The 144179-nt window shown below is 30.7% G+C and overlaps 3 protein-coding genes and 5 long non-coding RNA genes across 11 annotated transcripts; 3 read left to right on the top strand and 5 right to left on the bottom strand.

The window, feature by feature from the left end:
- Nucleotides 1-46444: 46444 nt before the first annotated feature.
- Nucleotides 46445-50795, bottom strand: LOC121118098 (uncharacterized). The gene is made up of 3 exons (XR_011779932.1): nucleotides 50468-50795; nucleotides 48053-50405; nucleotides 46445-47797 (listed from the first exon to the last, which is right to left on the bottom strand). It is a non-coding gene; the product is annotated as an uncharacterized lncRNA (long non-coding RNA).
- A 7299-nt stretch (nucleotides 50796-58094) lies between these two features.
- LOC121119065 (uncharacterized) lies at nucleotides 58095-106266 on the top strand. 4 transcript variants are annotated; one of them, XM_071888128.1, is made up of 7 exons: nucleotides 58095-58346; nucleotides 95868-95921; nucleotides 99936-100369; nucleotides 100741-100862; nucleotides 100923-101462; nucleotides 101520-101651; nucleotides 101717-106266. In XM_071888128.1, the coding sequence occupies exons 3-7, from the start codon at nucleotides 100026-100028 to the stop codon at nucleotides 106264-106266; spliced, it is 5688 nt and encodes a 1895-aa protein (XP_071744229.1). In that variant the 5' UTR covers nucleotides 58095-58346; nucleotides 95868-95921; nucleotides 99936-100025. The 4 variants fall into 4 exon arrangements, with proteins under 4 accessions (XP_071744229.1, XP_071744228.1, XP_071744227.1 ...); XM_071888127.1 differs by having other exon boundaries at nucleotides 101708-106266; XM_071888126.1 differs by lacking the exons at nucleotides 58095-58346; nucleotides 95868-95921 and adding an exon at nucleotides 99238-99490.
- On the top strand, nucleotides 105325-108020 carry LOC121117277 (uncharacterized). Its single transcript, XM_040711655.2, has 2 exons — nucleotides 105325-107545; nucleotides 107627-108020. The coding sequence occupies exons 1-2, from the start codon at nucleotides 107287-107289 to the stop codon at nucleotides 107986-107988; spliced, it is 621 nt and encodes a 206-aa protein (XP_040567589.1). The 5' UTR covers nucleotides 105325-107286; the 3' UTR covers nucleotides 107989-108020.
- A 610-nt stretch (nucleotides 108021-108630) lies between these two features.
- On the top strand, nucleotides 108631-109988 carry LOC121118529 (transmembrane protease serine 5). The gene is made up of 3 exons (XM_071888129.1): nucleotides 108631-108918; nucleotides 108993-109135; nucleotides 109200-109988. The coding sequence occupies exons 1-3, from the start codon at nucleotides 108654-108656 to the stop codon at nucleotides 109404-109406; spliced, it is 615 nt and encodes a 204-aa protein (XP_071744230.1). The 5' UTR covers nucleotides 108631-108653; the 3' UTR covers nucleotides 109407-109988.
- A 4238-nt stretch (nucleotides 109989-114226) lies between these two features.
- Nucleotides 114227-116664, bottom strand: LOC139905293 (uncharacterized). Its single transcript, XR_011779930.1, has 2 exons — nucleotides 116076-116664; nucleotides 114227-116003 (listed from the first exon to the last, which is right to left on the bottom strand). It is a non-coding gene; the product is annotated as an uncharacterized lncRNA (long non-coding RNA).
- A 4078-nt stretch (nucleotides 116665-120742) lies between these two features.
- On the bottom strand, nucleotides 120743-122644 carry LOC121118907 (uncharacterized). The gene is made up of 2 exons (XR_005864608.2): nucleotides 121639-122644; nucleotides 120743-121484 (listed from the first exon to the last, which is right to left on the bottom strand). It is a non-coding gene; the product is annotated as an uncharacterized lncRNA (long non-coding RNA).
- Nucleotides 122645-129219: 6575 nt separating this feature from the next.
- Nucleotides 129220-130336, bottom strand: LOC121117515 (uncharacterized). Its single transcript, XR_005864193.2, has 2 exons — nucleotides 129765-130336; nucleotides 129220-129702 (listed from the first exon to the last, which is right to left on the bottom strand). It is a non-coding gene; the product is annotated as an uncharacterized lncRNA (long non-coding RNA).
- Nucleotides 130337-141779: 11443 nt separating this feature from the next.
- On the bottom strand, nucleotides 141780-143307 carry LOC121117516 (uncharacterized). Its single transcript, XR_005864194.2, has 2 exons — nucleotides 143095-143307; nucleotides 141780-143033 (listed from the first exon to the last, which is right to left on the bottom strand). It is a non-coding gene; the product is annotated as an uncharacterized lncRNA (long non-coding RNA).
- Nucleotides 143308-144179: the final 872 nt, after the last annotated feature.

The following is a 144179-nucleotide window of genomic DNA, read 5'->3' as shown; positions in this document are numbered from 1 at the left end:
TAGTTTTTTTACTCTTAATCAGATTATATATCAAATAAATTCGCTAAATATTAGGTAAATATATCAACTATTGTTAGATATTGTATGGTTATTTAATTTTTATTTATTTTCTCTTTTAGAAAATATTAAAATTATCTCCGTATTAATGCAATTATATTTATAAAAATGATACATATTACGATATATTAAATAATTTTGTGAGTGGAGTTTGCAAATTATATTTTTATAATATAATAGAAAATAACAAATAATATCCAATTTGATGAAGATAATGCCCAATACCTATACCCAAAAATAAAGAGTATCTGTTCGAAAAGTCTTAAAATATTATTAAAAAATGAAATTTAAGAGATGTTTTAGGTATTTTTACAAGCATCCGGTTCAACCTTTTTGGGGGTGATATTTTTAGAAGTGAGGTGAGCTGTTTATTTCAACTTAAATAATTTTAAGGGGAAAATGGAAGCCAAAAGAAAGGAGGGTGTAGTTCTAGTCCACACCGGTCACACTAACATATGAGAGTATCTCAGTCATCAAACAAACGGTCTCGAGATTCAGGAAATAATTAGAAGCTGGAGATAACATTGAAAACAAACCTAGAAGTGGTCGAACAACAAAACTAACTCCAGAAGTTGCTCGAGAGGCCTTTCAAGCCAATCCAATAATAGAAATAACTGAGCTAGTCAAGAAAAAAACAACTTGCAAGAGCCTTAAAAATTGCTCCTAATAAATCATTAGAAATTATTATAAACGACCTTTATTACTTATTCAGGTAAAAAAAAAACTCGTCTCCAGGGGTATAAACGCATCCCCAAGGATCTTAAAAATCAAGAAAACAGGAACATTTTCTCTTGTGATTCATTTATCAAAATATGATCTTTAATCTTTTCAAGTGCATTATTTATATACATACATATGCAGAAGATATGTGGAAGAAATATAGATGGAGTAACTCCTTTGTACTTGCTTTGAGAATTACAATGGAAAATAATAATAAAAACATCCTACAATAATATATTACATGTATTTCATCATATTTGCATTAACTCTGTCTAAAAAAGATATAATGCTTTTGAATAGCGAAATTGAATCTTCAATACTAAAGATTGAATAATAAAATTCAATTTATATATTATAGAAATATACATTTCAAAAGAATTCGAGAAAAGGATATCTTACACATATGTATGTGATTTAGTTATACTATTATAATAAGATATTTTGACTTTTTTGAAATATTAGGCCAAGCAAAAAAATCAATTACATATGATGGATTTTTTTGTTTATATATTAATTTTTGAATTTTCAAATTATTTTTAACTTCTCGGCAATCAAAACAGTGCTTGTATGACGATCACCCTCGATGATTTCCATAATATTATTCCCATTTTCGATCACTACCCTTTTCTGAGCGTTGTATATTTTCTATATCAAAATTACTGGGAAAACAAAATTGCACGTCATTGGGTGTTACAGTATCTGGAACATAAATACTATTCAATTTTCAGCTGCCTGCCTTGTGTTTTCGCCTTTGTCATAGAAAAACGGTAAAATATGCGTCTTTTCTCTTTATTTGTGTCCTTCTTTGACGCACACTCAAACAAAACTGAGCAAAACAATCACATATTTTTCCAAAAAAGTTTTTTAGTACGAAATATTATGTTTTTAACGCTATCTAGTGTAAACCAACCGTATTTATACAACACGATATACACTAAGCCATCTTTAGAAAAATGTTATAGTAATAAATTTTCTAGTATTACTACAACATGACTTTAGGGAGTAAATCTTATAAACTTTTGTTATTGTATTTAAGTTACAACTGATGAAATAAGTTTCTATTGTTAAATTAGCAATAATTTGAATTTATTTACACAAAATATTTTACAAGGTACTATCTATACTTTTAATATTACAAAACATATTTTATAACACGCATTTAAAACTTAAATTTAGATTTAAGCTAAGTATATATATATCTATAAAAAGTACAAGCGTAGGTAGTTAATTTTGATATATATTACTTAATCATTGTAGCCGTTTAAGAAGATAAACAATAATATAAATTGAATATTTCCATCATTTTTTACAAGGATGTTATTATTGTAAGTATTATATTATGAAACTGATGCCTATGGGAAAAAAATAAAGGCCTTCGATAGAGTGATTTAATAATTTTTCTTTTTTAATGTAAACAAAATAATTATTAATTTGTTAGGGAATAGATTTTTTAATTTCACATGGGACCATCAATCCTGAGAAAAAATAAACTAAAGAAAATATTTAATATCTAATTGCATAGAATTGTATTTATTTTCTTAGGTTTTTTAAGATTTCTTATGGCAAATTTATTTTTGTGTGAGTAATGAATCCTTCATTTTCCATGGAGTTTAAATGTCTTTGAGGTAACGCTTCAAGGAAGGGAGTATTTATATTTTGTACCCTTTTCACTAACGGTGTCCCAAGAACTCAACATTGTTCATTGTCCTTGTTTTTAAAGCGAATGTTCTTTTCCTCTTTTTGTTCAATAGCTAATATATCATACCATAATTAGGACTGAGCTATGAAAATTATTTGATTCAATTTCAAGTATCCAAAGTATTATGTTAACCTACAATTTTTTTATTTTTTTTGTAATAGAAGGAATAATTTTCTTATGTATCACTTGAGAAAGTGAACTTTCAGGGAATTTTGTGAAATTCAATAACATAGCTTTAAAATTGAAACGTCGGAATCCTTTACAAATAGAAAATGTCGTTACAAAAAGTCAGTTTCAATTATATGGCAATATGGAGGTCAAAAAACGCTCATTGAAAAATGAAATTTTACTAACATAATTTTTTTATTAAAAGACAACAGAAAGTCGAATTAACTGGTCACCTTAAAAATTGGAAACCCTACTATGAACACTAAAAATAAAAATTTAAAAGAAATTGATCTTTTTTTGTGACCTTTCAATCTGTACCTCATTAACATAAATATTATAAAACTATTGGTTTAAGCATTTAATTATTACGATATTTCTGAGTTTCTTCTTATTACAACATTAAATCTGAATAATTTTTCCTTATAATGGATATTAATCAAATTAATATGGATGTTAATCAAATATATGTTTGTATATGTATTACATACAAGGTATAATTTTACATACAAAAAATTTAAGAATAATGTAAATTACAATTTATTAACCAAAAACACACCCTCTTTATCCCCATTATCCATATGTAAAAATGAATTATATGTAATATTTTATGTAAGTTTTAATGAAATACTCAAAAAATGAGCAAAGTTTAAACAAAATTAAATGTTACGGGAGTAATGAGTTAAAGGGGATCGAGTCTTGAGAGATATAGCAATAAACCAGTCTTCTTTATAAAATTCAAGCCCGTATTCATCCTTTATTAATTTAAAAAAAAAGAAAAACTAACAATTTACTCATCATTTCCATAGTTGATGTTATATCTTTACATTATTTTTCTCTGGATTGCATTGAGAAAAAAAAAATATAATTACTTATGAAAAATATTTGCTACTTAATAGTTTTTAACTATATTTATTTGATGGACCATATTTGTAACCACATATTAGTGGAATGTATTACTTGCTTGAATTAAATTATTCTCACTGCATAACTGTTTCTTTTGAAATTACATTCATTTTTGCAGAATGTATAACCAGGGACGTTGAACTTTAACCACATGAATTTTATAACAAATTAAACCTCTCAAATTGTAATATTATTATAAAATAATTAGATTTACTTTGGCATTCATGTATATCTACGTGATTTATTTCTCAATTAGATATGAGAGTTGAAATATTAAATACTATTTCAACTTCCATTATCCTATTAAAAATAAGTGCTTCAGCTTATTATAGTTTTTATCTTCTTTTTGCCGGTGTCTCGACATGGTATCGTATCGTATTGGTTGTGAATGACGACATATAGAATAAAAAAAATATATATATAGTATTGAAATATATCAAAAATTGATTTTAAGGTGGCTATTCTTGATTCTATAAAGTCACGTTTATTGTTATTGATTCCTGCTACTCCAAGTTCTCACTCTGTATATTGAGCTTTGAAATGATCAAAAAGGTATGTTGCTACATTTACTGCTATTGTTTTAATATATTTAGAGAATATACCAATTACATTTTTTTGTCCATGTACAAGCAAATTTTTTAAATTGATGAAAATAATACGTAGTTTGGTGAGCAAGCCACATACGTAAGTACTTTCTCAGTCATCTCTTTGAACAGTTTTGCTGTGTTTGATGGTTCATTATAACGAAGCATAATCAGTTTGGTTTTTTTTATATTCCAATATTTTTTCAGACAAAACTCTATTCAAATTGATCGTTTGGTGATGGCTTCCTAGCTAGTTCTTCTTGAGTTTGGGAGTCATCCTCAACCCAGAATGAATGCAAGTCCTTGTCTTTATTATTATTTTTGCAGTTTTCCACATTCTTTGTTTCTCACGTCAAAATTTACACTTTTGAATTTTTTAAACCACTCAAAGAGCTGTGATTTACTAAGCCCATGCTCACTCTAAGCTTCGACAACAATCAATGTGATTTTGCAGCAGTGTTCTAACAAAATTAACATAAAGTCAATGATATTTGCAAATTGGAGTTTCTATGCACAAAATTCGACATTTTCAAAGCTATTACAATTATAATGTTGTATTAATCTGTATTGTGGAGAAAGTAAATTCTTCTTACGTAGAAGTTAAAATATAAGAAATAGTCCAATGACATTCTCTGACGGCAACTACATTGACTTCTATTCCTATCTTTTTGAAAATTTCAAAATTAGATATACACACCTTGTATATACACTATATAATCTTATCTTTGATACATTTGATATAAAAAATAACAAGGAGCTCTTAAACTTTTAAAATAAGTCCATTTTAGTGAACATATTTGATTAAAAATTAAGAGTCATGAATATTTGCTCACATTCTATAAAAGGGCTTATAAAAAATAGGCACTTTAAATATGATTGTAACTGTATGTTCTCAGTATAAAATCCTAATAAAGAGCAATAATATCCAATGCATAAATTTATTACACTATTATGCATTATTTTTTACTCATTCATCTTAGCGATGTAAAATATTCTTTAATTGCGGGTCTGGGTTCAAAACAGTTCTTTGCTCTTACTTTTTTCGGTTATATACGTATTATCCTATAAATTTTAGCAGTTCTGATCTGATTCCGATCTGGTTTATCGACTTGAGTGGAGATCTAGCTCTGTCTAATCTTCTTTTCTTAAAAACACTTATGAAAAATCTCTAACTTTGACAAATTTCAGAAACTAAAAATGTGCTCATTCATTTTTATGAAGTTGAATGTGACAAATAGAAAACATCTAATATTACATCAGTAAGAACGTGAAAACTTTAAATTGAAAAAATAGAAATTAGAAATCAAAAAGATAACTTCCATGCTTAATTAAACTAACCAAAAAATTGCTAAATTTAAAAAAAAAAGCGAATATATCCAAGAAAATATATTTTTACAACAACAAAAGGTTGCATATATTATTTTGAAGGATGTTTCAGGAGCATTTCCAGGGATAAAATCTACTTTTAACAGAATTGAAGCAATTTTATCAATATCGGATACAGAAAATCCCAGTTCACGAACGAAGGATTAACGAAAAGAGCACATACTAGTTTCATTCTTTTTGGCTCATATAAAAAATTCACGGTTAACGAACTGGTTCATTTTGTAAGATTCAGTCATTTACAAAAATCCACTTTTCTCAGGTAAACGGTTCACAAACCGTTACATCACTAATTAACATATATAAGATAAACTATTATAATTTAGATTTAGTGCATTCGTTTTGATTTATTAATAAATATGTAAACTATCTTTATAAAACTTATATTATATACATATATATAATTATTAAGTTAAAATGATAAATTTATTTCTTTGTTTTTTCAGATAAGAAATAACTTATTTGAAGAACTGTCATTTATAATCACATATAGAATTCCTTGGAGAATTCAAAATTAATTTAATTAATAAAGATGTACTGAGATGCTAATATATCACTCTTAATTATTTTGTAGAAGATATCAATAAAAAGCTGAGATTATACAGATCCTTTTATAGATTGATAGATTTATAATTATTATTACTAATTCTTATTGATACTGAATATTAACATTAGGCTTCTTAAATTATGAGTAGAAAAGACTAGGCGCATTCGCAACACAGAACAGGTGCAACATCAAAAAAGCTAATAGGTATGATATTTATATTAGATAACTAAGTGATTTTTGTAAGCTTTTTTTCCCGATTTTGAATAAATACTGATTTAAAGGGGTAATAAAACATTTCTTGAAATGAGTAATTTTTTTCTAATAATACAGTCCATTTTACGTTAAATTATGTTTAATTTAAAATTTCAACGGTAAGGTCTTTATTTTTATTCACAAATTGGGTGTATAAATCTAGTTATTTAATTGAAATAATGCGTTAATATAAAAAACATCATTCAATATTATAGTTAAAAATTAATTTCCTTCAAAAGACCTAAAAATCAATCATATTCATACTATCAATACAAAAAAATACAAAGCTTCACATATACAGAGTTTATAAGAATATGAAAACCGACAAAGAGATTGTGAAAAAACATTTTATATGAGTTATGAAGCATAAAGATGTTGTTGAAAATAAAAAGAATTAAATAACCAATCATTTTACGACAATAAGTACACAGTGTGGGACCCAAAACTTGCTACAGAAAAATTAATTACGATTTTATCCCTGTTATTTTTAATTACAATGTTGAATTACGAAACCAAACGACAGCTGAAAAAAAAAATCAAGTTTTGTTTGTACGTCATGTCTTTAAGTGTGAAAATGTTGGAGAAATAACAAAAAAGACACAGAATATGCAAGCTTGTCTGAGTCAGTGTCAGAGCAGAAAAGGCAGTAGATACCTTTTGTATCTCCATCCAGATAACCTTAACATCAAAAAGTCAATTACAGCCCCACACAGCCAAGAAGAACCAAAACTTCTTCAGGAACTATGGGTGACTTCGGCTTGCCGTTATGTGGCTCTCTTCCAGCCTTGACCTCATCCTCCTAGGCGTTGTAGTTAAGGACATATTGGAGAAAAATGTCTGCTCCTCTTATCCAAATTTGAATTCGTGCCATCCGAGCTAAAATTATGACATCGTCAATCTTTTGTCCAGGTATCATATTTTTCCGTTAGGTCAACGAACTGTACAACTTACTTATGGTTGACCCAGGTTATTATATGTATGTATAATGTGTTAAATTTTGCGAGTCAAGAATTTTTAGGTAAAAAAGCGGGATAAATTGGGGGTCATTTTTCAAATAATCTCTGAAAAATTTAGTAATATAAAAAATAAAATAAATTCATCACCTTGAAATACTCTAATATTATTATTTTTAACATTCATTTTCAAGTACATGTAATTACCTAAGTAAAATGAATTTAACTGACACAAATGTAATCAAATGGTTTATTTCAAATTCTATGTTTTTTTTATAGTTGACGTAAATACCCACAGTAAAGCATGCCATAATCATTTGTCCAGGCATCATATTTTTCCGTTAGGTCAACGAAATGTACAACTTATATGTACATAAATATAAAAAATGTAATTACATAATTTTTTATCATAATTTATAATATAAAAAATAAAAGAAATTCGATTAGCAACACTAAGATATTAAATACATTTTTGACTGATACTTAAGAAAAATAATGAGAAATAATAGTTACAATAAATTCAATATAACATCGTTTCATAATTTCAACTAAAGTAATCGTATTTTCGGGATTGTCCTTGAGACTAATAATTCATTTTAATGATAATAATATAACACTCAAACTCATTTGACTCATTATAATTGATGCATAATATATGTCCTGCCGATGTAAAACTAAAAAAAAACAGAAATTAACATGCTCACCTTGAAAATTTGAGAAGAAGAGTTTAGGAGGAGAACAGCTTAGCTATCATGACATTTCATTAGATCAGCTGCAAGAATTCATTCAAGGAAGAAAATAAAAAGAAATCCTACTCTTGATATAGCAAGGGCAATTAAGTTAAAATTACTCCGATGCCGAACCTCAAGTCACCTCCGAGTCCGAAAAAGACTTACACTTTAGACATCCGAGAAAACCTCATTATTACTTTTAGTCTTTCATGAGCACACACACTAGTTATTACTTTAAACTTAGATGTTATGTATTCAAAATTAAATAATAATGACTACATATATTTTTTTAATCTTTATTCATATCACACATTAGATATATATGCAGAAATATACAGAACAAAAAATTATGTTAATAGGAATTCCTAGGAGTAATTGTGTTACATTAAAAATGAATAAGTATTTTGGCTTAAAATTAAACGTCCTATCCAAGACTGTCACTTAAAAACAAACAAGCAAAACAATAAGAGAAGGACCTAATTATTAAAAAACAATCAGGTACTAAATATTTCAAAACATGGTAATAAACCCATTAGTCTCCCCCGATGAAAGTGTTCATGCCTCCAAACAATTACTTTTAAACTAGTCATTTATCTAAGTGAATATAAACGTTTGTATTGGACAATGTATATAGCATGATCACAGGAAGCACAACCCATTTTAAAGAGAAAGCAGCATATGTAGCTGCAGAGGACAAAACTCAAGTTTTCTATATGAATCTGCTCTGTGCATTTCAATTTATTGGCAATAAAACCATTGTTGCTCAAAAGAACGAAATTAATTGCCCGTTTTTTCAGAGCTTTTCGTCTTTGCTTTACCGGCAAGCCGTACAAATGGTTGCCTTTAAGGTATTAACATTCTCCCACCTCAAACTAAGACCAACAAATTCAAGTTAAAAAGAAAGCAATGGCCACTTGTCAAAAGGAATCAAAATATTGTTAAAAAACTGTCCACAATCCAAAGAGGAATCGTGGAAAACAATTTACTATAATAAAATCTGAATTAAGCTGGAAATGTTCTTTCTTCGATAACTCCACAAAAGAATTCTTTATAGACAGCTCATAAATACAAAATGCTCATCTTTAAGTTTCAATGCCCTAGATGTACTTGATGTCTTGTAGAGTTTGTAAGGGGAAAACGATATTTTTCAGTATTTAACAGGGAGTTTGTATTGGGGTTCAGGTCATTAAGTGTAATTATATTACCATTTACTTCTTCAATTTCTAAAGCATTGGAAAATACTGCTAAAATTACAAATTAAAAGAAAAGCACTCCCGCATTATAGGACAATTTTTATTCACCTCTATGTACTTATTGTGAAAACAAAAGAGTTAATATAATTATTTTATGTCTATTTCATATTTTAGAAAAGTCTGTGGAAATATCAAAATTTATAAAGAACATAAATTTTTTAATTTATTTTTTAAACTTTCATGTCTGTTTTTTACATTCAAAAGCGAAAAATCTACATTTTTATTGGTTTTTAGAATATAACTAAATACATAGGAAAATCAATTTAAATGTTGATACTGGATTTAATTAATTGAAAATGTAAAAATAAATTTTGCTATTATTTGAAAAAAAAAAAAAAAACTTTTTTACATTAATCATACCTCTATATTATCTCTAGAGACAATAAAGGCATTCAGATATTTTTGTCCTATATTTTCGAAATGTTTAGTTGTAAGTGTATATTTTTGTGTATTCTATGTGATATAAATGATTACTGACTATTTTTTATATAACTTTATAAGTATGACACAAATTCGAGGAATAAAAAGTATTTCTACATATTCTTGAAAAAAAATCCTTAAGGAAAATCAATTTCCCCAAAAAAAATATTTTGGAGCTCCTGTAGGAAAGAGTTAGTTATTAAATCGATATTGAGAGATCTAAACGAATTTATATTTATATACGAGTTTTACTAAATAAAAATTATAAATCTAAACGAATTTATATTGATTAAATTTGTTTGGCAATTCTTTTTTGATTATAAGAGTATCTTTTCCTTTATTTTTGGAAGGTATTCTGACAGGTAAACAGTCATATTACGTGTATATCTAAAGTTGCATTTGTACCCAAGCCTGGGCAGCGTACCATTTTTAATTACATATCTGTACCTCCGTACATCAAGAGTTCGTATAGCTGGTTCACCCTCATTTTTATCGGTGATGTGCTAGGAATCAACTCGGCTAGTGGACCTATTCTACATGTTTTACTAAATAAAAATCATATACTAAAACGCTTTTGATACGGAACCTCCCAACTCTACATATAAAACGATTGAATCAATTAGAAAGGAACATCACATGGGAACATAAAAATAACATTAAAATGGGTTTTTGGAATAACACTAACCTCTGCTTATAATCAAATTGAGTGATGCATCTCAGTTTGTTTCAAAGTTATGGAGAATTATGCATTTTTAACCGTCGTTTGATGCTTATTTTATGTAGATTTATTTTTCTTCAGATCCACCTTTGACGAACTTTTAATCTTCAATCACTCCTTATCAAGGATAATTAGTAACTTTTTTTTTTTTTTTGGTTAAAATAATTTATTAATATTCTACAACACTGACAGAGTAAATAATAAATACACATAAAGATAAAAGTAGATCATATAAATAAAAAGCACCAGGACAATTACATTTAAAAAACAATTTAATGTCCTGAAGTAAAATAACCTGATATAATATTCAAAAAATATCTAAACATCAGCTAAAGTTAATAAAAATCGACGATGTCTTCTTATCATTGACTTGATGAGATTAAAATATTGCACGGCCATCGAAGGAACAAATTTGATGATATTTTCGACCAATGCCCACGACGAAGATAATGCCAGAGGGATTTTGATAGAAAATGCAGAATATCGAACAGCTGCGCTTATCATTATAGCTCTCAATTCTTCACCTTGTAATGGGGAGTCAATAGTTAATTTTTTTGCAATCCGCATACAATATTAAATGGAGCTTATCAATTTTTCTATTGTTAACAACATTTTTTGTATCGTAGTGGCTGTATAATTATGTTTGCAAAGTAAATATTTGGTTCTAAGAATGGGATCGGTTTTATGATCTACTTTTCTTCTCATTTCAGTTTTAGCAATGCCAAAGATTCTGTATGAATTCACCAAATCTGTGGTGTAATTTAAAAAAAAACAACAGAGGAGCTATCTAAAAATATTTCAAAACTCTTTTGGAAGATATTTGCTTTCTTTGTGTGAGATTTAATAAACTTTTTCATGGTTTTAACAGAAATATCAGACAATAAATTATAAGCACACCTAGAAAGTAATAAACTAAGACCTTTTAAAAGATTGGATTTTCAATTTTTTTTTTTTAATGACATTCCCCTGGTATCCATTTTTGAACTTTAAACTGACGGTTGCAAGGAATACAAAAAGAGGTATTTCAATAGTTTTGTGATTGGTCGAGGAACCTGGTCTATAAGATGCATTTTTAACCTGCTTAACAAAAATAGACGATATTAAGACTAAATCAATTCTTGAAGATCTATTCCATCAACACAAGGAAATATTATCCTCTAGACTGAACTTGTTTTGTCAAATCCACTAAATTAAACTTTTTTATTAGTTCCCATAATATTGCAGCATTTGAATAGGAGCTCATTGGCTTATTCAGATCTACATTAAATTCTCCAGTTAAAAGCATTGGAGAATTTTCAGTTGTTTAGGAATCAATAATAGAGAGAAAAAAAGTAAACGACTTGCAGTTTAGCCCATACGCATTAATTACTAAAAAGTACATCCACACACAGTAACAATAATTTTATGATAATGACTGTCGAGAGTGTATTCTTTTGCAAATATTGGCTTTGGAACTCTTTTGTGTTGCGTTTGTTAAGTGATGGGGACCTCCTAGTACGACTGAGTGCGACAACTTTTTAATTAATTGTTCACAAGGGTAATATTCAATATGCTAATTATGATTTTAATCCGTAACATCAATAACTTCTTATTTATGTATTTCTCATTGGCAAAATATCTTCTTTTTTTTTTTTTTTTTTGTCAAGAATTTTACGTATTTTGAAATTATGCGGCTTGCTTTAGACCAATGATTTGTATGTCTTCGTCTTTTCATGATACCATAATTTTTGGTTTATGTTCATGTAAATAAACATTGCATTTTATATTAGCTTGGTAGCTCTAAATCAATGTGCCCCCTTTTCTTTGTATAATTTTCCCTTCATACACAGCTTTTATTGCATCCGGAGAAAAACTCCTCCTACACCCTTTTTTATATATTAAAGTTTTCCTCCCAAAATGAGCATTATGGGATGGATGTATTGCACTGTAGAGACAGTAATAATATTACATCTATATCAGGCTTAAACTTTTTAAAAGAAGATGTGGATCCCTAGGTTCTATATGTCTAAGCTTGTTCATTTCATTGAAAAAAAAAATACAAAAGACTCATTCCATAAAATATGTATTTTAAAAGTAAATAATACTCGATAGAGGTCCGATACTCTTTATTTTGGTAGCCTGCACCAAATTTACCCATCCCATAAAGTTCATTTTGGAAGAACAGCTAATATATGTTTAGGGGGGGATAGAAGTTTATATTGTAGCTGAGGGGGCACCAGACGGGAAAAATTTGGAAACTCCTGCTCTAAATCTATTGGTACTTCAATTAAAGTGCTCCTATTCTATTATTATCTACGCATTAAATGCTACTATTTAGTCCACACGATAATATTACGAATATTCCATTGGGTTTATATGTGTGTCTTGATTTTTTTTTTTTTTTTTTTACATACCCTATCCTTTATAATGACCATGTTAAAATGAACTGCAAGACAATCTTTCTACGAAATAAGGTTTAGCAAAAAAAGAAAACATACAATATTATAAATTATTTACTTCCCTTAATGTTAAGGGCTATACTTGGATTTTCAAAAAATTCAAGTGTTAAAAAATATCAAATATATATATTTTTTGTAAGTTAAAGTTAAAAACTGTGATTTCGATCCGTAAGATGACACAAGGGATAACGTTTTGTGTGACTTTGATCTTACAAAATTTTATGGCATCATGCAGTCAACATATATAAGGTACCTATAAAGTTTTACTATAATCAATCCGTAAGTTTTTCTTTATCTACTGACAAACAAATGACCTTTGGCCTCTTACTCACATATTCATATATGTAATTTTTCTGCAAAGTTTTACTTAAATCGCATTATAACTTTTTTCGGACTCCATTCTATATACAAACAACCCGAGGCAAAAACATAAGTTCCCTTAACCTTCATTGGCGGAGATAATAACTCAGGCTGATACGGTACGGGTTGTAGCGTGGCTCGGTTGAGTACGGCCCTCATAATTTGTTTCGTTTTTACCCTTGGTTTGGTACGTATGTTGAATCACATATTAAATATTTTGATAAAATAAAATTGAGGTATTTTTTTTAAATTACTAGATTAAGATATTGAAGAATGAATTTAATCTATAAGCATCCTTTTATTTCAGAAATATTTTCTGCATTTGTTAATACAAAAAAGATATAAGGACTTACAAAATGAGAAGAACATCACAGTTGACAAAAATCCAGTGGTATTGTGGAGAGATAATTTAAATATTTCCCCGAATGTTTCAAAGTTAGTTTCACGATACCTTGCAACTAAAGGTACATTTGTATTAAGTGAAATAATTCACTATTTCGATAAATTTCGATTCAAATTTCGATATTTACCGATATTATGACTCCTAATTGGCCTTGTTTAGACCAACCTTTATTTTTCAGAGAAGTTAAGTATATTTAATAATAATTTATTTGTACAGAAAAGTATTTATTATTAAATATCGAAAAACTTTGAAAAACTACATTAACTTGCATTAAAAACAATATTTTACCATTATACCGTACCGAACCACGTATCTTGAAGGGTGTACTACGGTTTTACCGAATCGTGGGATTAGTGTACCTTCCCAGCCCTAGTAACAACCTAATAAACGAAACATTTAGAAATAAAACATGAGCTAATGGCGAGTACATTGCTTACAAACAAACAAAGAACCCGATCTATAGATTCAAAATTAATCAAGAATTCAAAATTGCTACAAAAAAAGTGAACCTTGGATATAAAATGTAATAACTAGTTAATGAGATTGAGTCTCAGAGGTTCTGGAAGACTTTTGTCCATAAATTATATAGTGAGCTGACTAGGACAACTTTTTGAGTAAAAGAAATTTTTTTATATCTATTTACAAGAAATAGCAAGGATGTGTCAGCCTCAAAAATGTGTTGTTCTGTCTTAAATCTATAGGACAAATCCCAATTGGATGTAAAAACCGTCCTATAAAACAATCTTTCCTAAATGACGTCATCATTAATTAATATCAACCATTAAGGATCCAATTTATTTACGAATACTAAATACTTCAATTTAAATCCAATTAGGAATAATGGCATACTTCTCTCGACCATGAAATATTTTTAAAGTTTTACAGAACTGATTGAATGGAACATGAGTGTTGTTTTTTATTTTTTAAATCCGACTACATAGTACAAAAGAAAATTAACTTATTTAGTAAAAATACAAACAATAATATAAAAGGGTAACTTTTGAATATAAAATAAGATTTTTTTATTTTCTTAGCTTGTTATAAGATCAAATTAATTAGTCTAACATGTTCATAAAACGCACAATCACCTTCTCCAGTCCAACTGCAATGGTGATTTCTTTAGATCTGCAGGTTTAAAATTAGTCAAAAACTTATAGAAGGTGTTGCCTCCACTTTGTTTGAAATTATGTTTTTACTTTTACAGAGATAGTAGTTATCTTTGTTATATTTGTTCGTAGAGAGAGAAGGAAGTTGCAAGTCTTAATTGGAACCATTTGTTATGATCACTGTTTTCTTATAGGCAAAGCCACAGAGTGTTGTACAATCTCACAGTAAAATAAAATAACTCCAATTATGATAATATTATTTAATATAAAATACTCACATGAAATGCACCATTTTTTAAATCAAAAATACATATGAAGAACTTCATTCCATTTAGGGGAGAATGTACAGGCTGTGCAAGCTGTTTATTCTGCGAGAATTATTTTTTTTATCAAATTCAATTTTCTAATTCTAATTTTTTAATTCAATAAAATCGTCTTCAGTCTTAATAACAGTCTCTATACGAGGCCAAAAGCTCAAGCAGACCTTTGCCACTTGCTCCCTTGGCTAATCCTGGAATTCCTTTTGATTGGACTGATAATTTTGTCTTTCGTGTTGCAGGGGGTTCGGTTGGTATGTCGTTCGATTGCACACACAAAAAAAACACATTGGTCTATTTATTTTTTCAGAGTTTACCAGGGAGCCAAGTACTGCCGCCACATTTAAGGCCTCCTCTTGTAAACCATGTTGATCCAGGGACTCACCTTGGTCTCTAGCACGTCCAGGTAGGCATCAGTGTTGACTTTAATGTTTTGGGGGAACACATGAAGAGGTATCTTAGGAGTGGTTTTATTAGTTCTTGGGACATGTATTTAAGACTGTTGGACCTTTTGACGTTCGGTACTAGAACTATAATATAAAGGTATTAGGATTGGCACAGTACAGGGTTGTATTACGGTTTGGTTTGGTATGATCCTTATAGTTCTGTACGTTTATACCCTTGGTGCAATACGTATTTAATATTTTGATATTATACAAATTTGGTTTCTATTATTTATTTATTTTAAGAGAAAGTGACGAAACCCCTGAGTTATTTTGGAAGGATAATTTAAATAAATTCCGCAATGTTTACAATCTAGCTTCATGATACCTCACAACTACAGGTAAATTTGTATCAAACAAAATATTTTTTTGAGAGCCGATGATATTGAGATTGCAAATCAGTCTTGTTTATTACCAGAAAATATAAACAAGCCCATCTATTTGTAGAAAAAAAATTATTAATTGATGAATAGTAATGTTATATAACCCCTCTATATTTTTGTATCAACCTTTGTTTTTTAGATAAGTGAAGTAATTTTGGTATAAATTATTTCTACAGAAAATAAATCATCAAAGAGTAAAATATCAAAAAACTTGAAAATTTTTAATAATTCTGAGAAAAAAATATTTTACTATTACACCATACCATGCAGTGTTCTGTGAAGGGTGTACCACGGATTTTATTGAACTGCGAGTTGAAAGTATCGTCCCAGACCTTACATCTATATCGATACACGATAGATACCTGCCTTAACAGTAGGCACAGTATTATATTATAAAATGGAAAAGGAAGCTTTAAAATTTTGAACGTTCTTCAAGAACCAATTACAGTAGCAAGACTGATTTACAGTCCTATTTTAATGACCGATACTATCCTAAAGAATGTCTGCCAAAAAACCTCCTATCTATTCCCAATATTATTTATATCAATCAATATCACTTTAACTGTTATACATATAATTAATTATAACACCTATTAATCAATCTTAATAATATTTACTTTCTCCACTCGTAACGCTCTGGCAGATAAAAAATCAAAAATACATTCATTCAGATGCATTTATTTTTCTTTCAAATCAATTCCAATTGAAATATATCTCTTTATATATAAAAAAAGATATTACAAAAGATGTAAATGAGAAAATGGAGTGTTTATCCATGCAAGAATAATTCATATTAGAATATTAATAAAAATATATTTATATATTCTTGAATATAGCGCCAAGGATGGCATGAAAAAAGCATATATAAAAACTTTAGTATTTGAATATAAGTTAAAAAAAAAAAACTGTTTAATAGTTTATGTTCATACCATGTACTTAATAAAACTATAATATAGAAATATGTAAGAGTAGGCATAACAATTGTAAAAATTTCGTAATGGCTGGACTTTAGAGAAATGCATTGTGAAATTGATCGTATAAATTAGCTATGATGCTATGTAATATGTTGATTTTTAATCTTCTAATGAATGTTTGATCAATGTTGTGTAGTACAGAGTGCACAAGGTAAATCCAGATTAACTTGAACGACTAATTATGAGACTTGTACAAGAGATAGAAAGATAATTTGTTTATACATTTGAAAGCCACATTATATTCATAATGATTATTCAAAATGAAAGCCTTTGTTTTCGATCACGATCTGTACACGGCACCTGAATGCCTTGCATGTCTTTGTTACCTAGTGTGAATCCATGCCCTTCATTGTATTGACAATGGAGGCCTTCAAATCTTCATCTGAGGCATAACTATTCTTGCAGGTGATCCTCTTTACCTTTCCCCACAGATAAAAATCACAGAGATTTAGGTCCAGGCTGTTGGCTGGCCAATAAAATGGAGGTCCAAGATCTGGTACGTTTTGTACCCAGAGCTCTTGGACAATCTTGGCCTTATGAGCAGGGGATGAGTTTTTCTAGAATATATATAGCTTCCCATCAGTGACTTCATTCCTCCATGGGATGGCCATGTCCTTGTAGACCTCCTTGCTCACCTTCTGCCCCTTTCGGAAGAAGTAAATATCCCTCGGTGCTGATGGCCGCCAGGGCCATAGCCGAAGCCGGATTCTTTGTTTTCATGACTGGCTGTACCTCATCAGGGTGCGGGCAGATCCATATATCGTTTTTACGATTATGCTTGGTGTCAATGGTGAAGATTTTATCGACCGAAAAAAAACGCACGTAACTACCTTTGCTCTTCATTTGGTTAATCAGAATCTTGTCTTTGCTCACTCTGCCATCCTTATTCTGCTCTGTTAGCATTGAGACTCTGACCCTAGACACGAAATGCATGTCAATCCTGAGGGCATTTTTATTATCCCTTTGCTGACGTTGCACTCTTTGGCCAGCCTAGCAAGTTCTGTCTGGATGATTGTCACTTGAACGTTTCAAGCCCGCTATGAACTTTTTAGTTTGGATTTTATAAGATCTTGTTGAATGAGCTGCTCTCTTAGTCTTTCCCTCCTCATCAAAGGACTTAATTATGTCATAAACTGGTGATTTTGGATATTTGAAGAAGGAAATTATCTCCTGTACGGAGTGTACCGCACGGCGAGCTTCGAAATGGAAATTCTCCCTGACTATTTCTATGCTTGAAAGACGAAATACTCAAAAATCTGATATTATATTCAACAGCTTACACATTTAGCTTGTACACGTATTAAATATTTTATCACAAAACCTCTCCCAATACTCATAATTAGCCGAATAAAGTTATTCCAGATTTACCTTGTCCACCCTGTATGTACATTATTTTTAATAGTATGTCGTTCGACAGTAGTTTCAAAAACGTTTCTCTGAAGCTAATATTTGTTTAACTTCAAAAGCACTGGGTGCTCCAAAATTAGTGTCCAATACTTTTTGTACAGTACTCAAACTGGTTTAAAAAAGAATAAAAATAAAATTGAGTGACATCCTCAAAGACCAAACTTTATAACTTAAGGCACTAATATCCAGGACTGCACTGAACCGGCCGAGGCTGAACTGAGCGGGAGTGTAACCATTATTCATATATTAGGACCGACCCAGCACAACGTATAAGGTTTTTTGGGATATTTTTTGAATACCACGGTTACCATCACGGAGTCCTTGCTGAGCCTGACCTCCCTTTCGACTATATTTTACATTGGGAAATCTAAGGGATTCAGATCATCTGAAAAAGGAGGCTAACAGTACTCAGTTGTATTTAGACCATTCTTGCACTTCATTCACAGATTGTGGACACAAAACTTGTAGAAGCATATAGTTATGATTTTATACCCATTATTTTTAATCAGGAAATTGCATTAACTAACCAAACGACAGCTAAAACAAAACAACATAAAATTGTTTTTGTCCTTGTTTCTAAGTGTAAAAATATCAGAGCAACAACAAAAAAATAACACGTAATGAATCTCCTTGGTGCTGGTGTCAGTGCCAAGAAGGATCCATAGACCATTGACTTCTCCATCCGATATAATTCAGCACCAAATAGTCCATTACAGCCTTATATAGCCAAGAAGAACCAACAAATATGGTTGACTTTTGGTCTACCTTCATGTGGCTCACCTCAAGCAATGAACTTAACCCTCTGGACTTTGTAGTGTTTTGGAAAGAAATGTCGGCTGCACGTCACATCCAAATTTTGATTCGTTTCGAGTTTCCATTATAAATATTGTGATACAAGATAGACACGGTCTTAATTGTCAAGAGTTGATAATATTTTAGCCAGTCTGTCAAGGTTGTTATTGCTTCTGAAGTAGAACATATTATATAAAAAATATAGCTAAATTTAATGTTTAAACTTATCACAAATTGTTTTTGAGCTGTCTTTTTCAGATTACATAAAGATCACATTTTTTGTAATTACGTCATGCTACTGAAAGTTTTGGGTCTTCACTCTGTACAGTGTTGGTTGGGCCCTCATCATGCAGTTTCAAAAGTGGGGATCCTTTATAAGTTGGCCCGACGTCATACTTTCTCTTTCTATCCCCAAAGTGGAGACAGCGACAGAAGATAGTTGAAATTCAACTCTTGCAACCTTTTAATAATAAGGAAATAAAAATGGTACGTCAAGCGTAGGGACGCGAAGTGAAGAATATAATTGTCTGAGGAAGGAAAGACGCCAAGTGAAGTGGAAGGATCTCGACTTTTCCGAGTTGTTCGGTTAATTAACGCTTCGAAGTGTCACAAAAGTAGATCGAAGGTCTCATTGTGTGGAAAAAGTTGTGATTTTGGCTCTTATCATGTATTTGGAGGCGGGGGGGGGGGGTACATCTGTTGACTGGGAGAGGAGGCCGGAGATCATATCTAATTATTTAAGGCATTACGACTTTTTCTTATATCTACCATGATCATGAATTTAGAATTAATATGAGGAATACTTTGCACAGAAGTCATAGTGTGCAAATTCGTATTGGCGTTTTTCTCTTCTTGGATATCGATTAACTCGGATAGGAATTAATTCAAAGCATAATTGAATTATTTTTTAATATATAATCATGATCCGTATTCCCACTTAATTATTTGTTACTTAATAATAAGTCGTAATATTATATTATATAAACTATCATTCGACTTTATATTAATTTTTATAAATATATAAACATTTAATAACTAACAAATTTAGCAGTTAACAAAAAATAAAGGAGTTACAAAAAATTAAACACACATGAATCAACATGTAACAAAATAGAGCAATCACAAAAAATTAATAAATTACAATATATAACAAATGAGCAAATAACACTAAAATTTATAAAAAACAGCAGATAAAATCATATATAAAGTAGTCCTAATTTCCGATTCGTTTAATTCGCAATCATTGTATCATTGGCCATTAAGTCATGAAACAGAAAGTAAAAATGGAGCATTAATGAACTTTAAAAAAATTAATGAAAAATATGAAAGAACCTCATATCAGATATTGGCTCATAATGTCGTCATGAATTCCATAACTAATATCCTTGAGACATTTCCTTCACATATACTCGTAGAAATAGGTCTGAAAAAGCTCTGTAGAGGTATTTATTACTCCTAACCGTCTGAACATTTGAGATAACTCAACAAACACTCAATCGTCTGAGTATGAGCTCCAGTTAATGGATCCACAAAGTTATGTTTATGCACCACAGTGAAGTGTGCTATATCTAATTCATTCCTAAGGATGCGATAGGCTGCCCAATCGTTAGAAATGACAGTTGTTCCGGGTAGAAAATGCTCAGCAATGAGTGGTAAATATGTTGCCGCAGAACGATCTTCAACTTCAAATAGGAAGTGTTCCCCACTGTCCCTATCATATATAAGGACCATGATTATTTATTAATAAATAATTCAATTATGCATTGAATTTGCTCCTATCCGAAAATGCCAATACGATTCCGTGCAAAGTATTCCTGAAATTCATTTTCACTTGGCGTGTTCTCTTCCTCAGCCAATTATATTCTTCTCTTCACTTCGCGTACCAAATGTATTGCCTTATTATTAAAAGGTTGCGAGAGTTGCATTTCAACTATCGTCTGTCGCTGTCTCTAATTTTGAGATAGAAAGAGAAAGTATGAGGTGTGAGCCAACTTATACAGGATGTCCAAATCATTTCTTACTTGAGTAACTAAATTTATGCATTCAAAGTTTTAATTTAATGACGTTAAACTTCATAGTACACTATTTCTGGTGCACCTTGTACATGATATTTAGCCGTTGCAAAAATATTAAAAATTAAATTCAAGGTAAATGTATACTACACTAAATCAGCAAGTATGTAGAATGTAGATGCTTATAGAACCGTTACTTAAACCATTTACGACGTAGGTATACCCCCTGGGATAATTCTAACAACTTTACACAAAATACCAAAGTGATTAAAATTCTTATATATATATAAGAGTATACATTTAGGCAAATTAGAGTATTACAGAGAGTGCAACTTTTCTTAGAATATTTCAATGCATAACTTCCTTCTCCTCTAAAAACCCTGTCTGTCGATATTTTTTTGTGATAGGAAGTTTGTACATAACGTAGTTACTCACTCATATTATAATAATATTCAGTCTGAAAAATCATAATTTATTTGACCCTGATGAGGTGACTTTCGTTACAATGTATATCCTCTTAGTTTCTTACCTACACGGGTTGAGAACAATAACATGTGCAACATAAAAATATTGTAGATATATATGCTTAAGAACTTAATAGTAAACGTATACTATTTACCTTGATTCTTCTTAAAAGTTATCTAAAAATAGATTTATGCATACTGGGAATAGGTAAAATATATGTAGTAGGATTGGAGCGTGCGCTTTTGGCAACCCACTATCTACATCCGTTTTAGTGATAGAAGTAACTTAGCTGTCAAGACTACAGCGTGTCCCAGTGAATCTTGAATGAAACTTTGGAAAGTTTTCTTTGACTTTTTAAATAGATTACAGATTTCCAGCCTTAAAAACAAAGAATGTCTTCATCAAACCTAGGAACACTATGATGGAGGTTAACAGATATTGTTTTTCTAATAAACATCTTGACAAGGGAATGATTTATGACTAGATCTCACGCATCATCCCCTCCTCCAAAGTTTTCATTACTAAGGTTAAAAAGCTGTAAAACGACAACATTTAGGCTTAAAAGGCCCAAAAAAGTCAAAAGTCATAATTTGACGAATTTTTAGCTTTGATCAATGTGGTTGAACCGTCACGTCTGTCTGACTTACAATTAAGGTACTTCAGTGAAATGGGATTTTTATGATCTTTTGTTAAAACCGGAGTCATAATCGTTTCTATTGGTATAATAATCTGCCTGGTACTCCATTCATTATGGAAATATTCCAAGTCTATCAATCAGTCATTCCCAAATGAACAAATGTGTTGTAACTGCTTTTGATGGAATCCAAAAATCATCCAGCATGCTTTCTTACTTTGTTATGGGATACCAGAGGGGGAAAATTCCAGTTTATATGACCTTAATGCCATTGAAAATAAGTGTATCGACAAACAGTAATCTGAAATAAATATTTTATTTTACAGTGTATATTTATAAATAACCATAATTGAGTGTATGTTCATGTAACAAAGACCTCTTAATGAATTAGTGTTCAAAAGTTAAGCGATCTTTGATTAACCGCCTCTCCCTAATTCCATTATTAAATAAAGATATATAATTTGAGTAAAATAAGAAAATTTTTAAAAAACATGTAATTTTCGTTCTCACCAGACTGTAATCCTTTTAACCATGGGGATCTGGGCCCCCATCGAGAAGAAGGCCTGTGATAATTCTCATTTGAATTCCCTGCAGATTGTTGGGAAGAAGGAGTAAGCTAATGTGAATCCAGATTACGCAAAGAAGATCCAATGCCTTCAGACCTAGGATGGAGGCCATGGATGTCCATTTTGACCTTTAATTATTTATATAAAGTTTTACTACTTTTACTTTTTTTAAATCTTGATAAAGTTGAGCTTAGTAAAATTCGTTCACAATTCACAGTTACACATTATATTTCATGAAAAACACAAAAACATAATTGTATTTATAGTCATCCATTAAAAAACTAAACTTTTGCAAAATACAATTTTCAAAAAAAATATACAAGTAATATGTTGTTTGTTTTTAAGTTAATTTTACCGTCATTTATCAAAAAATAAAAGGAAGACATTAATTTGTGGTTTTATGCACTTTTTCAAACAGTACAGGTTAATTCATACTGAATATCACACAAAAAAATGTCATTACCCCCGTGTAAAACGTCACATACACATTAATGGAAAGTGTTCGTTTTTGTTTGAATTAAAAGTAAAAATATAGAATGAGTTACTGATTGTTTTGGATTGGTTTAAAAAACAAAAAAAAGACTGCAGTTCTAACAGTACGGTCCTTATTAATATTGGCAGACCTAGAAGTAGTCATTATCGGTCTTTTATGTTAAGTACGACCGTATAAATGACATATTTACAAAATAAATTGAATTTTTATCCTTACTTTTTCAAAGGGACGAAATTCATTAAGTTTAAAGTTATAGATGTGTGGTGCGACCGTAAAATACCCAACAATCCTTATTAATCATTGTTCAAAAGTGTTTATTGCTAATAGTTCAAAAAATCGTTCATGAAATATGCAAGACGAACGAATTCAAAAAAGTTAACGATAAACGACAAATCATACACTATTACATTATTCATCGTTTATTTAGAATAAATTATCTCGCATACCTATTTTTTCAATATCTTCTATAATCCAATTGCTTATTCATTTATTCATAAAGTACTTCAATGTATCTTGATAAATATATTTTCTCATGAGTATTCATAACTTGATTTGAGATATTTTGGAGTAATTTAATCGTCCCAATGTTTTAATAATTTGTATATTGTACGGACCCGGTGCAAGCTTTTTTTGGTCTCCCTCACTTTATGAGAGATTGCACATGATTCACAATCTGAAAACCTGAAATTGGTCAAAGCAAAACAAAAAGCCGTTTTAACAGTGAACAATTAAATGAAATAAACGAATTCAAAAAATTAAGACCTATCTAACTCTAGAAACTGGACATACAGACATAGTTATCCATCAATTTCTGCTAGGTGATTTATATATATTGGCTTCTAGGTCTCAAAAGATATAAAAAAATCAAAAGTTACATTATTATTAATAAAATAACTGTAATAGTTAACTAAGATTGACAGCTTTATGAATCATACTTTTGTTGCAATGTAAACATGATGTATTGCATATCAAGTTTTATTTTATTTAATGTTAAACATGTAATATGTACATTTTACATATCTTAAAATATACTAATTTTTCATACGTTATTTTACTTTTAGATTGTCTTTTTTTCATCGAATTTTTAAGATATTAATTTAATGTAAATTTCTATTATTATTTTTTCTAAAAGAAGGTTGAAAATTTACCATGAGAAATGTGAGAATACAAAAAAAATACTAACATAATCAAGTTTGATGAGAAATAACTTATCATAAATTTGACATTCATTCGTCAAGTACTAAAGGAATTAAATCTGTATATTACCATTCTTTGGAATAATTTATTAATAAAGAAAATATTTGTATGATAATAATAGTAGTCTCATTAGCTTTTAGGTACCTCAATATTTAATACAATATGCCATGCACCCTAAGGCTGATTTACAGTATGGAAAATATGTATTTGTATATGACTTCACCCTGGAAGTGTTTAAGTTTGCTATTGTTTTTCGAAAACTCAGAATTTTAATATTTATACAATACCGGGCCGTGCAGAATTATTTACAGATTTTTGTTCAGAACATATCGCAGACAATAATGCCATTTCGAATGACTTGAGAAACAATTTATTCATACATTTTTAGAATAATAAAATAGTTTGTGATCAAATTTAATCAATGTAGCCACCATTTGACTCAATGACAATGGTCAGGCGACGTCTGAAGCTGCCACAGACTTTCTGGATGTAATCGGCGTCCATGGAGGCCTAGGCCTTGTTGACAACAGCCTTTAAGGCATTTATGTTCTTGTGTCGTTTTTGCAGGCCTTGGTCTCCACGTGCACCTAGATAAGATAAGTCTAGTGGGTTCAGATCTGGGCTCTGAGGGGGCCAGTAGTCCTTGGGCCAAAAGTTCATGTTGTCCTTGAGCCACTCTTGAGCTTTCTTGGAAGCGTGGGCGTGTGCTCCATCTTGTTAAAAAAAACCAAGGAGAAATACCGACTATGGAATGGATCCACGGAAGGACCTTGGACGCCAGAATCTTCACATAATCCTCCGCTGTTAATCTGTAGCCAGTGGGGAACCATACCGGCTTCATGGCCTTCCCGTTGGAGGCCACGAGACCCAATATCATCACCGAAGCAGGGTGCCTTGTTGTTGCCACATAGCGGTGCTTATCTTGCACATCTCCAAAGCTCACACCACGGTTGAAAACAGGATCGACTGTAAAAGTTTTCTCATCTGAAAAAATGATGATGCGTTGAGCTCTTGATACCATTCAAGATTTTCTTGGCACGCTCAAGTCTGACTTCTCACTGACGTTCAGTTAGCAGAGGGCGTTCAGTACGCCCCAGGGACTTTCCTCCAACCCTTTTCAATGCCCTTGAAACAGTTGATCTCGACATTCCCATCTTTCTGGCCATGTAGGCAATGGACCTGTTGGGAGTCCTCTTGAACACTGCCTTTACTTGCTTTGTTGAGACAGTGGGCTTCCTGCCAGCCCCAGGGGAATGCTTGAGATCACCTCCAGCCTCCAAGTTCTTGGAAACGTTGTAAATTGTCTTCAACGAGGCCCCAACCTGTTCCTTAATGTTGTTATGAGGCACTCCCGCAATTTCGATCCTCTTTGTTTCCTGATTGGACATGGTCTCACGTGTGGAAGTTGTTACGCTCTCACAGGAAGGATTTTATTTTATTTTAACAGTAAAATACGAAACAATCAGATTAGTTGCCACAAAACCTCTAAAAAACTATATTTACATCATCGGTAAATAATTTTGCACGGCCCGGTATATATGTTTACCTATGAAAAATTGGAAATAGAATTATGGTCATATGTATTTTTTTAGTGAATCCATTACACAACATTGTCATAAATAGAAAAACCTTGAGAAAATGAGGTCATTTCAAATGTTGCACATCTAAATTCCCTCATTTAATATGAATTTATTACTTTAACTTTCTTTATATTCGTATGAGAGCCTTGTCCTTTCACCTTGTCCATTACTAGTTTTATGTATGTGCACTTTGCAGTCATGATTATCGTATCCTTAATCTCCTAAAGACTAACACTTTTATGCATCGTCAATATCAAGATAACTAGGAGTTGTAATATCCATTACATTTTACCAGAATATTGCAGTCGTTTGATATTATATTAAATGATATGACCGACAAAGCAGTCCGAAAATTAGCGTCTTGAATTTTACTATCCTCCATTGCCATAATTAAAATATGAGAGGAAGGCTGAATTTAGCTGCCCAACAATTGAAATGAAGTTATTTTTTCTTGCTCTATTTATTTTTAGGAGAAAACATATTTTCAAAACGATGGATTTTGTTGGAAAAAAAAAAGAGGAGGAAAAACTAGATCCTTTGTGAAATCATTTGCATGTCAGAAAATTCAGCAACAACACAAAAAAACACATTTTCCATTAAATAAAAGGCCCTTCACCCATTCAAATTTGACTGTTTAAAACTATAATCCATATAATTCACTGTTTAAACGATAAGAAAAGTAAATATTGGACATATTTTAAAGATTCAAAATAGGAAGCATTAATAATTTAGATAATTTTAAACTTGTTCTAAATATAATTTTGCTAATTTAAATAACCTTCAGTAAAGTGGCAAATATGGATTTATAAGCTGTATTGATTATTCTGCATTTTACTATTCCCTTGTCTTGTTTATTTATCTCCCTATATAATATTGATTTTTTTTTTAATATATCCATATTTATAATATAGATTTGACAAATGATAGCACACGTGAGTTATTCATAATCTGATTTCCAACATAAAGATCAATCAATCAAATAAATTATTTTTCTTTTCCTTATAAAAATATAACACCTAAATCTTTACACCTATATCTAAGTTTAAAGAATGAAATCTTAAAATGAAGATTAGTTGGTGTTTTGTATACAAGATTGATGAAATTTTGAAGAATATCGAAAGATGTATTTGATAGGACTACAAAAAGAATTCAATGATGTATATAATGCCAGTGTATAAAGCAAAAGGGGACAATACGTCACTAGAAAAGGATAGTTTTCCGACACAACAACCATGGCTCATTATACAAAACGAATATTTTCATTAATATTATATCCAGATAGATCAAATTGTGAAACTGTGTTATTAAGGTTTTCTACATAGTACAAAGAAAATTGCCACAAGGAAATGGTTCGAGGTGGAATACATAAAATTTTATACAAAGAGGGCTTAAAAAATTTTAAAGGTCTAGAGATTAACTAACGAGAATTATCTTTCTTAGGAGCAGCAAAAGTTCTTGAAATACAGAGACAAATCATAATTTGTAACCATTTCAATAGCTCCATAGACCAACAGTTCCGCAACTTAGTTATTTCTAGTTCTTTAATTTCCAAACAAATATGAGGATTCACTCCCACATGTTATGATGAGAGTTCTTTTGGGGAAAAGTTGTGGTTTATAACCAATTTCAATATTCTTAAGTATAAATTCACCATTAAATATTATAAACAAGTTTTGTGATCAAAAAATCGTCTTTGTTTTGTCAAAGTTTAAAGATAAAGTTGTATGTTTACCATCCTCCTTCATTTTCAATCAAACAATATTCTAAAGGTAAAAAAAAAAAAAAGGTATTGAGAAGTTTAATATTGTTAATTAAGCGTTTCAGTGATATTAAGCAAATATATTTTCAATATATACTTCATTGATTTCAAACCGTTTCAAGAGTTTCATAGGTTTAGTTGTAAGTAACTTCGTATATTAAAAAAACTTAGACGATGGAGGAGATGATGGTTAAGTGTGTTTTTTTTTTTTTTGACGAGAAAATCTACACAATTGACGCTAACCATAACTGTAGAAACCATAGCTGGATCTGTTTGGACCCTGATTAGGGCTAACTAGTAATGAAAACAAATAATTCGGCTTTGTTTAAGGGTCCTGGGTGGTCATCCGCAGGAAGGGACATATTATGCCTCCACTTCATCCAAAAAGGGCAGAAGATGACCAAGGAGGTCTACAAGGACGTGGTTATCCCATGGATGAAAGAAGTCGCCCATGGGAAGACATATACACCCCAGAGAGGCTCAAGTCCTGCTCATACGGGCAAGTTTGTCTAAGAGTTATTAAGTCAAGTTGTACCGGATTTTTGGGCACAATTATATTGGCCTTGACCTCAATCCTTGTTATTTTGATCACCTGCAAGAATAATCATTCTTCAGTTAAGGCTTTGAATGGCTCCATCGTCTAGACGATGAAGGGCCTGGATCTGCACGAGGTAGCAAGAGTATGCCAGGTACTGTGTAGAGATCGTGATAGGAACGAAGGCTTTCCTTATAAATGATTATTTTACATTTAATGTGGCTTTCAAATGAATAAAAAATAATCTTTCTACCTCTTATAATTACCCATTAAAGTTATTTCAGACTTACCTTGTCTACTTTGTATATATATATGTATATATATAATATTATTGTGAGAGCAACTCTTCTCCGGTTATTATTTATATACATATTTATACACTTAGAGGTGTACAATAGATTTGTAACTCGCCTTTAAATTCCAATTTCATTTGTGATGTACTACATAGCAGCCTTTCTTGGTAAAATTGTTTTAATGAAGCAGAAAATTGAAAGGTGGGAATCTTCCCTGTTTCACAACTTGTCATCCGAAAAAATTTAGGATGATGACGTTTAACGTTTAACATTTAAATGTTATCCATGGTGGTTTAGTCATTTTTTTTTACTATGAACAACCCATACGATGAAACTGAAAACACAAATGTCATGTTACAAGAAAAGTTGATCGAAATACGATGTTCCGAAAAACTGAATATGCAGCTCAGAAAGGGATATTAGCAGGGTTTTTTTTTTAATCTCTTTCGCTTATCCTACTTAAGTGGTTATTGCAAGACAATAATAGATAGCTTTTCCTTCTCAGTACCTCGTCGTTAGCGCGGTGTCAAGCTTCTTACAGAAAAAAAAAAAAAAAAAATCGATGTCGTATATTATAACGCGAATAATTGAGATTCAACCTGACTAATATAAAGACAAATTTTGACAAATTGTTATCAGAGGATCAAACTTACCTGGCCATTTATGATTAAATCTTTATGTTAATGTAATTTTATACAGGCAATAATCTTCCTAGTTTTCAGTTTGTTTCGTTCTACTCTTAATATGTAGTTGAACTTGATGCTTTTACCAAAAAATCTTAGGAGTCTCTGATTTAGAATGAATGTAGAAATATTTTAGAAGCACTTTATTCCTATTTTACAGTATTATGTTAGTTTATTATAGGTAGCCATAATTAGAAAATAATAAAGTCAAAAATCAGCTTCTGAACTTTACAATCATAGTAACATAAGAACCTGGTAAGCTATACATACCTCTTTTGTATTCTATTTTATCGACAGTTCACAAACTGGAGTTCAGAGAAACGTACGTAAGAGACTGGGAAAGAGTTTCAGAGTGACGATAACTTTTATTCAAAATGACCTTTTTATTTAAATATAGGTATTATATACAAAGTATTATTTAGTAAAACCTCAATTGCATAGAAGGCCTTTCAATCCATCTAAAATATTATAAAAAGACCATTACACACTTTTTTTTAAATAATTTGAGAAGCACTATTTTATTACATATAACTTTATTACACAATAATTAGTCATCAAATGAAGTTTTAGTACAATAAATCATATTTTTATGGAATTAATATTTTCCATTGAAATAAAATACATATGTACGCAAAAATTAGTTTGCTAAAAAATATTTCAAGTGTAGTATATGTTATAATGTTATAATATCTTATCAAAGTTGTTCTTTATTATTTACTTTGAATAGGTGAGCATTTTTTCTTTCTTTTTTTCCATTTAGAGAGTTGTTTTATAAAATTTATCGATGGAAGTTTAGTAAATTTTAATAATTAATTACCGGACCAACTTTATTCATGTCTATCAAGTAAAAATCAGTTTCTATGCAAAGGTCGACCACAAATTCATTAAATGGCTATGTGTCGCTAATTTTATTACGTTTAAATTTTTACTATTTCATAGCTGGCACAGACGTATATATTACAGAATCTACAGACTTGGTAGGATGGAGTAAAACCAATCAAGTTTATGCAATCATTATAATATTACAATTACTCTATTTGACCTAAAAACTGTCTTTGAACAACATATACTGGGTGCTTAGTAAAAATCTGGACACTTATAAAATAGAAAAATAAAAACACATGAGAGGAATTGATCATTCTTCTACCATCCTTCAATTAATATGATACATTAATAATCTTTTTTTTTATGCCTTTTATAATTTATTTTCATGAAGTTCCAATTAGTATTATTATAGCACCTTGTATGGGTAAGGTAGCAAAACGTAGACTCGAGGTGTTTCTTTTGAGAAACCTCAATAATGTTTCTTTTTTTTACTATATTAACAAAAAAAAATGTAAACTACTTCTTTGGGAAAACTGTAGACATTGAATAAATAACAATTACATGCGGACAAATAAATCATAGTGATATACATTAATAATAGTACATATGACTATAATTATAATAATATGTACATTGTACTGTGCATACATAATTATAAAAGTAATCAGTTAAGCATATAATATATACATCTAATTTTCCATAATTTGAAAATGATTTTATACTTGTATAGATATTGGATTGTGTATCATTTATCAAATTTGTATATTCTTTAATTTCATTACAACTACACTCTATTACTTCTATGTTTAATGATGTTAAAAGAATAATTTATAAAGTAAAATTATAATAGAACGAATGAATTTGAAGCTTGTCTTATGATTACACACGTTTATGCTTACTCAGTCAATTTAGGTAAATTATTTTTTGATAACATATGACATTTGATGAACATTAAGTTAAATATGAAGATGAATGATTTTTTTATATTTCACGATTGTTTTTGACTAAATTGATTAAACAATATCCCTTAGAGTATTTACAATGTAAATACATGATGAAAAAAACAAACAGACATTGCATTTTTCTTTCTAATTAAATTAGGTCTCACTAAAATATAAATATATATAAGTGTGCTCTTAAATATGTACCCCATAATACTAACTAAACACTTAGTATATCTAATTAAATTTATCAACGTGAACTTATAATTTATACATTGTTTTTCAGCATGTATGGTGCAGCATAAAAATTGCTTCTTTTTTTTATATAAAAACATGGCAATTAGTCTGTAAAAGTATTAGTATATACATAATTATGGTAGAGAGCTAAGTCTAAGCCATCAGATTTGGTGTTGTGTTAGAATTTTAACTTAGTTTGTTTCGTTCAAATCGGGTAATTCAAACTGAGTTTTTTTACAGAAACCCCAAAATTTTAAAGACATTTACAAAATTGTAAATAAATAATTAATTACCTAATCAACTAATTATCCGTAAATATTAAGACATGTTTTAGCTTAAATTTCCATCTTTTCGTATAAATAGTTATCCTTCTAAAACCTCTAAAGTTATGCAATAGTAAATGATAAAATCAAGGAAGTTTCGTTTATTCGGTGTATATAAAATGGGGGATTGTTTTATAGCATTTTATAAAAAAAAAGAAGGTTACTTTGCCTCACCCTGTATATCAATAAGTCTTTATCAAAGTCAATAATACGGTTTGCTTTCATATAATTCACCAAGAGTTACCTTTAACCCTTTCTGTATTTTTTAGCTATTCCAACATTAAAAGGGATATTTTAGCAATATAAAACTGTATATCCTCTTAGTGGTTGCTGAAAAAGACTGTAAAGTTTGTCAAACTATAATCAAACAAAACATGTTTTTTTATTCACTAAGACATTTCCATTTTTCATATTTATCGTTGGGGTAGATAAACAATATGAATATATATTACACTTGGCCCAAAAATTGCAGGCTTCACACATATATGCCGCTATTTCTTTTAGTTATCTCATTTTCAGCAAGTACCAACACATAAAAGGCAGCTGCCAATGTATCATTACAATCTGTTCTTTAGTTTGTGAGTTATTGTGCTTGGTGATACGCTACTTTTGTTATTTTCAAAGCAATGGATGATGAAAAACAATTCCTGTTTTTATTTTACTCTCTTTCTCGATCCTAAAAATACCGTTCAAGCGAATTAAAAATTTAAAACATAACAATAATTTTAAAAATACGATTTTGAACGAAAAAAAAGCAATTTTTCTTCGAAACCTCAAAAATTAAGTACAGAATTTGTCAATTGATCAAAAACTAAATTGTAAAATTTAATCAGGAAATATATTATAAATTATGAATTTACATATAAGTAAAAGTGAAAATATGAGGCATAGAAGAAATTACATGAATATTTCAGTCTGAGGAGTAACAGAGGGTTACCAACATACATGATGTCATCAGTTTTAGCACTCAAAAATTATTATGAGCGCAGTTATTACCGTTCCAATATTTCTTCAAATTTCATATTACAAATATGAATTGTTCTTTGCATTTTAGAATTTGAAGCAGTTAACTGATTTTCATAAAATTGCAATAATAAAAACTTATGGCCAAATTACAATCAGATTAATTTTATAATATATTAGGTCAAACCATTTTTTACTAATATTTATTTTTGACAGCAAATGCATGTTCCTCACTACTGGGTGGTCTCTTACAATCTAAACACTTACTAATTCAATAATTAATGAAGGTTCATATTTGGTCATATTAAAGCATAAACAATCAGCTACAAAAAAAAATCTGAGCTCTCTATCTTACGTACAAATTGAGAAAATGACACTTGAAAGTGCTCCACAAATTTTCAACCACGCACTTCAAGTATTTTGGCATCTCCGGGACCACCGTCTACGCCGTCAGAAACATCCGCAATTTTGGAGAGATAAGAAAAAGGGTTTTGTCAAAAAGGCTAAAATGGATCCGGAAGAATTAAAGAAAACAGGCAAGACCAATCCCCTCAATTTCATGAGTGCCCATGCAAGAAATCTCTGGGTTTCACACTAGACTGTCCAGAGAGCTATAAAAAAAGTAGGTGGAAAAAACCTTGTGAGGGTAAAGAGGCCTCTTTTGACACTAACAATGGAAGAAACCCATCTCCTCCGTTGAGAAATTCTATTGAATGGGTCTTTTGAGCTCTTTTGAGTTATTTTTTGACGCTTTTGGCACTCCTATAGCCGTGATGCTAACCTCTTCGACTACACCTTTTGGATGCTTGTCAAGGTGAAGGCCAGTAGTGTCCGTCATTAACACACCGAGGTCCTCAAAATCATTGTCTGCCTGCACTGGGGCGCTATGACAGAGAACTACATCTGCAGTGGGTGTCAGGCCTTTCGACGCCACCTGGAAGGCATCATTGAGCTAAGGGCGGCAACCTTTATGATTAAGGGAGCTCAGACACGCATCTATTTATAGTATTAATTTTGTTGAAATTCCATTGTTAATTAATAAATTATATCTTGTTGAAGTTAAAAAATCAATGTGTTCAGATTTTAATGGACCATTCAGTACACCATCCAGAAATTGTACCTTAAAAATTGGTAATCAAATCAACATTGCTACTAAAGTGACCCCATACAAACACTTCAAAGGAGGATTTTTGTCATTACATTGTTTACCATTATATACAAAAACCATTTGGAAGTATAAATCAAAATTACATCAAAAAATTCTCAAAAACCATACATTATACAAACAAATAGTATCACATTCATGATCTAGTACACACCTCTAGTGCTACTAAAATCGACCTTTTTGTTTTTTAATATAGTAGAATTGTGTCAATAAAGTCAGGAATAAATATACAGGCATTTCCGTGCCCAAAAAAAACATAATTTTGTGTTTTTGCAACTATTTATAATATTTCCAATGGATAATAAGGGAAAATCAAAACAATGGATCAAGGATAGGAACCATTACATTAGTCTTTATCATTAAAGTTTGTTGAACTTTTTGGAACGATAATACATTATCGATAAGAGGGTATTTAAGCTTTCTTACGTAAATATATTCTGTATACTTATAAGAGCATAACATAAATGAACATACATAACATATGAATGTTTTTGAATACAAAAAGAAATACAACAGTCATACTATTAATCACGTATATGTTCGTACAAAAGATATTTAAACATATAAAGTTTATTATTAGCTACTTTATAACAACTTTTCGAAAATAGGCTTTAGTTTCTGTTGAGCTTACTGCATGACTAAATTCAATATTTTGATGAAGATGAATAATATTTGTTTTGAGAATATATAAGAAATGGGCTGAAAATCTCGGACTTCACACATAGATGGCGTTATTTTTTTTTTATTCGTCTCATTTTCACTGTGTACTAATCTTGAAAAGACAAATGTCAAAATTTCATGACAATCTAATATTTAGTTTGTGAGTTATTGTACTAAGGTGTGACACTACTTTTGTGATTTGAAAAATAATTTTGTGTCTTAATTTTACACTGCTCCCTGATGGGCAAAAGTAATTTTTGAACAAAGCAATGTCTGGAAAAGTGTTAAGGGGACTCCGCTCTATAAAGTGAATTTAAAAAAATATTTTTTTGAAGGAAAAAAAAAGTGTTTTCTTGATTAAGTTCGGTTCTTTTAGGCACATGTGCTACAGAGTGTGGACCCAAAACTTGCTGAAACAAAACTGAATAACGAAAACTTAAATGTTGTGATATTTTTAAATACTATATTAAGCTATATTTTGTATTCAATATCTCATCTTTTCAAGAAATAACAGAATGACGGGCCTTGACCATGAAATTGGATGAGAGTGTCGGATGACATTTTCTCCAATATTTTCAAAACTGGAAAGCCCAGGTTGTATAGTTCAGTACTGGAGGAGGGCCACATAGAGGCATGAGATGAAAGCAAACTTGCTTATTTTTGTTTCAGCTATTGTTTAGTTGCGTAATGAAACACTTATATGAAAAATGACAGGGATAAACTCGTAATTCAATGCAACTTCAAGTTCTAGGTCTCCAATCTACAGGGTGTACACGATAAATTGGAACTACTTTAAACTTCATCCAGATACATAATGTGGATATTCGGGGTTAAATCCTACTAATATAAAAGGTTGCGTGAACAATACACTATAACTTCCACCACAATTGTTTTGACAACAAACAATAGTCATCATGGAACAAGCAAGGAGAGACGCCATCCTTGAATTGGCTCGCGCGGGACACAAGCCCTCTGCTATCTACAAGCTTCTTAACTACCCCAAGACCACGGTGTACCGGGTCTTCAATGCCTGGGAGGTTGAGGGAAGGCCTGCCGCAAGGCCCACAATATGAGAAGTGACCAAATCCGCACTCCCCGCCTCCTTGAAGGCCTCCGGAAGTCCATCAAGGCTTCGCCAGGGACTTCCTTGTCCAGGTTGGCCAAGAACCGTGGATTGAGCAAGGAGCTGGTCTTCAAGGCTGTGGATGAGAACCTCGGATACAGGTCATACCGAATGGCCAAACAACACATCATCACGGCATCCATGAAGGCCACCAGGCTCATCAACGGTAAGCGTCTCCTCAATGAAGAGCCCTGGAGGAAGAATCATCTTCTTCTCCGACGAGAAGAACTGGACTGTCGACAGAAGCTACAACGTCCAGAATGGCAGGTGGCTTGCCAACGAGAGAGAGTAGGTCCCTGCAGTCTTCACCACAAAGTTCTCGGCCTCCGTGATGACCCTGGGTATCATCTGCAGCCCCGGTGAGGTGATGCCTCCTTTCTTCTTCAATTCTAAGGAAAGGGTTAACGCGATCAGGTACTTCAAAGTCATGGAGGAGTTCGTCATCCCCTGGATGAAGGATACGGCCGCTGGGAGGGAGTTCATATTCCAACTAGACTCAGCACCCGCACACAGCGCCATGAGGACCACTAACCTCTTCAACTCCCACGACATCACTCTCTGTGATCGCAACACCTGGCCCTCCAACTCACCCGACCTCAATCCGTGTGATTACTACTGGTAGGGGAAGTTGGAGAGGCAGGTGTGCAAGGTCAGCCACAAGAGTATCGCAGCCCCATTACGAGGGAGTTGAATGCTGTCGATTCTGCGGAAGTCATCAGGGCATGCAAATCCCTTAGGGGCAGGATGGAGAAGATGGTGGCTGCTGAGGGAGGACATGTTGAATAATTTATTGTTACATATCATGTCTAACTTTTTCATTTTTAACAAATACACTCCAAATTCCATTTTTATCAAGCAGGTTGAATTTTAAGATAGTTCCAATTTATCGTGGACACCCTGTATACAGGTTTTTTTAAACAGATCCTTATTTCTAATTACAAATTGTGAACAAAATTTGTTCAATTTCATATTATAAAAAAGTGCACGGTAGAAGTGATATGGAAATTTAAAACCATGATGTTTCTCAAACGTCGTACTCCAAACGGCGTGAAAATGAACCAAACTTCTAACAGAATGAATTGTCTACTCATACCGTTTTGAAAGAGCAATCTTGGTGCAAGAACATCATTACACCCTGATGGGACAAGAGCAGTATACTTCTGTCTTCATTAGACATGAACCACCTCACTTTTTCATTTTTGTGAGAAAGGAAGATTTCAGAACGAGCAATGGGAATTTATTTGTCCATATAGAGCCACTTAGCACAATATCCCAAAAGAAACTAATCGGGTCATATTGAACGGGTTAAAAAAGTGTCCGGTGAAGTTCCTCTAGATCAGAAGTAGTCATTTTACATAATCTTTATATCTATTATATTGAATACTTCATTCTTTAAAATGTATTTAAAAAAATAAATAGACCATTTGACCATTTAAAAAAGACACCGTGTATAATTAAACAAATTTTGTTTTTTTTTCTAGACATATATACATTAATAATTCCTGGAAATTGACTAAATTTATAAAAGTTTTTTTATGTAGCTACTGTTGCCTTATTAGAGCAAACGATCTTCAAATAAAAATATATGTAAAGGGCATATTATATTATATAAAAGGTATGAATTTTTAATGATGTGTCAATTACACAAGTTTATGAATATGGGAAATATGTATGTATGTTCTTATTATACATACATAATATACATGTGTGTACCAGGTATGTGAACACGGAAATTTGCTATAAATTCTAAGGACTCAGACTTGTGTTAATTTAATGCGAGTCCAGAGTCCTTTATTCTTTAATTCTATTATTAATATAAAAAAATTTCATGATGAATTTTCGAAAATTCCGTTTTTATTTACGATTTATTTATGTTTGGAAAATAAAGGGTAGTTGCATGGATAGTGTACTTTTAATCTTTTATTTTTATATTAATTAGCTGTGTAGGTCACTGAAAGTATGATATCCAATCGGAGTTCTAAAAAAACACAGTAGCAACAAAATTTGCCGGCTTACCGTATTCCTAAGTCGGACTTGAAATTCCCGATAGACTTGGCTCAGTCTCAAAGTTCAAGTCGGATTCGGTCTTGAAGTTCAAGTAGGAATCGGAAGTTGGTCTTTAAGTTCAAGTAGGAATTGGAAGTTGGTCTTTAAGTTCGAGTCGGATTTGGAACTTGGACTTAAAGTACAAGTCGGACTCTGGAATCGGACTCGCCCTAAAATTTGAGTACGTCTTGGACTTCACAAAGGTCAGCTTTCCTTCTGTACGCCCCTTCATTGGAGACATTATTCAGAATGGAGGAGGACATATTGAATAAAAAGTGTAGAAAATTGTTGAATTACAAAAGTTAGCAAATAAAAACGACACAAAATAAAAATACATAGAAGTGAAAACAGTTTTTAAAATTTTTTAATTTTTGTGTCCTCACTCTGAACATTGGTGTGATGGTTATGTTCCAACTTTGTCCAAAAAACATACCCTTTTTTTGTAAAATGTATGAACCTAATAACCACACCTGTGCAATTTTATTAAAATATATAGGTTGTGCAAACTATCTGTGACACAAAAAAAATTTTAAACGCAATTTTCAGGTCAAAAAAAATAAAACAAGATTATGAAAATTTTATGAATTTTGATTTATTTTATGAAATAAAATCGCCTCCCCCCTCAGTTACAGTCTCTGTACGAGGATGAAAGGGCGAGCAGGCCTTTCCCACTTTCTCCCTTGGCAAATCCAGGAATTCCTTCTTGATCCAACTGATAAGTTCATCTTTGCTGAGGGTTAGGTCGATTAGTCGTTCAATTTGCACCTCACACAAAATAAAGTTTCTCCGGATTAAGATCCAGCAGGTTTGGAGGCCAAAAATCCAGCTAGATGAAATCATCAAAATTGTCTTTTGTACTCAGCCTACTTTGCTGTTGCCTCAAAAATCCCTCTTAGAGGCCTTAAACTCCCTCCTAACCTTGCAAACAAATGTCTCACTGAGTCTCAAAGTTCGACCAATTGTTATGTTGTCGCTCCGGGTACGGATTTCCAGAAGGGTCTGTGCCTTTTTCAAATATTTGGAGCATCAATTTTGTCAATTTATTCCAACTGGTGCAGTTTGAACAAGCTATCTAACAAAACAAAAAATCAGCTACCTAAGTTCCTGTGTTAGCCCAAGAGAGAGAGCCAAAGTTGCGGCATAGATAACAATAACAAATCTATCCTTTTTATGATTCGTAGCAATTACACAGTAGATTAGAAGCAAAGTTGTCTAGAGGCAAATTTTTATTGTGTTTTTTTGTTAATACAGTCAGTATTGTAAGAGTAAGGAAGAATATGGGTTTCCTGTAGAATATAAATACTACTAAAAAATGTTTTGACATAATATTTTATTAAAATTACAATTTCTTAACTGAGTTTTTATTGGTGCGGCTTATAAAAATATATTATTTACTCCAATGAGTAATACACAAAATCTAATTTTTTTATTCATTTTAGTACTTTGAAATTTGAAAAATTATTTGAACGCGAATAACTCCATTGGTAATTATACTTACTAGCTAAAATAGGTGCACAATTCTTAATTGTACAATTTTGAAACGGATTTATTTAGGAAAAACAACATTTTTAATACCTTAGTAGAATTGAAAATAACTAATTATTTCATCAACTCATCATCCACAAGATAAAATAATAGGTATATGTTCTTAATTTAATTTTTGCATATTTTTGTATAAAATAATTATCTTGCTAAAACCTCTAAATGAAAAGTTATTAAAAGACAAAAAAAAATCCCCGGGGATTAAAATACCGAAGTTCGGTTGATTCAGATTATGGACAATGGGGTACACCACCAATCCAAAATGATTTATAATGATTAAACTGTAAATTTGTACTATCATCAAATAAAATTAAAACCTTTTTGAGTTATAAAGCTTGTTTTATTGCCTTTTGGAAAAAGGAAGTTATGTCGTCGCACTCTCTCTATATGTTTGGAGCAAAAACTGATGAAAATTTGGAAATAAAAAAAGAAAACATATGATGTATAAATTGTGTACAGACAATAACGTAAATATAAAAATTCTCACTTTTCCCACTTTTTATTAAACATTTTTATTTTTTCTAAGAAATGGTCATAATAATTTCTGTCTGTTGTTAAAACACAGTGATTGCAAAGATATAGTACAATTTTTTATCGGCTCTGAGCTGAAGTATACAATATATTTTTGAAATTGCAATAACATCCTCATTAGGTCCAATCATATTACGCAGAAGCGAAAAAAGGTAAAGCGTTATTTTTCAAAATTAATAATTTGTTGGGAGCCTAAATGTGGGTTTACAAGACGATGTAAGAAGAGACGTCGCGTCCCGAAGCGTCATCAGGCGTCACTAAACTCATTAACGTTCGTAAAAACCATTGTCACGTCAACTTCACTCTAGAAGCTAAGTGAATGCACAAATACTCTTTCCTTTTATTTTCAACAAATACATTTGTACATAATATGATCTACTTTACCAATATTTTGGAGTGCAACGATAGTGTAGTCGACGTTTATGTACATATGTCGTCACAAATCAGTAGTCATTTTGTCAAATTTGAATCATTCATTTTGTTTTTTGACATTAAATTTAATCACTTATCATGATGCTTGACATCAAAAAACTTTTACGATATTATCAACTCTCCTCTAGAAGAATCACGGAGTCATGTTGGCCCTCTCCTTTCTCGAAGGAAATTGTCGAGATCATCAATTAGTCCAGTAACAGCAGCTGAAAAGTTAACCTTGACCCTAAGATTACATGAAAGAAAAAAAAAGAAAAAATACATTTTCACTTTGTCTAAGTGCGCAAACTGTAAACTCCAAAGTATGTATTAGAGCCTCTCATGATGAAGCTTTACAACGTGACGCCTCTTCTTACGCCGTACCGTAAACCCACATTAACTTTTAGGTACATTTAAAGTGAGATACGTAGAGTAAACAATATGATGATCACTACCAATACAACGATGTATTTTAAAGTAATACGGACCAAAAAAAAGCAATTTTCTAGTGAAATACAAATATGTATGTAGCAGCAAGAGCCTATTTTATCAATATGAACTATTTATTCATAAAATTCTTCAAATAGTTTTGCTCTTAAAATTTTCATATTTATATTACTTTCCAATTTTAATATGTTTCTACCAATAACGCTAAAACCCCTAAAATAAAATAAATTATTCCAGTAGATATAAATTACTTTTTTGATAAATACAAATATATATGTACAATATAAATACAGGCCCCCCTCAATTAATTAAAAAGAAAAATAAATGAAATATATATTATACTGTTGACATTTCATAATATTGCTTTTAGGAAAATATTATTCAATATGTCTGCATTTTGCCACAATAATAGCCTTAACATTATGAAGGCACTTTGGAAGGAGGACAAAAGTGATCAATGTTTGCTAAACATCACTGCTGAACAATGTTTACTATTTTTACTGGAGTACCATCCTTCTAGAAGCATATATTAAATTCCTGCTGGATCCAGGAAAATACCTTTGTCTTCAAGAAGTAAAAGTAAACAAATCTATTAATTTTTACTCCATCAGGTATATGAAAAAGTAGAAATTTCCCTCCACTTGAGAACACTGTCCTCCACAACATAACTCAGGTCGGCTTCTGGGCCTTGCATAAGTTTCTGAGTGTAGAACATATGCTAGAGGAGTCCTTGTACAGAATGCGGTCATTTTTAGGGGTGTACTGTTTGAGGGCATCGCATACTTTTTTAATCAGAGAAGGTAACCACCACATCAGAGTGATCTGTATGCCACTTGAGCAGACCTTTGCACCCTTCCATTTTCTTGATCTTGGTGACATCAGACAGAGCTATTTCTCCCTATATTTGAAAGTTTTCATACCAAGGTATTTCCTGACAATTTTTCTGACTTTTTCCTTTGATATGTTGTATTCCCTTGCCATTTTGCACACGTATTCTATTTGATCTTATCTCTGATAGCCTTGATGAATCTAGGGGTCATCACGGTCCTTGTTTCCCCTTTCCTGGTGTCCTTTAGATCCTCCCAGTCTATTCAAAGATTTTTTTCCTCCTCCAAATGAGGGGTTGCATGACTTTGAAAAGTAAAATATACCACAAAATATTTTTTTATAACATAACAAACCTTATTAGATGTTTGTGATAAGATTTATTTCGAGCCAAAATCTATGTTTCCCTAATATAGTAGGACCCTGTACATATAAAATTACTTACATAGTTATTATTTATAAATAATGTAACGGCTAACACTTATTCAGGCATACAAATATCATAATTAATCCAGGTAAATCAAATCCAAATTATTTAGAAGAAAATATAGAATAATGAAAAACTTGTTGTTAAACATATTTGGATGAAATCCAACTTGAAGTTGTGTTACGTACTTGTATATATTGATGTGTTATTGGCATACTCATCAAAAATATGTCATATTAGTTTTAAATATTTATGTACCTATATATAATTTATATGCCAATATAATGAATGTTTTTGCTTGTTCTATTCCAAATATTCTACAGAGTGGGGACGTAAAACTTGCAGTAGCATGAATATATTACGAAAAACGTCATTTTTATGGAATCAATAAAAGATAACTCCACCCCATTTAAGTATATGTTTCAATACTATATTTAGCTTTTTCTTTTTTTTTCAAAATGTCCTCCTTCAAAAGCAATAATAACCTTGATACGCCAACAAAAATATTGTAGGCTCTTGACGATAAAAAAAACCGTGTCTAAAGGATACTATACTGTCATAATGGCAGCTCGGAGTGAAACAAATTTGAATAAGAGGTGCGGTATAAATATTGGGGCTAAAACGCCCCAAGTAAATATTAGTTGATAAATGGCCAGTAGGCAGGCAAAAAGTTAGGCAAATTGCTGTTGCAGAAGTATTGGTGCTTACTGGCTGTATGGGGCTATAATGGGCTTTTTGATGTTGTAAGCAGTCCGGATACAGCCTTCTCAGCTCCGTGGAGGAGATCGCAGACGCGTTGCCTTTTTAGTTTTTACTCTATCATTTTTATGCTTAGAGACATGGGATATTAAATAAACTAGCTTACTTTTATTTTAACGGCCGTTTGGTTGTGTAATTAAACGTCGAAATTAAAAACAAGGTAGATAAAATCGTAATTAAATGTTCCTATTAGTTTTTGGTCCCCCCTCTGTACTGGCACAAATAAATCAAGATATAATAAATTAAATTGTGTAAACATTCAGCTTCTATTAGATCATAAAATATCATATAAATTGTCAATTTATAGCTAGCATCTAATATAATTATTCATAAGATAACAATATACCTAAATAATTAGTTAACTTTAAATGACAGTAACTTGACTTACCATCCAAGAAGAGGATTTTCAAATTATTGGTCGTGTACAAAACTTTTCATTGAGAGTTGACTTGCTAAAAAAAGTCAATGTTTATCTTTGTAATATTTGGTGACTTTTTTTACATTTTATAATATTTTAAACCTTTTTATAAATTTCTAAAATTACATTTCACAAAATTTCTTTAAATTAAACATTTTGAAACTTTGAAACAAACTTTTGAAATTTACCATTTATGTTCGTAGAATGACATTTTCCTCATTTATAAATTCCTTTATTGATGCCAAAAACCTTTGTCTCATTGAAAAATTTTGTACCTAATTAATTTGAAATATTTTTTTTACATAACAGAAATGTTTTAGTTATAATTAAGAAATGGTATTACACACTCCGTAGTCACATGACCGTAGGCTAAAACTTAGAAATTACAAAAATCTAGGATGTATTCATAATTCTATAGTTTGAATAGAATACCTTTCATTATACACAATATCTTTTAAAGCTATTAATTGGTTTATTGATCAAATTTCATCAATGACGATAAATTAAATATGAATAATAGCAGAATAAAGGTGATAATTCATACTTTTATGGGCATTAAGAGATATTTTTTCAGTTATTGAGTGAAGGTGAACACGTTCCAAATATAGAGTTCATCCTTTAAAAAAAAGCCTATAATTATAAACTTGAATGTCCTGTATTTTCAATATATTAATGTTGAATTAAAAATATACTTTCAAATAGTTATGCTTATAAATACGAGTATATGTACATAAATAATAGATTAAACTCTAAATATTGAAATTTAAAAGAAATAATTATACTTCCATTTATTTTTATCAATATGATGCATGCACAAAAACAATAAATATGTCTCAAAACTTCAAACAAATACCAATAATAAAACTCATGTTAATATTTACATAGATTGCTATATACTTAAAAAAGTATCTATTATTTCTAATAAAGTGTATTTTGAAAAGAAAATTATAGAGGATGGTTTAAACCTGAATATTTTGGGAAATCTGAGATCTATGTCTTTGAATGTACGCTCATCAGATTCAAATAAAAAATATGTACATATACCAAAAAATACAAAATCCTTAAGATGTCCTCGAAATACGAACATTATTGTAGTGCCCCGTAATTTTGACTTAAACTATTCTGCTTCAGGACATTTTGCCTTAAACGATTTCGCCTTAATATATCAATAAATGAGATTTATATTTCGTCTTTTTGATTTTGTTTTAAATTGATGTTCCCTTTAAATATTTTAAATCAAAATATGTAATATTTATTATTATAAAATACATTTACATTTCTTTTTTCTGTAGGAATACTGATAGAATTATACCCTTGCCTCATATTATGCTTGTTTGTCAATGCATGTGTATTTTCTAGGAACAATAATTAATCATGTCTAATGATAATTACTATAGGAGAAGTGATTAGTAACTCTTCGTTTCACTTTTTGTTTTTCTTGCTAATTTCATTACCTACTTTGACTCTGGTTCGAATTCAATACATAGTGAAACTTTTTGGCGAATGCATTGAAATTTTGGGGCTTGATTCCATCATTATTCAAAGAGAAGACAACCGTTTTATGTGTTTTATTGTAATACACATTTCATATTTTAATTTTAAAAAATCAATCAATTTTAACCTAAAATAACAAAAATGAACTATAAATCTCATTTATTTGTATATAAAGGCAAAATAGGTTTAAGACTAAGTGTCTTTAGACGAAATGATTTAATGCAAAATTTCCCGAGGGAAAATAGTTTAAGGCTAAATTACCTAGGGCTCATTATTGTGTCCCTCAGTGACGGGTGCACGCCCAAGTAGATTATTGATTTTAGGAAGATACCAAAATCAACTGTTAACGATGTTTTCAAGGATTTCAAGGAAATACACTGTTAAAATGAATGGACATATGGCCTCTTACCTCGTCCGATTCGAACCCATTGGAATACTATGTTTGGAGAGAGAGTCCAATAAACGTGATCGATCATAACACTGTTAACTCCTTGCCCCTTCCACTCTTGAGGCAGTAGTCAACATGGACAAGGAGTTCCTCATCAAGGCTTCAACCAGGTTCAGAGCCAGGTGGGTGGTTTGGTTGAACCTGGATGTGGTTGTTTTGATTGATTGATTTCACTATGAATTAATTTTGGGAAATAAATTATAATATTTGTACATTATTCCTAAATTTTGTAAATTTAAAATCCCCACCTTGTATGTATCTATAATGGATATTGTATATATATATATTAATGATGCACAGGTTTGCTTTTTTGAACCCGTGGGTTCCATATTATTTTATATAATTTGACATAAATACATAATACTTAACTATTTATTATCTTAAATAATAATAGAGTGCAAATTAATTCAAAATATTTAATTTATATTTCGAATTGTATTTACAAAATTGCATATAAATATTGTCACACATATTGAAATTACACACTTAATTTTATTTATAGCGCGACAAAACGTTTAATAATGTAATATTAATACCCCAAAACTTCTCTATGAAATGGTAAGCCGCGCAAGCCTCAACTGGTCATGATCATTCAAATGGAGATTCTAGACAAAAGCTTGAGGAAAGTGTAAATTTGCTTTAGTTTATAAGCCTTTCCTGTGATAATTGAGAGCCCTAGAATGATACTTTTTTTTGGAGTATTTTTGAATCAAAACGTAACAACTTCGAATTGAGTAAAGATATTTTTTGTTGTTGTTGTTGGAACTGCAGTTTACAAATACACGAGCTAAAAATAAACTCGTAAATCACTAATATTTACTTATACAATAACAATGTTGCATTTACGCTTATTCATTGTCTATACTCATTTTTTTTTTTTTTATGTTCTTTCCACTTAATTCATATCCATTTTTTATTAAAATAACAAACATGCAATACAATTATCTATCTCGAAGGGAAATATTTTTTAATTCAAAATTAATTGTTTTTTCTTCATTATCGCTCAATTCAATTAGATTCGAATTTATATTATTATTATTATTAGGCAAAAAAAATCGATCTTCACTTGTACGGCCATCAACCCATAGATAATTATTTGAAGATTTAACATCTAAGTAATTTTAAGAAAAAATATTAATTTCATATTCGAATAGAGTTATATTTTTTTGGATGTCAGAATACAGACATTGCAGTGTAAAGGTTGATCCCGTGCATTAGGAATAATTTGGGATTTAATCGGTAGATTCGTTGCATTGTTTTATATAAATCGATTTTCAATTATATCTTGATTTTATTATGAGGACTGATCTTCTGCTTCGTGAAATACATCCCAAAAAATAACTTACCAGATGATGTTGTGTAATATGGGCCTAAAAATGAATCAATTTCTTTCAATACATTTTGAAAGTCGTTTTGTCTTATCGAAAAATTGTTAGAGCCACAAAAGATTGTAGAGTGATATACATAGAAAATGAGTGTATACTCAATAAAAATGGTCACCAAACTACAGACTGTGGGGCAAATGTGGCCTACGATAACAATTTCTCCGACTCACCATTGTTACATGAACTCGTTTGTCTAAAGATAATGTGAAACTGCATTTACAATAATTGAAATAAACAAAAATAATATTGTTTTATATAACTTTGTAGGACTATTGATTTCAATGTAAATTGTGATACAAAACTCACGATACGATACAATATCATAGAAAAATATTTACTATCATAATTTTATTAATATTATTAAAGGTCAATAAAATGTATCCTCTCAAAATATATGGAGTTCGTGTACAAGTTGAGATTTTAGAATAAGTAATATACAAATATAATTCCACTGAAAAAAAAAACTCTGAAATGTTTATTGTGTCATGTAATTGTTCTCATGAAAAGCTAAAATTACTCAATTCCTTTTTAATGTTGAACATTTAATGGAATGGTTATTCTCATTATTAGAGTTGCAAATTTTTAAATAAAAATTCAATACTTGTGTACACTGGATAAAATTTTCCTGCACGTCATACTTTCTCTTTCTATCTCTAAATTAGAGACAGGAGTGAATAGTTGAAATTCAAATAGGTCAACCTTTTAATAACAAGGAAATATTATTCACAAAACGAAGAATATATTAGACAGGAAATAGGAAGAGAAAGATCTCCACTTTATCTAGATATTTGGATATAAGTATTTGGAGGATCCTGAAAGTAAAGAAAGGTCTTATTATGTGTAGGAGGTTTTCAGTTTGTCTCTTATGAAGTTTTCTTGGGTGGGGAACTTGGAGTTGATTTGTGAACTAAGAGATGAGGCCATATGAGATCTCATTCCATTAAGTAAAGCACTACGACTTTTTCTTGTATCAACCATTACACCTTTCAGTATAGTTATAGGATGAACGTAATAGGTATCATGGAGAAGAACTTCTATGTAATCAAATCCATTTACTCCTTAAACAGATAATTAAAATAAATATACTGGGGGGGTAATGATAAATAGGGAAAACTAAAATAAGCCCCAGTGAACAAATTGAAAACCTTTTTACCATTTTATTTTATAGATGAGAAATCATAATCTAAAATAGTAGTTTGAAAAAAAAGGTGTAAGATTTTGTAGAATGTAGAGATTAAAATAGTTTTATAAAAAACTCTAAGAAGACACGCTTATATAAATTGACTGAAAAGTGCGGGGCTTAACAAATAAATTTTTTTTTGCTTCTTTAAAAATTGGCTTTTTATATATTAATAGTATTATTATTTTTAGTTTTTTTTATTCGCTTTATGGAGTGGAGTGTACATAACATTTTTAAGCCACTGTCTGGATTAAAATCTAAGGGTTTTTTTTCATCATAAAGCACTGAAAAATGAAATTGTTTCTGATCCATTGTTTTGGAAATAACAAAAGAAGCATCTCACTTAGCACAGAAACTCACAAAGTAACGAACAGATTTTCACAAAATTTTGACAGCTGTCTGTTGAAGGTTGGTACTATCTGAAAATGAGGTGAATTAAAAAAATTGTATCATCTATATGTTAAGACTGGGACTTTCCAGCCTATTTGTAACACAGAAAAAGGTGTGTTAGTTCATCTATTAGTGTGTACCCTCAATTTTTTTTTTTTTTTAAACTTTGTATTTTATAGTTTTTAAACCTCAATAATTATCCTTATAAATTAAAGAGGTTTTGTGATTTAAAATTGAATTGTTAGTTGGATGGAAAATGTCCCCTTTGTAATTTTCGACCTTACAAAAAAATTAATTATCATAGTATTTTCTCTTCTCCAAACAAGACCCATTTTAAATCTTGAGCAGACCATTTGCCGAAGGACAATTAGCTGAACGGATATTTCCAAGAAAAGCAATTTATCGAATTCACATTTTGTAGAATGACTATATTGGAAAAAAAAAATCTAGTTAATATCATGATATATGTGATTCTATATATCATATTATAATTTGACTTGATGGATTACTCATTTTGGAAAATACTTATGGATTAACGAACAAGCATAATATCAGGCAAGAGTAGACAACTTTATCGGAAGGTCATTGTTCTTGCCTGATATTATGCCTGTTCGTCAATCCATGATTATTTTTCAAAATGAATAATACATCATATCGAATTATCATTAATTGATGACGTAAAAGTGATTAACACTTCTTCCATTTGAATGCTGTTGTGCTTGTTCATTATCTAATTTATTTGAAATACTACAACGGTAAAAATTCGGATAACATTCGCACCACATACTACTGCGGTGTGTTTATATAATTATCATTAATTAATAAAAATATATTTTTCTGAAAAATAACATTAGTTAATTTACTTATATGACATTCGAACAATGCATATTCATCATACTATCATTTTAAATTGAATTAAAATATACAATCTCATATATAAATTTATTAAGTATTCTTTTTCAACTAAATGTACACTTGGCAAATTGTCTTTTGGCAAAATGTACCGGGCCGTGCAAAATTATTTACCGATGATGTAAATATACTTTTTAAGAGGTTTTATGGCAACCCGTCTGATTGTTTCGTATTTTACTGTTAAAATAAACAAAAATCCTTCCTGTGAGAGCGTAACAACTTCCACACATGAGACCATGTCCAATCAGCAAACAAAGAGTATCGAAATTGCAGCCCTCCTCCGAGCGGGAGTGCTCTGAGGGGGCCAGTAGTCCTTGGGACAAAAGTTCATGCTGTCCTTGAGCCACTCCTGAGCTTTCTTGGAAGCGTGGGCGGGTGCTCCATCTTGTTGAAAACCCCAAGGAGAGTTGCCGACTATGGATTTGATCCACGGAAGGACCTTGGACGCCAGAATCTTCACATAATCCTCCGCTGTTAATCTGTACCCAGTGGGGAACCATACCGGCTTCATGACCGTCCCGTTGGAGGGAGTCAACAAGGCCTGGGCCTCCATGGACGCCGATTACATCCAGCAAGTCTGTGGCAGCTTCAGACGTCGCCTGACCAGTGTCATTGAGTCAAATGGTGGCTCCATTATTTAATTTGATCACAAACAATTTTATTATTCTAAAAATGTATAAATAAATTGTTTCTCAAGTCATTCGAAATGTCATTATTGTCCGCGATATGTTCTGAACAAAAATCGGTAAATAATTCTGCACGGCCCGGTATTTATGACAATTTGTATTTCGGCAAAATATCCGTTCGAAAATTGTTTTTCGGCGAACTGTTCTTCGGGAGAAATGTTCCCGCACTATTGTCTTAGGACCTTTTCAAATCACAAAAGGTAGAGGTTTGAAGATTATAATATGCAAAGTTTTTGTCTATTCTCTATTCAAGTAACCCAAAATTATTAGAAAAAAGTTAATCATTCAGAAAATTGTAGGGGGAAACACAGCAGATTTATTCAGAGAATTGTTCTTTTTGTCTTTCTGGTAAAGTCATTGAGAATCTTTGTTTGTGTAAGTGGGATACATTAAAGTAAAAAAATGTAGTAATTAAAATTTGTTCCATTTCAAATTTAAATTATAAATAGAGTATATAATTAACAATTCAAATACTATAGTACATTACATTTAAGGGCAAAACCATTATTATAATAGCAACATCTTCTTCTCAACTCTCATGAGAGTTCTACTAACTATTTTATGTTCCATTGATTTCTTTCTTATTTGTGCTATATTTAATTGTTTCAATTATTCTCTCAAAGTGTTTACATTTATTTTGGGTCTAAATTACTTCATGGATTATGCTACTAAAATTTTCAAGGATAACCCACCATTAGACAACTACTATCTCATTCTGTCTCGCTTTATGAATTATAAATTCTAGACGAGATTTCAAAAGTAATTATCTCGGTCCTCCGATCCCTGCATTCACTATTGCATTAGAAGTCATTCCTAACAAAATGATTAGGCTAGCATATACTGTTAATATTGGTCGTGAAGAGAAGGACCCTTCATCAATCACAAGGCGAAGGTTTAAACGGCTTGGCATTAGCAATGGCATGGAACATTCAGATCCAAACGTCATTTTGAAGAACCCATTCACTGACACACGTCAAAAATGACTTGAGGTACAGACTGGGGACGTCCTGTATTTTTTCAAACAAGTCCCGGTAAGATCCTAAGGGGATATATTGTTATTTTTGCCAAAAAGAATTGGAGATCTATTTTCATTTATTCTACCAATCTATAAAAATTACCCAGATACTTAGGATGGTGGAGGAAGAAGTCTGGAGAAATTTTCATGTGAGATTGAGTCCCTCAGATTGGCTCATTGTAACATCCTCACGATATAAGGATAGGCGGATGATTGAGTGGCTCATCTCCAAAATACAATGTGAAGCACAAGGACCAAGAGGTCCCTTAAGGTCTCCACGACTACGTCTCTAAGGCAATAATAATCCTCAATTCCTTCTCCATCGATGGGAAATACTAATACACAATGTTTTTGAATGTTTATTAATAATTATTTGTCATAACTAGCTGAAGATTCTCCCCCTTCATGATATGATTTATTTATCGGATCTCTGGATTTGCCAGTTTTTCTTTTTTGTTTTTATCCTTGTGACATTGACATAATATAAATTAAATATGGAGTCGTCGTTTCTTCTTTTAATATTTTTTTAAATCAAAACATAATAATAATATTTCCATTGTTTTATAAATTATTTGTTAGGAATGAATAAATCTATATGCATTATTTTTAATTGACTTAATATTTATCTTCTTGCCAATGAACGCAGTGCTTATACGACGGTCTTATACGATTTCGATTATTTAATCCACATTTTCGACAATTGGCTTACCAGATCTTTGATATCAAAATTAGCCTATCAGGACTAAAAACACTATTTACATTTTCAGCCGCAGGTCTTTCGTTTTTGCCTTCATCCAAGAAAAACTGTAAATTATGACGTGTTTTTTTTTTGTGTCTATCTTTGACGCAAATACTGAGTTAAGCAATCACACATGTGTATAAGAATCTGTATTTCTTACGAAATCTTATTTTCTAACGCCGACTAACGTAAATCAATCACACTTACATAATGCAAGATACACAATACTAAATCCATCTATAGGAAAAACACTATACTACACTATAGATGTCTGAAATTTAAAACTTTTTGAGGATTTGTCAAATTTTTAAATTGACTAACTATTAATTAATTGTATGTTCTATTTTTTATATTCTTTAAGGAAAATTTACAGATAATGTATTCATATATATATATATATAAATTAAAATTGAATAAGCATATAGTCTTTACCTATAATTTTCCAATATTCAAGTTATGCAACTCCTGTTCTATAACATTGAAAGTAATCAAACAAACAAACGACTTTATAAAATGTATATAAAAAGGTTTTCTGGTGAGGCTTACTCGTATTTTTACTTTTATACAATAATCATAACTAGTGTTGTGGTATACCTTATTTAGGACTGAAGACTGTTGTCCATTTCAATCTTGCATATCAGTTCTAAAAACTTATAAAATTTGGTTCTTGGTGGCGCCACTCAACTTGGTTTCTTCTTCTTTTAGACCAGTACTGGGAGTTTTAAGAACCGGTTGTAAGGACGGATAGGACCCGCCGTGGACCAAATAAACAGGGGCTGACACAACACTGATCATAACACATTTTTCCTATAGATATTGAAAAAGGCTCAAAAATTTAGTTTTTTATAACATTTGTATTCATATTTTATTAGAATTCTTTTTACTTTGATAGTTTCAAAAATGTTAGCAAGCTTTTGTCATGATGAACTATAGAAATAAATGATAAAATACACATTTTTGGGAGCTTCTTTAATTACCTTTTCTTTCAACTTCTATTTACAAAAATACTCCTTCAATAATTAACTTACAAATAATGTTTACAAATACAATCAAATGCTATTTTTCTATGAAAAATAGCATTAATAATTATAATTTATTTAAAATAATTTGAATATGCCAATCAAGCTTCTTAAGGGTGCTTTGAAAATATTGATAAAGTATTTCATTCTTAAATAAGTAGGTAAAAAACTTGTATTCAATATGTGAGCCATAAGCTCTTATAATTGTCCCAGGCCTTGACTTTGTAGTCAGACTCGAGCTTCTTCCACTCCTTCTTGATAGAATCTCTAGGACTGGACACTCCTGTGAGGAGTAGCATACGCCCTCTCCTCCATACGCCCCTCGATATATGGGTTTACGTCTGGAGAGGAGGGCAGCCACATATTGAGGTCCCAAATGTATGAAAAGTTGTTTCCCAGGGTGGACCGTGGTCTTAGAGGTGCAATGAAACGGAGCTCCGTCTTAAGTGAGCATAAATTTGTTCACTAATTTTATTTGGCCAAAGTAGCACTTTCATATCCAGAAGTTCAATGTAATCATCTGTATTGAGCTGCTCCTTTCTCTCCACAAAAATAGGATGGCAGACCCGTAAATACAAGTTAGATACATCTATCTATTATCTGATGACAGTGACATACCAAAGTTTCAGCAATTTTGGACTTGTAGTTGTTACGCTGAGTGAGTTGATGTAAGCGTTTTAATGAAAATGGACAAATTCGAGTATTAAGGAGAATCCACAAATTACGGTTAGAACTGCTTGACCATTAGGGTGAAGCTTTCTTTTTAATTTATAAATATTGACTCTTCAAAAGTAGCAAATTTTTTTCTTAGGCGAAAAACGTTGTAAAGGGAGCGGGGATCAAATTGTCGCCAAAATATTTTTCTACAAAAAACAACACAAAATATACATTTTTTAACTTTTTTATTGAAAATCAAAACTATGACGAGCATATAGGTATAGAGTAGCCATTCATTCGATATAATTACCGTTGGCATCAATAACGGCCTCAATACAGCCTCTGAACCGGCCGCAGGCTCTTCTGACCCTCTCATTGTCCATGTTGCCGAATACCTCCTTGATGGAGTCCATCAGGCTGGCCTTGGTGCTATGGGGATGTCTGTTGGTATATCTCTCAACATAGCCCCAGACAAAATAGTCCAAAGGATTAAGGTCGGGAGAGTTAGGAGGCCACAAATCCTTGGTTACGACGTCATCAAAGTTCTCGGTTAACCACTGCATGGAGATTTTGGACACATGGCAGGGTGCTGAGTCCTGTTGTCACACCCAGGGCCTGTCTCCGGCCTTCATGGACCTGGTAGGGTCATCCTCAACCATCTTCTTCACCTTGTCGACAAAGTCGGTGTCCCTAACCTTCCTGTCGGCGCCTTCCTTCTTGGGTGCCCTCTTTATGGTGGCATCAACATCCCAGGTGTCCTCTAGCTTCTTACGGATACGCTGAACAGTCCGTAAATTCACTCCTAAGGTTGAAGCAATCGTTGAATTGGAGATTTCACCTCCATTATTAACCAATGCTATGACGACGGCGGACCTCGAAAGCTCCTCGTTCCACTTATAGCTCTTTATCTCCTCATATGATGACGGACTGATGCTAACTGAACTACGTATCGTCAGCTGACGAGAATAGATTTCCTATTTGGTAACCGGTTTTTTATTTGATAATGTCGTCTTCAAGTTATCAAGGTTTAAAGTAGGCGAAAATTTGATCCCCATATTAATTTTGAACAGTTTTAAAAAACAATAATTAAAGGTAGCTCAACGGCTCCAAAATTTTAAAATTTTACGATTTAAAAAAGAAGAAGAAGTATTTAAACCTGAATATCATCTAAGTACTTCGTGTTACAACAAACCTATATACACAAGAAATTTAGCTGGATAAATTTGCAAAATAAAATATTTTATAGTTTTTTTACTAACATTTGGTTCTGATTGGTCAAAAAGAACAAAGATTCCCATTACTTGGATTATTTGGTATCTGTCATTTTTTAAACAAAATTATACCGATATTTAGAATTTATATTTTTTAAATCATTATCAACAGTTCATTTTTTAATTGAGCAGATTAAATAATATAAATTTGACCTTTTCTTATCTTTTTTTTAAAGGAGAGATTTGATTAAATTCAGTTCATTATTAGATGCACTTCAGGCTTTTGGAGCAGACATCCAGGCTCGAAGATACACTCTCACTATAAACACACAAATATTGTGCAATCCTCGCTCTCCTATTTAAATTCGATTTGAATTAAGATCGAAACATCCAAATTTGTAGGCAGTAAAAAACTTTTGATAACCGTTGGCCGTAGTTTATAGGACCAGGTTATATAAATTTTACACCTTGCAGATGCAAATCATCAAGTTAAATAATTACCAGCATAAGAAATTCTTTATGGTATTGTCGAGGAACATTTTTTAACATACATTTCTTCGCATAATGTCGCACATTTTATAAGAGACTATCTATTTCATGATCTTCAGTTCCAGTATCTTACTTAACTATATTAATGGATGCCCGTTTTTCTTACAATATTTGGAACATTCAAACATCCGGAGAAGACGTAGGTCCAAAACATGACTGGAAGGCTTTGCTTATGATTAATTCCATATTATGTTGTGTATATGCGAGAGGTGAAAGGTTTTTTCCTAGTTTTTTTTCTGAAGAAGAACACAAGCTCTAACAGTCCAACACATATTTGAGTTTGTTGTATTAAAGCAAATATCTTAAATGATCACGTATTTTCCGTCATGAAAAATTTAAAGTAAATAGCAGTGCTAAGAAATGTTATCTCTGTTGAAAATAAAATAAGGCTTAATTACTTTACTAATTTATTAAAATTTGACTAGTAAGATTATTTGGATCAAGTAAAGGTGAGAAAAAGGTTAATGTCACTTATAATAGTAATATTAATATCTACATTATTGTGTATAACAAGTCTTTTTAAAAGTTCCAAAATTTTGAAAGGTGGTAGAGGACATAGTACGGAAACACAGTTGGATTGGCTGGTTATCACGTCTCCTTCATATGAGGTGTGTTTCAAAATATAAAATATTGTTTCTGAGGTACAGAAGTACTCAACGCGGCGAAGCATACGAATGGAATCCTTCCATTCGGAATCCAAAACTGTGTGTATGCCTTAATTAATATCATGAAGTACACCGATAGCCACATAATAGTGTTTTTAATCACACTGTCTGTTGACGAATAACGCCCAACCAAGGAGCGTTATTTGATTCGTTTTGACATGCTTCTCTATCTCTGAGAATTTTTAATGGGAGATTTACTTTTTTGTGATCCTCTTTAAGAGGAGAAGAAAAATATATATATTGAAGTTGTGGAATTAGATTATTGATCTCATTTTATTGTAATTAATTATTTTAGTGGTAAAATTTGTTTTGTACTTTTTTAGAGTAGTAAAAATCATTCACAATATAATAATAATTGTGGTGTAATATGTAATGTTCATTATTATGAAAAGTATGAAATATATTTATTTAGAAAGAAAAAACAAAACAAAAAAAAAGTTCCAAAATTTAAACAAAATACATTTAACCACGTTCAAAAAACACCTTGGCATTTTGATCAGAAAAAAGTAGGATATGTTCCAAGGATGTCACATGTAAAAGACAGATACATAGGAAGAAGTTTAAAAATATTTTACACTAGTTTAAAATGATTACAAGTCTTAACAATTATACATTGATTTAATATAATTAATCTTGTTTTAACAGATAGTTCGATAAAACTTCCAAAAGTGTTACTTTTCTAAATAGTTAATATATTATGAGGAATAATTGTATTTTTGTTGAGGCTTAAACAATCCTAAGAAATGCCTCCGTTAAAAGCAAAATTTTAATTAAAATGTAAATAAACACTGTTAATTTGATACATATTATATACCGAGGGTTAACTGCTAAATTTTTATTACTCAAAAATTAGTGTTATTGGCTATATATCATATTAAAAGTTTAATATTTAATGTTAATATTTCAAAACAAAGAAATTCAGGCTCTTGAAATCTATTTTTCATATCTAATTTATTGTCAAAAATTGAAAAAAAACCCAATATTCATAACAAAATAATTTACTTTTTAAACTTATTTCTGTAAAAGTAAACTTTTAAGTTTCAACAATGTGGCTCTCACCTCACGATATGATGGTTAATTCCTTTAATGTTGCAACAGGAGAACTCATTGCATCTTGTTAGACCAGTCAACAAAATGTTACTTACATTTCTGACAAGAGTGTTCGGTGAGAACATCAAGCCTTTAAATAATCAAATCTAAGACGAGATTCATATTTTTAAAAGAACTCAAAAAGTCTTACAGTGGGATGAACATTAAAAAAACTCTTTGTCTCTTGAGACATCAAATTGTTTTGAGTTGGTTTAAAATATAAATTTAATTTCAAAAACAGTCATGGCCAATGCCCTTAATAAAGGAAATCATTAGGATATTATATAATTATTTGGATATGATACATAATGTCATTCATTGACTAAGTCCATTGAGTTGAATTTCATAATTATTTTGTTATAGCGAGATGTATCCATCAATACACAGTATTAAAAAAATAGTTACTTGTTAAATTATCTTCAGAAAATCATAAAACATCGGTATTTCAAACTTGTAACTCTACTCCTTACTCTCCATTTTAAACCTTTTAAATCTTGATCAAATTTGGGTTACACACACAATATTGCTTTTCTTATTCTAAATTTCGTCATCTCACACAAAATAAAAACTCATTTCTGCGTCTATTTCCATGTGAATTTCTGATTTCTTCCCCCGCTCAAAAAATTGACTCAAATCTAAAAAACTTACAAGTCAAAATAAAACAAAACATATGTGATAAGAAAACCTAATTACACCATTTTAGTTAGAATATTACGTAGTAACATAATTATATATATGAGATCTAAAATATTTTAGATTTGTTGACTTGTGTTATTTGCCTTTTGAATTGAATTTGTTATAAACCTACGTAAATTCATAAATGTTTTTTTATAATATATGTATAATCAACTTTTTAGTATCATTGTTATTATTATATCCCAACTATCCGAAGGCTTACCCTATTATATTACTCACAAACTTATATCATGAACATTTATTATGCTAAAACTATGAGCTTTAAGCTTTACTTATATAAACATTGCCTCATAAAAAATCTATTTTAGAATTTGTACCTCTAAAGGATATAGATATATGTTTTTTATCAAAAACTATATTAACGTAGGTACAAAAACCCAGTGTTTCAGATAAAGACGTGGACCTTTTAATAAACAATGAAAAAAAATTAGGACATTTAGTACACGTATTTGACTCATCAGTCATTGGGTCGTAGATACCATCCGTGAGACTATGCCTGAATGTCTCTAAGGGCGAATATCGTAAAGACATGACAATGATATCGTTGGTAGCAAGAAATTAGAATTCATTGAAATACTGGGGAAAAGTAAAAATATCAAAAGACTGACTCGAATTTTGGATATATTTGCTTGATTTAAATTGATTTTTTTGTCAAAAAATACTGTTTTCAATGTTTGTATATATTTCGATTTTTTATAATTAAAAGTATTCATTAATCCTATGAGGTTAATTGAATGCAGATAAATCAACTAGACGGGTTGAAACTTAAAAATCCATGTATCATCACTATGGCATCCACAACATTAAATATATCCCCCGATGTTATTAATCCACCAACAATCATGATGACTGTTTCCATGCAATCCAAGAACGCGTTCTCCCCTGTTTCTCCTCTTGAAGAAATAAAACAAAAAATATATATATTTATAAGTTATACATGTATATATATATATATAAGCCTTCACCTGTAATCCAGCAAGTCGTTATAAGAGTGTGTGTTCACCCTCCTAAGGTAGGTAGAAGGCGTTATTGGACTAACTTCGGTATACCGGTTTGCGAAATATACAGAGTTTTTTTGTTCTTACGCCGAATTTTTGGTTGGTCTTTGAATCATAAACACCCCAACGATTGGTAGGGATAGATATTCTGTTTTTTCTTCCCGTGAGTGGAATAATTGATTTATTTTCTTGTGTGGAGTGTACTACAATAATAACATGTTCCAAGTGTGAAAATAGTGAATTAATTAATAAAAAGACATTTTGATTCATTGCCACATTCTGATTATTAATTGGATATTTTCGTCATAGTTACTTTTTGCAAGCATTTTGATTAACGAATAGGTAAGCAATTTGAATTATAATACATACCTCCCCATATCAATGCATTTTTTTACTTCTTTTTGATGACCAAGCCCATTTATGTATATACTTCTTTTACTTATTTGGAAGCCAAGAAGAAAGTGGCATATATACCTAACTACGTTAACCTTACATTCCTATTAACATCAAATCCTTGTTCGTTTTAAAATATGTATATATTTAATTCTTAGAAGCAATTTCTTATTTTATATATAATTTTTTTTGTCCGTTATATTCGCGGTTATTTCAAATGATTTTGCAGAGGATTTTGATATTGTATCTTAAAATCACTCTCTTCCTTTTTTTTCTTCTCCTCTATCCTCTTCTTTTTTTTACTTTGGCCTTGAAAAAATGGCATGTGATTATTTTTTTATGATCTGACCTCCTATTTTTTTTTTTGGGGCGGGGGGGAGAGGGGCAAACTTGAACCTTCATTAAGTAAATAAAGATACTAGAAATAAAAATAGAAATGTCTTTCTAAGATCTTATTCATATGCAATGTAAGTATTATATTTGTTTATACATACAACATAGGCGGTTACGCTACTTAAAAGGTGTCCTTTGTTCAAAGCCATTTGCGTAGGTCTAAAGTAATGACTTAATGATTTTTTAAACTTTTGGGGGCGAATGTGGAGATGGATGGGCATCTATGTACGTGTTGTTTCGAAACAAATATATTATGTAATATGCCTTAAATATCCACCAAGTTGCTTTGTACACCGGTACTCTAGTGATACCGGGATACTGTAACATTTAAAACGTTACTATAGTAAATTAAAGTAACATGCCCTTAATTACAATTATATTTCATACAAGAAGTATTCAAGTTTCTGAACTAACTCACGGGCTAAAAAGTATTGAACTTCACACATAGATGGCACTATTTTTTTAATTCACCGCATTTTCAGTTAGTACCAACCTTCAAAAGACAGCCGTCAAAATTTCATAACAATTTGTTCTTTGAGTTATTGTGCTAAGTGTAACGCTACTTTTGTTATTTTGAAAACAATGGATCAAAAACAATTTGTGTTTTAATTTTACACTGCATCGGTGGGGGAAAAATACCAATCAAGCTTAGCAATGGATTGAACAGTGTTATGGGGGCTCCATACAAAAGTTAATTTAAGAAAAACCAATTTTTAACGAAAAAACAACGTATTTTCTTTGTTAAGCCCGATACTTTTCAGGCCATGTGTCAACAACCTCCCGCTACCCAAAATAAATATCGTGCAGACATACTTGGGAGTGCGTGTGAATTACCCTTTTTTTAATAATATTTTTTACAAAAAAATTATTGAAATATCGATACCAATTTTGAAACCGGAACTGTTATAAGATAAGAAAACAAATCTTTCAAGATGTTTGACAAAAGGTGGTAACTGATAGTTCTCCTATGATGCACACTAAAGTTAGTAAATAAAATGTTATAAAACAGCTTAAGATGATACTTTTATTGACCATAAAAATAAAGAATTGAAAGATGCTATATATGTACATAAGTATATATACTACAAATAATAAGGTTTTTACATTTTTTTTATGGTTATGTCCTATGAATGAAGACGCCTTCAAAATTTTACATACTGTTCTCATAACAAAACATAGTTATCTTTTTATGATCTATATACAAATTTCTACAGCAAATGAATATAATATACTTTAAACCTGAGACGTTTGATACGACAAATATCAACCGCACATATATTATCTCATTTCCTCTTTTTCTAGTCTACCTCTTTTTCAATAATCTATATGAGAAGTTGTCTGCATACTGTCAACCACCCCTCCTTCAATGTGTCTTTAAGACTTTCTTGGAACCTTAATCTATAATGGGTCTTTGAATACTCCAGATATTGTTGTCTACTAAAAAAAAACATGCAGCAATTCTTCCCCATTCATTGTTTGTAATGTAAGATACTGATTATCATACCTATGTATACCTATATGATGACTCATTCCTGACTTTAAGGGTTCATCTTTTGTTGTGATGATGGTAAATAATGGGGGAAGATAAATACCATTTTATATATTTAGAATCGTGACTTGTAATAAGTGTTCTCATGTTGATTATTATACATGTATAAATAGGCAGGAGAGAGAGATTAAATTAAACCGAAATAAAAATACCAGAAGGTGTTCAAGAGAGCGTTTTCATGTGATGTCAAATTTGTTGATGTTTGCCATTTTGAGGTTATTATTAGATACAAATGCAAACGCTTTTTTTTATAAAAATAAAGGAAGACTTTTATCGTCCCTAATCGATCCCAAAATAATAAATTTGTACAAATCTATTGATTTTGGGGGATTTCCAGTACTTATGACTTCAATTCAAATATCACTGTATATCAATGGCATAAAGTAGTATATAATGCAGATATTTAGTCTTTTTTTAATTCTTAAAGACATTTGATGACGTTTCATGAAGATTTCTTGGAAATTGGGTCATTTTACTTAGTAAAAATATCAACTATGAGTCCCCAAGATAGGGTTTCCTTCCATTCTTATAATGCAATTTACGATGTCTGTGAAAACTCTCCTTAGTTAAGGATTTTGTTTATGTATATATGTGTTGATATTGTGTCTCTTTTTTTCATTAAAGTGTGTAACATATATGTATATGTATATGGATTATCTTATTCTTATATCTTGTATAACTGACTTTTTTTTGTTTCAACAAAGGGGGACAAAACTAAAGGTATTCTATGACAGTTGGAGAAAAGGAAGGGAAACTTCAGAGCTGCTACTTATTTTTTGCAGTGTTTTATTCAGATAAATATACTTTAGCCACTATAAAACCATTAGAGGTATTATAACAAAATTAATGGAGGGTTTTCCGGTCTCTCGTAAAACTTTGTCAAATGACTAAAATAAAATGCAAACACATGTTCTGAAAATGCCAGACTTCACAAATAGATGGCTTTATTTTTAATTCAAATCATTTTTAGTGTCTACCAATCTTCAAAAGACAGCTGTCAAAATTGCATGTGTTAGGAATAAACACATATTACACATGTAGAGGTTTCTTATTTTCCGGAAAATTATCCTTCAGAAAGATCCTGGAAGGGAAATTCTTATATACATTATAGCAGGAAATTTTGGGATAGGTTAGTGAAGAATAATTCTTTTGAACTTACTTGACCTTTTTAAAAAGAAAATATAAAATTTAAATTAGACTAATCTCAACGCTACGACCATTTTAGGAGGACTACATTGTATGTAATTGCTCTGCGTCCTTTTATAAGATAAAAAAGGATATCCGTGCATTGTACATATTGGGAGTAATAGGGTTATATTTGCACGAGCTTATATTATGAAATAGTTAAATGCAAGTTTCCCTATGAAATTTTTTATTTATCAAGAATTTCTCGTTTTATAAAACCTTGGGAAAACGGGATTCTGAGATTCCAGGAGGTAAATCTCAGTACTATGTACATATCTCTGTCTTATTATAAAAATGTTGTATCTGGTCAAATTTAAAAAATAAAGTAATCCCAACTACATTCATGTTCAGCTTCTTTGAACAGTTTCTAAAAATATTTTAGGATACCACATATTATGAAGTCAGTTTCTCATTTTTCCTTTTGTCCTATGCAACATTTTTTTTCTCTTTGAAGAGTCTACCTTATTATTTCAGTTAAAAAAGTGGATTTATGGAGGTTAGATATTCATTTACAGAGTAGTACTCAACACTCTAAGCAAAAAAGAAAAAAAGTGTCACCACAATATATCTACCTGTTACAAATATTCATCACGTTGTCTTCATTTTTTTAAATGTGTTATAGCATTAGTCCCAACTAACAAATCTTATATTTTAAAGGTATATATATATATATATATATTTTGCATATCCTTAACCATTTTGAAATATCCGGAATTCACATTTTTATTCTACAGAAAGTAAATATCAGAAAGTTAATTACAAATCATAAGAATGCACTTTTTTTTTTCATTTTTTAAATGTAATAATTTACTTGTCCATAAATGTCTGTGAAGAAAAAATATAATTTGCGTAAAATCAAAAGAATTACAATTAGACTGCATCATATTATGAATTTATGCTGATGAAATCTATTATTAAGTAACTAAATGTATCATACTTATAGATTTGAATTATTTGATCAAGACTACTTTTACTGAAGAGTATGAGACCCTCAAAATATGCATTTATCGAAGTTTAAAGAGTGGCTTAACTAAACGATCACAAGCCGAGAGAAAAAAGTTAAACGCTGGTGTGACTTTATTTCTGAACAGATTTTATTAAAATTTTCACAAAAATCAACATATCAATATAATTAGACAATTAATTAATAAAAATGCTGTTAGCTTGGACCACACGTTTACGACGACCCCGAAAACGTTCCACTGCCTTCTTGACCGTCCCACAGGATAAAGTCCGAAATTATCTTCTTATCCCAGCTCTCAGGGATCTTATGGTGCTGTGGAGACCTTCATTGGAGACCTGTTCAGCATAGTCTAGACAAAAAAAGTCGAAAAGATTCAATCCTGGCAAGTTAGGAGGCTGCGAACTCGACAAAACGTACTTCAAAGTCTCAGAATAAAAAAATCTAGCTTCTTTTGCTGATGTGACGGATACTTCGACTTGCTATCAAATTTAAAGTCGATCTTTCCTAATGCTGGGGATCCAGAGGAAGATTTTGTTGTGGGAAACACAGATATAGATCTTGGTATTGACGTTCAGGCTCTGCTTGAATATGAAGGGAACCATTACGTAACTTTCTAAGAACATCAATCTATAGATCCTACATGATCCTAAGGAAAGTTATTCAGACTTTTTGCCAACCAACTATTGCTCATCGAGTTATAGTTCTAGATTTGACAGAAGTGTTTATCATCTGAGAAGTTCCAGATACGATCCTTTACGGGAGCCTTAGTTTTTGCCTTGATCAAAGTCTCGGTTTGGGTACCCTTTTCTTCCTGTTTGATGGGGCTAGAAGCTGTCACTTACAACGTGTATAGGTGCAGTGCTGTAGGTCTTTATTATTTACACCAGGGGTAGGTAACCTTTTTAAACATGGATTGCCAACTTCAACATTTCTAATCAATGAGTGTTCCTCAATCAACAATAATGGTAAAAATCACACACAAACTACGCAAAATATGTTCTAATTTGTGCGTGCCAGTGAATATGCCTCCGCGTGCTAGCCGTGACACGCGTGCCATAGGTTGCCGATCCCTGTTTTACACGATGGACAGTTGAACAAGACACTACGTCGATGCTGTCAGCGATTGCATTTACCGATTTGGAAGGATTCTTCTGAAATTTTGGGTTTCATTTCCTCAATAAAGCAGAACTTTAGAAAATTTTAGCCGCTTCTGGGAAGTCATCGTCAGTGGGTCATTTAAATTCTGCTTGATACTTTTTTCGAATTTTTGTACGAATCTAGTTGTACAACCAATTTTTATACCATTAAAATGCACAAAAGTGCACAATGTTTTTGCCTGAGTAATAGAAGTAATATCGCAAGGAAGTATATGAGCAATTGACGTGTTTGAGTGAAATTAGTACTGGACTTAATCTACATTAGTATGTGTTTGTATTGAAAGCAGTTTGTAGGGTGCTGTGATACAGCCAGATAAAATTTCGAATGTTTTAAAGAACTACCCTTCGCATTGACTTTAATATTATTATAATTTTTTTTTTTTACAGTTAAAATAAAATATATTTCTTTCGTTAGTTCAAAATATTTGATAGATTAAGTTTTTATGATATGGGGAGAAAACTTAGTTGATATTTGTTTGATAAATTGTATCCAAAATATATCAAGTTTGTATATAACAAATTGAAGATATAATATCCTTTTGTTTTCTTTTGGCTCAGTCTTATATTTCACTGGGTTTTTGATAGTTGATTTACTTAGAAAGTTTTTTGAAATATATAGATATATACAGGGTGTACAAGCTATCTGTCCCGCGAAAAGGATTTATTTTGAAATGCAATTTTCTCTCCATCCAGTAATTAGGTTAAAAAAATAAAATCAGATTCTGAAATCTTGATCAATTTAATAAAATTTATACAATAAAATCACCTCCAGCCTCAATTACAGTCTCTATACGAGGCCAAAAGTACAAACAGGGCTTCACCCCTTGGTCATTTGGCAAATCTTGGAATTTCTTCATGATACGACTGATAATTTCGTCTTTAGCGTTGCAGGGGGTTCATATGGTTTGTCGTTCAATCGCTCTCCATACAAAAAATTATATCGATTCAGATCTGGCAACTTTGGAGGCCAAAAGTCCGGTTAGAAGACGTTAAATTGTCTCGGAACTGTTTGAGACTTTTTTTCGACATATTGTTGGGAGCCAAGTCCAGCTGTCACATATAAGGCTTTCCATTGGCAACTTTAGCCTCTAGTACGTCCAAGTAAGCATTTGTGTTGCACCTGATACCTTGGAGAAAGGAATTAAGGGATATGACACAGTCACTTGGACCTTAGCATTGCTGTTGCCTCACATTCCGTCCTAATCTTGCCAACGAACGTCTCACTGAGCCCCGTAATTCAAACATTCGTTGCTTCCAGCAGAGATTCCAAGGAGAGATTCGTACCTTTTCCAAATATTATCCTATTCCTTCCATAAAAAGAGTTGTTCGTATAAAAAACACTTTATCATTAACGACTACCAATGATAAGGATCATACATATGCAGTAAAATAGAGCAACTAAGTAGTATATTATTAGCTCTAATTTATTTTGTATGTATGTACTGTTGATAATATACGAATTCCATCTTTTCTCTAAACTACTAATAAGTATATTTTCACACTGATGAATCGACATTTCAATCAAGGAAATTCTTATTTTCATATTTGAGTAGGCAATAATTTTGTAAAACGATTTAAATTCTAATTAGTTTCTAGATGTAAAAATTAAAAGAAAACAATGATTGACATTGTAGCCCTGACAATGAGGCATGATCACTGTTTACTGAAATTAGTTTTAAAAAAGCAACAGTGATTAGCACCGAGTTGTGGCAAAATAATGCAATTTATTTAAATGATTATATTCTAAAATAAAAATATAACTATATGTTACTCACAAAGAAAAAAGTATTGTTAGCATGCACTATTATTTTAAAGAACAATCTACAGACTGTCACGCCAGGTTGCGTATAATATATATTTTGAGATTTCACATGCCCTATTTGAAGAATGTTTTGGAGGGAAACAGCCTAGCTGTCATGGCGTTTTATAGATTAGCTTCAAGCAACTATGATAGTAAAAAAATAACACTAGGCCCACTCTGTATCAAGCAAGGACATACAGGTAAGAATTAATCCGTTGTCGATCTACAATTTGACTCCAAGTCCAACAAGGACTTACACTTTTTACTACCCAACAAATCATACAAGTTACTCTCCGTCTATTATGAGCAAGCACTCTTGATCCATATATTTTTCTTCACGATAGTTATTAATAGGGTTGAAAATCGTAAGCATTTAGGTATGATAAAAAATAAATAAATAAATATGGTAATCCTGACAGTTTGAAAAATGTTGGAGGGGCTTAGATGCCGTGACATTTCATTAGACTGGCAGTGAGATGAAGGAAATAAACGCGATCCCTAACTCCAAATCAAGTATAGGCAAGAATCTCTCCGTTTTTGATAGTCAATTCTACTCCCAGTTTAACTTGGACTTACAATACTTATAATTCCTTTTCAAATTGTCAGCGTTACTATTGGACTTTCATGAGCACACACACTCGAGAAAATACTTTATGCTAAGGTGCTCTATCCTAAAGAATGAGAGAATAATGATAACAGCTTTAGAAATAGAAAACACTGTTCAGGTTTTTAACTATAAAAAACTTGCACGCCAAAAAATGCATAGGGCTTACAACCCTGGTGATTAAAGATATACTCTGATAGCAGCATTGTAAAAGAAGAAAAAAACTATTGAGATTGACTACTTCAAATATATCCTATGCTAGAAACTGCTTAGAATTTACAACTCTATTTATGAATATCATATGAAAAGGCTTTAAAGACACAATGAGGTGTTCTAAGGAAGTTAGGATATTATATTTCATCTAAAACAATAGGTAGAACAAATGTTCATATAAGTTTATATACATTTGTATGCTATATAACTTATGCCCAAAAAATTACAAATATCAAGGCATGGAGTAAGCATTTGACCCTTATTGAAGGTTAAACTAAATTGATAAAGTGCTTATTATAATAAGAATCATTTTAACAAGGATAAGTATTTGATTATTAAAAATACTACATTTATTTTTTTAAATCAGATTTGTTGAATACTAATGGAATATAAATATGTATTTAAAAAAATCTTCTTACAAGTATTATCAATATAAGATTTTATGACATTTGAAATAAATACGTATTTAATTTGCATTGAAAGGAGATACTATTCATAATAGATATATAATCATTATTTATATATGTATATAAATTATATATGAGTCATATCATATTAACCTTATGCTTCATACACATTGAAATCTTTATAGGATTTTTCAACCTTTCCTCAAAATATAATTATAAATCATGCATAGTTTATATTCCCTTTTTGGGAATTTAAAAGGAGTGATGGGTTTTACTCATTCTTTCACGAGAAATACAGAAAACAACCTAAGCTGCACTCATGATTATTACATGTTTCTGGAATTCCATGGTGTAGTAAAAATAAATTCTTTTTTTTTCGTTAATGTATATCTACTTGCCAATCAAAACAATGCACCGATATGACGGTTGGACTCGAAGATTTTCATTATTTCATACACATTTTCGACAATTTCCCTACAAGAGCGTGATGCATCTTTTACATCAAAATTACTGGAACGGAATGGACACAACCAAAATACAGCGTGATTGCTTGTAAAAGTATCAGGACTCTTAGCACTATTCACATTTTCAGCCGTCTGGCTTCCATTTCCGTTGTTCGAAGAGAAACTGACAAATATGCCGTATTTTCACTTTGCTGATGTCCATTTTTTACGACCGCTCAAAGAAACTGAGTCAAAAAAATGACAACGTATACAATGTGAGATACACATTACTAAAGGCATATAGTGTAAAATAATGGATTTTTGTATGATTACGTAATTATCTCCAACTAACCAAATATTCTCAATTTTTTGTTCAACAAATCCCAATTTAGACTTTAATGAGGGACAAAAGTAATATCAGAATTTCCAGCTGACATGGAAATTGTTGATGATTTGGGGATATCATTGTGTCTAAAGAAGTATCATTCATCATTTGTCCATAGATGCTTGCAGATATATGTTTTTATAAACAGCTGTTTTCATAAAAATATTATAAACATAAATTGGCGGTTGATTAATAACAGATTACAGGCATGTGATTTATCTATCTCAAGGATTACAACTATAATATTTATGATGAATATAGTATGTAAGCTTTCAATAACAAATCCTTTATGTAAAGATCCCTATCATTTGATTTTTATAAATTATTATTAATATTTTTTGAATTGATATGAGGGGCCAAAGAAGTTTTGGTCAAAGCATAACAGGAAGGCTTTTTAGAATCCAGTTTTTTGGGTTTTTTTTGCACGTATGAAGAACATGCAAAACCTTATGACAATTGAAAATTGTCAATATGGGTACATTCTAGTGTTGGGTTTCACTTTGGAAATCCTAGACTAGTCTATTTTTGTTCGACCAAACTAATTCAGTCCAGAAAAAAAAAATATTTTTTTAAATCCAGTCTAGATTTGACATATAAGTTGTTTATGAGATCATATGTATTTTTGATCATCCTGTGAACACAGTACGATGACGTCATACAAATTTTAAAACGGTATAATTCGTAGGAATTTTCATACTGGAATACGAAACTCCGAATTCGAGCAACTCATAACATAGATGATCAAGTTAAAAGTAGATCAGTTTGATCCCCTGTATCTTCTTTTGGTTCTAAAACTTGAGGAACAGAGAACTCTGCTTAGTCTAGTCTTAATGAACCAAGAATAATCATGGGTCTTAGCAATTGTCAACTTAAAAGTATTTTTAAATTTCAAATTTTTATATATATTTGAGATTTGTGGCTATAATTTCATATTTTAATGGATAGACTCTGAATGTTATATGAATAATTATTTGTTCTTGAACAGATCGTGTACAGATATTTATCATCTCTCTAAGATCTTTGCTTAATATAATGAAAATATCCTTGACGGTTGATATAAAAAAAAGAAATTATGTCTCTCTTAATTAGATTTAGTATTTTTGAGCGATTTTTTGGCCAAAATGAGCAAAAAAAGAGTGCTAAATTATAGAAAAATGAGGACCCAAATACTGAGCAATTTGTATGTGAAGAAAAATACGGTTTTATAAGGATAAGGATTTACATAAATGAATTAGTTTTGTTTTATATTTTTCATAATTTATTCATGAAATTTGCAATATTATATCGACAAATCAAGGTTTGAGAAAGACTTTCTTTCATCATTTCACATTAACATGTTTCTCTTCGATCAGTATTGGTAGTTTTAAACACACTAAAAGACACACACATAAAATGGAATAAATTTCATGTTTTCATCATCTTCCGGAGTCTTGTTAAATGGAGGCATCTAATCATCTCCACGATATTACGTTGAACCTTTTGCATAAATGGAAGATCATGATTTCAAAATTTGGGGTAGAATTATGTATCATTTGTAGCAAGATTCTAGGGGGATTATTCAACCGTCAATTGTGCCCCAAAAATTTTCTCTCACTAATTGGCTTTTGTGTGAATATGGTTCCCGAACATATCCGATTATGTAATCATAATAATCTAACTAGACCCTAAATTTTTTGTATTTATTTCATACCAATTTGGAAAAATGAACAATTTTCAATCAAAAAAGTACAAAATGAACAGTTTTTCTCAAGAAGTCAAAATGAGCAATCTTTTGATTGATCTCTCACAAAGCCTAATTCTACTCATAATATATAAAAACGGGAAACAAAACTATCCATAAAAACGAGACCAAAAAAGAACAGTTCATAAAGTGAGACCAAAATCAGGGGCGTGTGCATAATTTTATTTTTTGGGAGAGGCTTGGTTTTGGGATTTTTTTTTTGAGTAATTAAATTAAATAAATGCAAAAATTCAATTTTTAGGATAAAAATTTCAAAAATTTCTTTTATTGGAGGGGCAACGTCCCATCTAGCCCACCTCCTGCGGATGCCTCTCGAAATATATCGGTGCACAATCACAAATCGTGGTCTAGACCGAAAATCCGTCATTAAAAATTACTTATGACAACAACGGAAAAAAAAATTTGCTGTTGGGGCGAGTCTCAACACCAGGGCATAATTAAATTATAAATGAATAGTAGGAACATACGGCTTCAAAGATATATTATTTTCTTACCTTATACTCTAAAAGAAGGCTGAGTCATCATCAATGTCAGAGGGAGTAATATGCAAGTATATGCATATTACTAAATGTTCAATGAACCTTGTCAATTTTATACGGTATGGGCGTTTTGATAAAGAAGTTTTTTGTAAATATGTTGACTCTAATACGTGAGTGACTTTGAAATACACGTCATATGTCACCCTCTCCCCCTCCCCCGTTTCTATGTCTCCTACAAATACTAATACACTCCTTGTACATATTTTACTCCTTGGATCAATAAAATAATAATTACTTCTTCATTCTTAGAAGGTTTTTATTTTCTAAAAAAAATGAATCAGGTTCATTTTTGCTTAGGGGTTCATTCACCTCAAGGAATTATATCCCACCTCTCAGCAACCTATTCATGTACTTTCTAGGTACATAAAAACATCCAACTATAAAAAATAAAATTCAGGGTTTTTTTGTCTCTGTAATTTATCATTTCTGACATGTTTAACAAGTCAAGTAGATAGTATATATGTACAGGGTGCGTAATAAAAAAATTAGACATTTTGAATCTGAAATTTTAACAAGTTTAATTTCCGAAGCTTTGGAAGCTACTTTTACCTACTCTTTATTTATATGTTGCCACCTGTAATGCTCCTATTTATAATATTTAATGTAGCCTGTATCGACTTTGATAATGGCTCTGATGCACCGTTAGAAGCTCTGATAGGTAGATCTAACGTAATGGGAACACTTTGAGTTCCAATGCTTATCAACAGAAGCCTCAAGAGCTTCGATATTCGGTAAGCTTTGGCCATGGCATGCAGTAAGAAGGACCAGTCGAGAGGGTTGGCATCTGGCGAATAAAGTGTCATCAGAGGCATTGCTAGCTTTGATCATTGGGTGTGGGACTAAGCCTCAAAATGTATTAGCATCGAAATATAATTTCTTATATAAATGACAAAAAAAATTGTGGAGGAACTAGAGCGCCACTGATAGCCGCATTAGTTTTAGCCAGAATTGAATGTTGTCTATTTTGTTTTTTTTTAGAGGGGGTGTAAATACAAAAAGTTTGTCAGCTAGTTAGAGGATTTATCAATTCTTCTAATGTGGTTTTCTTATTTCTTTCTATTATAGATACGCAAAGTTTTACTACGCGCCCCGTAACAATAACAATAAAATATATCAACAGCTGATTACATATCTTGTAACATTAAAATATACCCCCATAACAAAAAATTTAGCTTTTAATCTACTTATTTATTTAGTCGTTTATTGCATTCTAAATATTTTTGGCAACAAGGAATCCAAAAAAAGAAATAGTATAATTAATTTTGATTAAAATTTCAAGGTACTAATACATAATGATTATATATTTTGTCTTGCCATATATAAAGAAAGTATTCGATTGAATAATAAAGTTATATGACCTAATTGAAGGAACCCAAATTTTTGAGTTACCGAAAAAAACCCAAATGGTTCTTAATTTTTTGTAGATATTTGAATCAGATAAATATATTTAATCAATTTAATGGAGAAATAAATTTAAAAACAGAAAAAAATGCCAAGTTCTAATTTTATTACTTGATTAAAATATTATAAATTACTGAATAAATGTTTCCTATATTTTTTTGGTGGCATTGACATAATCACTCTTCTCTTTAAGTAATATAAATATTAACTGAAATGAATTTAATATCTTACTACAATTATTTTTTTATATTTCATAGTACAATAAAATTTCAAATGTTCGTAAAATATCTCATCATAAAATAAATATACTTGTCTTATTCTAATATAATAGTTTCATTATTCAAATAAAAAATATGTAATAAGCTTCTTTTGGTCTCAATTATTTAAATGATGCTGCTTCGATAGCAGATTTGATGAAATATCACGTCATTACATTTATTGTAAATCACAATCTTTCTTCTAAAAAGATTACGGATAAAAAGACCCAAAATAGGTTGGAAGTTAGTTACTTCCTCCAAACTATAAAATTAATATTCCACAGTAGAATTGTTCAAAACTTAATAAAAATGAGGCAATTCAAATTCAATCACTCAACGTTTTGAACATTGATAAAAGAATTGACAACTGACCAAAAAAAACATAGTGTAAATTTCTGTGTTTGTGAGATACGGCAAGAATAATTTATTTGTCCAAAAATATTACTAACACTAGTTTAATTTCTTAACACCATTACATTTATATAGCCTAAATTTGACTATAATATTAATAGTTCGCTTATAATATCATGACAAACTGTGTTCATCGAATTCTACTTACAGCAAACCGATTAAATAATATGAATTAACAGTTATACTAAATTAAATATTACAGTTTTGAAGTCAATGTATAATCTCATACACATTTTGACCAATTTTAATGACTGCTCCTGAAAAAAAAAAAAAAAAAAAAAAACAGAACTACAAATGATCATTATTTGATCTATTGAAACACAGGTAATCTGCTTACTGAGTATGTTCATCCTTCTTCTGTAGCCAAGGGGTCATAGTAATAGATAGGTAGTATAGGAATGTCACAACAACATCATCAAAGATACATTCAAAAAAATAATCTGTCAAAACTTTTTACCTATATGGAAGAGAATGAGTCTCATTTTTAACTTACATACATATATGTATGTGTACGTCTTACATACCTCTGAGAACGATACCTTCAAAGTTATTGAACAAAGTTAAGACTTGATTATTAAAATCCTTTTCTTTTTTCATAATAAACAAGAATCCCTTTTTTCATCACTTATTCCTATAAAAAACACATAAGAGTATTCATAATTTGAATCGATATAAATATTACCAAAAAAGAGTGATAGACTTTTTATTGTTGCAAATTAAACAATATTTTCTCAACGCTGTGATCCTTATTTTTTCATTCTTAAGGAGGGAATATCCAAAAGAGGCTGTATTCATAAATGGCATAGAAAAATAACAATGATTAGTTGGGTAGTTATAAGTGTAAGTCTCTTTTAAACCTATTAAAGATCGACATCGGAGTAAGTTTTTCCCAATATATTTTGTAGATTCGGAGTAGGATTTGTAATTGTTTCCTTTCCGCTATAGCTGCTTGTAGCAGTTTTAATCAAACTTCATGATAGTTAATCTTGTCTCTTTCCAAACATTCTTCATTGTGATGGTTATCATGTCAATTTTCATTTTAATTTTTTTCTACATACTGGCAGGTCATATTTTTCACAACTCAAATTATAATACAGGTTAATATCAATGAAAAGAAGGATTTGTGGACCAATTGCCATTTGGTTAGATGTTTATATTTGTAGACGCGTAGGTGTCTTATTACTTTATAATGATTGCCCAAACTATAACAAAAAGTGGACGACCTTGAAAGTTGAATCAATCGAAGCACTCAATCAGGTGAATAAATAATACAAATCGCAAAATATAAATACATTAGGATTAAATTATTTAGAATCAAATTTGATTCTGCATATGAAAAAAGGGAGTTTTTGTATTAATTCCTTAAGGTACATCATAATTTTATGAGCTCATTACATGTCTTTACATTAATGGTATACATAAAGAAATATTACTATATTCTCTCATGTAAGTCTTCATAATTGTTACGTATATTACTCCATTTGTGCACGTATTTTCAATTGAAAGTAAAATTGATTTTTGAAAAGTCATTTGAAATCAGACAGTTGTCTAGGATGGAATAAACTGTGTGTATGTCTAGAACTAATTAAAATTACCCTTTGAGTATAAACCTTTGATATTCATATTTCATTCATGGTAAATATATGTACCTAACTAGTAATTTAATTTATCAACGCATCCGGAGGGAGCTCGTTCCCTTTTAATTGTTCAAGACCTCCACGGGAAAGAAGCAACCCACACAGACAGCTAAATAGTATAACGTAGATTTATAGTTATAATGCTTTAGGCAGTGTTTGTAAAAATGATAAAAACAATAAAATAAGTAATGAGACGTTGTGGGTCTTTGTAATAAAAATGATGGGGTAATTACTCACACACGGAAAATTACAGAGGTTAGAAAAATAAAGGGGAGTCCAATGGATTTCATTATCTTATCATTATTTTTACATTTATTTTAGGTAAGGGATTCAATAAATTAGAAGCAACTCTTCTTTAGGTACATATTACCCTAAAATACAAGATAAGTTTTAATTAAATTTCTCTATCTCACGCACAACCACCCTCATTAGTTATGGTTTTTCATTAATTTATTCATTATGATAATCTCATTGCCAAAAATTGTTTTGAGAACTAATTAATTAAAATAATAAAATACATAGATAGCTACATAAATAAATATAAAAATATTTATGTCATTGCGTGAGTTTTGTATTATAAATGATAACAAAAAATGGGATGCATATAAGTCAATAGTAGTTATTATTCATGATTATAAATGATTTGGATATACCTAAAATAAGCATCCTTTAAAGAAATCCTTTTTCCAATTTGTAGATATACCTAGTAGTTGATTTATTCTTTGTTTATGAGTCATAAATGGCTAATCATAAATATTTTTTATAATTGATTATGTTTATATAAGAACATTAAAAGTTGTAAGTTCTAAGCAACTTCTATAGAGCAATTTTTTTTTGTATATTGCAATTTGAACGACGTGGTGTATTTTTCAAAACTTTTATTATTCTTTCATTCTTGAGGAGAGAATATCTAAATATAAAGTTATTTAAGTGTAATCATTAAAGACAGAGAGGAGCATTGATGATTCGTGAGGCAGTTATATGTGTTAGTTGAAGAATTGATGATCAACATTAGAACAAATCCTGCCTATTTCCTGGCTAGATTCAAAGTAGGATTAGTGTAGATGCAAATCTTTGAACATAATAAAACGTCATGACTGATAAGCTGCTCTCCTTTAAAATATTTTTCAAATTAGGAGATTTACTATATTATTTTTTTTTTTTACACAGCGAAGGTTCTTAGAATATACAACTCTAAGAATACCAGTTGATAGTGTTGTTTGAGTCCTTATTAAGGACTCAAACTGGTAGGCCTGGTTCTAAGACTGGACCGGCTGAACAGAGTAAATAAGGACTAACACAGTACTACCCATTGATTCATGTAGCTATTCTAGGATTTAATATGTATACCTGAATGGCAAACTTGTAAATATCTTACTTTTGTCTCATTTTTATTGTTATTTTTACCTGTTTGACCTTTCTGACGAAGAAAGGACTCTTCCCTACTAGCTCTACAGGTAACAATTAATTTACAATTAAATTTAATTTGACAACTTTTTACCTACCTAGATACAAGTTTTGCCAATGGTAATTTCTTTGTTTCAAACCCACCTCATGATTTATGATTCCTATTGTTTCTATAACTCAAAAAACATGTTCATTGCTTTATAGATATATTTATTATTTCATAACGTTTTTTAAGAAGCATATCTATTGGCGGTTTTTTATTCATGTACAATATACTATAATAATCAATAACTGTTTCTATAAGCTCTAACTTATAAAGATATCGTTGCCCATTGCATTTTTTTTTAGAAATGTCAACATCAATTGGCTAAGCAATGCACCCAAGTCTCACATTAAGAAATGTAAATTGGAATTGCAGGTATTATACCTTTATATTGATTTAATAAGTATGTCTATATATACACATAAATCTACTATATTCAGGCAGGAAAAGAACATTGACTTATATGTACACTCTTACGACACAAAAATGCATTTTTCTTAAATATATGTTTTTGCACATACATCCTTCTCAGGTACAAATTATATAAAGTTATGGGTAGACTAAAGATAGTATCATTAGATAGTGCTGTTGTTGATGGTACTTGGCTTTTATATAAGTTATGATCATCTTAAAAACATACTACATATATCTGACTGCATGAAACTATTTTTGATTTGTCTTAGCAGTAAATAAGATACGCTTATTTTAAAAGTATACGTTTATTATTATGCAAATTAAAAAATAACTTGAATGGACCCTTTAACATGATAATTAATGAAAGCGGAAAAAACTAGCATCGTATAAAAGTTTATGTAAAATATGTGAAGGATATTTTGAAGGTATAAATTAGAAAATAGATGTGTGTTAAAGCCAAACATGTGGGTTCAAAAGGTCATTCCTACTCCTCAAATAATGTCTCTCAAACAAGGAAAACTTCTTTGGCTGATATTGTTAAACAAAGGATCAAGTTAAACATGTTGAGAATTATCTCCCAAAAAAAGATAATATATTCTTTATATAAATAAATTAAAATATGCAAGTTCTTCCACTTATACTAAAGCTAAGTAAGAAACGACTTCAATCTTCAATATATAAGCTGTATTTTTATCTGGTTATGTAATGTTATAGGTGTATAAGCGTATTTATGTATGGTGTGTTCAAGTTGTTACTTATATGAGTAAGTTGTACAAGTTGCAACCATAAATGAAATGAATAACTTCAATGGAAGAATTTATAGTATGTAATTGTTGTGAGAAAAATGCAATAGTTAAATATTACATGAACGGTCGATATTGATTATGTAATTTTTGATTTTTTTAATGAAAAATAGAAATTGTTTTGCATTATTTGGTACACAATAAATTTCAAATACTTATCGTAAATATACACTTAATAACCAAATAATTTTAAGATATCTTTTGGAAATGATATAATCAATTAGTAGCTGATTATTAAAATAAATTATATTGTAATTAAAGAAGGCCTTATGAGACATACATACAAATTGCCAATTGTACAGAATACTATTTCTTAATGCGCCTCTGTTAGTGAACTGGGACAATATACACCCGAAGCTTTATAAAAAAGGTTTTTACTGCATTGAATCTACATTTTATCGCCAATACTTAGCAGTATTCTTCTGAAGTATTAAATCAGATTAAATGCAATTTTCTATTTATCTTACTAATGAATTATATATAATTTATTGGTATATTTAGCAGTTTTTAATCGATTTTCAGTTCAGACAATAAATAGTTTTTCTTATGAGTCGTTTTTTTACTTTTGATTCCTTGGATTCTTTTTTTTCAAAGTGAGAACTGAGGCGTAGAATGTTAGCAACAAAATGAAATATTGTGGATATTATTTTATATAAAAAACGCAACCTCATCAAACCTTAAGGAAATTCATTAGATTCTCAAAATTTGCTTAAGTTAAATATAAATTAATTGATATTTTTATTATAAATTAAAAAATAATGTATTTTCCAAACGAATAATTATATTTTGTTAGAACCCTTATGTCATCATGTTGTTAAGATTATTTTAAAATAAAAATATATCTCTTCTCGTTTTCTTATATTGATACAAGTATTTTTGGATTTAAACTAATATTTAGGATACAAAATGTATAGAATATTTTCAAAAATGATACAAAGTTATAATCAAAACGGTCAACTGATTATCATGTAGTTAAATACATTTTTTTACCCAGGTCAACAACCACGTTAGAAAAAGGATATTCACTAATAGAGGGCTAACAAATGATTTTTTAATGAGTAACTATTCATGTATTTAAATGCATTAATAAATCAATAAACTGAATATTTTGTGAGAAATTTGACCTTCTGGAGCTTGAAAATAGATGATAAAATTTGAAATATTATGTGTCTTCCACAACTGGTGGCATTTTTGTATATTTTCTCCTTTATATCGTCTTCCTATGAACCAAACTATGCCAGGTGAAATTAACAACTTGTTTGGTTAATTATAAGAATGCTTCGTATTCCTCAAAGGTAGGCAGACAGGGTAAAAAAACCTTTGACCTTGAATAGTCTAGTTTGTGTGTAAGGTGTATTTATTTATTTATTGGAGTGTTACCACCTCTTAAGTGTAATGACTCTCAAGGAAGTTTTTTTCCCTACTTGATTTATGGTGTTGAGCAACGATATTAGATTGTACAAAAAATATATCGTTCCTAGAAAGTAAAAACAAATAGCCATGCAACTGTTTCCAAAAGAAACTTGTTTGTCGTATACCTAGAATAGCTACATTAAATTGGTGGAGGAAAGAGTAGGTGTCTGGTATATAAGTAACAGGACGATTAATGGGAATCGGAAATAGGAGAATTGGGTGTTTTTTTCTAGAATGGAAATTGGAAAAATAATGTTTAATTTGCGATTCCAAATACCTAGCACCCCCTCCCGCCCAAAAAAATATATATATAACAACCCTGTGGACGCCTTTAGTAGCAAAATTGTATTTTTGAACTATTATTTAAAATAATAAAGAATCGGGTCCCCATTCGGATTTTTTTTTTGGAATCATCCCATCAATATGAGACTGTCAAAAAATCTTTTTTTTCGCAAAGAAATCTATTATTTTAATTGACTTATTTTTAATTAGCGCATATGTATTTGTTAATACATTGGAGACCTTATTATATAATAACATATATTCTATATTCTCACATGAGGGAATATTTATCTCCTAAATGAAATAAAGGCTCAAAATCAGAGGCAAAATTTTTGAGTATCTTAACTCAACCCACAAATACTAAGCCAGTAAATTACTCCAATATGTCCATGAAATATAGAGCTGTATGTTTTATTAAGTTTATTAAGTCCTTATTTATTGGGCCCAGTCTAGCCTTAGAACCGGTCATATGAGCCTATGGAACCCGCCTTTAAGACTGTGGGTCCTTCGGGCTGTAAGTACTAGAACTGATGATAAAAGAAGAAATACAGTTGAGTGACGTTAAGAATGATTATATGAACTATAAAAATAATGGATATTTGAAGTAAACAATAAATTATGTTCAATATTGTTTTGTTGTTGACAAACTACATATGTGTTGTTGTCTTTATAAACAAAAAATTATAACAAATTGTATTTCGAAAGACGAATTTCTGGTAAATTTGCAATATTTACAAAAAGGAACCAGTTATCGAGTGTTATTTTTGCGACAGCATTATTCTTCATAACTTATTTTTTTTTGCAAGTGCTAAAAAATATTGGTAGGTTTGTGTTTCTTTTACAATTCCAAAAAATGCTATGAACTTTTACTTTTTTTGCAAATTTAGTGCGAAAAAGTTTTTGGGAATTTTGTCTTCGAATTTCGATTTGGGAATTTTTGAAGGAAATAAAAAATGTACTTCTCATCTAAACAACTTTTTAGATGCATATACATATGTTGGTATGTTATTTCATTATATATTTATAATAATACTACTAACTTTACAAGAGGAATAATACGAGCAATTTTTTTTTTTTTGGTGGTGGGGATGGGAGTTTCGATGATGAGATGACTCTGTAGATTATCTTACTTAACCGGATTGATATAGTGTGAAGAATCCAAGAGAATTAGAATTAAATTATCAGGATCTTTTTGGCCAACAACGAAACATTTAGATAATAATTGTTACTATACAATTAATTTGACCATTTTCAATGTGGTTTCCCTCTCTCTCTCCTTAGTCCGAGCAACGCCGGGTAATCCTTAGCTAGTACAATATAATCGTTTATATTATATCGATTTTAAAATTGAATAAATATTGATTTTTGAAAACTTGAATGAAAAAGAAGACAGTTTATTATTATTTTATGAAATATATATAAATTAATTTTTTTTAAAGGAATGTCTAAACTCCAATATTTCTTCCAATTGATTAATTTATCTTCAAAAAAAATATTATTATTACTTATGAATCTATGATATTACACATTTGAAACTAGAAAAATCCTTTTTTTTTCATAAAAAATAAAGCAACTCGATAATCAGTTAGCGCTATGATGTTAAATTACCCACGCCAGGAGAATAGATTGATATTAATACCCTGTATAAAGAGACTTTCTGTAGAAAAATATAAGTAGTTCATTTCAAAAACCTTACTCCCATTTATATTTTTGATCTTAACATTTACAGTGCGGGCGAGCAAAATTTTTACATTCCAAAAAAGTATATGTAATCTCACAATTCATATGTTTTATGCATAAACATTGGTTGGAATTTTATGTAGAGGATCTGTAAATCTTTCAACCAATTTTTTTTAAAAGTGGACTAATGACAAGGATGGAATAAGACAAATTGTAGAGATTGTGGAGGTGAGCAGGATGACAGGATTATGCTGAGATCTCCTATGTATGACCTAGCCACATAAGCAAGGATACCCAAAATGGATTGGCAAAAATCTCCTGTTTTTGTGGCCAGCATCAATGTGGCATCCATCCTCACCAGATTGTTCACCATTGGACTATGGAGCTTCGTGGAGGGTAAGGACTGTGCTACACCTCACAAAAATGTGGAAGACCTCAAAGCTTTTCTTGAGAGTGAATGGACAAACATGCCCGATGACTAAATTATCAATGTCTGCAAGGCCCTCAGGCCTCAAGTGGAGTCTAGGGTTGCTGCTGAAGGATCATATTTTGAATAAAAAATATGGATAATAGTTCAGTTAATAAGTTTTGACAGGTAATAGAGTTTTCAGGCTTATTTTTCTCAAATTATATGGTTTTCAAGGTTTCTTGGGTCAAGTTTCACAATTTGGCTTGTATACACTTATTTCAGTCACTTATTTTACTTACAAATATCGGTTAATATTCATTAACGTACCCTACACTAAAATAATCTTCTAATTACATGTACAACTAAGTAAAAAAAAGTGTAATTGAGTTTAGTACATTTTTATCTGTCTGTTTGCTTAAAAGAATGACTAGACCATATTAACCACAAGATAATGTTTTATCTTTCGGTGAATATTTATCGACGAAATATTTGAGGTAACTTTTTTCTTATGTATGTAAATGTAAATTCCACAGAGTTTTTTCAACTCTTTTTACTTTTACTTTATTAAAAGTTAAATAATTTTATAACTAAATATTAAATAAATTTCAACCATAGGACAATACATATATATGTATATTTTATGTTTACAAGTTGTAACCTGTATAAGCAAATTGTAAAACAATTTATTACATTTATTGTATCTCCCAACCTTTCTTCTAAAAGAAAAATAAGTCAAAATGAACCCAAAATCACTTGGTATTTAGTAAATTCTTACCATCTATGGAAGTATTATCTAATAATAGTTGGGAATTTTTTCTGTGCTTAACAAGAACTACATAATTTGAATTAAACCAATCAATATTCAGATCACTGAAAAAATGGAAGGGGAGTATACAAATCTACAGCTGACCACAAAATAGCATGTACTTTTTTAAGTTAAGAGGTAACACACTGGGAAGCTACAATGTAACCGTTTCATTATTCAATAAAATTAAATCATCAGTTAATTTATTAACAACCTATACAACATTGATGCTGTTGTTTCATTTTAATCATCTAAAATTAATTTTGTAATTGTATGCATCTAAGAATAATATAACTTGACCACTTGACTTAATAGTGTGGCACATTATACTTAGTAATTTCATGAAAATACACTATTTATATATGAACAGTTCAAGCAATGGTCAATCATTTCATGATCCTCATCACAAGTACACTCAACTCTTCATTTCATTTTTTGGTTACAACATTTGTTAATGTAAGTTATGACTTATACACAACAAATTAAATAATTCTGTTTTACTTTCAAGTTGTTGGGAAATAGAAAGGACTTTCAACGTCCAATAAAGGGATCATTTCTTTATTCTTACATATTTATTCATATGATTTCAATTATAAGGTCCTTTCAATTAACTACACTTTATAAAATAATAAATTGTATTATTTCATGATAAATTGACGAAATGAAAGATAATACCCAATAGCTAAAATATTACAGCTCTGAAACTTGGTTTTGTTTAGCATATATATATAAATAAAATTATATATAACAATGGGATTTTTTCTTCAAAAGAGAAAGATGAACTTTGAAAGGTAAACAGTTTTGTGTTGGAAATTTAAAATACGTTTTACACAAAAATAAAATAATTTGACAAATGTGATCAATAATTATTTCCACCAACGAATTTATTTGATGTTTTTGTCCTATTTATTTGTTAGTCACGAGGATTACGACAAAAGTTACAAATCAAATTAAATCAAACTTGGTAGGAAGATTATATATGACCACAGTAAGAGGCCATTAAATTTTGAAATTTAAAAGTCTAAATAACAAAAAACGTAAAAAATCCATAATCGACCATAACTTTAGAACACATTTAGATACATAACTCAATTTGATTTAAAATGGAGGTTTTGCGCTCTACTGCGTGTCCATTGCAGTTTTTTTATATACATATATGAGCAAAGGCAGGAGTTGCAGGAGGGCAAGACCCTTCAATCTAGGATTTATTATATAAACATGTTTAGTTTATATACTTAGTATAAAAATAAATACAAATGGGCCCAGTTTAAATTTTAAACTCTGCCCATGCTTATGGGCCAAACTAATCGGTTTTTTCTTTAAAGCCTTTTTCTTACAATGTAAAGAAATAATAATTTGACTAGTAATGGAGTATAAAACTACAAAAAGAAACTCAAATGCTACTTAAATCTTTAAAAACTTTGTAATTATGTAGGAAAAAAAAATTTCAATTTCAAAAGATATATATTGAAGTTAATGAAGGTGCAAATAGATGCATGATCATACAATTTAAATTGTCTTTGTACTACTTTTAATTCACTCCAGGGTTGTCCTTTGAGCCTCAACAAATAGTATAGCGTTATAAAATATTTCACTAACTAAATGGTTAGTTTTTTTATGTTAATTTATATATACAATTTTGTTTCAGTATGGGTTGAAGGGATAAGCAACATTTAAACTAGCTACAACAAGGAAATTTGTAAAATAAAATACAACAATATGCTATTTTGTAGAAATTCAATCCCCTTCTGTTTTAAATTTGCACCATTTTGATTTGATAGAACTCAAATCCTTGAACCTTCTGGATTTAAATAGCCTGGTTTATCAACGGAATCGCATATCTGTTCAGTTTGGGACACTGCTGTACAGGGCGCGTCCTCTATTTAACAGACAACACGACTTTTTTTTAAATTATTTTTCTCATAAATTGATCATCCAATTTTATTAAAAAACTAATGCCAAATGAAAACTAAATCAACTTTTTTAATAATGTTTCAATATAATCGCCTTCGTCGTCAATAACGGCCTCGAAGCGACCTCAAAAACGAAAGCAAGTCTTGATGACAATTTTCTTTGGTAGATTCTGGAATTCCTTCCGGATCCTGGATATCAGCTCGGATTTTTTTTGCTCTAGGGTTATCTGTTGGTGTGTCGTTCTACCACGCCTCACAGAAAGAAATCAATGAGGTTGTGTTTTGGTGAGCTTGGAAGCCAAACACTTGGTGTAACAAAGTCAAAATACAAAAAAAAAATTCTAACACCCAAGTCAACGTTTTATTTTGTTGTTACAGTGTGGCTTGGGACAGAGTCTTGTTGCCATAGATTTGATATTTTTTAAATCTCAACATTGTCTCGTCTGGCACGGATAGTAACAAGGACACTCTCCCTTACGATGCAGTAACTGAGTACAAGAGAAAATCACTCAAAAGAGTGGTACAGAAAAAAGTCGGTCCATAGAATTAGACAGGAAAAGTTGATCTACGATTTGAAAATGATTTAATTCCGCCCACAGTTTTATATGGCGGTTTCAGCCGAAATATCAATCCAAATCGTTTTAAAAAAATCTTTAGACTGAACCATGTCTCCACACAATTATTGTGTTGCCCTTATTCCTTCATTCGATTTATTTAAGTTTTCAGTCCTACCTGTGCACGCACAGCTGTTGCAGTCTTTCAAAGCTCTTTGTTAAACAGTAGCCGAACACTACTTTAAAAGAAAAAGTATACAGTATATGAACTAATATGAATCGAAAGAGTACTTTTTACTCAAGTGAAGATGGTTCAACTTTAATCATAATAAACACCTACTATATGGTTTGTTTATGAGGAAGTCTTGCCTTGAGTATATGGCATTATACGTAAAAAAAATATATATACCTATTTACATATGGTTAATAAGGTCTTTCTTTTATTTATTTTTTGGATAACTTAAATATATTTTTATACATCAGGAAGAAAATTATATATATATATATTTTATTTAAAATGTATCATATCACTTAAGTCAAGTGCAATATACGTGTATGATGTAAAATAGATTGATATACTATTAATAATTGCACGACTCATATTAATACTATTACAAATAGTATTTTAATCATCATAGATACTCTTTTTGGATTCTACTTGTGAAGTCGTCAAAATTATATTGGAGACTTTTTTTCAAGATGTGGTAGGAAGGTGAGTCCTGCTACCACATTTAAGGGATCCTATTGATAGCCATGTCAATACAAACTTTCACCTTAATCTTTAGCACGTTCAAGCTAACATCAGTGTTGACCCTGAAGCCTTGAGGGAATACATGAGGAGGCATGACGTGGCCTTTGGGGATTACCCCCCAAACACCATGACGTTGGCTGGGAACTTCGTCTTTATTATGTCAGACACATCCTTGGGGAAGAAGGTCACCCACCTGCGAACGAACGTCTCACGGAACCCTAAGTTAGAGCTATTATTAGGGTTCCGCCCGTGTTGTAGATTCCAAGGAGTGCCTGTGTCAGTTACAGAAATTTGGTACAACGAATTCGTCAATTGATTCAAATTTTTGCAACTGGTGCAGGTTTGAAAAAGCTACAAAAAAAAATCAACTCCAAAAGTACCCACATTTACTTTAGAGGGTACGCCAAAGTGGGATCAGGGATAACTTGCCCAACCTATATATCAAATAGAGCTTCAATTTTTAGAAAATTTATAGAAACTTATTTTGTGTTGACAATGTATTGTGGAGAAAGCATTGCATGACATTTAAAATATGAATTTTTTACATTAATAATACATAAAATACCTAATAAATAATGTAATAACCAAACTATTCAATTATACCGGTCCGCTATTGTTACTTTATATATTAAGGTTATTTTAGATTATTTAATGTAAAATACATATTGGAAGTAAAATTTGAAGACAATTTTTTTTCACATGAAAAGGTACCTATGTTTTAAACTTAATGTAGAGCCAAAAAAAGGTCCATAAAATGAAGATATCTACTTGAAAAAAAGATCTTTTTCTAATGTTTCCTTAAAATCAAGGAAAGATATTGATTAAGCCCTGCCAAAAGCTGAAACTAAATGTTTCATATTAACAAAATAAATTTAATCTATATTTGTCTGAGTAATGCAATTTTTATGACGTTGATAAAGTTTCCTTAGAACCACTTTAATTCCAGGAATACATTTTGAAAACGTAAAGTATTTATACAATGGATAACATTTTCGATTTATTCGACACGATAAAGGAGTTGGATCGTAGAATCAAATTATGAAATCATTTAATCTTTTTTTCGCTCAAGAAGCTTTGTTAACAAATTAAATTGCAAAAACCATATATGTAGTATGTACATTAATAAAACGATGATTTCGGTACCTTGCAAAGTTTGCCAAAATTATAAAGATAGTTACGTAATTTTTTAGAATGTAACAAAGAGATAAAAAAGGTTAATTTATCTTGCAAATGTTGTAACCATCAAAGGATTTATCTTCCATCAAAGAAAACATATATATCTTTTTGTATATTGTTCATTAACCGAAAGATAACTTTTAGACTCTCTGACCATGAGGTACTCTAGTTATGATTAATTCGATTGCGGAAATGCAATTTTTTATGTACATCTACTACGTATGGAAGTACAGTCCAAATAAACGATTGTATTAAAAAAACAATGATAATTACATAGTCGTACAATATGTAGAACTCCCATGAATTTTCAGGAATTGTATGAAAAAAAACATAAGTCATTCAAAATGCCAATGACAATTGTTACAAAAGTATTTATGGACTATGTAAATGTGTAATGGTTAGATCACTAACACACACATTTTATTTGTATCTGGTTGTTTCTGCTTCCTTTCTCCTTAACAGTGTTCTGAACGATGATTGATTGAATTTCAAATAGTTTATATAAGACTTTGAACAACTCTCAGGGTTGATTGAATATAAGTTTCATAGCTGTGAAGAATTGGCTAACTACTAATGATGTTTATTTCTTTATATAGGACCAAGGACTGCAGTCCAGTTCAGTCTCACTTTTCGGTCCTTAAAAGAGGTCAAATCTATCCCTTGTGACGTTATTGAGGGTACTTTTCCTATTGGATAAAATATAATATGTTTTCATTATATTGTTAGTAATAAAACAAATCTTCCAGGTTACTTTCTGTTTTTTATGAGCACACACGAATCTTCAATGCGATTTTTAATATAATTGAATGTAGTAGGAAAAGAAGTTAACTACTCAGGAGTTAGATAATAATGACAGCTGACAAAGAAAGAAAAATTTCATTCATCAGATTACCAATACCAAAAAAGTGGGCCAGCTAATATATACACATGACTATACATCACTATATATATTGTAATAAAATGAAAAGATATGTGGAAAGATCTTAATACATATCTAATATATCTTATTTAGATTAATAAACCAGCGACATTTTTAAAAAAAAATCCAGGGACCGACAATTAAGGACTAGTGTCAAATACCAACTGTCTAAAGGACCGATATGACAGGTCCTAAAACTGGACTAGACCGAATTAATAACGACCAATACAGCACTTCTAATTACCATTTGGATCAAGGACACTTTTTTTGTTTCTTTTCGAAATATAATAAAGATAACGATGTGGAATACTTATGTAATCTATGTTGTATGTATACGGTAATTTTGTTAATTATTATTATAAATACCCCTAGTTATTTGACAAGTCCTATGCTACTTACAAAACCAGTTTATGTGCATTTATGTCCATGATCTAATGCACTTTTAATACTTTTTCTATACATCTACAGCATATATAATATGCTTATTGTGTATTTCCATTATATTTAAACAAATGCAAGATACCCAGGGTTGAATAATGTTAAAAAAATATTTAAAAAAGGTATGTATGCAGTTAACCTTACACTTCCTATAAAAATAATTTTAAAATTGGGCTAGTAGTAAGCGAGATGAGGCCCTTTTAAAATCTTAACTAAAATTAAATAACATTAATAACTGATTTTAGAGGTCATACTTGTGATAGAATATGATTTTGGCATCAAAGTATATTTTTTTGGGGGGGAGGAGCTTAAATTTGATGGTGTAATCAGTGTAAAACTAAGAAAAAACAATGATCTTCAATTTTGTACGTAGAATTAACATCAGATTTGCCTGTTTGAATTAAAGCTGAAGGACGTAACTAAAAAAAATAAACTTTTTGTGAGTGGAATATGGAACTTTTGAAGTTAAAAACTAAAAAAAATTCGTACAATCCTTCATCCTCAAATTGTAACCCAATGGTATGCCTCTTGAAACATAAAAACATTGAAATCATTGTTTTTTCTAAGCTTTACACTAATAATACCATAAAAAAAACAAAAATCAAGTTATTTTTTTAGGTGATCATATTTAATGATACTCTATGTAAAGCGTAGTCAAAATGAATTTTCATCTTAATGGATATAAAATTGTTTGTTGAAAATTTGTTCAAATATAATTGAACTACTCTATTGTAACTCTAAATTAAAATTCTACGTACTCGCATTTATTTACCAAAAACTTTTAAATCATGTTAATGAGGAAGTGACGTCATTGTGAAGTGCAGTTAAAATGTCAGTTGTAATCATTTTCAAAGGATTCTCTATGTCTTCATTCAAATTATTTAATGCCAAGTAGGAAACGTAATTAGAACTTAATTTATGTCTTTTTATATATTTAATCCACTTATGTATAAGCTTGCTAACTCGAAGGAGATAAGGACAACCTAAATGATTATCAACATACATAGATTCCTGAATAATACTAGTACGATTCTTCATTTTAAAATGCCAATATACTTAAGTCCGTAAGGCATATTATAATATGCCTACACAAATGTATTGAGTCGACCCTGAATAAAATCGTGGCATGTATGAGTTACATTATTGGGCGGGGTTCTTTTTGGTGTAACTCAATAGCGGATATATATGTATTACTCTACATTATAGACACATATAAGGAATTAGGTGGGATAGTTTCGACTATTTGCCGTCGATCCTGTTTCTTCGTATCTATAATTGCAAAATAATAATAGATAGCTTCCGTAATACCTACATTTTGTGAGTAATGGGTTCCAGCTTTTTGCAAGAAAATGACAAATATATATATGTACAGTGTGCAAGATAAAATCGTAAACTTGACTTTAATTCAATCTGGGTTACTTTATGGTGAATATTTTTGAATACTAGGTTGATTTATTAAAAGTAAGGAATATTCAGGTTAATAAAAAAACTTTCAAAAATCAACATGGAGGTGGAAAGACAAAGGGTGTCTGATTTTCTCCTCACCTAAGGGAGTATCGAAGAGATCATGAGTATCGTATGGTGCGTATGAGTCTTGTTTTCAAGATTGAAAGCAGAGAAGCTTCTGAACAGGGCCTTGCGAGGTCCCTTGGCAACTGTAGGCGCCGGAAAATCAGGATCATGGAGGATATGGACACAGCGATCATTAGAAGTCCGACCATGTCGATAAGACAGCAAGCCAAGGGTCTTAATGTCGGTAATTGGACTGTGGAGAGGTATGTAGAGGATTTAGGGAATCCCTCTTATTTACAACGACATCGTCAACTGCTTTCAAGGGCAACCAAGGACAACCGAGTCAAGAGTGCTCCGAAATTGTTGACTTAGTTAAAGCATAATGAGTTGGTTTGACTACCCTCCTTCTCAGACTGTTCCTACCTCGACTATAAAATTTACTGTGTAGTCGCGAAGAAAGCCTGAACTACTCCCGCGGAAATTTGGATGATCTCAAGACATCTATCGAGTAGCAGTAGGTGACCCTTTCTGAGGCCTTAATCAGGATGTGCTCGGGCGCCTTTAGGCTCAGGGTGGAGGTCATATCAGCAGTCAAAACGAAATGATTTTGAAATAGAAACATATATGAATTCAGAAGTATGTGTTAAAGCCTTAATGGTGTAGTCCTTTTTATTCGTGAAAAAATTTACCCTATTTGTTTGTTATTAAAAAGTCCACGATTTTACCATGCACACTTTAAACGAGATCATTTAAAAGATATTGAATTTTGTCAAATAATGTATTATGATAATATATAGTAGGCTTGATCTTTACGTCTATAAATATATTTTTTTAAGATTCTTGCACGTAGTACCGCTTACTCAGATGATAAAATTATCTAGCGGAATAACATTAAATGTCGTGTGAACACCTGATCAGTAGGTAGTTCCTTCATCACTCCCTAGGAGACACCTTTCAATAAATGATTTTTGAATACTGAATATTTTCAAAGAAATATTAATATATAATATGTTAGTATAAGTTTATCTCTAAGCCAATAAATCTATATGTCTACCTAAATATTATGTACACACAATTTTTGAAGTTCATAAGATTTACCTTGAGAATCGGTACCGCCCTTGTTTTCTGAAAATTACATTCTATGTTTCAAATCAAATTACAATATTAAACAATGATTTGTCTTTATTTATTTTCTGCATTGCCATGATATAACACTTTTGTGTATCTCTTCAATAAAACAATGCCTTTGTAATGAGAATAATATATTCAACCAACAAACATATATTATATGTATATTGTACACCTATCGAATTTACCTCTAAGCGCATTTTATAAATGTGATCAAGAAATGTTGTACTAATATTTCTTCATTTATTTATAAAGATACTTACGAACTACTTCAAGTATCAGATCATATTTTGTAAACTTGTTTTCAAGGTCAAGCCATTTATTTTTTCCTCCCCTCAAACCATTTGAATGATGTTTATTTGATGCTGGAAACAAACAACATTTTATGCACACCCCATGACCCTTATTCCAGCTACATGCAGTTGCATTAGTTGAAAAATACTACAACTTCCCTTTTAAGCAGTCAGTCCCAAGGCTTCTTTTATTCATATAAACTGTCATTTATGGCCATAAAGTCTGATTAATAAAGGAAGGTTTAGTGATTACTATTACTGTTCAGCCATCATTTGTTCATAAACAAACTATAATAAACATTTCGTTAAACTGAGTGAGCCAAAAGTCAAAAGGCAACGCATCTTAGTTCTCCTAAATGCTAATGTTTAGGTGGAGAGGATTATGGACTTTGTGAAATACTCCAGGACCCTAGTTTTCAATATGATCTAGATGAAGAATGATAGAGAAGATATCTCAAGGAAAGCAGGAAGTGTATGGCAAAATTTAAAGAAGGATCGGGATCGAGGTTTCCTGTACAGCTTGGAGAAGAAGATCAAGAAGGACCCCACTAAATCTATTACTAGTCTTAACAACGACTTATCCGTGGCTGTTAAACAACTTGGGATTGGTATTTTTGCTATTATTGAAGTATTTTTAAGCAACCTTTCGAGTCCACGTTTTTCTGCCTAATCCTGAGTTGTATCATGGGTAAATAAGGTTGTAACTATTTGTATTTTTAACAATGCCTTATTTTATATCAACCCTTGAAGATTATATGTAAAGTATGCATTCATAAAAGATAGCCAGTAATTGAGGATAATTGAATTACGGAGTTATATTGTGAAACAGGCTTTTATTACTCCCAAATTGGTATTACTCCTTCCCCCCCCACACAAAATTATGCATGTGGTACATTTAAATATTATGATAATCAACTTATACATATGTATGCAAACATAATATTCAAAAATAATTATTGTTTTTTAGTAGAGAATGTACCTCTGAGCCAATCTTAAAATGATGACTACTATAATATTTGAAGATGTAGAGTACATATTATGTTCATATATATTTACGACCATCATTAATATATTCGCTTAGTTGTATAAAAGGCAAAGATGTACACAGGTATCCTACTATAATAATATTAAATTGTATCACATTACGATAGTGTTGTCACGATACCAATATTTTCGCATGAAGACTTATAAATAAGCAAGCGTGTTTTTATGATATTTTTTTTGGCAAGTACGGGTTCTAGATATCAGTTTAGTATATAACCGTTTTCAGGGGCGTCCGCAGGATTAATCTTGGGGGGAAGGCTGTGTTTTTTAAAACTTTTTTCCCAAAATCACCCCCTACAGACGGCCCTGGCTTTAAATATTTCAGTAACCCGGAACCGCTTACTGGCTGACCGAACCACATTTCATGGGGAGAATTATCTTTTGGGTAAATAACATATCAAATACATATTTTAAAATATTTAAGATATTTAAATAACAAATTAATACATAATGATATCATCTCCCCAACTTCAATAGTTCCTAAGGTTTGTTTCGCCAGCTTTCAATTTTCTTTATTTGGCTCCCATGATTGTGCTGACCATTGATCTACTGAGTTCCAAATATAACTTCATAGGAAACAATATACCACTTCTATTAAGTACAGAGTTGTTCATTTGTTGGAGAGAATAAGGTATGAAAAACTACCAGTTAATGTCGTACCTTTCATCTTTCTCTTATTGAAGAAGGGGTTGAGCTATAAAATGACAATTTATCATAATAGTGAGTAGTTCAACTATTAAGAATTTGTAAAATAAAATGAATGCCTTTGTTACTCGATATAACCAATTTTTTTATAAAAGGAATAATAGTCTGGTCACCAAAACCCTGCCTTGTCAGTGTTCACTGAGTCTTTCAATATTGCATTTTTGAGTTCTGGACCTTCTACTCATTCGTTATAGAATCGTATTCTTTCGTCTTCAAGGGAGCCTCCGCATCTGTAAAATCCATGCTCAGTTTATTAATTTAGTATCTAATTTGTTTACCTGATAAATTAATACATAGAAATCATTGTACAATATTGAATGGTACACACAATACTAATGATGTAGGGGGGGACTTAGGTTTTCATCTAATATCAGAAAGATGGCTCATAAATCCATCGACATCGACTAAGATTGTATCTACCCAATTGCAAGAAAAGATTACTTATGACAAGTTTATTGATATCCATAAATAAGTAATAACAAAATAATTGATCTAATCTTACAATCCTTAATATATGTATGAAAAAGTCGTTGAAATGAGACGTGATGAAAAAAAAAAGAAAACAAAAAAAAACAACAGTCGAATTAAATGCATGTTAATATTGTCATGTGATCATACATGTTATAAATGTTGATTTGTGAACCTAAAATGATATCTTGTTAAGCTGTGAAACAGGATATGTGTATCCCTACACACTGCTAAATAAAGCCATGTCCAAAAATGAGGAAGAATTACTAAAAGTTAAAGGTCTACTACTAATTGTATGGGAACTGAGGGATATTAATTATTGGCTTGCGACCTTTGAATTGGTTGGGCACCCCAGCAAACTTTGCAACAATTTTGGTTTTTTTTCCCTCTCTTATTTTAAGGAAAGGTTGAGAGATGGAATAAAGATGACTATGAATGATTCTTATTCTTTTATAATGATTTATCCGTGAAGTTGCTGTTTTAGGTTTACAAGACACAAGGTAAATTATCTTATTTAACTACTAGTACATATATGATTGTGGTTGGATAAGAAGATGCTCCCATCTTTGTGGCCTTCCCAAATAGTACTCAGCCTTTTTCTCTGCAAAATAATTCTTCACGAGACACGTTTTGTTTTTGACTCAGTTACTCCCTGTTGGGTTGACTTAGACTCGCCAAAATTTAACACAACAAGGCTGTATATGTCTGATTGTTTGAATCTGTTTAAAGGTTACACTCAATTTTGTTTATTTTCACAAAAACACTCATATCAACTCACTCAAACGACTGTTACATAACAACTGCGGGTCCAATATGCCTGAAACTTTGGTGATTAACTGCCCACAGATGCTAGATAGATGTGACTAGCTTTTATTTACTACTGCTATCACCTTATCGTTAAGGTAGTAAACTTTTCAGACCACCCTCCTTTGCAGTGGTCCATAGACCCAAGCAGCCATTCTCCCCACTTTTTAGAGTAAGTGTTATATTTACATAGATAAGTATAGATTGCTTAATGATTGATAACTGTTTGATGTACTAGAATATACACTGAGGGATTATATTCAGTCAAAACCTAACATATTAAATTTTAAACAGTAAGAGGAAGTAGAATTTTTGTGAGTAATTTCAAATTATTCTGCGCTATCATTTTCTTGTAAAATAAACTTTGCTTTGAGCTTCGATTTTTCACATTTGATAACGTTTTCAGTCATAATTATCGTTTAAAATAATATTGAGTTTTGTCACGTTACCAGCGCTATCCATTTGAAAAAAAATCGTGCCGGGTATTCAAGAGTCCCTATATTTGTCACAATTATATATTATTACATATTTTAACCTTTCCTTCGAAAAAAAGGAAAGGCCAAATGCAAACATTGTTTTTTTCATATTAGAGTTACCTCAAAAAATTTTAAATTACTTGATTCATTTTTCCTCTGTTATATTTTCAAATCAATTGATTTAAAATTTTTAAATATTGTTGTGATATTTGTAGAGTTGAAATTTATATGGCTATGTACACATATTGTGTGTAAGTTTTTTTTGTTGCATTTCACTACAACAATATCTTTGTTGTTTTTTCTTGACAATGATCAACAATGTGGTCAAATTATAAAGTATTAAATAGATACATGCTCCAACAATAGATTGAAATGTTGTATTCTTTCAAAGAAAATACACATATTATAATCTTTTAACAATATATCTACTATAACAATCTATTCGTTTGTATAAATTAATATTCAATGCCCATAGTAAAATACAATTTTGCATTTAGGAAACACACATTGATTTACATTTATTTGGGCTTTATGTTTTAATTTATGATCTTTACTAATTGCCATTATTTTGACAAACTTCACGATTATACCAATTAATGTTTCATATGTATTGGATTTATGTTGACATGTAGCAACAACACATTTATTTGTTATTTTATTACTTATTATTAGACTTAGATTCGTAAGCAATCGTTCAAAGAATTACTTATTTTGCACTTTTAGTTTGTGAAGATTGCTCATTTTTCTAAACTGGTATAAGATAAACACAGAAAATAAAGGTTCTAGTTGGATTACACAACAGCTTTAAATGATTTAGATTGCTATGATGATACTTTGTAAATTACCTTACCGGTTCTGAAGAATCTAAGAGAAATAGAATTAGAGTTATCAGGATCTTTTTCGTCAACAATGAAACATTCATATTATAACTATTAGTCTTTATAAGTATTTCCTGAATATTTTCTCAATGAATTTGACCATTTTCAATGTGATTTCCCTCTCCCTCCTTAGCCCAAGCAACGCCGGGTAATCCTTTGCTAGTATATATATATATGATTAAATCAGGGGTATGATTACATTACGAATATGTGAGGGCCAGTTCCCGATAATAGCTTCTTAAAGAAAGGATAAATTTGGCACAAAATTGACTATTGAATAATCCCCTTTGAATCTTGACACAAATGCAAAATACTTTGGCGCCAAATTGCGAAATCCTGGTCTTCCAATTATTCAAAAGGTTGGACGTATAATAGTTCATTTTTATAATAAGAAAACGAACTTGTTGGACCAATGACACATAATAGAAATACAAGGTTATACCATAACGCCTGTACGACTGATGTTTGACTTCCACCACGCTTTTTAATGTTGATGTAATAGTGTATAAGTGGTTGCGTGTTTTATTTAGATCTGAATTTCTTAACCAGAAGTCGGTAAGCTACATCTAGTTGAAAATTCTAGCATGCCCGATTACATAATGGGCTAACCTTGTATTTTTATTAACCTGGGAATATATATATTTTTAAATCCTTATAATTTAATAAGAAATGTTTTATGTACTCTTATGTGGCAACAAAAATATTTACAAGTCATGTACTTATAAGGATTATGATAGATATATAGAGGATTATTCTTGCAATTCTAATCCACTTTTTACACAAGATGTCGTGTTACCTATTTATGCGTAGTAAATGCAGTCTTGATTGAATACTACCTTTTTCGATGTTATGACGTTGATTCATTGACCTGGAATAAAGATAGTAAAGTATCTATATTTTCCCAAATCCGGGTTGGCTTGGACCTATGAAGTAAAAATTTGAGTAAGTTTTGGGTACTCCAACTTTTGTTTCCAGATCCGAAACCAAAATTAGACGGAAAATTGTCTCCAATTTTATGGGCATTTTATTCAAAGTTCGGACCATAATAAAATCTGGATGACGGTTACATATTTGTTGATTGCTCATTCTGAAACAATAAATAACTCAATTTTGTTACAAGTAGAACATAATTATTAATATAATAACATTAGAAACATCCATCCAACCTCTCATCCAAAAAAGAAACAGAAAAAGTAGCAAAATCAGTTAGTAGTCCCGACTATGGAATGATTACTCAATAATAACAGTTTACAACTTAATAAGACTTACTTCGAATCGAACTAATCAATATTAAGAACACTGATTATTAAAAAAGAATAAGAAAAATCGATCCTTGATATCGGTCCTTAAAACTGTTATTTATTCGGGATTTCAGTACTAGAACTCAAAAAAAAAAAATATATATATATAGTTGAATGACGTCATTAAGAACCAACCTATATATTTTTAAGGACTAAAATGAACCGGAAAGAGACTGAACTGGATGGTACTACAGTCTTCTGTCCTAAATAAGGATTGACACAATAGAAATTGTCAGTGATTTCATGAAAATGCGGAGTAGCACTAATGATTTTGTAGAAAGTTCCTTCTATAAAAGCCTGTTTGTTCATTGATGCCTTATAACTCCTGACAATGGTGGATACTATTTTATTACATTTATAACATATACTTATTTGATTTACAAATTGAAATTATATAAATATACTTACAACTGTTTAAAATATGATTATAATGATATAGGTAGAAAATCATTCCTATCAAATGAGTTGTTATGTTTTTGTAGGGTGTATAAGGTGAGAGTTGTGTTATGATATATAAATTGATAAAAAAACATTTATTATTATTTTTTTGTTTAGAAGAAGAGATAATAAATTTCTTTGTCAAGTTATAAATTATTAATTAGACCACAGACTTTAAGTACCTATAATTATTAGATAAAACACATAAATTTGAAAAAGTAGAGAAATTCCTATAAAGATAATTTATTACCAGAGTAGAATTTCTTTAATATTATGATAACGTTAATGATGAAAAGTTACTTATTTACCTATATTAATATTTGTTTCAGGTAAAGTGGAGGAGCGATTCCCTATCTAATAAGCCAAAACCCATCAATTCAAGGGTAAGATAAATTATAAATAATATTTATATTGTATATTTAGTGAAAACTAATTTTGTATTCTATTTAAATCATCAAGTTCAGATCCAATATTTTTCCACAAGCAATTATTTAAAATCAAATAACCAAAACGTAGTTTTTGTCCAAGATATTAATTTCCTATTTTCCGGTCAAAAAATAGTAATTTTAAACAATAATATTATTTCAAAGAAGTCATTTTTATGCACAAAACCACTGCACTGGTTCAATCAGGAAGGATAAATTTTTAATTAGATGTAATCAAATAATAAAGTCTATGACTTATCTTGTGTTGGTCCTAATTTCTTGGGTCCAGTCCTGTCTATGGGCGGTCCTAAAGATTGTGTCTTAAAAACAAAGGAATGATAATAATTAATAACAAGGGCCTCCGTGGGGGTGAGCTTGAAGGTCTGTAGCCCCCCTCCCAATCTAGAAATTTTAAATAAATCATTAATAAAGACCCTCCCCCAAAAAAAAAAAAGAGAGATGTTTCAAGGAGAAAAAAATTATGATTAATTTGATTAAAAAAAAGGTAATTAGGGGAAGAAGAAAAAATTGAATGTTTCTTTTTGAAAAAAGGTGTCTTCGGTTAAATTACGCTGTGGAAAAAAAAAAAAAAAAGAAAATCGAGTTTTCCTTATTTCTAAAGAAATACAATGTGGGGCTGGACTGAAAAATACAAAAGTCTAGCAACAGTGGTTTTTCAAAAATTTCCTTTCCCTTTTGACAGTTGCGGTTGAGAGTAGATAAAAAAACTACTCGTGTGACAAAACTATAACTATAACTAGACAGAGATTTGAAGATAAATAATTAATATTTAACGGACGGTATTTATCAAACTCCAATGCATATCGCATATCTTACTAATGAAAGCCTCATTAACATCTATCGGGGGCTTTGTTAACCCCCAGAGACTGAAACATCTTTAAGTATCTTTGCTCCACCTAATATGCACTTTTGAATTTATCATATACTACTGTATACAACTCTTTTTACAGTTTTTTTTTCTTCATTTTTTGTTATGGTACTTCATTAGTTTCTGAGTTATTAACAAAAATAGGATTTACTATTGAGCTTTCAAAGAATGGTCTTGAAGTGTTCTTATTATATATCTACCCCAACAATGAATATGTAAAAATGAAGATGGAAAAGAATATGTTTTATTTTGTACAGTGCATATTGTCTTACTTGGTAATATATTTTTTTCGTCTATAAATAATTTATCCTCTATACTCTAGGTATTTTACATAGTATTATCATTTGTAACAATAAGGGGCGTCCGGAGGATTATATTTGGGGTTGGAGCTACAGCCCCTCCACCCACACATACAGACGCCCCTAACTATAAAATTATATATTACTAAAATATCCATTTTAATATTAGAGTGGTAAAACATCCCAGAAAAGTACTCTGTGAATTTGAAGACATGACGGGATATGAGTTATTTTAATACTATAAAATTATTACCTCATCAAAACCAAATAGTTCCATATTTATCATTATTGTTGATATTTTGAATGAAGTATAAATAGTTTAAATTAAGAGTGGATTTTGCTTTTTAATGTTCGTGTTTTTAATAGATTTTACAGGTGCAGGCCAGTGCTGCTCACAATTATTGATTTTTAATAAACCAACACAGGGAAACATATTGTTCTTACATATAAAATCACTTTTATTTGTAGAGGTTGCGAGAGTATGAAAAAGATTGTTCCGTTGAACCAAAGATCTCTTCTCAATATTAACTATTTATTCGATTCAAGTTTAGAAATTTAAAAAAAATGTATTTGGATAAACTTGGATAAAATATCTTGAATCATACTAATACTCTATTAACATTTCTGAGTTCTACAAACATGGTATATGTTTATAATATATATAATTATACAATATACCATTCTTTAAATAAATAAACCAAGGTTACTTTTTCGGTTTAGGATTATTGCTAAATCTCACTTTGATGAGAAAAAATTATATAAATGGTATGATGCAACTCAAATTTATTGATGATCCAACATGAAATCAAATGCAAACCTCATTTCGTTAAAATATATTTAGGTATTTTATACATTTTATGCTCAATTAACTTCAATGCCCTTGAGGTTTGTTTTATTTTGTTTGTCTTTCTGAATATTTTCCTTCGATTTCTTATATTTTTCAACAGAAAAGCAAAGCTAGACATTTATAATACAAAATAACAGGAATCCATTTATATTCGATGTAATTTTTTCTTTTTATAATTCTTCAAAGCATTGACAGAGATCCATTTGTGTTTTTCAGTTTCTCCTGGAGTGCCGATTATAAATAAATCTTTTGAGTGAGCTATTAGCTAAATGAACCGTACTCATATATTTTTTAACAATGAAAAAACTTTTCCACAACGACAAATCTTCAATAGATGATTTTTGCAAATAGTTTGTTGTTATAACCATCTTAAATGACCCATGAAATATAAAATATCTAATTAATTTTATGTAATACAAGATGTTAAGGACTATTTAATGACATACTTTATACAGATATAAAAGATGTAACTGATAAAAAATAAATCATTTGAAGAATTCTATTTCCCACTTTGTTACTTCGATCTATCATCTAATCTTTTTTTTACAAAGGCATTTCTATTCTTTGATGTGATTGATATCTTAGTTACAACAAACAAACAACATCAAATTTTACACATGATTTACTCGCTTGCTAGGTGCTTAGAGAAAACTCAATCATGCTTAAATTATTGTCAATAAAACGCATTACGCCATCAGTTCCATGAATAAAAAAAAATGCAATCATTTGAAATTACCTTTTGGTTTGGAAACTTCATGATTTTCAGATAAAAGTAATATATGTTTTGTCGAAAAATACATTGTTGTCATTAATATTCGGGGTAATGAAATACAACCCAAATTTTAATACATTTTAAAATTTAAAAACTTATAGTTAGTATTGGATTATAAAAATACAAAAAATAGCTTCTATGAAAATAATTCTTATTTCAAGTAATCATTTATTTAACTTCCTATGATATTTATTTAATTGATTTTATAATAGCTCTTTACAAATTAGTTCAAACAATGTATGTTCATTTCTATAATTTATTTGTATCATAATTATTTTCTCAATCAAATTATTTATTTCATTAATTAATTAATACATGCCAAATTATTTTTTAACAAGTACAAATGTACCAATATATAATGTATATTTATTTGGCGGGCGAGGTTTTCATATATGTGAAACATTAATCAACACTTATGTCCATGGTAAATCCATCATGCCAAAAAATAATGCCCATGCGTAGTTTTTGTTGTTGAGAGATTTGTAAAGGAGAAAAACCCGCTCTTCATTTCTATACTTACCTTCATCAAGGGTAAGACAAAAGTAGATATTAAAGATCATTTCAAGGATCTTTAATAAGTAATGTGATGCATATTCATATAATTTATACACTGTGATAAACTATAGTGATGTGTAACTGATATTTTGAACTACGTAAAAAAAAAAGGTTTGTAATGCCATGAAGAACATGACAAACATTGTTACATCCGTCAAGTATAGGGTAAGATAACAAAAAATTGTTTAAAAACGTCTTCTACATAGAATTTTTGAACCACGGTTCAACTTTTTTCTTACCTAATTCTTTTATTCATAAATAGCTTTATAATATTATTGTAACTGTAATTAACATTGAGCATACTGAAACGACTAAAGTATGTACATATTGGAACCAAATTGATATGATTTTTTTTTGCCCATAACAATTATTGGGACGGGAAAAACTGATTACCCATTAATAAGCAATTTTTTTTTTTTAAATTAAACCATCATGATGTATCGTATAAGACATTGCTATTTTGTATGCTGATCCTCGTGATGTATTTTTTTATTGTATGTTTTAAAAATATATAGTACATTTTAAATAATCATATTTGTGATCTGATAAATTTTATCAAAACACTATTTAAAAAATATTTGATAATTACGCAAATGTCATCTTATTACAGTATTTGGGATTTGACATTGATACTCCTCCATTGTTTCGAGCGTATGAATCAAACATCTATCCAGGCGCTGAACCAATACGACGACGCAGAATGAGCGCCGAAGATAAGTCAGAAACATTGAGTATTGTGTCGAGCAATCGATCCACAATCAATATTTCCTCAGACTCTACAGAAAGAATGGAAACTCCACCTATTGCAACTTCTCCACCTGTAACAGTTACAACAAATGGAATCGAAAATAAGGGCTTTATTGAGGACGAAAAGAAAAATGTTGAATTTGAAGCAGTGAATCTTGAACTAGTTGACCTTAACAAATCATCATCCCCCCTCTCTGAACCAAGAGTTTATGCTCCACCTCCACAAACTCAACCTACTGTTACGCAAAAGTTTTCTGATTATTATGTTTCTGTGAATGAACATAAGAAGGGATTAAGGTATGCTTATTACTTTAAATAAGACTCTCTTTCAAGGAACTAAATTATGTGAAACTATTACGTTTGTGTGGGGTGCAAATGTGATTTTTAAATTGTGTCTACGAGTAGAGAGGCGGGAGCTAGCGCCGGTTTTACCATTTGCAGAGCCCCAATTGATTTCAAACTTCTTTTGTAAATAATATTGAATCTTCTTTTTTTTTAATTAAAAAGTAAATGGAACCACTTTTTCCAGTTGTACCCGATGTCCCCATAATACCTGCTTTGAAGAGGATTATACTAAAATATGTGGGGCATGCCCTAGTTCTTAATACCAACCGTGTTTTTGAGTATTTCTTGTTGTAATTAATTAAGGACCTTTCTTTAATTTTCAGAGGTGAAAAATTATATGTGACAAAAGACAGTCGACGAGGTCGCGGATGTAAGCGCTACTGTTGTGCTCTTTTAGTCCTTCTTGTCATTGCAGCAACTGTAACAATAGCGAGTCTTGTAGGCAGTAAGTTCAATAATACAGTTTCATCAATCACAATTATTAATTGATATTTTTGTTTCATAGCTGGAATAATTGATACTCAACCAAAATTCAAAGGTGAAATAAATAAGTCAGGCCGGTCTAGGGACTTGCCACCCACAAATGATTCACTAATATCCGAACCCAGACCAGTTATTGATAATGATTTTGGAGATGTTAATATTGAGGCTAACGAAATACTACCAAGGGATGCAGTACCAAATGTTCTTGAGGGACAAATGGCTATCAAGAATGTAGCATGGGACGATAGACTAAGCAATTCATCAAATCCTTTTTTTAAAGATATGGCTCAAAAAGTTGAAAAAACTTTATATCCTATCTTTGTATCACCTATGAAAGAAGAAAGAGCAGATTTTTTCATCACTGTCAAGGAATTTGAACGGAAAGATGGAGTTACTCCTCACTATCGTGTTGGATGGGAACTGAAAGATAACTCATTTTCTGATGGACTAGAACTTATCACCAAGGACGAAATATCTGAAATGATGATGAAGCATCTTAAATCAAATAATGGAAGATTAAATAATGTATTTGATGTACCAATGGAGTCTATTAGAGTTAAAAGTAAGACTTGAATATATTTGGGGGTTTCTAATAGTTTAATATCAACCATTTTTGTAGGAGTTGCTGACGATAAATGTGATATAATGCAATGCCAATCATTTTGTTCATATGATTATCCATCAAATGACTTTAAATGCGGATGCTCACAAAGCTTTATGCTTGCTGAAGATGGCAGAACTTGTATTGAAGGTAAAAGTAATGTAACTGTAAATTTTATGTTGCGTAATTAAAAATAATACTTACAGATTCAACAGATCCTACCTCTAACGTGAACTTACTTACCGCATTTGGCCTTCCCAGTGATGCAGAAAATGATCAACAAGGTTCATTTGAAGTAGATACGACTGTTTCAACATTAGAGACTACTAAAGATGAAACCGTTTCAAGATTAGAGACTACTGAAGATGAATCCGTTTCTCAAAAGTCAAATATAGATATAGAAAGTGATGATTATGCAAAGGTACCCAGATTTTTGAATACATCTGTTGACCATGATAATGGTCATGGTGATCATTCAGCATTTGAAGATGAACATCACCAATTAGATGATGAATGGGGAAATACAGAATTTCCAATTTTAGATTCTTTTGGAGAAATGGTCACAATCAATGATAGTGATTTGAAAAACACGAGTGATCACAACAATCATGAAAACTCTCAATATGACAAAAATGGTAGCTTACAATCTCATTTAGAAAAAGGTGCGCATGGTAAGGAACACAATGGAGAAATTATTCATCATAACCAAGAGCATGAACATGGAAATATTGATCAAACATGGCAATCAACACAGTCAAATACTGAAGGAAATTCTGGTGTTGTAGATCAGGGACTTGAATCGTTGGAAGAAAATTGGAATATAACTTCCGGAGCAGAACCTAATAACCTAATAAATCATAATCTACATGATCCTGCATTAGATAAATTAAATACGAATGGCCAGAATAATCAAGGTAATGAGCAGCATGAAAATGGTTTTGATCCCGTCTTTCACGGATCAAATGCAAATGAACAGAATAATCCCGTCAATGAGCACCATAGCGATGGAGTTGATCATTCTTTACTTGTAGCGAATACTAATGGCCAGAAAAATAAAGAAAATGAAGAGCATAGCATTGGCATTGATCACACTTTAAATGTATCGAATACTAATGCCAAGAATAATGAAGACAAGGAGGAACATAAGGATGGATTTGATCCCACTTTACAAGGATCAACTTCTAATGGCCAAAATACTACAGGCGATGAACAACATGAAAATGTTTTTGAACCCACATTACTCGGATCAAATGATAATGGTCTGAATAATCAAGGCAATGAGCAACCTAGCGATGGCGTTCAACCCATTTTACAAGTATCAAATACTAATACCCAGAATAACGAAGACAATGAGGGGCATAAGAATGGTTTTGAGCCTGCTTTACAAGGATCCGATTCTAATATCCAGAATACTCAAGGCGATGAACAACATGGAAATGTATTTGAGCCCACCTTAGATGGATCAAATGCTAATGATCAGAATAATCATGGAGATGAGCAACATATTAATGGTGTTGATCACAATTTGCATTCTTCAAATTCTAACGTTGATAATATTCAAGGTCATGATGGACATAATAATGGTGTTGATCCTTCCTTAAACGGTTCAAATTCTAATGTTCAGGGCAATGTAGGTAATGAAAATGGTTTTGAACCCGCTTTAAACGGTTCAAATTCTAATGATCAGAATAACCAAGTCCTTGATAAACAAGTTTCTGTTTCATTTAGCTCTGAAAATGAATCATCAAAAGAAAATCAGAATGAGAACAATAATAGTGTAAGTCTCTCACAAAATACAGACGACTTCGAGCAATCACGGATTTCATCCGATGAAAATACTGGACATTTAGAAAAGGAACATGAGCATGATGAAGTTCCTAAATTTTCCTTTTCGTCTAGAATGAACGATTCGAAAGAAGAAGAGAGTGATCAAAAATCTCATCATGTATCAGGAGTTAATCATAATAAAAAACATAGAAATGATCACGCTGAAGGGTTATCATCTAATGAAGGGGGTAATTTGGGTATTAATGGAAGCTATGAAGAAAGTGCTGATGCGGAGTCAAATAACAATTCAAATGAATTCAATCTCAATACGGAGGAATCAAACACCTATCCTGATGATAAAGAAGGAATTAATCAATTATCAGGATCTTCACAAAGTTTAGAAGATGATGTTAATAGTGAACAAAATATTGAATCCTCTAGCTCTGAGCCAGAAGATAACCTGGAGGACCAAATAAATAACCTCAATAACTTAAAAAAGTCTTCAAACATAAATGGTAAAAGTACTATATTAAAGGAAGGAAATGATAAAGTAAATGTGGTTTCATCTAACCCTGAGACCAACTCAAATAAAGATGACCGTGAACATCCTACAACATCAGAGAATGACTCAAATTCCAAAGAACAAATTGACACGCTTGTTACTGCAGGTACAGTTGATAATCTTAACAAAAAAAGTAATACAGCTGATAATTCTGGAGAATCATCTGATACGAATGAGGAAACGGATGAAGCAAATATTCAAATTTTGGGACTTGCATCACCATTAGGAAAGGATTTAGATGAGAAGGAGAAAAATGGAAAAGAATTTATACAAAAACAAAATGAAACCAACATTAATATTGTTGAGAAAGAAGATTCAAGAAAAATTACCATCTTAGAAAAGTCAGAAGATGAAATCGCTCATGAAGATCCAAAAAAAGTAGAACATGGAAGCATTCATCATATCTCTGAAAAGACAGAAAATGTAAATATTCACCAAGGCTCAGAAAAAAAACCAAATGAAAAACAGAGTATAACTTTTGTTCATAGTGCTGGAAATGACCAATCAGTCACAGACAGCTCACCTTTTGAAAATAATCAATCGACAAAGGAATCTTCAATCGAAGGCCATTATCATGGTGATGTTTTTCACGCAGGATTTCATGAAGATGATTCATTTGTCGACTCTGACTCAAGAGATCATCAATTTCAAAGTAGCACTACTGACGAGTCGAATAGAGAAGATAAAGTTATAACAGAAATCTTCGATTCGGAAAACAGTGGACTCAATGATAATGGAGAATCAAATTCATCAATAGACAATGATAATGGAGAATCAAATTCATCAATAGATGATAAGATATCTTCTCCCACCTTACAAACATTGAATGTAGAAGATGATGCTACAACTTCCAAAACTAGTAGCCTAAACTCTACACCCGCTAAAAGAAATTCCACTTTGGAAGGTATTGATAGCAAAAATGTTGATACTAAAGAAGTATTAAGTGATGGAATCACTACGCAATCCACTTCCTTTATTACTGATTATAGTGAAACACAAGATGTTTCGCCTACTGAAACGAACGTGAATGAACAAACAACAGAATTCGCTTTTGAAAATAAAATCAATGAAGGTATTGGAGTGACAGTCAGTCCTAATTCGAAAAATGACAAAGTTTTTGAAAAGAAGAATGTAAATGAGCCTGAAAATCCCAATGCAAGAACAATTTTAGAAAGCAAAGATAATCTTGGCAGAGAAGCTCTAGATAATAAATCCCAAAGAAATTTAGATCATGGTATTAGCCAAAGTGATTTTGTAGAAGATGAAGGAGATAAAGGTCCAAATATAAAATTCAATACAAGCGATCAAAATATTCACACACAACAATCAATGGATTCAGATATTATAAATACCTTTGAAGGGCATAATGAAAAGGGTGATATAATCCGAAAAGACGAATATGGTTCTTTAGAAACTGATCAGTCTACAGAAAAAATAAGAGATTATATTTTTAATGATATTCTTCATAAATTTGCTAGTGGTGTTACAAATATTAATATTCAACCTGAAACGAAATATAATGACAAAAATAAATCTAACGAGAATAAATTAGATAATTCTAAGAATATCTCCCAAATTAATGAACATATTGAAACCATTATTGACGGTACGAGTGGAAGTACAAATGAACATACTACTACTGCGAATCCAAGGAACTTTGATGCATCCGACATTGTCAACAAAGTTGGGGATATTGTGATAAAATCTGATAATGATAAAAAAGAAACAAAATTCAGAATTTCTGGCTCACTTGGAAACGAAAATAGTTTACCCAACAATGAGACCTTTAACTCTAAAGCAGATATTTCTCAAGAAAATATAAATAGCTCTAATGTCTTCCATGTGAAAGATCAAAACATATTTACCAATGGTTCTCAGTTAGATCTTGAATTAATTCAAAAAATTATCTTAAGAAACGTCTTATATAACAGCCAAACAAATCCTTTCCATCAAGATTCCCAACCTTATCAATTTGGTCTTCAATATCCAAACGGAACTGAAGCTGTTTTTAATTTCAATGGAACTATATTAGATTCTTCCTTAATTCCTACTTTCATCCTCGGTAACACTACTCATGAGAATATTAAGGAAAATATTGCCATTCTTCCTAATGGACAACCAATTCCAAACCACCAACAACAATTCCAGAGTGCCTCAGACGAAATAGCAGATGAGAAGGAAGTGCCTTCTAGTTCTCCAGGATCCAATCAAGTTATTTTTGGTGGGTTTCAACTTCCTAAAGGTACTCCAGTAAATGCTACAAGTGACTTGTCTACATCATTTTTAAGTGAATTCAATCCTCAAATTGAGTTAAATTCTAAAAATGATGAAACATCAAATCCAAATACATCTGATAACCCTAATCAAGTTATTTTCGGAGGTTTTCACTTACCAAATGGTACAAAAATTGATTTAACAAGCAATATCCCTAATTAACAACAGCATAATTTGGAAGGATTTTTCATAAATAACGGGAGTTATCAACCGAACTTGAGTGAAATTATGAATACCAGTGACATTTCTCAACTACTACTAAATTCTGCCAGCAATGGAAATAGTTCTTTAATCGGATACAATTTTCCAGATGAAAAAGATGTAACCAAACTTGTTTTAAAACAACTATTAAATAATTCTAATGTAACCGATGAAGCCAATAATAAAACAGGGATTGAAAATATTTTGTTTCAGAATATATTTAATTCAATTAAAGAAAATCTTAATAGCAAAGAATCTTCTCTACAAAACTTAGATGATTTTTTTAATGGAAGTATAAGTGATTCTACAATTTTAAATAACTTCAGAAACAATAGTGACCTTGCTCAAATCTTGCTCCAGACAGCTTTACATCCTAACAATGGTACTGGAGATGGCTCGCCATTTGGAATTAATTTCCCAAATCAAACTGACATTACCAAACTAGTTCTTCAACAACTATTCAACAAATCAAATGGAACCGTTGGAGCCATTAATGGAACAGGGATTGAAAATACTTTGGTTCAAAGTGTCTTGGATTCAAAAGTTGGAAACAACCACAGAAATGCATCCTTTAATCTAAATTTCTTGTCATCAAATGCAACCAATGTTCAAAAGTTGATTCTTTCGAATTTATTTCAAAATAATGGTGCTCATAATTTGACATCTGTTTTTTCTACTCCAAGTGAAGAAGATGTACAAAAAGCTCTCTTAAATAAAATTTTACAACAGAATAAAAATAATTCTTCCACTGGATTTCCAACACAGAATGGAAATGAGATACAACAGGAAATACTAAGTAGTATTTGATCTCCTGATGGAAACAAGAGTCTTCCATTTAGCTTTTTAAACTCTAATGAAACTAACGTTAAGAAATTAATTCTTCTAAATCTTCTACCTTCATCAGATTCTGAACGGGATCAAGAACTGAATGTCTTTAAAGAAATTGTATTGGGTCAGGATGATACAACAACTGAAAAAGATATGGGAAACATAACTGAAATTTTGAAGAAAAACCCTGTCGATTTTAAAAGTTTATCTGGAGCAGACTTTTCATCGCATATTCTAGGAAGAATGCAAAAAAGCTCAAGAAAAATAAATTATATCTTTGGGGAGGGCTGTAAGGACCCTCAAAATGAATTCCAGTGTATTGGGCATGGTGATTGTCTTCCAAAACAGTTGAGATGTAATGGTATTTATGACTGCAGGGACGGATCTGATGAGCTTTTATGTGACAAAGAAGGTGAGTTTAAGTTAAAAATTTTAGTATTAATATTATATCATATAAAAATAAATCTAATGTCGAATGTTATTCTGCATTTAGGGTTTGAAAAAGAAACATGTCAAGAGTTGCAATGTCCTAATAGTCAATGTATTCCTTCTGATCGGAAATGCGATGGAAAAATAGATTGCCCTGAATCTTATGATGAATTAGACTGTCATTCAACTAGTTTAAATTGTACAGAGAATGAATTTTATTGTGTAAAAGATGCACGGTGTATTGCATCAAGTTTCCGATGTGATGGTACTTCAGATTGTGTAAGAGAGGATGAAGATGAACGAAATTGTAATTGTGACTTAGAATCACAATTTAAATGTATAATTGGAGGAGGTTGTATAGATTTTGAAAAATTTGTGATGGAGTTGAAGATTGTCCAGATTTATTTGACAAGTTTAACTGTTTGAAAGCCACAACAAATGGAGAAATACAAATTTAGGTATGTTTTTACTCTGATAGTTTTTACTTCATTTTTAAACAAAATGTTATCGATTTTAGGAACAATAATGATACTTGGTCAACCATTTGTTTTAATAAAGACTCATCTCTCGAATTTGCAAAAGCTTCTTGTCAGCAATTAGGATACGCTTCTGGTAAATTTGAAAGTACTACCTTAGAAAATAAAGAATCATCTAACTACAAGGGTTTCAGCTCCAATGTATCTCTAACCGATATTAAAAAAATTGATGCAAAGATCTTAGATGACATACCAGTCTGTGACAGCAATCCCAAGACAATTTGTGAGGAATTTGGAATGTTTTTATCCCATCTACTTTTTCTTTAATTATTTGTGAATATATTTATTTATAGAATGTTCAAAACGAACACTTACTGAGAGACAAATAAAGGAATTGAAGGCCCAAGGCACCATCAACATTACCTCTCTAACCTCAGAGAATGAACTTTGGCCTTTTTTAGCGTATCTATTTAATGTAAAAAGGAAAACAAGTTGTGATGTTACAATTTTAAATCCCGAGTGGTTGATTACCTCGCATGGATGTATGGATGAGAGGTTTGTAACCATATTCATTTATTTCAAAAGAGGTTTTGTAATATTTTTTATAATAGATCAATGGATCCTTTGGAATGGGTAGCCTTTGCTGGCCCTTCTAATGGACAAACGGATCAATCAAAAACTCAAATTAATATAGTAAAGAGAATAGTTTCAAATCCCTCAGTACGATTCCAGAAAGGATATTATACTGACGATTTGGCTCTTATTGAACTAAATGATCCTTTGATCTTCAACGATCATGTTCAAGCCACTTGTTTGGAAAAGTTTTCTCTTGAAGATAACATTTGCTTTGTAGCAGGATGGGCAGATGTAAATAAGGAGGGTAAGTAAAGCAACAGCTCATTGATTAGTAATTATACTAATATTTGATTATTTTTTTACATACTACATTCATAGGTGTAAGCTTTATACAATACCTCGACAGAATACCACTTCCAATGATTTCACAAAAGGAATGTAATTCACAGTCACATTATAACAAATTACTAAATGGTAATTCTTTGTGTACTTCATCTAAACACCAAAACATCCTGTGTAGAGTAAGTTTAATAGCTTTCAAATATAGCCAAGGATGTGAAATATGCAATCTTCTTTCATTTTTAGATGGACAATGGAGCGCCACTTTTGTGCTACCAGGGTGATAGATGGAGACTTTGTGGTATTTTAAGTAGGGAAGGGAGTGCCTTCCGTCAACTCTTCCAGATATTTTCACATGTGTTGATTCATGGAAATCATGGATTAGTAATGTTATTGGAGAAAACGAATCATAATCGTAATAAATATTTATCCAATATGAAAAAAGACATTTGACATAATGACTTGCAAAAATGAAGATAACCCAAAAAAAATAATGACATCCTATGTCAAGGCTGTGATATGTTGTTATTTTTTTTTTTTTCATCGTCATCATCATCAATCAACCTATAGGTCTCATATTTATAGTTTCCTTCAGAAAATTCTGAGTTTGACTGCAAACAACTGCTCAGGGCATCCTGCTGGAATTTACGTAAAATATATAAAGATATATGTAGGTGTATATAAATACATAGACCTGAGCTTTTAATCTCCTTGAAATGATTTTTTTAAAAGAATTAAATCAATATAATCAAATTTGAATTCATTTATGCAAACAAACGTACCCACAACTATATACATACATAACTGTTAGTAAATATATTTAATATGAAACTAAAAATAATTTTAAATAATAAAATTTTTTAGTGCTTTTTTAAAGTGCAATTTCAATTCGTTCTTTTAATAATAAACATAGGCATTATTTTTATTATTACTATTGCTCTGTAATATTATTTAGATTCCTTTTTTTTTTGTATTTATATTGTAATTTCATGGCTTATTTATGTCTCAATTTGCCAAATTAAAAATATACTCAAATGTTGTCTATTTTATTTCCTAATTGGAGTTCCAAATCTTGATAACAGAAATGTTCACTCCTCTCTTTTTATTATATTCGCTTCAACGAAAAAATTTCCTTAAGCTCCTTTCATGGAACCTAGGAATATTTACTCATAGTGATGTGTCGGTCTGTATTTGGGACCAAAGACCATAGTTCAGTCCCACTTATCGGTCCTTCAAGAAGGAAATCTCAATGTCGTCATTGATGGGGTTTTTCCTTTTATTCGTTGTTCTATGATAAATTATATGACTAACTAAGAATAATATACATTCGTTATTATATTGCATTAAAATGAAAATATGAATATTTTTTCCTAAATATGTGCAATGCTCCTAATAAAAATTCAATATATCTTGTTTGGCTTCATAGACCATCGCCAATATATCGAATATTCCAAGGAACAACAATTAAAGACCGAAAGTGCAGGTCCTAGTCCAAATATATAAGGACCGACAGACGCAATTTATCTCTAAGATTGTTTTACTTAAAATATGTAACATCTTGGTTTGACTTAAAGGGATCAAAAGATGGAGTGGACAGACAAAAAATCAAAAGCAACAACATAAATAATAGAAAATTAAATAAGTTCCTTATCTATAGGGGCGAATAAAATATTTCTTGGAAACTTTTTCAAAGTCGGCAATCTAAACATACTGGTTTTTTTTTGGTTTTTTTTAAATATGCCATAACTTGTATTTAATTTTTCATGTGGGAATATCTAAATATAAAGTAATTACTTGTGTGTATGCGCATGTAGGTCGGAGAGTAATGAAGGATTACTCGTGAGGTGTAAGTCCTTACTGGATTTGGTAAATAATTGAAGTTTGACATTGGAATAATTCTAGCCTATTCCTTTATGTCCTTGGTATATATGGAGTATAATTTGTGTTTATTTCTTTCCTCTGACATGTATATGTAAGGTCGATAACTTTGGTAAAAATACAAAAGCGTGCGAGGAGAAGGGAAGAAGTACTTATGGTATCATTGATTAAATAATATACATCTTCTTCTATCAAGAAAGTTATCATTCTCGCCTTTATTATTCAATATAAATATAACATGATATGCTGATAGTCGATAGAGAACTGAATAAAATGCCTAATATAACGTTGCTGTCCGTCTGGATTTCTGAAAATGGAGGCCCAGGAATTTGGAAAATACTTACTGGAACAGAGAAATAGGCGGCTTCTCGGATTAATGGATATAAACGTGCCTTTTGTCCCCTGTTTAGAATTATACGCCACTTATATCCTCATCTCATAACAAGAGTATGGATATTCATCTGTAAAATCAAGTTAACGATGAATACATCAAGTCAGACTTTAACTTTGATCTCACAAAGATACTTATTGCATGTAATATAACATTATCCATTGTTAATCATCCTATGTTCAAAAAATCTAAGGAGAAATACACGGGTAAATTCTTCCCTTCCCGAGGAACCATCATTAAATTAATGGAGGATGTCGGTAATGATGTAATTTATAGAAATACCCCCATTGTAAATTGTGAAGTTAATATACTTTTCAGTATGTTTAGAGTCATCTACACCAAATTACGAAATAGAACTAAGAATTTTGTACCGTCTAACAGTAAGTATTCATCTTTTTTTTTAAATCTAACCATAAAATATGATTCTATTTTGGCTAAAAATATCAAGAATTATGATGTACAACTCATTAAATGGCAAAAACAAGTGCATAAATGATCACAACAACGGGAGTAGTAGCATTGGATAGTTCGCAACTAGTTCGTCTGACATTAGTTTCTTCACTTAAAGACTTGGGTAGGATCATTAGGTTTTCCAATATTACATAGTAAATAAATATTTCTTTTTTATCACTTAAGGATTAGTTATGGTTGACAAGCTCCAAGAAAAGGTGTTCAGAAAACTCATAAAAGGCAAAAGCAACTGCTGAAATGGTCACAACAACGGGGTAGTTACATTGGGTGTAGCATTATAAATAGTAATTTTGTGTATCCTTCATGACAATAGTGTGTTGTTACACAAGAATGAATAACGGGGGAAATCTTTTTTAAATAAGGAGTAATATTGCCGGACATTACTGCATATATAGCTTTTGCACTAAATTTTTACGATGGATTTAATTCCAACATTTATTTTATTAGTATATTTATTGTCTAATTTTATGATTTTGACATTAACTTTATTATTCATAATTATTTAGATCTCATCGATATCTATCCTGTGCACAATTGTATTGCAACTTCCACATTAGGAAAAAAGGGTGATGATATTTTTGATTAAACTCCAAGTCTAGCTTGCGTTTAACAACTTTAAGTTATGACGTATTTAACTGAATTCATGTCAGAAAAAGAAAATATTATTTGGATCAATCTATTATATCATTATTCTCTATTTATAATTTATTGTTATTATTAGTTATATGATTCTAATTGTTTAATTTAGTATATTTAACATAAATGTATAATGGTTTATTTTTTAGTATGCAGATTATATTTAATTTAAGCCTTCTTTTTTAAACTTGGAACTTCAAATATATTTTGAAATGCCCTACTATGTCGTTTCATTAGTTATTATTCTGAGAATGTGGTTCATAATTAATTACAATTTGATGGAGTGTGACGTTTTCAAATCTACTGTAAAAGATAAAAAACGTCAAAGTCAATTATACCTAGTATATCTTCATTAAACAGTTTGCTAATAAATACTTTCGTTATACCCTCAAAAATCATAATAAAGTAGGCAGCTGATAATTACAGCATTATTTTAAACAATGAAACCATAAGTCTTTCTTCCTCCCCTTCTCCTTGCATGCGTTTTTCTCTACAGAATTATCAACTTTATGTATACATCATGACAGCTAAGTTGCTCTTCTCCAAACATTCTTCTAATTGTCAAGATTACCACGCTCATTTTTGGTTCCTTTTATTTCTATATTGCCGTAAGGCGTTCCCAGGGGATGGGCTGTCTCCCTCCCCCTTAAACAAAGGAATTTTTCCTTTTACTGTAATTTTTTTTTGGTCAGGATAAAATAATTTATACAAAAAATAGGGGTTCTTTTTTCTTAAATAAGGTTATTAGAGCAAATTATACATAATAGCCAAAAATTGGATATTTTGTGAATAGCTATGGATTTATGATGATAATACCTATTCATAACATCATGTTCTAATATTAAGGATCTAGCTACGACAAATTTAGTATAATAATTAATAACTCAGGCTTTCTTGGCAATGTTGTTAATAACATTTTACATGTATACAGTAAACTTAGTTAAATCACACTATTTGAATTTATTAGGGCTATTTTATATTATTATATTTCACTTTTAAAATACTTACAAAATAGAATAAAGTTTTATAAAAATTTATATATATAATTCAAAATTCATAGCACAGCCACTTAAATAGTCCAGTAGCAGCAATTGATTTATATTTTCAATGAACAAAAAATACTAATCCAATAATTTAAAAAAACATGTTCAAGATATGATGTACTTCAATTTTACAAATTTGAACATTTAGTTTCAGCTTTTGATTATGGTTTTTAGTTTATTGATGCAAACAAATATATCCAATATTACTTGAATGAAGAACAAGTTGTACGATGCTCATTACTGTTATACATGTATGATAAAGTCGTTACTATAAATATCTTTGATTTTACAAACCCATTACAAAAACGTTTATTACTTTTAATTATACTTGGGTATACACCAAGTTGAAAAATAAACAAAATATGGATCAACATTAATTTCATCCTTTCTCCAAAATAAAATTAGTTTCAATTGAAATTTAAACGAAGAAGTGAAGCAATTCAATGTAGATATTGAGCTTAATATGTTACACAAATCATTTTTAAACTATTTAACTCGTTTTTTGCATCTTTGATAATAATGAAACTTAATCGGTTATGATTGAATTGTTTGATACGTGCAAGATCAAAGTCGACACCTTAAACATACTATAAATTAAAAAAAAGGCTTGTATTACTATTGATAATATGGATAACTTTAAAATATACAAATTAAATCTTCAATTAAGGCACTGTTGCAATCAATTGTCCATTCACATCTTAGGTTCCATCAATCCATTATCAAAAAAAGTTTTTTATCATTTACATATTCAATTTTGTTGGATGTGGTGATAGGATCAAATGTATTTTAAATATTCTATAATAAATCATAAATGATAATTAAAGGTAAATGGATAATAAAATATGCTTATAATAATTGTTATCATTTCATTGTATTCTTCTTTAATATAATTCATAACTTTTGAGAAAAATTAATTGAATAATAAATTATTTTTTTATAAGATTAATATTTTTCAACAATTTATCTTACAAAAAATAAAGCGAAAATTGGCTAGATTCGTAAGTGTTATCTTCCAAATAAATATAATATCCTTCCCAATTACTGGGCCGTGCAAAATTATTTACCAATGATGTAAATATACTTTTTAAGAGGTTTTATGGTAACCAATCTGATTGGTTTGTATTTTTACTGTTAAAATAAACAAAAATTCTTCTTGTGAGAGCGTAACAACTTCCACATGTTAGACCATGTCCAATCAGGAAACAAAGAGGATCGAAATTGCAGCCCTTCTCCGAGCGGGAGTGCCTCATAACAACATTAAGGAACAGGTTGGGGCCTCGTTGAAGACAATTTACAACGTTTCCAAGCGCTTGGAGGCTGGGGGTGATCTCAAGCATTCCCCTGGGGCTTGCAGGAAGCCCACTGTCTCAACAAGGCAACGTCGCCATCAACTGTTTCAAGGGCATTGCAAAGGGATGAAGGAAAGTCCCTGAGGCGTACTGAACGCCCTTTGCTAACTGAACGTCAGCGACAGGTCAGACTTGAGCGTGCCAACAAAATCTTGAATGATATCAAGAGCTCATCTGGACGCATCATCATTTTTTCAGATGAGAAAACTTTTACGGTCGATCCTGTTTTCAACAGGCAAAATGACCGTGTTGTGAGCTTTGGAGATGTGCAAGATAAGCACAGCTATTAGGCAACAACAAAGCACCCTGCTTTGGTGATGATGCTGGGTTTTGTGGCCTCCAACGGAAGGCCATGAAGCCGGTATGGTTCCCCACTGGCTACAGATTAACAGCGGAGGATTATGTGAAGATTCTGGCGTCCAAGGTCCTTCTGTGGATCAAATCCATAGTCGGCAACTCTCCCTTGGGTTTTTTCAACAAGATGGAGCACCCGCCCACGCTTCCAAGGAAGCTCAGGAATGGATCAAGGATAACATGAACTTTTTGCCCAAGGACTACTGGCCCCCTCAGAGCCCAGATCTGAACCCACTAGACTTCTCTGTCTAGGCGCACGTGGAGACCAAGGCCTGCAAAAAACGACACAAGAACATAAATGCCTTAAAGGCTATTGTCAACCAGGCCTGTGTCTCCATGGACGCCTATTACATCCAGCAAGTCTGTAGCAGCTTCAGACGTCGCCTGACCAGTGTCATGGAGTCAAATGGTGGCTACATTGATTAAATTTGATCACAAACTATTTTATTATTCTAACAATGTATTTATAAATTGTTTCTCAAGTCATTCGAAATGTCATTATTGTCCGCGATATGTTCTGAACAAAAATCGGTAAATAATTCTGCACGGCCCGGTAGAACAAAAAATAAATTATACATGTAGCAAAGTGAGCTAAATTGGGCTTAAAATATAGATGAAGGTGTTTGGGATTCGTAAATCCTTGGATGTGTAAATGATTTATCAAATTACTGATTGAATTTGTTCCAATAATGTAGCAACAATTAATATCATGTACATACAAAGCATATACTAGGTGTTCTAGTCTAAAGGAAGAGTTCATTGATATTCTTGTTGAATATACCATATAACTTTTGGGGGTAGCATTGACACTTATACACAAGCTTGTAGCTTCAACTAAACCACATCTTCAGAGGTCCAGAAAATTAGGTGAGAGTCCATTATGAAATTGAGTTATGTCATCTGAGATCCAATCATTTCAGCTATCCTCCTAAGATTGCAAATCTATTACAAAGTATTCTCAAGAACTTGACAAATACTTGAATCGACATAACAGGCTCACGCTAAATTATTTTCTTTTTTTCTCAAAATAACAGGATTTTGGTAGTGGTTAAATAGAGCCTGCGTAGTGTTAGACAATTACATATCAAAACCACTTGTATATTATTCCTTCAAAGGAGTTAAATTAAGTCCTTGGCTTGTACAAATCATAATGGGAAGCAATATTTCATTTAAAAATTACTTAACTTGATCATACTTATAGCTCATGAGTATCAAACACCATCATCAATCCAAGAAGCTCACAAAGTCATTGACCGTTGTCCATTGAATTAAGTATATTATCGTAAGAATGAATGTGACGTCACTTGACCATAGAGAATGATGATAGACTAATTATATTCAATTTCCTACCTCTGACGTAACAACTAATTTGTAATAGAAAGGTAAAGTTCAAAGCAACCACATAAAAGAAAAGGACACCGAAAAAATCCTTGCGGAAAAAAGCTCGCCCAAATAAATTTAGATAAAAAAATCGCTGTAATGTGTGGCAGGCGTTATAAGTGCATCACACATCATACGAGTATGTGAAACATAATTATGGAAACCCTTTTAAAGTTTAGCATACACTAGAGTAGGTTCGTCCGTGACATTGGGAAATTAAAATTAATTCTGAACTCACTGGAGGTTGGTTTTTTTCTTTGTACACTTTTTTTCAAAGGAAATTATTATAATTTATTTGAAAATATAGTTTTTTTTTACAATATTTGAGTTATTTTATTTTTAGGTTTTTATAATCCTGATAAACATAAAGTAAGATAACTGGTTAGTTGCTAATATTATAGTCAATAGTGTAAAATACATATACCTATACATCATTGATAGCCACAGAGTCGGATTGAACATTTGCGTATGTTGCCATTAAGAAAAAACACCAAAGTAACACTGAGTTTTCACAATATTTGAGTTATTTATCCATGATAAACATAAAGTAAGATAACTGGTTAGTTGCTAATATTATAGTCAATAGTGTAAAATACATATACCTATACATCATTGATAGCCACGGTGTCGGATTGAATATTTGCATATGTTTGTGAAAGAAGAGTGTAACACTGAGGATTTGTTGGGGGAGTTATATGGATAATTCCTCGTAGCACTCAAGTTCGATTTAAGGATGTACGACAGAGTAATTCTTGACTATGTTCTTCCAATATAAAGAGTGGGATTTGTATTTAGTTACTTTATAACCTTCTGAGAATTCCTCACAGCTAATCTAATAAGCTGTTTTCCTCCCAAACATTATTCAAATGGTCAGCGATAGTGTTGTGTCAGTCCTTATTTGTTTGGTCCAGCGCAGTCCAGTTCTTAGGGCCGATCCTTCGGACTGATAGTACTAAAACGGATTAAAAAAAAGAAGAAATAAAGAAGAGTGACATCATCAAGGATCGAACTTTATAAATTTTAAGGACTGATATGTAGGACTAAACTGTACCACACAGAGACTAAACTGGAGGGGATTGTAGTTTTCAGTCCTAAATAATGACTGACACAACACTAGCCGTGGATACTATGTTAATATTCTTTTTTATTTATTTTTACATACAGGCAGCACATTTATTATGCATAAATAGAAAGGGACACCCACCCCCTGTACTTTTACTCCTCAGTCATTTTTACCTGGCTGTATAAGCTTGGGAGACGATGAATGTTGGGGACACCCAAAAACTGCAACTACTGGCGAAAACATCACCCAAGCTTAACAAATGGGGAAAGAAAGACTACCAAATTAAAGTGAGTGCTAGCAGAGATTATGAACATGCCAAAAGAACGTGTTTGTCACATATTGATTCAACATTTGGGCATGAGAAAGCTTTCCGCGCATTGGGTGTCGAGTGTAATTACATTAGACCAAAAACGTGTTCAAATGAACATTTCCAACGCTCTGATGGAACATTATAGGCAAAACAAAGCCGAGTTTGGCAATCACCTTCGTGATCAATTTTTTTTGCAGAGAATAACGCTGAGTACTATTTGGACGGGATACAGCGATTGAAACATCGCTGAGAGAAGTTTGAAGAGTTACAAGGAAACTATATTGAAAAATAAATGAAAAATTCAGAAAAAATATGTAGCATCTTTTTTGAATTCGGAATCTTTTCAGACCACAACCGTATAAACAAATATTTAAAAAATATATTATAATTATTTTTATAATAGACATATAAAATACCTTCTTTCTAATCGCAAGGAATATCACGGTTCCATATTTCAAGGAACGCTTCATTCCTAAGAAAGGAATAAAATGCTAGTTGGATTACTTTATCGAATTTTTTATTTCAAGCAGATCCTCCCATTTTTTAATTGAATTACATACGTCTTTACTCTAATATTTATTAATTGAAAAAATCAGTCTAAGTATCTATTATAAGTGAAAAATGTTTTAATTTTTGTACTAAAACTTAAATGAGTTCATGTATATTAACCCTTTGCTAGTGAACTGAGATTTAATGTACCCCAAATTTTATATAGTTGTTTCAAATCTCTCTATAATTGATTTAATCGCCCGAACGAGAAGGTATGCTCTCGAAACATTCTTAATTATAAATACAAATTTTGGGGTTGTAATCAAGGTTTGATTTTTTTTTTTTTTTAAGTCGTTCTTTTGCTTTTCTAATTTCTCTCTTTTCAATAGAAGGTATGCGCCTTGACCTCCTCTGGTTATCCCCCAAGCCAACGGTCGTTCCGACTGTTGTAGACCTGGTCCACGATGAAAATCTTCTTGTCAGAGAATATTTTTATTGTGGATCTATTTGCCTTGATCCACGTACGAACTTTCTTGCATATCTGCTGTTTCCTTTCCTTCAGAGTGTTTGTCAACAGGTGACGTGGGGTCCTTGTGTTAGAGGACAACCCCAAGGCATCCTTCACAGTCCTCCAGATTGTCCCCTCGTCCACATCAAACTCGTTAGAGAGGCCATTCATGGATTTTGTGGGGTCTTCCTTGATCTTCTTTTTCAGTTCCCCAGAATCTCAGAATCCATTGTCTAATTGTGTCCCCCACTTCCTACTTTCATTGAGATGTCTTTTTCACCTTAGCCACAATGAAAATGAGGCTCTTGGAGCACTTCACAATGTCCATAATCTCTACCACCTTAATTTTACATCCAGAAGGTCTGAGATCCTCTACATTTTTGCTTCTTGCTCTCTCATGATGAAAAATTTGAGAAATGTTCATTTTTGTTTACTTATACAGAAAGGATAGGAGATTCGGAATATGCAGGAAAAAATCACAAAACCTCTTTTAAAACCGTTATGCTTTCAACCCCTTCAATTGAAAATAGGGGTAGAAATTTGGTCTCAAAAAGGGTTGTGAAAATAGCAGTTTTTTTGGATTTCTACGAGAACAAACAAGTTGGATTTTGTTGGCTACAAATTACCACTTAAATCAAAATTTGTACTTTATAATGAATCAAGCGTTTCTAGGAGTACCTTTTGGTATCTTCAATAAAATTGAAAAATTGAAAAAGGAAAAGAACTTTTTTTGATTACCACTACAAAAGTATTTATTGAAAAAGCATACCTACACGTTCGGGCAATTAAATCAATTATAGAGAGATTTGAAACAACTATATCAAATTTGGGGTACAGGAAATATCAGTTCACTAAGAAAGGGTTAATATACATGAAGTCAATTGCTAAAGTTCGGTAAATCAAATAATCAGAAGCAGTAAATAATCAACAGAATTCTACGTAATAATCCTCTCAGTATGTATTTAAACAAAATTTATGAGTAATAAATTTATTGTCTTTTTTAATCACAAATAAAAAGTGTATTATAATAATATTGGTAAATTATACCCTGTTCAACTCCATGTCAATAAACTAACCTAACTTGCCTATAGTGAATATCGCCAAGATGAGTTCGAATCATGATACCTCTAACATAAGACGTCACCGGATCCTATATAAGTCCATTAAATAAATGTATATCATAAAAATCATCTTGGAAATAAAAGTAAGTTTACTGCCTAAATTATTTTTTTAATAAATTCGACCCATATTACTATTACTAATACAACAAAATATATTGCTATGGAGTTTTTCACTTATGAACACGTGTTGTTTAAAATTTAACGTTGTGTCAATATTAAAAACAAAGAACTTATCATTATATTTTGTATATTCAATACTAACCTGAATCTAGTGAACTGGACGGACTATCCATTGTTCTAAGCTGAGTGAGTTGATGGACTGCAGTCTGGACCGATAAAAATTAGAAAACTAAACATTTTAGGTCATACACCTTTTTAAAAATAATATTATAAGAATATTTATTTGGTTGCTATTTCCAGATATTCCTATGTCTCTGCAGGCCATTTATATCATTTTAAAAGTTTTTCTTTTTTGTGGTCTACGTCTTCAGCTTGCAGACTGATGCAGAACTGAGTCACGTAACAAGATTTTTTTTGTTCATTTTTTGGACAGTTCACGTAATCGACCCAGACTGCAAATGGACCGACCCAATTCTATCAGAATCATAGAATTTTAAATGGATGGAATTCTATAGACAACAAATACGACGTACTTTTTGGGACATATAAATATCCTCTTCTTTAATGCTTTTTATTATTTTACTCTACCTATTATGAATGTGCCTATGCCTATTTGTTTCTCATTTTTATTCGTTTGATTTCTTACAACAGACTTTTGAAAAAAAATCGATATGAATTTGAATACTAAGTTCTTTTAACACTATATTTTTTCACTCTGAATAAGCTAAATAACAACAATGAAAAATAAATATATGTGGATTTTCTTAAATATGTAAGAAAAATAGTGACATTTAAAAAATTAAAAAATAAGAACATAAGTATAAAAATAATATTATATTCTTGATAAACTCAAACCTATTTAGGGATAATACATTATTTATTCATCGAGTATGAAATGTTACGCAGCAATTCCTCTCTCCTACAAGACACTGATTTTTACATTTGCTAATTTGCCATTTACTTTCCATAGAACATTACAGCATTTTAAATTACTGCTGATTATAAAGTGGTTCTGGGAAGTAGGAGATTTGGTCCAACCAAATAAGGACATCCGGTATAAACTTCATCCCATCACCAAAACGCTTCTCCTTTGCCGAAAATTGACTTTGTGAATTGTTTCCCATCTCTCCTATATATAGTTTTGCCAACGAAAAGAAGTAAGATATGTGAGTAATAATGTTTGTTTGAAGGAAGTATGCTGCAATCTATTCTGAAGAGGATCCAACAGTTCACATTTGTAACATCTATCAAATGAAATGCGATCTTATGGTACTATTTTTACTACGAATATGGATCACATATAGAACAACTAACGAGTTCATCAAATCTATTCGTCCCATAACAGAATGATAAGTTTTGATGATAGATGGCATGGAATTCTCCAATAGGCTTATCTGTATTAACAGACATACACACATCTAATATAATATAATATATATTAAGTCTTGATATGTTTTTATGTCCGTCCACTAATAAAAACACATAAGCAGGGCATTTATTTCACAAACAGAGACAGATACAGCCCATATACATTAGTAAAATAAAAGTTGTTCATAATTCTGAGTTACGTACCTAAGGCAATGTTTCATTTTGGTCGGACCAGATTATGACCTGTGGAAAGAAAGTTTTTTTTTTCGCAAGTAAGTTGATTTTTTCATAAAACAAGATCGATTCCCCGTTTCTCAAAGTTTTATTTAAGGTATGGGTTGAAGATTTGAAAATGCACAAAAAACCAAAAAAAAAAATAGGGAGAACGTATGTACATAAATTAAATATGAATTAAAATTTTAAGTTAAATTATTTTCTTTTTATGTTAGAATAATTCCAATATGAAACAAACATTAGTGCTTCTTACAAGAAAGAGAGTATTAACTTTACAGTAATCAAATAAACGAAAATAATAATATCCACTAGTATGTTAAATAATGAAAATGAACGTGGCCACTCTGACAATTTGAAGATTCTTTTCTCGAAGAAAGCAGCTTAGCTGTTATGACATTTAATTAAATTTGTGTCAAGCAGCTATGCCCGCCCTCTGTACCAACCTATGACATAGGCAGGAATGATTCATAACTCCATCAATCAAGAGCATAAAAATTAGTAGTTACACTTAGTACATATATGTACTCTACTCATGAATGAAATCATTTTATGAAGAGCTTTGAAAAACAAAACAAAAAAACATATATTCTGTTAGCAACTACGAAAAACAGAGCACTCTTCCATTATAGTAATATTTTCATGAATAGCAATTATTAAGGCTGGACCGTGCAAACGGGCGTGCACGAGGAGAGGGACAGAGTAAGACATATGGTACTATTAATTAAAGTTCATTTTCAAAAATCAGCTGCCTAGTATATGATGATTTTGGAGGATAGAGTATTAAGTGTTTTTGCTTTTGCAATGAGAATCTTCTATATTTCTTCTAATATTATCCACCGGCATGTTTTAAAATAATACTACAATGTTAATCTTCAATTCTTCTCTGTGTCCAACAAGGACTTACACTTATAAGTTACTGTAACAAATCATTTGTGTTATTTTACGTGTTTCATGCACTAGTGATAATATTATACTTATAAATAGAGATAAAATCTGTGTAAGAGTTCGAGGAGAAGGCAGGAGTGAGACATATTAATGAATTAAGACCTTTGTTAATATCAGCTGCCTGTTATATGATTTAGGGAGGGGAAAATCAATTAATGCTGTAAACTTTATATTCATAAAATAACATTAATAAAGGAAAATATTAAAATTATATTTGGAATAATTGATATAAAAAGGCATGATAAAATAAAAGATTTCAAAGATAGGCAATAGTGCTTATATTAGAAGTAGAAGTTAACAACACGACAACCTAATAAATATTGAACAAATGAAAAGAAAGATTATGCGTATCAACTATTTTTCCTTTTCTAATCTCTATGCTTAGTTTTTTCTTCACAATGATTCCTTTTTTAATTATAACGTACGTCTCCTATTTACAATATAAAAGTTTTGGATAAAATTATTTAAAAATTGAATATTAATTTGGCCTGAGTCTAGGAACCAAGGACTTAGATCAAAGTTTAGAGACAGAAAAAAATCAGCAGGTGCAGTCCCATTTCCATGTTTTATTCTTGTGACGTTATATTTTACTGATGGAATTGTGTATATTTTTTGGAGCTTGGAAACTTGTATACTTTTGTTTAGTTGATATATCTGTATTGCACCGGCTAAGATGTCCAAATGGAGGAAGCAATTTCACCAATAGAGTCTCTGTTACATGAAACTCTCTACTTTACTGAGATAAAATTGACTATGGGAGAACCAACCAATGACTTTGTAACCCATGTACAGAGTCAGACACGGTTCTGAAAGCTCCAATGTTCGTCCTGTAGTTCTCCTTATGAATATAGCGTAGTCATGGGAACTAGCATCAAGAATACGACCTCTACTAAACTACGACAGACCACTTTTGAAAAGAAGTTTGCCAAACTCAAAGAAGTACACCAGATAGGTCGTGCCATGGAATCAGCAGAAGCTCACTCTCGAGAAATGGTAAACGAAAAATCTGTCATGGTTTCTGAATATAGGGGACCCAAAGGCACTCTTTACACCAAAGGTAATTCCCGTCTGAGAATGCACCCTTCCCGTGGTACAAAACCTCAGAAAAAGAGTATCAAATACAAATTTTGCGCCACAATACACTTCTTTGTTCTCATTGTCGTAATATTGGTAAAATCTACTTCAAATGCAATGGTGCTGACCATTTTGCATCTCTTGCTACAGATATGGTCCAAACAACCTGATGGAAGGTGAACTCTTAAGAACTCTTCTCCTAATTCTTCCAGAAGAGCTTTTCTCAAGGCCTTCATATTGAACAAACCTGTTACATTCCTACTCGACTTAGGGACTAATATAAATATTATCCCTCGTCAACTTGAAAAAACTGATACTATTTCTGGTAACAGTAGTCACGTTACTGTTTTCAGTGGTAACAAAATTCCTACAGAAGGATCAATACGCCTTCCTCTCTTCCTTGACAACTCAAGGAAAGGCTCCTTTGATTTCCTTGTAACGAAGGTAGATCAACCATTCTTAGGATCTCAAGCCTGCTTAGACATTGATCTTGTTTATCTTCACAAACCATCTTTACTTTGTAGTTATGTACACTCAATGGAGTAGGATTTTAAATATCTCACTGCAAAATACCAATGAATATATTAAACCACAGGTAACTACACTGCTAACCACGCATGGGTAGCTATTCATATTAAAAAAGGATCTCCACCACGCTATCTCCAAGCCGGTCCTGTTTCTCTTGCACTTCGAGATAAAGTTATTGATTACTCAACGACATAGTACATCAAAGGTTGATCATTTAGATTGGGTTTCACCTATTGTAACTGTCCTTAAGCCGGGCGGGATGGTTTGCATCTACAAGGTCTATACTCAAACGATATCTCCAGTAATGAATACGCTCCTTTACTTTCTCTCATATCCTGAAGAACTGTTCTCAGTGCTAGTAAGCTCACGTTTCTTCTCTAAACTTGACTTTTGACACTTTTATGAACAGTATTAACTAGAGGAGTCATATGAATAAATTTTGACGATCAATATCCCTCTGGGTCTACAGAAGTGTAATGACTACCTTTTGGTCTATCTTCAGCTCCCGGCCATTGTTGAAGCCGCAAATATGAAATTGTTCGAAGATATCTCCAATGTAAAAGTCTACATCGATGACCTCCTTTTTTATTCTTATTCGATGTCGGATCAACTATTTAATCTGGAACAAGTCTATAACAGTATCAAGTCTTCAGGAGCTTGCTTGAAAAAAAAGTAAATGTGCATTTGCAAGCCATCGGTTAACATATCTTGGTCCCCAGTTTCTGAAAATGGAAATACACCTGATCCTCAATTAGTTCGTCCAGTGCTGAAAAGTCCTACTCCTGAATCTACTGCTCGAGTAAAGTCATTCTTGGGAATTATTTTCAATTTTATGGAAACTTCGTGGAGAACTTATCCTCAATAGCTTATGCATTACACGAGTTAACAAAGTCAAGTGGGATTTTGTGCAGTCCAACGAGGGCGAATAAAGTTTCTCAGCAATCAAGAGAATTTTATCCAAGACTCCCGTTATTACCTACTGCGATATAGCGTTGCCATTTTTCCTCTCTACTGACGTGTCACTTTGCCAAAACTTCGAGACGTCCTTTCCCATCTCATTAATTGCTTGGATCGTCCCATTGCCTTTGCATCTCGGAAACTCTCCGCAGCAGAAAAAAAACTACTCCTAAATCGATAGAGAAGCAACTGCTATTACTTTTGGACTAAATTGTTTCGAACGTTATCTACTGGGTAGATCATTCTCAATTACAATAGACCATAAACAACTCTAATACATCTGGAATCCACAGAAAGAACTCCCCACTGTTATCACAGCTTGGTTATCCTGTTTTTTTTACATATTTCTGTGTTCAACTTTATGATTGTGCATGTGAAAGACTATATGCATCTTCATGCAGATGCTATCTCGTGAGGTCCACTAGAAAGTCCTGTTCTTGACGAAGACACAACCAACAAACTTATATAGCTTTATATCTCTTCCTCCAAGAGTAATGGAACATAGTTGTATGAGGTCATGTCAGGAGATGACCATCTCCGCCTTATTTTGAGGCTGTAAGAACAAACGACTGGTCGAAAGTTGATGACAATGTGTTCATGAACAAACATAATGTATTTTCCTGAAAAATGGTCTTCTGTTTAGGGAATATGTCTAGTCGTCCCTTTCTCCCTACACAAAAGAAATCTAGACAAACTTCATTTATCTCACCGTGGGATAGTTAAAATGAAATCAATCGCTCACAAATTTTGTCAACGCCTTCAATATATGTAAGGCAAATACTCCTTCTCCACCAACAAAATATGTACCTTTCTCTCCTGCCTATCCTTGTCAACTTAGTCACGTGGATTTCTTATAATTCAAAGAGAAGGCCTTCCTAATTCTTAAAGTTAAATGTACTTATTAGCAGAATAGACAATCAAGCACTTGTTTTCCAATGACAAAAGAGGCACACAAGTAATAAAGAAATCATGAAAGATGGAATTGTGATTGAGATAAGTTATATCTCCATTATATACATCAAGGATATATGATAAAGGCTTTACTATTAATATAAAAATAAAATCATGAAATTATTAGTGGCATTATACATATATAAAGTTAAATGTACTTATTAGCAGAATGGAATATGCATTGGAAATTGAGAAAAAATTATCGAAAAAGCAGTGTAGACTATTATCTTTAAGAAGTTTGTAATAATCTTCCACTTGTTTTCCAATGACAAAAGAGGCACACAAGTAATAAAGAAATCAAGGACCCAGTTTATATAATTATCCATATAGATTATACATCACAAACTCCACCTTATAAATGGAATTGTGATTGAGATCAGAAGACTTATATCTGCGTTATATACATCAAGGATACTGAAGGACTCTTATCAATAAAATATTTTTCTTAGAGTAAGGGAAGGAAGAAAAGGACTTCAGAACCAAAGGAAGTAGCAGTGGATGGATGATGAGAACTGTTTATGTTCTCATCACTTAGGCTTTCAGTTGACATTTTTTTTTTTAGTCACTATCACAGACCTTCCAAGAGAAGGGGCATCAGCACAATGAACGACCCTTCCATTAAAGAAAATGAGATCCACCGGGGGAGGCACCCGAGACGAGATCTTTTTTTGAGCAGAACATGAAATTTGGTCAGAAGACTTACTTCTATAGTACTGGAAAGTATTCTGTACGAACTCCAAGGGAAAATTTTTGGGAACATAGTATTTAATTTTTATTAGCTCTTCCTTTCAGGGTACTTTATTGCCCTTCTCTCTAAGAAAAGAGTCTCATATCAAAGTTTGACTGGATTTTCTAAGATCCGACGTACACTGTAAATATAATTGAAGACTTATTAGCAATGCAGATCTTAGAACTGGTACAAAACTCCCAAAAGTTAATTTTTATTTTTTAAAGGCCATTTTGTTTATTACTTCATCTGAATTTTCTGTTGGGCCTGTAAAAGCGACTTTGCCCGTCTGGACCTTCATATCACAGAGAACACCTCTGGTAGGAATTTACCAACAAAGCAACTTCTTTAAAGAGCAGAAGATATTAACCCCTCCCCCCCTTTCGATGGTTTGTGCATCATTTCCGAGTAAGTGGTCAACTTTTCCATCTGCTCATTTTTATACTTGTTAGTTATGAGAACCCCATTAAATCGTGTTCCCAAATTTCTATGGAACATTAAAAGACATGACGGAAAGACCGCCATATTTCAGAGGATTATAAATTCTCTTCGCTGATACATTTTATACATTCATAATTTGTTATTAATTTTTTATATTGTGTAAGTTATGAACTCAATGGGTGTGGCACTAAATAATGAATCTCAAAAAAGTAACTAATAGTTGGTAACAAGAAAAATACAGAAGTCAGTTGTGAGTAAATAAAAAAACTCGATGTACATAGTGGCTTTTCGGAAGAGATACGGGCAACACCAAAATTGCATTTCAGTAGAGGGCAGAGATGCTGCTAAATAGATAAACAGTTTTAAAGGAACTTGGGATATTTTGATTATTATTAACCCTAATTTCCACACTCTACAGAGGTTTAATTAAAATATCTATATAATAGAAATCGTAGAGCATTACACAAAGAATAGTAAATTAACATCAACTTAATTTTACTTTCAACAATCATATGTTGCTTTTTTGTAATTGTCTCACACATACAAATATGAAATATATATTCACATATGAATTGACCTCTTCCAATGCGTATAATACATCATTCTTGTCAACACAGTTGCATACAGATCCTTATATGTCCATATAAAATATTTATTCCAAGTCAAGTTATCATGCTTTTGAGTCCAATTCCTCATGCTACAAAATGTATACCAGTCATAATACCTCTAAACTAAGACCTCGCCGGATCCGATATAAGTCCATTAAAATCAATATATATATTTCTTAAATCATTTGTGACGTCATTTCTTTGAAGGTACACTCACTGTAAGCTGGAGTATATTACTCAAACTTTTGTGCACCTAGTCGCCTCTATGTATTTTTTTCTCAAGATATGTTTCTTAAATAATAAAAAATCCAAATATAAATCAATTTTTTCTGATTAAAGCATTAATAGTATTGGAACTATGATCTTATATATTTAAACAATGCAAATGAGTTTACTGCGTAACATATAACATTTATTATTTAGTAAATATATTTTTAAACCCATATTACTACTACTAATATAACCAAATATATTGCTATGGAGTTTTTCACTTATGAACACGTGTTGTTTAAAATTTAACGTTGTATCAATATTAAAAAAATGAACTCATTATTAATTTTGGAATATTCAATAATAACCTTAATCTAGTGACCAACTATCCATTGTTTTAAACTGAGTGAGTCGATGGAATGCTGTCTGGACCGATAAAAGTTAAAAAAAGAAAACATTCTATAAATTGTGTTATTTAACAAAACCTCTCTATGCAGATCTTCAGAGAAGCATTGATCTATATAACACACAAGTAGTTCCCTTAGTTATATACAAAGCCACTGCTTTGCCTCAATGTGCTATGAGGGTGAAGAGGAACATAGGTTGCTTAAAAAGTTATTTCACCATTCCTATTTGACCCCCATAAAGGCCCAAAATCATTCATTGGAGGCAGAATTACAGTTCTAGAGAATATAATTACAAAAATATATATCAAGAATTTTATCGATACGTCCCGGAAACAGGACGTTGAATGAAGGAGACAGGTTTCATCTAGCGAGTTCTACCATAGATTCATGATTGGACTGACCTCACTAACGAGAAAATTATTGCTCACTCACGGTATGGGATGCAGCTAATCTCATTTTTTGGTCAGCCATTCCTCTATTCAATGGGAATTCTATTCTTGATTTAATCCTAGTAAAGATTAAGAAGCTTGTCTTCTCTAGGAATCGTAGCATTAAAAAAAAATAAAAAATGTTTTAACCTTTCATCATTGCATTAGGGCCAATTTTAGCATTAGTCTGGATAAAGATAAATGCAAGGGGGCTTATCATTTTTTCACTTTTTTCAATTTTATTTTGTTACATGAAAATTAAAATATCTGATAAATGAAGGAAAAACTTATATTTTGACTTATTAATTATATAAAATAATAATAAATGGCACACTTATTTTATTTAATGGTAATGTAATAAGAAGGAAGATGCATTTATAAATAGACACACATAATAACTTTACTCGTTTAAAAGTCATGCTTGAATTTAAAAAGAAAATATCTTTCTTTGTTATTTATCTATTGAATGTAGATGTATGATATATAAGGTGCAATGAAATTTATCCACTCTTCGTATTTTCCAACGTCCATATAAAACAATTTTCTATCGAAATTAGAGGAAAAAGTAGATATTCCAACCAGTTTACATTCATTTTCTTGACAAAGTGTCAAAGGTGCACCAATTAGACCACCTTGACTAATATCATTCCAATGTGTGCATAATATTCTCGTGGGTATATCTTGACGACATTTTGTCTTTTGTACAACTGAATAACCAAGATTAGAATCATCTGTATAAAATATACCGCGTCCTGAGACTGAAAAGTGACAAAAAAAGATCAATGTAAATCCAAATTAGGACTAAATCTATTCTTATTACCTGTCATATTTTCATCCTTTTGTAACTCATAATTTGGGGATATAATTTGGATTGGAGCTACATTCTCATTAAAAGTGAATAAAGTTTTTGAGCGTACTATAGCAAGATCATTTTCAGAGGTAACACTATTAAAGTTAGGATGAAACGTAATGTTATGTACATTATATACATGAGATTCTGTTTCATTTTCGGAATGAATGGTTCCAAGTAAAATAATGTACTATCTCAAGGAAGAGGATTGTTTTCAAATTAAATATATATAGGCAAAATAAAATAAATTTACTTACATTAGGATCACTCGGATGATAATCAATACAAGATTTTGTAACTAAGAGATGTCGTTGGGTGATTATGGCACCATTACAGAATACCTGTATATGGAAATCAACGGTTTTTTTAACTAGAAAACCGTTCCAGGGATATTGTCCAAGTTCAGCAAGAGCTTTCTTCCCAGGTACTTTTTGTCCACAGGACTCCGTTGAATTATATGTATTCGCAAATGGGAATTTGATGAACAGTGCAAGTGCAAAAACAAGAAGGATTCGAACAGAACTCATTTCCAACATTGAATCAGTATTTTAAAATTCATCATATTTTTTTAATATTCAATACTAACCTGAATCTAGTGTTAGATTAGTCTGAACTGAATGAACCGGACTGACTAACCATCGGTGTAATATGAGTGAGAGTGGAAAAACGATGGACGTTGCATCTTTTTTAAAAAATTAACATTTGAATTATTATTTTGTTGTTATTTTCAAATAGAACAACAAAGATGTTTGACGTTACGTCTTCATCTTTTTTAAATAATTTTATATGAAATGCGAAATGAATTATTATTTTGTTGCTATTTTCAAATAGAACATTCTTATGTCTCTGCAGGCCGTTTGGATAATTTTAAAGGCTTCTTTTTTTGTGTTCTACGTCTTCAGTGCGTAGATTGATGCTGTTTCGAGTCTTGTGACAAGGCTTTTATAATGAAATGTGAAATGTAAACAACGTGATTCAAAATAATCCAAGAGATGGCATATTTGGGCCCTAGAAAACTTAATACATCTATCATATATATAATATTCATCCAGAAAGTGTAAATACTACCTTATTCATCATTGTTAGAATAATTACAATTTATAATAACGTTGAGGTATGATGTGTTCAGTACCATAGAAAAATATTTGTGTTCATTCTTCTTTTTCATTACTTTTATTATGAATTGTAATACTGATTTTGAATCTATTAATGTGGATCCTCCAAAAATAAATGTTTATTTACATATTCTTATAATTTTATGATACAGAAAAAAAGATTGTTTATTTCGATCTTTTATTCTTTTTTGAGAATAATTGAACAATTTAAATAAAATGTTGTATATGTCTAATCAATAATTAGGTATAATGTGTTTTGTGTTATTCTTCTTTTTCATTACTTTTATAATATTGGAAATTTTTAGAATCATTAATGTACCTTTTACCTATAATTCTTACTTGTATTGATTTTTATTCTTCTATGAGTATGTACCCATTTTACCTTTGTGTCCCTTAAAAAAAAATTAGATCATTATAATAAAGTAGTCATTATTGAAAACTTTCTCCGATCGTTTCTGTAGTATTTTAGGATCACTACATCAAGTTTTCTTATCAAGAAAATATTCATTTTCAACTTTTTTTCAAAAAACTGCCATAAATGAGCAACTTTACTATTCTACCTACAGGAGAAGCAAATAATAATCACTTAAATAAGTATTACTATTCGAAATAAAATAGAAGTTATCCATATTTTGATATATTATGGATCTAAATTATTCTGGTTGGACAATAATGGAACTCATGACAGAACTCGTAAAACGAGGTGCTAGGACTCATGGGAGAAAATTACTTCTGATTGAGCGTCTCCAATTTTATGATAGAAATGATGATTTTAGAAGATCAGTTGTTCAGATTCCTGATCTGATTCCAATGCCATATTGGGAAAATTCATTTAAATTGAAGACAATTGTTAATCTGACAAATGAAGAAAGCCCAGATTTAATTAATGATTTCAACTTATACGATAAAATGTTTGAGATGCCCCACTTTTTTTCCTAGCATTTTCTTCCCTTTTTGTCTTTGGGCCTTTTATAATTAAAATAATTGATCTTATAAGACAATTCAAAAATGAGATGTATCCCCGAAATATTAGAAACATAGAGAGGATTTTCTGAATGGAAGCTTTGTAATGATAAAAATTGTACCATTTTCTAAAAAACTTAAGAATATAATTATTAAAATATTACTACTTTCTATATAAAATCACAACTAATGAGGGAAATTACATTATTTATTCATGAAGTATGAAATATTACGAAGCAATTCCTCACTGCTACAAGACAGATTTTACATTTAATATATTGCAATTTACTTTTCATAGAACATTGCAGCATTTTACAATGCAATTCTAATATTATTATTCATTATTTTTTGGGCCTTCATGAAAGTGATTTTATTAAGTGATGATTAAATTAAAAGTATTCTTGACTCAAAATGGTTTTTCAAAAGATGAGTTGGATAGCCCAAGAAGTTAATTTCAAGATTACTATCTTTTCAAATAAGAAAAGTTTGAAGTCCTTCTCGCTAGTATTCCTTCAATCATAATTTGGATTTAAATCCATTAAAACTAATCGATCTATTAGTAAATGTTACTACTACAAGGTTAGGCAACAAGAAAATTGTTTTTGTTTTTTTTTTCTCCGGAAAGAGTTTCTAGATGAGTATGAATTGCCTCTCCTCATTTTGATGCTAATGTCAAATAAGTTCAATCATGGGAATCTTTATTGATAGTGACCAGGGGCTAGCTCACCAAGATAAGGAAGAGCTATCATCTTTTCGGATCAGGATCTTTCAAGATAATACGAATATAGTCCATTCATGAATTACTCATTCTCATGAAGTTGAAGAATGGGACCAACATCATGAAAGTCAAGATAATTTTTATAGAGGAATGATTACTTTCTGGAATCTTTAAATAAAGACGAAAACAACTGTCAACAACAATACAGTATATTAATTCTATGCATGTATTCATAATATTGAATATTGTGAAATGATGTATTAACCAAGGTTTTACGAATAACATTTATATAAATCGGTTTGTTTATTACTAAAGTTGATAATTTTGGTCAGGATACAAAAGCGTGCGTGGAGAAGAGAAAAAATACTTATGTCATCACTTATGCCATAAGTATTATCGCCGGACATTACTACATAAATAGCTTTTGCTCTAAATCTTTACGATGAATTTATTTCTAACATTTTTTTATTAATATATTTATTGTCTTTTTATGATTTTATTATTAATATATTAGTTAGTCTCACGATGAAACAATTGTATATAGCAACTTCCACATGAAGAAGAGGGGTGATTATCTTTTTGATTAAACTCCATGTGTATTGCAACCTAAAGTTATGATATATTTAACTGAATTCCGATGTTAGATCAAGGAAAAATTATCTGGATCAATCTATTATTTCAATATTCTGTATTTATAATTTATTATTATTAATAGTTATATGATTTTAATTGTTTAATTTTGTATATTTAACTTAAATGTTTAATGGTTTATTTTTTAGTATATAGATTATATTTAATTAAAGCCTTCTTTTTTAAACTTTGAGCTTCAAATATATTTCAAATACTCTGCTTTGTCGTTTCATTTGCTATTATTCTGAGAATAAGGTTCATAATGAATTACAATTTCATGGAGTGTGACGTTTTCAAATCTATTGTAACGGATAAAAAACGTCGAAGTAAATTATACGTAGTATATCTTCATTAAACATTTTGCTAATAAACACATTCGTTATACCCTCAAAAATCATAATAAAGCAGGCAGATGATAATCACATCAGTATTTCAAACAATGATACCATATGTCTTTCCCCCCTTCTCCTTGCACGCGTTTTTCTCTACAATATTATCAACTATAGGCATCAGTATATATACACTCAGGTCAGCATTGAATATTCAAAATATATAAGTAAAGTTTTTTTTTATAATATTTGACATGACGTGAAATTTTGTACAACAGTTGTAAATTCGAGAACAACTGCACAGCCACATCTTCGGCCGGATTAGCAGTAGTGTTGTGCGATTCCTTATTTAGGATTTTGGACCATAGTCCGGTTAAGTTCACTTTAAGTTGGGTCGAGTTCAGTCCTGCATATACGTCCTAAAAACTTATAAAGTTCGATATTTGATGAAGTCACTCAATTTGATTTATTCTTTTTTAAAATAACTTTACTGACAGTACAAAACAACGACAGTCTTAAGAACAGTCCCAAGGTCTGATAAGACCGGTCCTAAGACTGGACTAGACTGAAGAGAAATAAGTAAAGACAAACACAACACAAACTATATATTAATATTAAAAGGATTGAAATATTGATTTGTTTAAAATACAGATGCTGAGTTATAAACACACGTGTATTGTTTAAATGTTGTCAAACATGCTTTTGATATATGATTTATTTTATAAAGAAAGAACTAAGAATGAATATATTTCTTAATATTATTAACAATTAGCGTTGGATCAGTCTAAAAAAAACAACTGAAAGACTGCAATCCTATCAGTCCAGTCCTAATAAAATTTGTCCGTCCTTGGCGCGGTTCTTATCGGTCTGAAGTTAGGTAGATACTACCGTTTGAGTCTCTGAAGTTTCATCCTAATTCATAACCTCTGTCAATGAGAAAATATACCTGAATTTAAAAGTAAAAGGTGTGTTACTAGAACCTATTGCTATAATTTTTTATTTTCTTAGTTATTATATTCTTCAGTCCTAGCTAGGAGTGAAGATAATTAAAATATAACTAGGACCCTAGGACTGAAAGAACAGTCCCACTCTCGTTAGCAAAGTATAGCAGATTTGATTGGCGCCCTGGTGATTAGCGATAGAAGAAAACTTTAAACTGGACTTGTCAAGAAACTCTGGGAAGTACCATTACCTCTAACATACGTTATAATACTTTAATGAATTATCTGTTATTACTTCAATGTAACGATAAATACGTCATACTTCGTAATAAAAACTAATAGTTAATATTTTATATAATACTGAGCTTTGCAAATCAAGTAAATGCCAAGGCTTATAGAAATGAAAGGTTAGACCATCATGTAATCCGGCTTGCTAGAATTTTCAATCTGATGTATTGTACAGACTGCTGGGTAAGACAGGCAGTTTTGACAAAACACACAATCACTTATACTCTATGACGTCACTATTACTAGAATTTTCTATTTAATGTATCGTACTGACTGCTGGGCATGAAAACAGATTTTTACAACACACACAACCACTCATCTACTATGTTGTCAATATTATAAGCTTGATGGAAGTCAAAACATTAGTCGTACACGCGTTATGGTATAACCTTGTATTTCTATTAACCTTGGTATATACTATTTATATCTGTAATATTGAAATTCCCTAGTCATTGCGAATGGATTTCTTCAATGTTACAATCTTTTAACTCATTCGCTGGGAAGGAGTCGAATCTGCTCTCTTGACTTAGATAATCAAGTTAGAGGTATATTTCTACGATTTCCTCTATTTAGTTTTGGTTGTATCTCTTGGAGAGCATAACTGAAGAGTTTCCGTATTTTTGTCTCGTTGCAGTTGTCAGTTAATTTGTATTTGTATTTTTTATGAACAACAACTTCCTGAATGGTCTCAAATGGTGTCTTAGCTTCAAATAGTGTACTAGGTGTTTGTCTAACATCCTATTCTTCGGGTCACTTGGGTATGCTCCATGAATTTGAACATGTAGATCAGAATTTATTTAAGATAAGTATGAGTCTTTTTAGTGTATTTGGATTTGTATTTGTCTTTAGACGGATTTTATTTTTATTAATATTTAGTATATTTATTTCTGAGTAAAAATGCCTCATTATATTTTCTATATATATAATTTACATTTGTTGCTTATAATTTGTTGAATCCATATTTAATATTAATAACTTCTACCTCGTATCATTTGTCATTATTAATTTGTTTGACTTCCTATGTATACCTCCTATTAAAATTTCATAATTAATATTTTTTGTAATAGTTAATCATTATTTCAGTCTTTTTTTTTATTTTACCTACACTTTATTAACTTAATATTACAAATATACGTTATAATACTTTAATTTATCGATTTACTCGTAATCTACTGCTATGGCTATAGTGTTATTCATTAGTTTTTGATTACTCATTGTATAACATATCATATTAGTGACTTTAGGAAGAAATTTAGAAGATCTCAATGTTAATAGATCTATAGTATAGAAATATGAAATTTGTTTTTATGAGTTTCACGAAGTAAATCAAGTATTCCTGCATTTGAAAATTTTGACTACATTTATATTATCGATTTTAGTGTTACTTGAAATATAGAAGATTTTAACTGATCTAATGAAACGACATGAACATAATTCTTACTCTCCTCCAAAACACTCGTCAAATTGTCAGGGTTACCATGTTAATTTTCTGTTTTTTTAACATGCCCATTCTCATTGGACATTCTTCATTATTGATAACTCTGTTGCTTGCTATAGTATAAAGTACTATGGCTGCAATATTGTCAGTGAGAGCCTATGTTTTTATTAGCTCCAATGTAGTATTGTACTGTTGGATTCTAGTTGAAAATTATATGAAAGGTACAACAAGAAGGCTTTTCTCAGGTTACACTTCTTCTCAAATGTTATGTCTTGACTTGACGTGTATGCCATGTGAGTGGTCATCGATTTTAGTAGGAAGTGTGCTTTGTTATTTGAATATTTATTGATGTTTTGTCATTATACATATGTATTGAGAGCAATATTTTTGATATACAATTATATATTATTTGATATCATATTGGGCGGGATTAAAACAATAGAATTTAAAAGCTTTTGCAAATCTATTTTGGTGGAATGGATTCTATAATATTTAAGAAGAAAATATTTATTGAATTCTACAGTGACTTTTTAGTGTTTTAATCTCAAATATTCCATCTATGGATTACCTTCAATAATAAGTAATCAATATAAACTCAAATATTGGAGCTCCACATTTTTACAATAGGGATACTTTTGTTCTTAACCTGGACATGGGTGGGTACATTCAATTAAAATTTGTATAATTTTTTACTTCTCTCTAGATGATTTTAGTTTCCTTTTTGGTGTTATAAAGGAGTAGTGATTAATAGCCAATGCAACAAAAAAGTTCTTGTAACGACCTTAAACGGTTATAAGTTTCACAATTTTACAGATTATTCAACGCCGAAGAACATGAAAATGATTGAATAAAAGGTGACCATCAAGGTTTAGTCAAAATTATTTAAATCAGAATAAGGGTATAGATTTTTACGATTCAGTAACATATTTTTACATGAAAGAATTATTTAAATGAAAATAAAAGTAAATAACTGACTGATACAAACATTAAGCATTTGAAAAAAACTTCCATTTCTTTATCTTGGTATAATTATTAAAAATGGGTTCATCAATTTATAAAATGATGACAGTTATATTGAAGAGAATATCTCCTTTTTTAGATTTAACTTCAAATGGAGCTGAACGGAAGTTTTAGAAAACCCTCGAAGGATTTAATTTTTTTTTAATTCCATTGTGGAATGTTTATGAAAGAATTTATTAAATAATAATAATAAAATAAGCATAGAAGTGTTCTATTATTTCATTCAAAATTATATTCCTTTGAAAGTTGAATCACCTTTGTTGATATTAATCAACTATTTTGAAGAAGTTTATTGAAGAAAAAAAAAAAAGGGCTTGTTTTAAGCCCCTTACCTCTAACTTATTAAAAATATTAATATATATTATTACTGAAAAAATAATGAAGAGTTCAATTTATTTTTAAAGAATATTAGTGTAATCTATATTCAAGGCAACCTAAAAAGATTATTTACAGAAATTCCTGAATAAATATAAAATTTTAATTTGAGCCCAAAATGTTCAAAACTGACCTTTTTTATATTTCAGTTTTTTAATTTCAAAATTAAGTGTTTATTCTATTATTATCTAGATATAAATCTAAGAATAAATAAAAAAGATTTTACGCTTGAAAGTGTTGATGTAGCCTATAAGACATTTTTAATTTTTCATAATTAGGCTTGAGATCCATTGAAATGAAATTCCATTCCTATATATACAACCTTGAGGTATTTGAGTCACATAAGTCATTTTGACTTAATGCAGACTGTTATGTACATACTCTATGGATAAATAAATAGTTTATGAAGAGATGAAGATTTTTCGTTTCTCATGTTTCTATTTTTATTCAAAATTGTTACAACTATTTACTGAGCTATAAAAGACATTAAATGCTTGTTTCCCATTTTTCTCTTGGAATAATTATGAGATTATGCTCCAAAATTACAAAGCATTCTATCAAATATCACTATGTAATTAGTTCTATAACTCCATATAGTTGGCTCCAACCATATTAGAAAGTTCCAAGCCCTACAGATTTCAGGTTGGATATACAAGGGTCCATTTCCCCAATATTTTAATGTTGGTTTTCTGATAATCAATATTTTAAAACGGAGGAAAGAAAATCACTTATTCCATTCAAATATTGATGAAAAAGGTTTTTTATTTTTCTTATTATATTAATATATATGTTTTATTTTGGGTGGAACTTATTCTATAGTAAGATTTTGATAGTCATTAAAATTATTTGGGTAAATATTCTCAAATTATTCCAACAGGAAAAACCATTTAATGCGTTTTATTGCAATAAATATTGCAAATTTTGATTAAAAAGTTAAAAGAAAAATCATGCAAACTTTTAAACAATAACAATGTATAAAACGTAATTTATTTATATAGTATCCTTAAGGCAAAATCATTTAGAATAGTGAGTTTAATTCACGGTTTGATTTGTTCAGTTCAATATTAATCATGGTTTATATTTTAAAAAGTATTACAGGAGAGTCTAAATTTCAGGATGACTTGATTATATTATATATTTAGAATCAGAGAAATAGATTAAAACAGATAAACCTTCATTGAAATGTGAATAAAATTTTCGTATTTAAATATTATAGATCCATTACACCAAAATAGATTTCAAAAGCTTTTAAAATCTATTGTTCTAATTATCAAATATTATATCATATGATATAGAATTGTATATCAAAAATATTGCTCGTTCAATTCAGATGTATAATGACAAAACATCAATAAATATTCAAATAACAAAACACACTTTCGATACTAAAATCGATGACCACTAATTGGCATACATGTCAAGTCAAAAAATAGAGTTTGAGAAGATAAAAGTGTATCCTGAGTGGAAAAGTCATGAGGATATTACCCTTCGTATAATTTTCAACTAGAATCCAACAGTGGCAACCATAGTACTTGATATTATAGAAAGCCTGAAATTTATTAAACGATACTGGGTTGAATGATCCTGAACTTGATTATTATGTTTGAATCTCAAGATGGAGTTAAATGATAATGAAATCCAAAAATGGGCATGTGTGATGAAAATGTCTTTGTAATTTTCATTTAAATATGTATCGTAAAATTTTTTTTATAATTTGTTATAAAGCATTATCAAATATTGTTTTTTTCTGATCTGACCTCACTTTTAGACGGATTTTTTTTCAGGCTTAATTTTTGATGGACAGAAATTAGTTTTAGTATTTTTTTTTTATAATGTCCCTGAACATAGTACTATACATTGATGCAAGTTTTGTTAATATACTTTATGGTTGAAAAAAATCGTAAATTCAATTTTAGGTGGTACCTTGAAAGTCTGACCTTCTGTATTTTTTTTAGGTCTTGGTGTTATGATGTTTGACATAGTAATATACTTGACATAAGTTTGAAAGAACAAGAATTTTTTCAATATACCTTGTTTACAACCTATTTTTTTTTCGGTCTTGGTGTTTTATGATGTTTTGACATAGTACTAACATTTGAAAGTTTTGTCCATGTACCTTATTGTTCAAAATGTCCGCCAATGTATGTTCTAAGTGACATAAGTAATTTCAGAAAGTCAAACCTTTTGTATCTTATGGGTTGAAACCTTCTGTGACAGGCTCTCCGACTATGACTGAAGAACAAGAATATAATAGTTTTAAAATACAATACAATATTAATCATTTTGTGCTTAAATTAATAATTAAATAACATTTTCAGCCTAACAAGTACAGTTTTAAGGTCAGAAAAAAGGTAAACTTCTTCTAAATTTTTATTTTAGCGTGTGTAATATGGTGTTCAATTCTATAGGTGACATATTTATTCGATTTTCTGTTCTATTTTAATGAAAAGGTTATGTTTGTAAAGTTGCAGTCTACAAACAGCGTTTTTGAACTCTATAGCTATTTGAAAAATGACTTTTTTTTTAATAACATTCTCTATTTATAAAGGGATTCAGAAGTTCAATTTTAAAATTATCTTGCAAAATATCATAAGTTTCAATTTTAAAGTTATGTTTTTAAATTTCAAAGTATGACGTTGAATTTCAAAAGTTTTATTAAAGTTCCTTTTCTTAAATGATAAATAAGAATATATGCTTATTTTTCATTTTAAAGAAAAAAAAATGGTACCCCTCAATATTTACAATTTTATAAAATAAAAATCGTCGGGTATGATATAAGTATGATTGATCGGTTCCAACAGATTTTTATTCATCTTTCAATGTCCCAGAGCAAGATTATAATATCAAACAGAAATTGTCATTTCCTTATACTTGCAACTTCGTAAGACGATCACAATCATTGACTTTTGAAATTGTATTTATTGTCGCTCTTATTACTTTCCCTAAGAAATCATTGAATACATTACTGTACTTTTTTGGTTGGATATGATCATTCAAGTTCCTTCATTTTAAGCACTAATTTGAGTAAAACCATTTGTGTAAATTACTAATCAGAAGAAACTACAGTGGTTCTGATAGTTTGAGTATCCAAAGTACTTCGTTGAAAAATAAGGATTATAATATTATATATTACTTGAGAAAAGTAACTTTAATGAAACTTTTGAAATTCATCAACATAACTTTAATATTCAAACCTCAGAATTTCAGCAACATAACTTCAAAATTGAAAATTCTGAATCTCTTTATAAATAGAGAATGTCGTTAAAAAAACCATTTTCAAATGCCTATATAAGTCAAAAAATGCCTTTTTAAGAATGAAACGTTATATATATATAACCTTTTCATTAAAATACAACATAAATCTAATTAACAGGTCCCCTAAAAATTAGACACCCTATTAAACACAGTAAAATAAAAATTTATGAGAAGTTGATCTAACAAAAATAGAATAGAAAAAAAAAGTTCAATTTTTGTAAACAGGAAATATTTGTTACACAGTACCAGTGTTAACTTTGTCAGGCCTGACGAGGCAAAATCATTTCGTTAACGAAACTGTTTTTCGTGACGAAGAAGGAATTAAAGATAACTACGACGAAACAATGACAATGTCTTACGGAGATTTTATTATGACACTGACGAAACTCTGCCATAAAGTAATGACTTCAGATTACGAACCCAAAAAACATCAATGCAACTAGTGATGCTCATGGTTCGTGCAACATACTCCCATGGTCCTACGACAAACTCATGACACAAAAGTTTTCTTAAAGCGTATTAAATTTAATTATTAATTAAGTGTCTGTGTGATGTGTATATATGGTATCGACAATGTGCAAAATGCCAGGGTAATCTATAAAATTTTCAATAGAGTGGTCAATCGTTATTTTAACTTGATTTACATTGTCATTTTAATTAATTATGGGTAATTTGAACATTAAAAAATTCAATGCTCAACAAATTGATCGTTGAGGATTTGACTGTTGTACAATTTGAATTAATAATAAATAAACCCCCTTAATTTGGGGAGGTCTATAGCCCCTCCAGCCCTCCTCCTGCGGAAGCACCTGTGACCTTGATGCAAACCCAGTAGGAAGTCAAATGTATCATATATGTTAGTTAAATTTTTGTTATACTCTAGAAGGCATATAAAAAAACTGATGTTAAGAAGTTATTGTAACCTAGAATGTGGCTTTATTCGACTGAATTCTACAAAAAGTAAGATACATCTAACAAATCGTTACATACATAAATACTTTTATACACACACACAATATCAACTTGATAAATAACAAATCACTGCAAACGATCGATACAATAGTATCACAACACAAGTCTTCCCCTCGCACTCTATTTTACCATTCCCATTCCTACTTATCCTGTGGCTTTTAGCCTTTGAGCAGCACACCATTTCCAAATTGCGTCCGAGATTTTTCCGTCCTCCCAGTAATGTGTAGGTAACTTGATTCACATTAGTATGTTGGACTAATACTTATTAGTCTAACATAATTATAATAACTTCTAAATGTATTAACTTTATTACATGAAATAATTAACTTATTAATCATAGAAAAATGACTTTGATTTTTGCATAAATAACTTAAGGCATTTCTTGAGCTTGATTAAAAAAAATATAAATACTCTTGATAAAACAGGGTTACAATACAAATTAAATATGCTTTGCTGATATGCATTTCTTAGAGCTATAAAATTTAATTATAAAAATCTCAGCCACAGTTCAACTTATAACGAAAATGCATGGTTACATATGATAATGATATTTTCTAACGGCCTTCCAAAAAAATACTCCTAATTCTGCTGTCATTATATCATATGTTGGGCGTAGTATTATTTATTTTTCTTCTCCGAAAAAGTAGCAAAGTGTATCGTTACTTTAAAAAGCTGGTACACCCAGGGTACCAGTAATCACATCATCATATAGGTTACAAACAAACAATAAAACTTGAACAGGGGGCATAATTATGGACAGTAAACTAAGCGTCAATAGGATAAAAATTGGTTTGTTCATATCTCTTAAATAAGTGACTTAATTTAAATTACATTATCAATAATAGACGTGTTTATTTCTTAGTTATTGCTTATTTACTATCATTGTATAGTCGTTAGGTATAAAAATATAGAGTAAAACTCCTATGATTGTATAATCCTACATGTAACTTATTCCAACAATTATGATCGATAAAATCATAACAAAATCAAATGATAATTAATGTAATATAATATTAAGACTTATTATTAGGTAACAAATAATTAAGTTTGAATAAGGATCATGATTATAGACTGTAAACTCCATGTAAAAATACTCCAATGAGGCATTGAATTCAGTCTTATCCGTGTTTATTGATGTACAAGAAGAAAAACGCTAATACGAATTGGCAAACTACGAATCCCATGCAAAGAATTCCTGAAAGTAATTCTATTGTCATGACTCATGGTAGATATAAGAAAATATCGTTATGTCTTACATAAATAAAAATGATCTTCTCCGGTCTCATCCTTTAGTCAACGGATGGACTCCGAGAGAACTCACCCCTACTTCCTTCCAATACTCTATAAGAGCTATGGGATTACCATAAGACCAATTAAATAATATAACGTAATCTTATGTAATTAATACGTATTTTATTCTCTAATTTCTCACGTGTACATCTCTTTACTCATAACACAATAATAATACTAATGAATATTCATAGAATGTTCTAGTCATCGTCAGAGATGTTCTCTGACGTCAGAGCTTTGTATAATTAGGGATGAGGCGACAGCTCACGAGCCGAGCTGTTAACGTCTCTCCTAACAAGAGCCAAATTCACAACTTCATCAACACACTGGTATTTTCTATTTAATTTCGAGACCTTTCGAAGTACTAATTATCCAAATAACTAGAAAAGTCAAAATCCTTCTCTTCATAAGTCAAAATATTCTTCTCGACACTTTGCGTTCCTTCGCTTAATGTACCGAAGTTATTTACTTATTAAAAGGTTGCGATAATTTAATTTCAACTTTCCTCTGTCTCTAGCTCTAATTTCGAGTATGAAGTGCGGGCCAACTTATACAGAATAGCCGACTTTTGCAGAAATATTTATTCTTCAGTTATCCTAAAGCGAATAATTTAAGCATCAATAATTAGAATAAGGAGCCCAGTGACATCCCTATAAAACAACCCATTAATTTAATTTTCACATACCTTAGATAATAAAAAATAGTTGCTTATATTACTTGGCAAACTCTTGAGTCTTTGGTGGGAGTCCATTTGCACCTTTTATGGAATTGATCTACAACTTCCTTCAATTTATACTTTTTGGAATATGAAACATTTTCTTTTTAGTCGAAGTTCATTTATACTACAATACACTGCACTATACGATACCATTAAGAAAAATATTTTGCAATTTATAATTGTTGCCTAATATTATCATAATTAATTAAATTAAGCTTACAAGGTAGTACATAAATTGCCTTCAAGTCTTTTAAAATAGATTTTTTTGTGTGTTATCAAAGCTAAAAGATTATTTCTGTACTAAAGGAAACAAAGAAGAAAACTAACATAATC

This window comes from Lepeophtheirus salmonis, chromosome 5 (genome assembly GCF_016086655.4).
Source record: "Lepeophtheirus salmonis chromosome 5, UVic_Lsal_1.4, whole genome shotgun sequence".
Taxonomy (NCBI): domain Eukaryota; kingdom Metazoa; phylum Arthropoda; class Copepoda; order Siphonostomatoida; family Caligidae; genus Lepeophtheirus; species Lepeophtheirus salmonis.
This window is presented reverse-complemented; position numbering and strand designations above follow the sequence as displayed.

What these genes read in the sequence shown, in the direction of transcription:
- LOC121119065 (XM_040713685.2), top strand. Translation starts at nt 99,449, where the DNA reads ATGAAGAACATGACAAACATTGTTACATCCGTCAAGTATAGG. An exon ending in TTACATCCGTCAAGTATAGG is followed by an intron (nt 99,491 to 99,935) that starts GTAAGATAACAA and finishes ATCTTATTACAG; the next exon opens with TATTTGGGATTTGACATTGA. An exon ending in GAACATAAGAAGGGATTAAG is followed by an intron (nt 100,370 to 100,740) that starts GTATGCTTATTA and finishes TTTAATTTTCAG; the next exon opens with AGGTGAAAAATTATATGTGA.
- LOC121117277 (XM_040711655.2), top strand. Translation starts at nt 107,287, where the DNA reads ATGGGAAACATAACTGAAATTTTGAAGAAAAACCCTGTCGATTTTAAA. An exon ending in GCTTTTATGTGACAAAGAAG is followed by an intron (nt 107,546 to 107,626) that starts GTGAGTTTAAGT and finishes TTCTGCATTTAG; the next exon opens with GGTTTGAAAAAGAAACATGT.
- LOC121118529 (XM_071888129.1), top strand. Translation starts at nt 108,654, where the DNA reads ATGGATCCTTTGGAATGGGTAGCCTTTGCTGGCCCTTCTAATGGACAA. An exon ending in GGCAGATGTAAATAAGGAGG is followed by an intron (nt 108,919 to 108,992) that starts GTAAGTAAAGCA and finishes CTACATTCATAG; the next exon opens with GTGTAAGCTTTATACAATAC. An exon ending in ACCAAAACATCCTGTGTAGA is followed by an intron (nt 109,136 to 109,199) that starts GTAAGTTTAATA and finishes TTTCATTTTTAG; the next exon opens with ATGGACAATGGAGCGCCACT.